This window comes from Medicago sativa, chromosome 3 (genome assembly GCF_051527215.1).
Source record: "Medicago sativa cultivar Bolivia chromosome 3, Bolivia_mono, whole genome shotgun sequence".
NCBI lineage: Eukaryota > Viridiplantae > Streptophyta > Magnoliopsida > Fabales > Fabaceae > Medicago > Medicago sativa.
In genome coordinates this window covers 3,898,698-4,042,795 of record NC_140751.1, presented here as the reverse complement: position 1 = coordinate 4,042,795, position 144,098 = coordinate 3,898,698, and the positions used below count along the sequence as shown (strand labels likewise).

Genomic DNA, 144,098 nt, shown 5'->3' with positions numbered 1-144,098 from the left:
GAATGTTGTGATGAATTGTGTTGTTTATGATCAATCCGGTTCGGATCTGGTGTTAGCATTACACACGGAAACCATTTTCACTGCAAAATGGTTTTGGAGTCTAACTCACGGAAACCATTTTCACTGCAAAATGGTTTTGGAGTACAACTCACGGAAACCATTTCCACAGCAAAATGGTTTTGAAACCAACTCACAGAAACCATAGCCATAGCAAAACCATTAGACAATTATTTTGGTTTCTCATAGAAGACTATCAAAACCATTAAACCATAATTATGGTTTCAGTAATAATTTCAGTGTATAACATCTTAATCATTATTCAAAACCATCTAACAATAATAATTTCATTAAAAATCATTACACATTTATCTTGGTTTCACATACATGATTATCAAAACCATTAAACCATAATTATGGTTTCAGTAATAATTTCAGTGTATAACATGTTAAATAACGTTCCAGTAAAGAAACTCATAATCCATACTCATTTCTCTCTCTAACTCATAAAAAGCTTATTCAAAACAGCTTATTTTGTGCAAAATAGCTGTTTTGCACAAACAAGCTGTTTTGTATAAATAAGTTGTTTTGAATAAGCTGTTTTGCACAAATAAGCTATTTTATATAAATAAGCTGTTTCGAATAAGCTGTTTTGTATAAATAAGCTGTTTTGAATAAGTTGTTTTGCACAAATAAGCTGTTGTGTATAAATAAGTTGTTTTGAATAAGCTGTTTTGCACAAATAAGCTATTTTGTATAAATAAGTTGTTTCGAATAAGCTGTTTTGCATAAATAAGCTGTTTTGAATAAGTTGTTTTGCATAAATATGTTGTTTTGCATATATAAGTTGTTTTGAATAAGTTGTTTTTTAAAATGAAATCGGAATAAGCTGTTTTGTATAAATAAGCTGTTTTGTATAAATAAGCTGTTTTGCACAAATAAGCTGTTTTGTATAAATAAGTTGTTTTGAATAAGCTGTTTTGCACAAATAAGCTATTTTGTATAAATAAGTTGTTTCGAATAAGCTGTTTTGCATAAATAAGCTGTTTTGAATAAGTTGTTTTGCGTAAATATGTTGTTTTGCATATATAAGTTGTTTTGAATAAGTTGTTTTTTAAAATGAAATCGGAATAAGCTATTTTCTATAAATAAGCTGTTTTGCACAAATAAGCTGTTTTGCATAAATAAGTTGTTTTGATTAAGCTGTTTTGCACAAATAAGCTATTTTGTATAAATAAGTTGTTTCGAATAAGCTGTTTTGCATAAATAAGCTGTTTTGAATAAGTTGTTTTTGCATAAATATGTTGTTTTGCATAAATAAGTTGTTTTGAATAAGTTGTTTTTTAAAATGAAATCGGAATAAGTTGTTTTGTATAAATAAGCTGTTTTGAATAAGCTGTTTTGCACAAATAAGTTGTTTTGTATAAATAAGTTGTTTTGAATAAGTTGTTTTGCACAAATAAGCTATTTTGTATAAATAAGTTGTTTCGAATAAGCTGTTTTGCATAAATAAGCTGTTTTGAATAAGTTGTTTTGCATATATATGTTGTTTTGCACATATAAGTTGTTTTGAATAAGTTGTTTTTTAAAATGAAATCGGAATAAGCTGTTTTGTATAAATAAGCTGTTTTGTATAAATAAGCTGTTTTGCACAAATAAGCTGTTTTGTATAAATAAGTTTTTTCGTATAAGCTGTTTTGCATAAATAAGCTGTTTTGAATAAGTTGTTTAGCATAAATATGTTGTTTTGCATAAATATGTTGTTTTGCATAAATAAGTTGTTTTGAATAAGTTGTTTTTTAAAATGAAATCGGAATAAGTTGTTTTGTATAAATAAGCTGTTTTGAATAAGCTGTTTCGCACAAATAAGTTGTTTTGTATAAATAAGTTGTTTTGAATAAGCTGTTTTGCACAAATAAGCTATTTTGTGTAAATAAGTTGTTTCGAATAAGCTGTTTTGAATAAGTTGTTTTGCATAAATATGTTGTTTTGCATAAATAAGTTGTTTTGAATAAGTTGTTTTTTGAAATGAAATCGGAATAAGCTGTTTTGTATAAATAAGCTGTTTTGCACAAATAAGCTGTTTTGTATAAATAAGTTGTTTCGAATAAGCTGTTTTACATAAATAAGCTGTTTTGAATAAGTTGTTTTGTATAAATATGTTGTTTTGCATAAATAAGTTGTTTTGTATAAGTTGTTTTTTAAAATGAAATCGGAATAAGCTGTTTTGTATAAACAAGCTGTTTTGCACAAATAAGTTGTTTTGCATAAATAAATTGTTTTGAATAAGCGGTTTTAAAAAAAGTGATCCTAATAAGTTGTTTCGAATTAGCTGTTTTGCATAAATAAGCTGTTTTGAATAAGTTGCTTTTTAAAATGAGATCGGAATAAGCTGTTTTGCATAAATAAGTTGTTTTGAATAAGCGGTTTTTAAAAAATCATTCTAATAAGTTGTTTTGCATAAATAAACTATTTCGAATAAACTATTTTGCATAAATAAATTGTTAAGAAAAAAATTATAATATGAGGCTTTAATTTAGTGGGCTTGGTGGGAGCTTTTTTAAGTGAGCTTTGAAATTTGGGGCTCTATTGACACCTCTACTTATTAGAATTAAGCTTTTACTTGAGGTGTAGAAAGCAATTATGTTGGGTGTAGAAAGCAATTATGCCCGGTGCATAAGGATCTCCTTATGCACCATAACCACACCCAGCCGTATAAGACCACTATCATGTGCTAATTGCTTCTGAACCCGAGCCTTACCCGCCTTTCATGGGTTAATATATTTGATTTGATTTTTGTTTGGTTTTTTCTACATTACCCTCTCTTGTTTAGGGGGTATTTACCCTTTTAAGATATCAACCAATCAAAATGTAATATACAAATGTAACATTAAATGTCAAATAAACGTGTCAATTCTTTCTATAAAAAAATCAATTTTTTAATAAGGTAACTTTTAATTTTTATTTAATTATATTTAGGTATACAATCTTAATTAATTTACACTATAGGGCTTGTAACAATTAAAATTTCACATCAAATTCAACCCATCATGGGTGTGTTTGGTAACACGAATAAGCTAGCTTATAGTTTGTTGGACTAGCTTATAAGCTTGTAATATTTGAATCGCGTACGTTATGGATTTTATTTTCTTATGTACACGAAAACAAATTTTTATATACACATAAGAAAGTCAATAAAATAAATTTTTTAAAACTCATGATTATTTTCAAAATATCAACATCAATGTAGTGTTTCTATTAAATAAATTTTTATTTTATATGTAAAAAAAAACAGTTCAATGTTTTCATCGTACCCGTTGTAGATTTTATGTGATTTATCTGCAGAAATAATTTTTTATATGAATATATGAGAAAGTTGACATGATAAAATCATAGAAACTCATTAATATTGTCAAAATATAAACATTAATATAGTGTTTCTATTGAATAACTTTTTATTTTATATGCAAAACACCGTTCAATATTTGCACCGCTCCCGTTGCAGATTTTATGTGTTTATATATGCATAAATAAATTTTTATGTACATATATGAGAAAATCGATATGATAAAATTTCGAAAACTCGTGACTATTTTCAAAATATCAACATCGATGTAATGTTTCTATCAAATAACTTTTTATTTTATATTTAAAACACCGATAAATATTTGCACCGCAATCATTGAAGATTTTTATATACTTATATATGCAAAAGAATATTTTTTTTAACAATATGTAATAGTCAATATAATCAAATATAGAAAACTCGTGACTATTTTTAAAATATCAACATGACTCTATTGTTTCTTCAAAATACCGTTAAATATTTACACCGCACTCATTGTAAACTTTATGTGCTTATATCTCCAAAATCAAATTTTATGTATACCGATACGAGAAAGTTGATATGCTTAAATTTTAAAAACTAATGATTATTTTAAAAAATTTAACATTATTGTATTGTTTCTATTAATTTTTTAAATATGCAAATTATTAAGATTAAGAGATTAAATTTTTTTTTTGATAAACAAGGAGAAAAAACAAGCATCAGGAGACATCATCGACATCCCAACTAGATTGGCACCCCGAGATCCCTCCATCCTATGCCGCCAATCTCTAAAACTTTATTAAAAAAAGGGGAAAAATTTGTACAGAGAGTGGGGGGACCAAACCAATACCCACCAAAAGAAAAACAGTAAACAGAAAATAAAACAGAGAGCCAAAGGAAAAACAGCCCAAGAATAAATTAAGGGAATCTATAGTTGGGCAATCCACATCTGCCTCTATAAAAATCAAGCAGCACCTCAGCAGGAAGATTATCTAGCCAAATCTCACCAACTATGGAGTGACCCAAAGCCGCCAACTTATCTGCACAACTGTTACCTTCACGGTAAATATGGGAAGAAATAACCTGAATCCCAAGATTGCGAACGTTATGCCATCTATTACGTAACAAAATTGGAACCAATGATGAATTCATGAAAATCAAAAGGGCACTGGTGGAGTCGCTCTCTAACCAGATGTGTCTCCATCTCTTCCTCGAAGCAAATTCAATAGCAGAAATAATACCATACACTTCCGCAAAGAAGACAGAGCGAGTACCGACATTACAATAAAAAGCACCTCGGAATGTACCTAGATTATCACGGAACAGCCCCCCACAAGCAGCAAGACCACCAATCACCGAGCCATCCGTGTTAACTTTAAGCCACGGAGAAGTCGGAGCCTTCTACAAAACCAAGATAGGGTCCTTGACTCGCCTACATTGAGGAGAAACAGCAAAAGAGTCTAGAAAAGGAATATCAGAGGGGAGACACTTACCTTTCGAGCTATTTCCGGACATGGCAATCAAGGAATGAATGCGAACTTTTGCTTAATGAAGAGTATGCCGAACATTAGAAAAACGAATGGAGTTCCTAGCCCACCATATGGTTTATAGCGTGTGCAGAATTGCGGCCAAGAACATGTCGGAAACTTGAGAAGAGCATCTGACCGGTCTACAAGAAAGAATAGAGTCGACAGATGATCGATCAATAACACAACAAAGCTTACCACCAATCCAGTTCCATAGCTGCGAAGCAAACGGACACCGAAGAAAAAGATGATCAGAAGTTTCGTCTGCTACCAAACAAAGGCTGCAAACCGAAACTACAATGCAACCCCGACTCCTAAGGATCTCATCCGTTGGCATTTTCCCATGATGGAATCTCCAATAGATACAAGAATGAGCAGGCGGAATAGAAGGCCTCCAAATTTGATCCGCCCAAGGCAGCACCGGTGTACGCGGACGAAGAAAAGAAAGAGCTAATTTCGACGAAAGAATACCATCCGGAGCATGAGTCCAAACCATCACATCGGGGAGGGGACCTGAAGGTAAAACAATTGCAGCAAGACGATCTTTTATGTCCCCATAATCTGTTATATCCGCAGGCAAAACCCAGCTACCATTCACAATAACTTCCGATACCGTTCCTTTAAGACTATCATGAGGACCCGTGTCAAAATGGAGTAAATCTACCAAAGGCTCACCGAGCCAATTATCCGTCCAAAACTGGATCTTCTCTCCCATGCCAACAATCCACAAAGAATTATCCAAAGCGGTGACAATTTGAGCTTTAATACCCGACCAAACCGAGGATTTGAAATGATGGGGAATTGGCCTTCCCTTTGAAAAATAACGCTTCTTGAAAAGAAGAGTCCATTGAGTGTCGTTTGCCAACATATCCCAAGCCAACTTTAGAATCAATGCCTCATTAATCAAACGAGTTGGTTTTATATCCAACCCCCCTTCAGACCAAGGCCTACACATCAACTTCCACGAAACCGTGCAAACCTTTTTCGATAGAACATCACCGCTCCATATAAAATTCTTCAACCAAGAGTCAAGTAAACGCAGAAACCGCTTAGGCCAGAAATAAACATGGAAAGAGTAAACAAGCATCCCATGGATAATTGATTTCACAAGCTGCACCCTGCCCATAATTGAAAGCACGGTACCCTTCCAAGTGGCCAACTTGCTTCGAATTTTGTCTGTAATCATCCTAAAATGCGTTACCTTTGGTTTTCCTTGAAAAATAGGACAACCAAGATACAAGAAAGGGACTGCTCCCACAATAAAACCCAACATATTTGCAATCATATTTATCTGAGGCACAGTCATAGACCCCGTAAAGAAACGACTTTTAGCCTTATTCACAATCTGCCCAGAAATCGCTGAGTATTTATCAAAGATACAAATGAGCTCCTGGATGTTACTTTTCAAACCTGCGCAGAAGATCATGATATCATCAACATATAACACATGTGTCGGAAAAGAAGTGCCTCGACAATAAGACATAGGTGAAAGACGACCTCTTTCCACGGACCCAGAGAGAGCTCTGCTAAGGACCTCTTCAGCTAGGCAAAATAACAAGGGGAAAGGGGATCTCCCTGAAGAACCCCACGAGAGCAAGCAAAATACCCCAACGCCTTACCATTGACCAAAATAGATAAACGTGCAGATTTTAGAATGGCCAGAATCCAATCAATAAAAGTTGTTGAAAATCCAAAATTATGAAGAACCATCACCAAAAAATTCCAATCCAACATATCAAAAGCCTTTGATATGTCGACTTTGAGGGCAATATTTCCACCATACTGATTTTTATCAAGGGAGTTGATCGCTTCGGAAGCAAGAATAATAAAGTCTGATATGTTACGGTCTCGGACAAAGCCTCTCTGCTCAATAGAGATGATCCGAGAAGTAATACAAGCAAGGCGGTCCACCAAAATTTTAGTAACAATTTTGAATTGAAAATTTGCAAGCGCAATAGGGCGGTAATCTCCCATACCTTTTGCTCTCGGCACTTTCGGAATAAGCACGATAAGATTGGAATTAAAATTGTTGGGCAGCAAACCGCTTTGGAAAAAATCTTGAATGGACTGCACCACATCAGGACCCACAATATCCCAATATGCTTGATAAAAATGACCTCCAAAACCATCCGGACCCGGTGCCCCATCACCATTAAGTGCAAAAACCGCATTTTTAATTTTTGTGCTCAAAGGAAGCCGCAACAACAAATGGTTATCTACATCTGTTACTAGTGAGGGAATTGTCTCATCAACCAAAGTATTAAGAGCACAGTTATTTTCCGAGCCAAAAATAGTCTGAAAATAAGAGACAATGTGCAATTCAATAGTCGTGGGATCAGTAATAATATTGTCTCCATCCTGTAAAAAAGAAATAGATTTTGTTGCTGCCCGGATTTTAAAAACTCGATGAAAATAAGCTGTGTTACGGTCACCGCTAATGAAGTTTTGATCTCGTGCTTTTTCTCGCCAAAGTTGTTCCTGAAGATTTAAAGCTTTAGTTAACAATAACTGCGCTTCAAGATCTTGCAAGTAGAGCTGATCAGAAAACCCTTCAGAATCAATAAGCAGCTGAATACGGTTTACTTCATCCAAAGCTAACTTTACTTGTCTGTCAACATCCCCAAACACCGTTCTGTTCCAAATCTTAAAAGCACTTTTCAAGTTACGAAGTTTAGATTGAAACCGAAGCATACCAGCCCCACGAACACGTTTAGACCAGCAATCCAAAACCAATTGCCGACAATCACTATGAGAAGACCAAACCTTAAAAAATTTGAAGGGAGTAGCGTGGCTCACAGAGGAAAAAATAGCTGCTAAGAGAAGAGGATGGTGATCCGATTGATGGCGGACCAAGGCTGAACATGCTGAAGTTCTCCAAAAATTAATCCAATCATCGTTACATATTGCCCTATCAAGACGGAGAGCCACATTTGCATTACCAAATCTGCCATTAGTCCAAGTTAAAAACGACCCCAAGGTTGGCAAGTGAGTCAAAATGTTTGCATTAGTCCAATTCAAAAAATCTTCACAAGACAAAGATGGAGGGGGAAGTCTGCCCCGCTTCTCATGAGCTCCCAAAACAGCGTTGAAATCACCAATAAATAACCAAGGCCCAGGAAAACATCCTTGAAGATGAGTAAGGTCAGCCCATAATTGTCTGCGATCAATGTAGTAAGTGCTAGCATAAACCGCGGCTAAGAAAACAGTAGACTGATAACAAGAGATTTCCAAAGCTATACATTGATCAGACACAAAAATTATTGTAGCAAGAACATCATTACCCCAAAGATCCCAAAGATTAGGCAATAAATCACCTCTATTATTAACAGCATATTTAGTAACACCAATTGTCGGCCAATACCAAGAAGGAATATTTACAAAATTAATCTTCGGCTCCGCAATAAAAATAAGCATAGGTTTGTGATTCAAATAAAAAAATTTCAAAGCAATGCAAGTCTCAGAATTACCTATGCCTCTAATATTCCAATAAAGAATATTCATTAAACATCCGGATGAGTGTCATCCCGTGCCCGGGATTTAGTAGGCTGCTTCTGTAACACATGTTGCACCTTAAGTTTATTCTTCAGATTCCTTGTAAGGACAGGTAGTAAACCCGCGGAAGCTTCAGCAGCTGATCTTGCATCATACTCACGGACTCTATTCCACAATTCTAACCCATGTTGAATATTTTTGCTAGGATGAACTTCTTGCCTCTGAGGTAAAATCTCAATCTGATCTTTGACCGATATCATTTCTCCATCAAACACATTAGAAGCTTCAGTAAAAGAGGTCTCCATAGCTTGCGAACCAACAGATACATCCGCCATATTGTGAAGTGACATTGTGGAAACAATTGAATGATCCGTCGGAGTAATAACATGCTGTAATGGTAAAGTAGCCAACTCCTCATGCATGTCAACATGCTCAATAGTGGATGGTCTTGTAACACTTTCACGAGCACCCTTGGGACTCTTCTCCAGCTCCCTTGGGCTCACATGATCATGTTCCACACCATCCCGAAGCGGCTCAAAATTATCATCCATCACGGGGATCTCCAACTCCTCCCGCAATGTCTGATGCATCTGCTCCACTCCGTCAGGTCGTACGTCCTCACGCCCAAGAGGGGATGAGTGTGAAGCACGCTCAATAGAATCAATGGGACTCTCCTCCAGCTCCCTCAGATTCACATGATTGTTTTTCACACTATCCAAAAGCGGGTTAGTAACAACAGTCACCGTGGGGTTCTCCAACTCCTCCCGCGATGTCTGATGAGACTGCTCCACTTCTACAGAATGCACGTCAACGTGCGCTACAGGGAAAACAACCTTTTCCAACACCGGCATATCCGATGCTAACTCATCAGTCGAGGCACGTTCAATGCGATCAAAAACATTATAAAGCGGCAAACTGAAAGAGTTTGAAGAAAAATCTGAAACCGGCACTGCAGGTAAAGGAACCGGAATTGATTGAGTGGTACTGCTGACAGGTGTCGGAACTGATGAAACTGGCACTGTGGGTAAAGAAACCGGCACTGAATGAGGAATAGTGCTGACAGGTGTTGGAACTGAAGTAACTGACTACGGAACTAGGACCGTCGTATTGGTAGTGGTGGTAACAGTGGAAGTAAATGGAACCCATCTCTCGGTACCACCCAAGGCCGAGGTAGAAGCTTTAGGTGGCGCCCTGGAATTTTCCTTCGCCGGTTGTTTCCCACGATCAATTTTTTCTTTAGCAGCTTGCGGATTTAACCACCGACAAGTCGAGAGGCTATGACCAATAGAATAGCAATGATGACAAAACAAAGGTCGTCTTTCATATTGAATCTCCACCATGAACGCAAACCCATCACGCTCAACAAGAACCTCGTCATATGCTTTCTTCGATAAATCAATGTCCACTAAAATGCGTGCATAGTGCCCGAAGGTACGATTTCTAGTCGGCCCATCAATATCAATAGGTGTTCCAACAGCGCTTGCAATTTCCTTCAAGGTCCTCTCTCGCCAGTACTCTTGCGGTAATTCTACCAAACGGATCCAAAGCGAAACATGAGTTTGTTTTTGCACCAAAAGTTTGAAATCTTTGGTCCATTGTGAGAATCTCAACAAACCAGGCTTGAGATTAACTGTGCCGGTTGCCCAAATTTTCTTATAATCATCCACCGATTCAAAATGAAAGTCGTAGAAACCCTTACCAAGCGGCACCATTTTCCAACCTGCTGTTGTTTTCCAAATCTTTCCAATTTTATCTTTGAGTTCACGCGCAGATAAAGGCTTGTCCCCTTTGTTGAGAGTCAAACGCGCTCTCAATACTTTCCTACAGTCCTCAACTCCCTTTTGATACTCCTCCTGACAAATTTTAATGCTTAACGCATCACCCTTAATGCACGGAGTAGGAAATGGTCTGTCATCGACATCCTTTGTCCCTGCAAGAGCTGCCGCAAAGGACAACGGAGGTACTGAACCAGATGGTGTTCGATGATGGAGCTGAAACAATAGGTGCCATAGCTGACGAGTGCACCTTTGTCAAAGCTGGAGCCAATTCTGACACACATGGCCAATTGCACGCAAACGCCAAATTCTTGCTTCGATCCACCATGCTAGTTCTAGTATTGATACATGCGTGAATCAACCTTTGTAATGCGCAGAGGCATTAACGCGGTTGCGCGACCCCAATTTTAAGAACCAGTCACAATGAATAAACTGAAACAATTGAAAACTTCCACCAAGAAATCGGTAACCAGAAATAGTACGTAAATAAAAGGTATAGGTCAGAAGAAAACGAAATACAGAGAGTGCAAATTCCAAACCCTAAAACGTAAGCTTCCAAAAATTATAAATCACACTTTCTTTCTCTTCAATTGAACATTTCACTTAGATTTGAAATCGATCACTTTATTTCTTGATTCTTCTTCTTCTTTGACAATAATTTATTTTCAGTCTAAGAGATTAAAATAGATGAGAACAAAATGACGAATTTTTTTTCTGACCCTATTGCCAAAAAAATTTCCAAATCTGACCCCCTTTGACCTTTAAATACAAAAATGACCCCCTTTCTGGTATTTATTTTTTTTGTTTTGTCGTTTTCCTCATTACCGCAGTTTCAAATTGCGGTAATGAGCCTCCTTTATGACAGGGTGGGCACAGGTGAGCAGGTTTTGACTATTTTTTTTTAAATTTTTTTTATTCATTACCGCAGTTTGGAATTGCAGTAATGAATTTTCATTTATTTTTTCGTTTTTTCTATTTTTGGTACAATATATGTTTTTTAAAATTAGATGCAAATAATAATAAATAAATATAAATGATAATTGTAAAAAATATAAATTTAAAAACACTAATTATATTATTCATTGTGTTAAAAATAAAAACTACTTTCTCCGCGGTAACCATTTACGCCAACCTAAATTTAAATTATGACTTTATCTTATTGCCTGTAGAAATAAAAACTACTTTCTCCGTGGTTGTATGGCAAGTACAAAGGGACCTTATTGCTTACGGTAGCGCAAGATGGGAACAACAAAACAATTCCAATTGCCTTTGCGCTAGTCGAAGCTGAGACAAGGAGGGATGGAGTTTTTTTTTTCTGAAAAATCTTAGGAAGCACGTCACACAAGGACGCCCTGTCTGCATGGTCTCCGACAGACATGAATCAATTAAAAACGCAATCAATGACCCACAGAATGGTTGGCAAGAAACTGGTTCAACTCATGTGTATTGCATCCGACACATCAAGCAAAATTTCATGAGGGCAATCAAGGATGGAGATTTTAAGGATATCGTCAATAATACGGGTAAGAATATTATCTTACAGCTTTTTTTAATTTGAGTAATTATTAACTATAGTTTCTAACTTTTTTTTCCTTAACATACAGGATATGCCTTAAACATACCCTTGTTCGACTACTATCGTGGTATAATCCATAAGGCAAATCAGCGTGCATTAGATTGGGTGGACAATATACCGAAGGAAAAATGGACTCAAGCATTTGACGAGGGTCGACGATGGGGCCAAATGACAAGCAACATCGTTGAGTCTTGGAACTCTGTGTTTAAGGGAACACGTAACCTACCTGTTACACCTATAGTCCAATCAACCTACTATAGGTTGGCGTGTCTTTTTTCCGAAAGGGCTCAAGGTGCGTTTGCAAAGGTAGGTTCTGGAGACGTGTTCAGTGAATATTGCCAGAATGCACTTAAGGATGACATTATAACGGCTCTGTTTGGTAAAAATAGCGGATAGCTGATAAGCTAGCTGATAGCTTTTAGCTGATAAGCTAGCTGATGACTAATGACTAATAAGCTAATTGAAGTGTTTGGTAAAATTAGCGGTTGAACTAGCTGATAAATGTAAAATTACATAAAAGGACATCATTAATTCATATAAAATTTATACTAAGATATTTGATAATTTAAATATTTTAAATTTAATAAATGTTTGTATTTTATTAAATTATTGTTTTTCGGTAATAATAGATGCTTATAATGAATATTATCTTTTGAAATTTTTTTTTTGAATGTTACATGTACTATATTATTAACAACGGAAGGTATATTTGATCCTTCAAAAAAAAAACGGAAGGTATATTTGAATGAAAAAACTTATTAGTGCTGAAAAAAAATAATGGAATGTATATTTATAATTGAATGAAATAACGGAAGGCACGCACGCAGTGAAAAAGATATGTGCAGCTGGACTATTACACAGGCAATGAAATAAACAACATAAGGGTAAAAGTGGGTTTTGATAAAAATAATAAGGGTAGAAGTGGAAGAAATATTAATAAGCTATAAGCTATAAGCTCAAACGCTACTTGGAATAGCGTCTGAAAAATAGCTTATAAGCTCGTGGAAATTCGTGAAATAAGCTATAAGCTCATTGTAAAAAATGTTACCAAACAGAGCTTATTTTGTCAGACGAGCTTATAAGCTATCCGCTATAAGCTATAAGCTCTTTTTATGGCCTTACCAAACAGAGCCAACGTCCAACACAATCATGTCGAACAGTTTGACCGAGAGATGTATACCTTCTCTGTTCGTGAGACCATCAACTACAGGGAGGGAAGGCCAATGGGAACTTTCAAGGTTGACCTACAAGCGGGGTGGTGTGATTGTGGGAAATATCAAGCCTTACATTTGCCTTGTTCTCATGTCATAGCTGCGTGTTCATCTTTTCACCATGACTACACAACCCTTATTCCAGACGTGTTCAAAAATGAGAATGTTTACGCCATCTACAACAAAGCATTCAAAGTAGTCCAGGACAAGAGTTATTGGCCCTCATATGAAGGTCCCGAGCTTTGTCATAATCCAGACATGCGAAGACTAAAGAAAGGTCGACCCAATAGTACTCGACATCCTGGTCATATTAGGAGAAATTGTCCGACCATTCCAAATCGGTAGTTTATATAGTTATGTATTACGTGTTCAACCAATCTTTTATAAGTATTTATGACCTTTTTTTTACCTTTAATCAAATTTCGTCATTTAAAAAAATTAAGCAGTTTTGTGATTTTAATGTCTATTTTTACTATGCAAAAGAAGTAGAAATGTATGAAAAAATGATTGTGAATTTGGATGAATTTTATATTGTTTTTATAATGTCAAAAGAAAAACGCAGCCTTCTCTCTCTCTGAAATCGCAGCTTCTCTTTCTGAACAGTTTCAAGCGCGCCGTCCTCCTCTCCTTCCAAATCTCTGCCGTCAAGATGTAGATGGTGGTGGTTGGTGGTGCGACGATGGGTAAGCCATCCGGATCGCCTCTCTGTTCTCTCGACGGCTTCGTCGGGAGTCCAGGCGCACTGTGTGTTGGTCCGGTGGTAGCGCCGACGGTTTGGATTCGTTCAAATCGTGCCGCCGTGACTGGGTTCCTGTAGATCGTTTCTTTGCTGGATCTGGTGTTTCGGTTTGCATATGTTTCGTTTTACATCTTGCGGCCGCCGCGTGTGTGTTGCTGTCGGAAGCCATGTTACGGTGAGACTGGTTCATGTTTCAGCAAGTTTCTTTTATGGGAGTCTCTGTTCTGTGTCTTTCGCCTTCAACGTTGTGTAAATGTTAGTAGTAGTAGATTAGTAGTAAAAGTAGATATTTAAATTTGTTGTGTGGAATTGAAAAAATAGTTGTCCGTAATTATCATGATAATATATTGGCTTTTAAGAAGGACAATTATGAACTTTTGTTGGATTTTGAATTTGATATTTTTTTTTGTAATAAATATATTGTTTTTAATAATTTTTTTAATATATTGTTAGTAGATTAAAAAAACAAATAATATTTAAAATTTTAAAGTATTCTAAAGACTTATTAATTTTCCAACAAAAATACAAATGTTGGTGGAAATTTGTTATATCAACTTATCCGTGAAAGTACAAATTAGGAACAATTTTTTTTTTTGTAGAGAAAAAATTGGCTACACCTTTTTGTTTTTAATTAAAAAACAAATAATGTTTTAAAAGTATTCTAAAAACTTATTAATTTTGCATACTAAAAAATAAATATTTATGGAAATTTGTTATATACGTGGATAGTTCCATAATATTTGTTTTTATGTCATTTTTAAAAAAAACAAATAAATTGATTCCATAGTTATCCGTAAAATTTGTTATAGTTGTGATGATAATTATCCGTAATTTTTTTAACAAATTAATTAATTTCATAGTTATCCGTTAAAATTTGTTACAGTTGTGATGATTATTGTCCATAATTTTTTTTAAAGAAACAATTAAATTAAATTTTGCAAAATGACCATTATGCACATAAAATTAAGGTGATCATGAGTTTTAAAAAGGACGATTATGAAATTTTGCTATACTTCAACTTTCATATATTGTTTGTACATAAGGAACGCTTTTATATATATATATATATATATATATATATATATATATATATATATATATATATATATATATATATATATATATATATTTCTTAAAAGAAATGCTTTATATTTACTTATAACTAGCCTATGGTACGTTGTAAAATTTTATATATTCTTCTTACATTTTTTTTTCCACCTTTCCTCTTATTTTTGGGATTCATGAAAGTAGAGATCAATGAGCTTTTGCCCTCTTTTGTACAAAAAAAAAAGCAGAGATCAAAATTGTCGGTGAAATTTTATTGGAGACTAAAACCAAAAGTTTGAATATTTATATGGATCCAAAATATAATTAACCATGAATTAAAATATTAAAAAATAAATACATTAGAAAAAAATGTCTATATATATATATATATATATATATATATCTATAAACATGCCCTTTTATCTCATTTTATACGTATCAGCCACTTCAACAACTAATTTTAATAAACCAGCTTTTCAGCTATAAGCTATCAGTTATAAGACATCAGCTATAAGCTAGTTTTTTCAGCTTTCAGCTAGCTTATAGCTTATTTTTACCAAACACACCCCATATACGTTCATAAATTTTGTTCCATTCCAAGACCTATAATACACATAACGTGCAATTTCTTCTTCATTCTTCTTTCAATCTTGATTGTTCAATTCTCTCGTTCTAGAATTGCCGCCGTTTCCAATTATCGTGAGAATCGCTGTCGTCCTTTTGATTCCAGACATTGTGAGAATCGGTGTTGTTTCCATAATCACATCAGGTATCGTGACTTGATTTTTCTTCTTGATTTGATTTTTCATTTTCGTTTCTTTCTCACTACTATTGTGACTTGATTGCAACCGTTTCACACTTATAATGCGACAGTGGTGACTTTCAACTTTGGCATGAATTCCAATGATGCTTCCATTTTTATTTGAGTTTTGAGTTTGATTGAGTTGTTTGAGATTATATAAAATTGTATTTTATCACACATATTTTGCGTTTGATTAAGATAAATGGATCTTCAATGTGTTGATTATTGATTTTATTTTTGGTACAATATTGATTTTTAAATTTACTTTTGGAATTTGTTTTATTCAAATCATTATATTGTGTTGTTATGTTGTTTCTGTTCCGGGTGAATTTTGTGTATGAACATTTGTTGAGATTGTGAACACCGTGTGAGGTCGGTTAACGCTATGGAAGAGAAGACAAAGTGAAATAAATAAATAATAAATAATGCTAATACAAACATGAATTTCATAAGGTGAGCGTTAATTCATGAGCAATTCGTGGATATAGATTTTGGAAACAACGGCGATCTCACGATGTCTGAAATCAACAGACGGCAACCATTCTCACGATAATTGGAAACAACAGCAATTATAGAACGAGAGAATTGAACAATCAAGATGGGAAGAAGAATGAAGAAGAAATTGCACGTTATGTGTGTTTAAGGTTTTGGAATGGAATAAAATTTATGAATGTATATGATGGGTTGAATTTGATGTGAAATTTTAATTGTTACAAGCCCTATAGTGTAAATTAATTAAGATTTTATACCTAAATATAATTAAATAAAAATTAGAAGTTACCTTATTAAAATTGATTTTTTTTTATAGAAAAATGGACTCATTTATTTGGCATTTAATGTTACATTTGTATATTACATTTTGATTGGTTAATATATTGAAAGGGTAAATACCCCCTAAACAAGAGAGGGTAATCTAGGCCTCACCTTTTTGTTTTGTTAAAAAAAAAATTGTCAAAACAAATATCATAATCCCAAACAAATCATCATGTTTATAACTCTATCTTTTTGTAACAAAAAATAAATAAATTCTCTATTTTTTAAAACCTTGCCATGCTGAAGGCTAGATGATTTTTCACATAATTTTACGTTCAGTTGTATTTGAGATTAGGCAGTATTTTGTTTTTTTTGTAGGAAAAGAGATTAGGTAGTATTTACTGCAGGTTATTTGTATTAATTAATCAGATGGACATGTAGCATTTTATGGTATAGTTTCTCAGTTTCTCTTTAAAACCAGGCATAACTATCATGCATATCACCCAGTAAGCATGTTCTCAAGGTGGATACTGTGAAAAGCATGGGCATTAAGCATATATATTTTTAGTAACGCGGTTCGCATTTATATATGAATTTAATATCTAAATCAACACTATCTATCCAAGAATATCAACACTATAGTCTTTTTGGTACATGTTGAATTTTGATTGTACTATAAAAATAATCCAATTAAATTGTTTGTTAATGAATAAAACCTCTAAAAAAAATAATGCATAGATTAAAAATAAAATCCTATAGATTCCTTCAACAAGGATAATCATTTTTCTAACAAAACAAAGATAATATTTGATGAGTTGCTTCAAAAGGGAGAAAAATTTCATTAATAAAAGGAACATTTCCAACATCGAATATTGTGACGAATGAGATCTGAAACAAACATAATATCACAATTAGAAGGTTTAGGTGACCAAATTTTGTGACCATTTTGATATGCATGATTAATGTTTCTAGGATTTCTACCATGGTTGTGAATCTCCAAAGCAAAAGAAGTCATAGCCTTGCCAACTATACTCCAAAACTGTTGATAAAATAAAGATGACATTTCGTCAGGACCTGGGGCATCATCAGGCTTTAATTTTTTTGCGGCTAAGAAAACCTCATTTTCTCTGAACTCACCTTGCAATATGTTATGCATAGAATCTGACAGTCTATCTTTGTCCACTTCCACAACTTCAGAAATTCTTTCAGGGTGACTGATGAAGAAAAGATCCTTAAATAAATTATTAAAAACTCTAGCAATGTTTTCCTCATCATCAAATTTCTCCGCATGGTCATCCCAAATAATATCCACCCAATTTCTAGATTTTCTCTTAGAAGCTTTTTGATGAATTTTTGTATTTTTATCTCCATGTTTTAACCACAAAGCACGAGACCACTGCGCCCACCAAACTCCTCACTTTCTAGCAAATCATTCAATCTAGCTTCGACTCGTCTAATTTCATAAGTAATCTGAAATAATCAACTAATTTACACCACAACGATGTTTATTTATTTAATTTTTTTAAACAATATATTGTTGAAAGCGACACCGCAGAGGAAGAGCGGCTAAGCAAAAGAAATGAAATGCATAATAGGCACCATAAATATACGGCAGCCCAACACCAACAAAAAACATAAACAATATAAAGTCAATCACTAAGCTATCGCAAAAGACAACTTGGGTTCCAACACCACTCATAGTAGAGACAAGACGAAGTTTTTAAACGAGATTTAGACTCCAATGCCAAGACATAACCTTTGTATCATCCACAATGTCATCAATCCCTTATACAATCCTTGAAAATTTCATCATTTCTAGTCTTCCATATACCTAATAGACGCATGACAAACTAACCAAAAACCCTTGCTAAGCTTTTTGTTCCGAACCTCCGCATTCTAACATTCAAAATCCACAAATAAATTTTTTGGTATTAAGAAATTCACAATGCAAGAAGTGAGAACTTTCCTCACGACACCAATAAAAAGAATTAAGTTTTTAAGCTTATATCAATAGTCAGCGAGAGCTTTGTACGAATGATGTTTGGTTCTAGAAATCATAGTCTTACAATGAAAACGGACAACATTTCTCTATGTTCCGATTTCATTTTAAGTCAATTTAATTCAAAGTCATCTATATTCAGTCATTTACGATTCCTCAAAATTTTATCTTCTCATTACATGTAAGGTTTTTGCAATTTATCTTGTACTTTAATTATGATTTTTGCAATTTACTTCCCACCAATGTTTTCTAAAATTCTCATATGTTTTTGTCAAATTATACTCAATTTTGTTTAAACTTTCTTGTCATTTACATTTCAAAACCTTTACATCGTACTAGTCATTTACATTTTCCAAACATTTATTCTATTTTTTTTATAAACATTTATTCTATTTTTACATTGTTCTTACATTTTTTTTTGTTTACATTCAATGTTACATTTTCTATCTAATTTTACTGTACTACGTGAATGAAAACATTGCCCATACCCCTTATTTGACATAGAAGTTTGTCATTTATTTGACATGGATTTTGATCGTCAAAGGATTCCATCCTTTAGTTATAGGTGACAACTATATTACCCATCAACAAAAGATAATATTTTTTTTGAGGGATCAACAAATTATGAGTTAATATCAATTAAAATCATTCATCCTACACTATTTATGTTTATGATAGAAATATGATTTGTTGGCTCTCGTCACCTTTTCACATTTTTACAAACGAATATTTACTCTTTCATTATAAATTTAAGATGTTCGGTATTAAGTAAGGGAGGACCGTATTGTCATCCCAACAAATCATATTTTTTTAAGGAACAAATCATCTTTTTATAGTTCTATCTTTTTGTAAAAAAAAAAAAAAACTATAATTCTATTTAAAAAAAAAAAACTTTAAACTTGCATGTTGTGAGCTAGATGATTTTTCACATAATTATACATTAAGTTTTGTTTGAGATTAGGTAGTATTTTTTTTAAGAAAAGAGATTAGGTTATTTGTATTAATGAATGAGATGGACATGTAGCATTTTATGGTATAGTTTCTCTTTATAACCAGGCATAACTATCATGCATCGTCTTTGCCACATCACATATGAGAATATTATGAAATGTTTTATGTACTTCTAAAAATGGGACTTACTTCTTCGCCCAGTAAGCATCTTATAAAAATTTTAGTAAAGCCGTTCACATTTATATATGAATTTAATATCTATATCAACACTATCTATCCAATAATATCAATATTATAGTCTTTGTGTACATGTTGAATTTTCGATCGTAATATCAAACTAATCCAAGTTAATTGTTTGTTGATGACACTTTTTGCAAGCTCTACAAATTTCTCTATAAAATGTCTATTTTATATTATTTAATCAGATGTATATGTAAAAATTCACACTGTTAATTAATGCAAAGAACCTCTAAAAAAAATGCATAGATTAAAAAAATTTCCCTACAGATTCAATCAACAAGAATAATAATTTTTTTTTTTTTACAAAAGAAAGATAATCATATTTGATGTGTGCCAATTGATTAATGTGAGCATAACACTCATCTGAAATTTAATCATTGTTTCACTGCGTTGCAAATAGGGTATTTGCATTCAAACCAAACTGCATAAATAAATTTGAATACTTTTTTATTTGTATAATTGACTATATTTTTTTTGAACAGCTATAATTTACTATATTAATCTATTATTTGCTGGATTTTAATTTTTCAATAATATTTACTAGATAAATTTAATGTATATTTTTACAATTTCATACATTTCAATTATAATCGACTATTTTCATTCCTAAAATTGTTAGTTTTTAGTATACTATTGATTATATTTTACAACAACACATGATTTTAGTGTGTCTTTATAAAAAAATTTCAACTACATAAAATTGAATCAAATATTTTTTTTAGAAGTCATTCAAACCATACCATAGGTATTTAAATTTTTTTTTTATCCAAATTGTACCAAAAACATACATAATTGTCTCATTCGGTTAAATTTAACTCTATCAGTAAAAAAAAAAAAGTAATCTTTTTGTATCAAATAGATTGTCATTTTGTGTTCTTAAGAAATACTAATTTTTATTTATTTAATCTTATTATAGTTAGTATTATATACATTACTCTTAATAACTTATCATATTTTAAAAATATAGATCATTTTATAAAATTACTATCTCAAATAATAATTATTTTAATTAGTATGTATCAAAAAAATGGCCGTAGTTTAAAAAGGGACTGGGGTTAGTTGTTAAAAAGTCAAATGCAAAAAAATAATATGAATTAATTTCGTATGAACTATATGTAAAAATTAACCGACGTGGTAAATTAAGTTAAATTTCCCTATATAAGCATAAGCCATCCTCATGTGTTTTCCACATTACACGATTTGATTTGATTTCTAAAAACATTGTGAAGATGGATATGAAGGGAAATATTCCACTAGCTACACTCCTCCTTGTGCTACTTATTTCTATAATTTCCCCATCACATTCCTTATCATCCTTGGATGCCAATTCCTTAGAATTATTATCATTTCATAACCTTGTTTCTTCTACTGCTCTTCCGATTAAAGAAAGGTCACCTGGGTATGGCATCAATGCCACTTATATTTCTTCCTGATCAACTTTTATTCCAAAACTTATATATATGCATATATGCATTGCAGGGATTACACGGTGTCCTTCAAATTTGGCAACAATCCCGTACAGTCCTTTAACCTTGATATTGACACGGGTAGTAATCTCACTTGGGTTCAGTGTGATTATCAATGCCAAGGTTGCACCATGGTAATAATTAATCATATATGTTTGACATAATTATTATATTCTAATAATTAATTAATTAGTACTATATGTTGCTGATCTTTGTTTGTTAATTTTGAAGGCTAAGGATAAACTTTATAAACTTGACAAGAACAAATTTGTGAACTATAGGACGCCCATGTGTGAAGCAGTCACGGAAAAACAAAAGAGTGGGTCATTGCCATGTGAGTTTAAAGAAAAATATGTAGACTCTCTTGAAGCTGAGGGATACCTAGTAAAAGACAGTATTCAGGGATCTGCACTGACATTCGGGTGAGTTACTCGCACGCACCAAAGATTATGTAGCTAGTTTTGATTTGATAATAATTTATGTTTATGTGTTCAAATTAATATGACAGGTGTGCAAATAAATTGAAGGAAACACAAGATATCCCAATCCCAGAAGGGATCCTTGGGCTTGGGTATGGTAAGGCCAGCATATTGTCCCAGCTTAAATCTCAAGACTTGATTCAAAATGTGGTAGGTCATTGCATAAAAAAAGGAGGAGGGTACATGTTCTTTGGAGATAAATTCATTCCCAAACCTCCTGTACAGATTAGTTGGACACCTATCCTAACTCCCTCAAAGTTAGTAAATGATTTAATATATAGATAGATGTTGCCACTCATACATACATACATATACTATACACAACCTTAATTATTTAATTTGTTTGTTTGTGTAGAGATAACAAGGTTCGGGAAGGACTCTATATTGCAGGACCAACAGATCTGTTTTTCAATGGAATTGTGGAACCACCTATTAGGGGTCTTAACCTTATGTTTGATAGTGGAACCACCATGTCATACCTCAATTCTAAAGACTATAAAGTTCTTCTCAATCTTGTGAGCAAAAATCATAGAAATTAAATAACTATAATGTTTTCAGTTCATAGTGGTTACGTTGTTGATCAAATATTAATTGATATTTCAGATAAACAAAGAATTGAGTTCGAAAGGAAAGTTTACACAAGCTAAGGAAGACGATCTAATTTGTTGGACGAATGATAAGAGACGATTTAAGATTATATACGAAGTGAGCAAAGAATATTTGAAGCCTATAATATTGAGCATCACAAAAAACAAAAACAATGTGAAGTTTGAATTACTAGTTCAACATTATATAACCCTCTCGGTGAGCACCTTTTTATTAAGCTACCTTTGATTTTATATATGATCCTCTAATTAAGTAATTATATACTAACATGCTAGATTTATATATCCTTAATTTTCAGAGAGAAGGAAATATATGCTTGCTAATCGAAGATAGCGCTGAAAATGGCTTTGGTGATGATAATGTGATAGGAGGTAGTAAAGAAATTTTTCTCTTTTATATTTTTACTGATTATTATTACTTTGATTTGTAATAACATTTTGTTTTGGTGTCAACAGCTTTATCTATGAACGATAAGATAATGATTTTTGACAACGAGAGAAAGCAGATTGGATGGGTCCCTAACGATTGTACTAAAATTCCCCCACCTCGTTGATCGATTGAGGCTTAAGAGGGAGGATATGGATGATGGCAAGATTCAATAAAATAAATACACATCTTGTATTGTCCTAGCCTTAAATAAATTGCATTCCTCCCCAAAAGAATTAACATTAAACTATATATGATAATAGAATTTCAATAAATATAATTTGATTGTTTGAGTTATTTCTTCATTTTTCTCTATTCGATCTAATAATCAACTTGCCAACAAGTAACTCTTCCTATCTCATGTCATAATGGAATATTAATGGGACAATAGTTTCAGTAGTCTACGGCCTTAAATTAAAAAGTCAATATATATGTCACATTTTTTTTTTTCATTATGTTTTCGTTTCAGTTTATTTATTTCCCTTTCCAAATGAAATAGTCATACTTTTTTTAAAGATTATGAATTAAAATAAATATAGATGATGTCTTGTAAGTACATATTGTCAAGAATTCTTCACTTCTCTCTTGTCAAACGTAAAATTAAATAAAATTTAAGGTGTGTAGTCTAGCCAATAGACCACATAATTAGCAAAATAAATAAATAAATAAATAAATAAGGAATCAATAAAATTAATGATTTTACTTGAAAAGGTTCTAGTAAAAGTAAAGTGATATTAGGCTGTTCCATTGATTAAATTGACAATATATTTTTCCAATATTATTTACAAGTAAAAAAATATTAGGCTGTTCCACGATTTTATCATACATCCTTAATTTGTTTAGAAGGTCTTCTATCTAAACTGAAATTGTGATTATTTTAGTGCAAGTTAATGATCAGCCAGCTACAATCACCGTAGCCTAACAATGCCATGCACGTACTAAACAAGTATCTAAGTGAAACAACAAATTTTAATCCAGTTCACTCGTAATTTGATTAGTTAACACCATCTCCATTGAATTTTGACAACGCCGTCTACCTGTTCCATGAAATTCCCTCCACATCTCAAATTTTCCACCTGTGTTTAGCTATATAATTACGTTGAAGGATTAAAATGGTTTTTCTCCTCATTATGGGAGCTTGTTTTTTATCTCCTCATTGTGAGAGTACACTTTTTGTGATCATATTCCACCATATGTTTTATCATGGAATTTGAAGATCTTCCTATTTTAAATTGGAACAATAGAGGTGCTCTCAGCCTTACGTTCGTCAATATGCTAGGATAAAGAAATTCATACGGTCTGTTTGACCACAACCGCATTTTTTATGCCAAGGATAAAGAAATTCCTGTAAAAATCAAAACAACAGATACCAAAGTCATGTCAACTATCAAGTAACCATGTGAACGTGTTAGAAAGTTTTGATCATATGAACTGACATATACTAGCATCACAGACAAACTAGGAGGAATAATGAAGGGATTATTGGAAAGATCAAGAAGGTTGTGTGGCTCAAAAGACGAGAGTGAACCATGAATAGAAGAATTCAGCTCTCTCCCTTGAAGCATAAGCAAATTAAGCTCTGATGTTACCACATTCTGCAGCGATTGAACCTTACCAAAAGTTTTGTCGTGAAACTTTGATGTACTTGTGTTAGGTGACTCTGTCTGAAGTCTATTTTTTTTTCTATTGTAAAAATTAAAGAATACTTTGCTACCATTGGCCACAAATAATGCTTAAACTATTTTATGAAATTGCAAGTTGAAACTCCATTTTGTTCTTTTGGTATGATTATTAGAGGATGTTTTCACAAAAAACAAAAGACACTAATACCACCTTTGCCGAATAATTGGTTTGTGATCGGAAGAATTCAATGGTATTATTTAATTCATTTTATCGTATGAAATTTTGGAGGGTATTATTTAATTCATTTTGAAGATCAAGGGTTCAAGTATTGAGTAGAAGTGAGCGGTTTTGAAAATAGAAGGAGTCTAAACTTGGAGACTGCTGAGAGTCCTATTTATATAGGGAGTGGAGGTTGTCGGGCCGTTGTCTGACACACGTAGGGCTCGATGGTTACATATTCAAAGGAATCGTAACCGCCGAGCGAGTGTTTGTTTGCTGCGACCACCCCCCGCGCGAGGAGGAGTTGTGTTGCGAGTAATTGTTCCAAATGCTGGATTTGGACGTGTTTGATATTAAACCTAAGTAAATGGGACTTTGAGCATTTACTCGGTCCAGAACAACTCTCTCTCTCTCTCTCTCTCGGTCCAGAACAATTCTCTCTCTCTCTCTATATCTCTCTCTCTCTCTCTCTCTCTCTATCTCTCTCTCTCTCTATCTCTCTCTCTCTCTCTCTCTCTCTCCCCTTAAAAGAAAAAAGAAGAAAACAATAAGTATTGAAATATTTAGATAAGAATGATGAGAAAGCAGTGTAGCGCCGTTTAAAACATCAAACCCTTCACTTCACATCACTTAGTCGTTGTTGTTGAGAAGAGAAATGGCGCAGATTAGCAGCGATGAAGATGAAGACCCAATTCCAAACAACATCGTCCTTACTTCTTCTCTGTCAACCCAGCTTCCTACTCTTCCGCTCGATGTCCTGCCTGAGATTCTTTGTAGGCTTCCAATCAAATTACTCGGACAGCTGCGGTGCCTCTGTAAGTCCTTCAATTCTCTTATTTCTGATCCAAAATTCGCAAAGAAACATCTTCAATTGTCAACAAAGCGCCACCACCTCATGTTAACATGTCGATTATTGGACGACATCTCAAGTGACTGGCTTCTGTGTGATTCCCCAATCCCATCCATTTTTTCTACTTCTACCACCGTTTTTACACAGACACAACTTTACCCTCCCAATAGTATCACAACTTCATTTCCCCATGGACAGAAATTTGTGGACTTAAGGTGCTCTTCCGATGGCATCTTTTGTGGTCAACTCGATTTAGGTTGTTATTTTTTGTGGAACCCTTCCATTACAAAATTTAAGTTATTGCCGCCTTTGGGAGATACTTTTTCCATAAGCTTTGGGTATGATCATTTCATTCATAATTATAAGGTCATTTCTGTTTCTACAAAAAATGAAGTTAGTGTTTATACATTCGGGACTGATTATTGGACAAGAATAGAGGATATCCCAAACAATTACCGCATCCATAATATCGGAACATTTCTGAGTGGCACTGTTAATTGGTTCGCAACGGATGATTCGGACTTAAGTATGCATTTCATTCTTTCTCTTGATTTAGAGAAGGAGTCATATCAACATCTTTTGCTACCTAATTTCAATTATGATTCGTCGATGTTGGGTTTGATGAGGGATTGCTTGTGTCTCTCTGGAAGTAGTGATATGTTTATGGATGTTTGGATTATGAAGGAGTATGGAGATCAAGAGTCTTGGACTAAATTGTACATTGTTCCCGACATACAAGATCATGGTCTCAAGCCCTTCAAACCTTTATATATTTATGAGGATGACCAACTGCTGCTAGAGTTTTATGCAATGGAAGGTGGAAATATCAAGGTGGTTGTTTATGATTCCAAGACTGATACTCTGAATATTCCTGAGTTTCAAAACAACTATAGACAGATATGCTCAGATGTCTACATTGAGAGTTTGGTATCACCTTAAGCAAGGATTCAACTGCAACATATATATGGTTAGTTTTTTTTTATTGTGTTATTTATTTTATGTCTGATTTGATTCTTGGTGATTTGTTGGATCATTGCTAAATTAATGGTTGAGGGAATCTATAGGTTGGACATTGCTTTTATTTTCAATAGAACTGTTAATTTGAGTTGTTGATTCTCTCTAATCTTGCATTCTATTTTAAATAATTAATAATCATGAATTGCAGTAAATGGTTTATCATTTGATTTTCTAAAATGGTTTGAGAAATCAGTTCAATTGGAAATGTAATTTTGTACTCAAATCTGTTTACTAGTTTTTGAACTATGGAAAATTGGTTCAGAATCAGAAAATTTGTTTATTCAACTATGTTAACCTATATGTAACTAGTTTTAAACTGTTTTCAACCAGCTTAGTTTGATTATGGAACAACTCGAGTGTGTTGTACTTTCATTTGGTTGTTGGCTGCGTGTATACCCCTGTTTTCTGTTTATTTCTAATATTTTTCTTTAATACCCTTAATTTCTTGGGTAAAACAAGAATAACTAAGATATATATGATTAATTTTTCTTCTGATATGTTGTGGGTTTTGAATGGTTTGTGAAGTAGATGAAATTGGAGTTTCATCTTTTAATACCCTTCATCTGCTCCTAATAGTCTGATACGAGTGAAAACAATTCATCATCAGACCTTGGCTAATGTAAAAAAACTTTTTGTTAAGGAAGATGATCTCTAGGAACACTCTATCCAACATTCACTCTGTTATTACTTATTGCGTGAAATCTATGTGGGGTCCCATCATTTTATGCGAGACTTATTTTTTGAGTGTGAGACCGACATAAATTTTACCCAATAAGAAAGTGAGTATTGAAAAGAGAGTGTTTCTAACACTCCAATTGAAGTTTCCCATGATAGTTTGGGATTAACGTGGTCCTTCTGTGTTATTGGACCTTTATTTTTTGATACGCTAGTCTGGTATGATGTTCATTACTGCAAATTATTGGCACATAGTAAAAGTGAGTTGAATCGCTACCCAGGACAATAGTTTGGTTGGGTAATTTTTGAAAGGAGAAATGATAAATTGATAACCAAAAAGTTGTCCAACACCATATATTGATACCGTCTTGAGTACAAAATAATTTTTTAAATATTTCTTACCATGTTGAAATCCTTGAATTCTTAGAATTGCTTGATGGATATATACGGTGAAAGCAAAGTTGTAGATACTTGAAGCTAAACTATATCTCTAATATAGATTTTTGGTTGTCAATATATCATTGCTCTATTGAAGAGAAAGTGTCCCAAAAGATAGGAATAGATGAATCATTTTCTTAGATTTTATTCCTTTTTTATTTCTTATTGTTTTTACAAGGTTTTTTTTTCAATCTCAATAATCTTCTAGCAATGCTAGTATCTAGATTTGCTAGTTGGTTTGAACTTGTTTCATATCATGTTCATTTTTTGCTTACTCTCAGAAATACCTTTATTATGGAATTGGCTCACTCTTGTGCTCCCAAAGACATAGTTCTCTTTTCTGCAATTCCCGTTGAAGTTTATCCCTCTTCTCTTCTATATATATGAAACTCATAGGTTGCTATTTCATACTCTAAAACATGTAGCATTTCAGTTCTCCAACATGCAGTTCAAAAATCAGCACACTATTTGTTTTGTGAAGATCTGGTTCTTTCACCACTTGCCCTTTTGATTATCATAGTATCATACACTTCACATGTGTGTGAAGAATTCATATTTAGCTTTCTGAAACTTATAGTGAGTTTGAAATGTAGTTCTTTGCCTCATTTTTTTTTTTTTTCTGGTTCTGAGAATTTGAAGGAATGCAGCTTCTGTTTCAGTATTTTCCTAGATAATGAAAAGGTGAGGTTGTAAACAGAATGTCAACATGTTTATCCTTGCTAGTGCTTGGGTATGTGGCTTAGTGCTCATCCTAGTTGACTGCTCTATAGAGCTTCCCTCCGTGCATGTTAGTCATCAATTTTCTAAAGAAATTAACATTTTTTTAATTTCTTGGTAACTTTATGTGTTGTTAGTGCTAAATTTATCATATAGTACATTAAGTTTTTTATTTTGAATTAACGGTTACCATTACCACTCAGTTGGTTTTGATGGTAATTATTATTTGAAACATTTTGGTTTCTGTTTTGACATGATATTGATCTTTTAATTGTGCATATGATTGATTTGTTTTTGTTGTTACTGTTTAGTGGTGTCTAGTTTTGTGATTGGCTGAGTTAAAATGTTAACAGGATTCACTGTCTAGTTTTGTGATTAATGCCTAGCATTTATTCCATAACTGCTAAGTATTCACTGTCTCGAGTGTTGATAGAGAGATGTGGGAGAGAGTGGAAACTGAATGAATCCCAACAGGGGAAAGACAGAGCGTCGTGATTCAGAGACAAATGGCTGCAATGTTGGGCACAACATTGGGAAATGGACTGAGTGATCGCACTTGTGGTACAAAAAACTGATTCATTTTTACAATCTTGGCTGCGATTTTGCGATTTCACAATCTTTGCTACGGTTTTGCTATTTCACAATCTTGGCTACGGTTTTCTCAGCAAGTGATCTTGTACAGGATCTCTTGTGTGGGACAATTAAGATTGCATAATCTTACGATTTGAATCATGATTTTTACGATTTGAATCATGATTTTGATAACCTTAATAGTATGCACAAATTCAAATTGACAATGAGCATTATGGTTTTTATATTTTAGCTTTTGCTTTTTGATAGTGGGTAATGGATTACATGATAACTGATTATTCTGGTTGAATGATTAATGTGAAAATGAAAGTTTTGTATATTTTGGTATTTTATTTGCAAGGGTTTTAAAGTTGGTTTGCTTCTAAGATATATGGTCATCATATTGTTGTGTAAATGATATTATTGAATTCTTACACACACGTAACACATTGTACAATTCATAACATTGGTGAAATGACGTGGATATGATTGATATAGTGTCTGAGATTGTAGAGAGTTTTGTTTCCTCATGTGTTGCCTTATATTGTCTCAATATTTTAATTTTGAGCGCACCTCAAGCTTCAAAATGGACTTATAACGTCATAGTTGAAATGTCTCTTTTTCAGGTTGGCCGTGTTTATTCATTTCAATAGAAGGGTGTTCACTGGCTGTCTGAACTGCTTAGGTTCATTTTGTGGTCTGGAACGTTGTTGTAGATGGCGGTGATAAAGGATCTTAGTTTTCGGGTCGTGGAATTCTTAAGTTCATTTTGATTATATATTATGTAGTAAAACTAGATGAGGTGAAAAAACTATATGTTCTGAATAGACAAGCTAAACTTGTCTCTGGGTTTATTATTATATGTTGTTTGGAAGAAAATACAATCTTCAAATTCTAATATGTTTGACTTGTATGTTTCGCTGTGTTATTCTAGTCTAATGTGTTACATCAATTGTAACAAACTTGAAGTACCAGCACACTGCAATGACAATTCCAATTCAATTACTGGTCTGCTTCTGTAGACTGTCTCTTTGTTTTGTGGATCTGGTCATTTTGGTGTAGCAGGTTTTTGAATGGTTGGTGTGGCCGATTATTTCTGGTTTGGAGTTGCGTGTTTTCGTTTTCTTTGCCATTGATAGTGGTCTGCTATTGTCAAGGCCTCTTTGGGGTGTTGCTTATAGGATCAATTTTGGTGGTTCTGTTTTGGGATGTTGTTTTCGATTTGGTTTTTGTGTATTGTGAAGTTTTTGCTTGGAGACTTGGTATCTTATTGGTCTGTTATGAGTATCATTGATTTCTTTTGTTGCAGCAATCTTGAAATTTTGATTTGATACAGTGGAAGATGATAAAGAAAAGTTCTGATTATTCTAAGTATGTGTAATTAAGAAATTTGACAATGTTTTGATGTGAAATAGATTGGTGGAGAGCTCTTGCAAATGTAGCTATTTCAAATTATGGCTTAGTTTTATATTGATGTACTTGTGTTACTTGACTCTCTTTTAAATCTCTCTGTTCTTTTTCTTTTCTGGTTGTGTTGTAAAAACTAAGCTAATGTTATAGTTAATTACCATAGTATTGGAAACCGTCTCTTGTGTAAAAATTAGGGAACGACAACATACAATACACCAAAATAACGGGATTCCTTCTTAGACATTGCGTATATGGGAGCTTTAAATCATCAGATTATCCTTTTTTTTAATTGTATATGTTTGTTTCTTGTGAAAAAGAATTTGTTGGTCAATGTTTTTTTCACTGAATTGTGACTTCACCAATAAAATCATTATTTTTGTCACCATCGGATCAGAAATCATGAGAAGGAGTGTAGGCATTAATCCCTTTAGGCCTTGAACAAAAATTATAATTTCATTTGTTTAATTTAACACCTTTGTGTACAACAACTTTGTGACCATAAATCAATGGATCAACGTGTGACAAAATTGGATATTACCTTTCAACATACGAACTTGATATTTATAATGTCATTACAATCACAACACAATACACGTACAAACAACAAATCCATAGCATGAACTTAGAGAATGTAAAACTAGATCCATGAATTTGAAAGTTTGAGCCTCCGTGTGTGAAAGCATAGAGTGGAATGTGAGTGTTATAAAATACTATTAAAAATATATATTTGTACTCAAACTAAATTGTAACAAAATGTATTCACCAAAAAAAAAATATTGAGACAAAATGAATAATTCGAGAGGGTAACCTGAACCTATTTATTTTTGTTGTGTCTTTACCATATCCTTTATTTTTGTCGCTATATATATATTTACAGGGTCAAACCAGATCCATTGTATTTGGATCAGGTTAGGTTACAAGACCGAACCCAGTTTTATACAGGAAATTATACCTAATACCCCGACATTTATACCTTCACCCCTACAAAACCTAAATAATTCCAATTTTATCCTTTTAGCATTTAACTTATACCCTCACTTTCTTAGAGTGATTTCACCCCTACACACGCATCTGGAAAACTCAGATGAATATTTCTTGTTTTAGATTTTTTTGGGGAAAACTAAAAAAATACATTCTCAAAAAATAAACTGATTTGTTATGGTATATCTTATAAACCAATGAGGATATGAAGAGCAGGACAAATGTATTTGCTGAACCAGGGTAAAATTCCAACATTATGCTTCACCAACACAACTTCGGTAGGATCAAACAGTATGACAACACAATAGAATCAATTAGATCTCAAAAGTTAACAAAACAATCATCAAAATTGGAGCACAATTTTCCTAATTCAATATAGTTTTGCATAATCCCCAATCCAAACAATACGATCAATTTGAAAATCCAAGTAGAAGTCAATACTGTTGAGGTTTTCCATTAGATCTAACAAACAGCAAACACCATGTTTGGTTTTCGGAAGGTTAAAATGAACTAGGATTTTGGGGTAAAATGGTTTTACTTTATATAAGAGGGTAAAATGGGCAGTTTGCATAAATTGTTGGGGTGAGGGTATAAATGTAGGGTGCAGGGTAAAATTTCCTTTTATACATTTCTAATTGACACTATTAAAATTAAAATGGTATTGATTGAAACTATAACAATTGTTTTTTTTTTTTGTTAACCTCCGGTTCCTATACAAAAAGGAGTTCTGGTAATCTGGAGTTTGATCAACTTCTTAGTCAAATTATATATATATATATATATATATATATATATATATATATATATAGACAGGATCCGTTGACACCAGGTGTCAACGAATTCGTTGACACCAAATCTCAACCATCAATTTTGTCTAATCCAATGGTCCATAATTATTGGTTCAATTAATTTGTGTATCTTTTTTTTCCTTATCTCACCTGATCCCATGCCCAATTAATGTTCTCCTTCATCTTCTCCAACACACATCAAATAACCAACCCATCCAATATCGATCAATGCAAACCCATCCAAAATTTAGAAACACGATTTTCATGTTAATTTCACCAATCAAAGCAATTTAGAAATTGATATAACTCAATTTCAAGAATAATTTTTCCGTCTGAAGAACTCAATTAAAAGTGGTGAAACTAAGAACACAATTTAAAAAAACAATATTTTTGTCTGAATTTAAAGAACTCAAGAACACAATTAAAAGCAATCTTTGCTTCTCACATATCTGAATTTCAAAAGTCAATTTTCACACCTAAAATTCCACCAATCAAAATGAAGCTATCCAAAATACAATGAATTCATTAGCTTCCTCTAATTCCAATTGATTTCATGAATAATAGATAAATTATTTGTATAGGTTGCAATGTATATGAGAAATATATATATATATATATATATATATATATATATATATATATATATATATATATATATATGAGGAGGGATATATTGACTCCAAGAGTAACTCAAACGAGTTACTCCAAATCTTAACCCTTCATCTTAATAATAATTAATGGCTAAAATTAATTACTAATAATTCCTAGGTGTGGTTAAATCAGGAGCATTACATAACATAGGTGCAATTAAAGTTAATTCATCCCTTCCCTTTTCAACCTCTTTGAGTTCCGTGGCAATGGCACACACACCTTTGCCTAATGAGTCCATTGATATATATTTTTTAGAGATACCAACGCCATTGAGTTTAAAATTTCAAATTTTAGAATTTTAATTTTCAATATCATTTTGTTCTTCTCAAATGGAGATATTAATTTTTTTTAGGTTTTATTTTGATCATTCATGTATTGATGCAATTGCACCATTCATCACTGTCATGTGGTGGTGTGGAAAACAATCGGTGCATTGAAACCAATTCCATATGAGAACCAAACATCTAAGGAAGCCTACACCAATTTATGAAGGAAAAAAAACTGTTTGAAAGCCGTTAATTGCAAATTACCAATTTCTTGTATATAATGATTTGTAGCAGTGATAAAATAGTGGAACGGTACTGATTCTTTTATATTAAAGGCACACATGTTTCTATCAGAATCGATCTCTCCATGTTATTTGCCGTCGGAATCAGGAAGAAGATGTGAAAAGTGAAGGAAAATCGAATAGAAGAATGGAGTAGAAGCGGCGGAATAATTTCGATTTTCTTTCCTTGGATCATTACGAAATTCAAACATGAATCAGTGATTCGATTGTTACCTCGAATTGTGAAATCTGAAAGCTGAAAAACTGGAAACTGGAATCTCGATCACAGCCAAGCAAGCAGCAAGCAGCAAAGCCTCTAGCAAGTCCACACGAACAGTGCTCCTCCAAAACTCGGTGCTAGCCAAGGAATCAGAAGTGCAGAGAAGAGGGTTGCTTCAAAACCGTGTAACCAAAAACTTCAGCACCAGAGTTTTATTTATAGAACTTCTAGTGTGCTCTGCAAGTCATAAGTCACTATTGGGCTTCAGTAAGCCCAACAACGAGTTTAGTAATTTTGCTAACTAATTAGGGTTATTTACTAAACGCACCCCTTATATAAGTCATACTTATATATTTCTCTTTTGACTGTTCTTTGTGTGTGACCCTATAGGTTCTAGTCACGTTGGCAATAATATTAAATCTAATATTTAATATTATAAACAATGAGCGGTATCTAGCAACACATCATTGCTACCCAAGTGACAAGAATGTCAAGTGATCTGACGAAACCTTTCCATGATAATACTCATGTGTACACTTACTCCTTTGTCTCGATATCTTTATTGATCCCAAGGCATAGATATTGTCACCCTTGTATAGATCAATGTTTATATTCCTTGATTCCGAAATATACTGAATAACGAATAAGTCCAATATCTTATATTGACTTAGTTCGACATGGCCATGCAATTTTACAGTCATATTTCATCAAGAGGCCTAAAGATATATCTCCTGTTTATGAGGAGGGACAAATCCCATCTAGCACACTCATGTCCCTCAGCATGATTCATCAAGTACCCATCAACCAACGTTATGGTTATCCTTTTACAGACAACGTTAGAATGGCAACAAAGCACTTGAGTCCACATCTAGGGATCATAGTGGTTTCAGGTCTAAGAGCGATATGCATTATTATCATTGTGAGAATATCTTATGACATTTTCATAACATACTATGTAGTATTCTCACGGTGGGTCAATGATGACAGTCAGTCATTCACTATTTTTAGAGTCTTTTTAGTTAAGTTTTTATTCTTTTCTTATTAGTTTGGTACTTAATTTAGAGTCATTTTAAATAAATTGTCATTTTCTTGTTATTGAGTCAAGTAGTGTATTATTGCCTATTATTACTATGATCAATGGCTAGATGAGATAAGAAAGGTGTGACCTACTTTGGAGTGTTGAACAATTAAGATAAAATGATATTATCATGACTTAATTATCATATGGTCACACATATTGCATGTGCCAGGAATTAGAAAGTAAAAATTGGGCTTTGACCCAACCATTTTGGTGTTGACCCGTGAAAAAAACATGAAGGAAAGGCACTTGTGAATTGGAAAGAAAAAAACGGCACATGGAAATATATAAAAAGGCATCACGCTTTGGCAAAAAGAAAACACAGAGGGTTGGTGTTGACCCGTGAAAAAAACATGAAGGAAAGGCACTTGTGAATTGGAAAGAAAAAAACGGCACATGGAAATATATAAAAAGGCATCACGCTTTGGCAAAGAGAAAACACAGAGGGAGAATTAACAAAAAGCGGCTACGAAGGCACATAGGAAAGAGACCGGCAGTGAGAAGGAAGGTGCAACCTGAAGAACAAAAATTTCATGAACACATCTGGTTGTAATTTCTCTTATCTATGTTGTTTAATTGTTTTATCCATGAGTAGCTAATTCCTTGGAGATTAGGTTTGAGATGATTATGTGTATCCCTAATTGAAACATGTTGCTGTGAAACTCTATTTATTGTGAATGACAATCTAGTTTTATTCAATTCAATTGTTCTTAATGCTTTTTATATCCTGATCAAATATAAATATGATTTAATGAGAATGAATGACTACTGACCATAGCTTTCAACTTAGACCTAATTGAATTGTTCTGATAAACAGGGTTAGTCTAGGAATAGATAATCGTTTATTAGTGATAATAGGTTAACGTTCTTAAAACATTCAAAGAATATTAGATCACCTAAGGAATTAGAGACTGTAATCTGAGAAGAGGGTCCTAAGTCAAGGGATTGATTAGGGCTATTTTGTTAATCATCGTGAAACTAGAAAAGCATTCATGAGAAATAGGTGCAGTATACCAATTAGAGGAGCTCAGATGATTCGAAAGACCTGGTCTCATCTCTCTCCTTATATTCTCCAAACTATCTTTATTTTGTCTTTATTTAATTTTATGCAAACCAATCAACTGCCTAAGGCAAACAAAATAACTTTTATACATCCTAAATATTTACTTTATTGCTAAATTGAGATTAACACAGTCCTCGTGGATACGAACTTATTTTATTACTTCGATGCATTTTTAGTACACTTGCTAAAAGTCTATCAAGTTTTTGGCGCCGTTGCCGGGGACTGTTAAATCATTTCAACTTGGCAATTTTGTTTTTATTTAGGATTTCTGTCATTTATATTTTTGTATATATATATATATATATATATATATATATATATATTAAAAAACATAGATTTATGCTTTTAGTTTTCTTCTCATTATACAGTGCTACTAAAAAGTTTATCCAAGTTTTGCAGCTATGATGAACAGGTTAGTAGACAGGTTACGCCTCTATGACACAGAAGAGATTGTTACGTTGCAGTATGAAAAATATATGCTATCTTTGAAGATAAAATATTTGGACTCGATATTAAATTTGAGAAGTGGTCGTTATGAGGCGAATCAACCAGGTAGTAATTGTGAAGGGAAGAAAGAGGTGATCAACATCGATTACAATACTCAACTTCAAAATATTTTAGATGATTTCTTGATGTCAAATCAAGTTTCATTTGATAAGTTAGATGTTCAGTGTGGTGATCTTGTTGAGAATGCACATAAGTCTCAGAGGATGTTGGTTCAGATGGAGACTGAGTGTCACGAGGTTGTGTTGGAAGAAAATTCAAAAGTGAAGAGTGTTGATATTTTCCCAAAGTTTGAACTATTGGGGGTTAAAGAAATCACTCGTGTCCAAACCAATACATATTCTTCTTTATGGTGGGAGAACTCCAATTTCAAAAGTTTAACAATGGGAGCATGGGAGCATCTGCTTCTTTTTATGAAGTTCATGGAATTCCTACCAAACAAGAGGAAGAAGAAAGATGATATATTTTTTCTGTCATTTTTGCCACCCTAACAGTGGTTGAAGCGTCAAGCTCAAGGACGTAAAAGAAAGCGCTTGGTGGGAGGCAACCCATCCTTTTTTTTTTTCCTAATGTTTTTTATTTTGCAGGTATTTTTATTCAGTAAAAAAAATTAAAAAAAAAGCAAACAAAAAAAAAATGAAAAGATGGACAAAAAATAAAAAAAAATCAAAGTCCACATCAGTTATTATTTTTTTGTCTTTGTCAGATGTCAGTTGTGTCAGTTCTCAGTTTGATTCTATTTATTGTAACTTTAAATGGTTACATGTTTATTATTGATGAATTTGCTTGTTTACTTGACTTTTTCCAGTTTAGTAACAAATATTTGTTCAAGTGGTATTCCAAAAGTTCAAAAGGAGGAGTGACTTGTGTTTCAAAGGCGAAGTGTACGGCAGTTAAAGATAGGTAGTCAGAACTCCCAGAAATCTAAACACTGTAAGGTTCATGGCCAAATTTTATTTTTCCAATTTACTTATATAGAGTGTTCCATGCATCTATATTTCTAGAACTTGCATTGTTTCTTTACTGCCGATTGATCTTTGTCATATACACACTGAGGCAAAAGTGCTTGGTCCTGTGAGCTTTTTGAAGCTTACCCTGATTTTAATTGTTATATTTTATCCTTTTCTTAGCCAAATTGAGCCGGTAGGTTTAGAACTTTTTGTTCGATGACAAACTACATTACAAGCTTAGAGACTTTTAGGACTTGTCCCATATTGTTTTTTCTGAGTTAGGCATTGTAGAATGTTGCTAAATAATAAGTTTGGGGTTGCTATTGGAATTTGCAACCAATTAAGTTTGGGGTGGGGGTACTAGAGAACATAGAGAACAAAGAAAGAACATTATCATGAAAAATACACACAAAAAAAAAATGGTGTATCAAAAAAAAAAATAGAATGAAAAGGGGACAAAACATTGAAAATCCGAGTAACTTTAAACTCGACTGTCCCAACAGTTTCAAGTATTCTCTAGTACCTTTACAAGAATTGTTGTTCCAAAAGGTGAATGAATGATTGATTGAATTTTGTGCTTAACTTCCGTAGGAAGGCCTAACTCAAATTTTGTGTAGCCTACTTATCCAAATATTATCACACCTTCACCTAAGCCCCGTTATAACCCTTTAAGACCTCAAAGTGTGCATTGACATTGATTTTGATTGACGTTTAGAAACTTTTCAAGCGTATGGTAATATGTAGATTGCATGTCGATTGAGTGGGAACCCTTATCATATTGTTGCGTGGGGTTGTGAATTGGTGGATGCATACAAGTCAAACTAGCTCATCTTTAGCTAGTAAGGAGTTGAACTTTTGGGTACTATCGCTTGATCAGGTAATTGTTATTTTACTGTCGATTGTCAATTTAACAAGTTTGTTCCTTGAGGACAAGTAACAGTTCAAGTTTGGGGTTGTGATGACAGTCAGTCATTCACTATTTTTAGAGTCTTTTTAGTTAAGTTTTTATTCTTTTCTTATTAGTTTGGTACTTAATTTAGAGTCATTTTAAATAAATTGTCATTTTCTTGTTATTGAGTCAAGTAGTGTATTATTGCCTATTATTACTATGATCAATGGCTAGATGAGATAAGAAAGGTGTGACCTACTTTGGAGTGTTGAACAATTACGATAAGATGATATTATCATGACTTAATTATCATATGGTCACACATATTGCATGTGCCAGGAATTAGAAAGTAAAAATTGGGCTTTGACCCAACCATTTTGGTGTTGACCCGTGAAAAAAACATGAAGGAAAGGCACTTGTGAATTGGAAAGAAAAAAACGGCACATGGAAATATATAAAAAGGCATCACGCTTTGGCAAAAAGAAAACACAGAGGGAGAATTAACAAAAAGCGGCTACGAAGGCACATAGGAAAGAGACCGGCAGTGAGAAGGAAGGTGCAACCTGAAGAACAAAAATTTCATGAACACATCTGGTTGTAATTTCTCTTATCTATGTTGTTTAATTGTTTTATCCATGAGTAGCTAATTCCTTGGAGATTAGGTTTGAGATGATTCTGTGTATCCCTAATTGAAACATGTTGCTGTGAAACTCTATTTATTGTGAATGACAATCTAGTTTTATTCAATTCAATTGTTCTTAATGCTTTTTATATCCTGATCAAATATAAATATGATTTAGTGAGAATGAATGACTACTGACCATAGCTTTCAACTTAGACCTAATTGAATTGTTCTGATAAACAGGGTTAGTCTAGGAATAGATAATCGTTTATTAGTGATAATAGGTTAACGTTCTTAAAACCTTCAAAGAATATTAGATCACCTAAGGAATTAGGGACTGTAATCTGAGAAGAGGGTCCTAAGTCAAGGGATTGATTAGGGCTATTTTGTTAATCATCGTGAAACTAGAAAAGCATTCATGAGAAATAGGTGCAGTATACCAATTAGAGGAACTCAGATGATTCGAAAGACCTGGTCTCATCTCTCTCCTTATATTCTCCAAACTATCTTTATTTTGTCTTTATTTAATTTTATGCAAACCAATCAACTGCCTAAGGCAAACAAAATAACTTTTATACATCCTAAATATTTACTTTATTGCTAAATTGAGATTAACACAGTCCTCGTGGATACGAACTTATTTTATTACTTCGATGCATTTTTAGTACACTTGCTAAAAGTCTATCAGTCAATCCAGTATAAATATTACCCCTAATATTTATACCTATGTATAGACTTAATATCTCAATATCAATGACCCATGAGATGCGGTCATCAGTCTACATACATAATAGTCTTTATGCTTTATTATTATCCCAATTCATATTAAAGCTTGACTATGGATATGTTTAAGAATAGCGTTCTTTACGTAATGTAATCTCATGATTAAGTCACACTTAATATTCCATTACATGAACTATCTATTCTAGGGACTTTATTATTTTGAAACATAACAAAATCAATAAAGAAATGCCTTATTATTATATATATTCACAATATATATTTATATCAATATCATGATACAAAGCCAAACCCAATCAATATTGATTGGATATTAGGGCTTACTCCAACAATCTCCCACTAGCACTAAAAGCCAATCAAATATTAACTCAATATATATTGATCAAGTGTTGGCATCAAGCACACCCTGGGCATGATACTATTCTAGTAGATAAGGAACTCTTTCCTATGTTGGTAGGTTACACTTCTTTCAATTTCCACTTTCGATCTTCCATCGAAAAGAAATTGAAGTGTCAAAGTATACATTTGGATTATTGGTGAGATCAAGTATTCATTGCTCGCAAGATTAAACCAATTTCACCTCAGACGGGATCAATGAAATCCGCAACGCAAGAGACACATGGTTTCGCTCAGTTATGAGCTAAACAATCCAAATCATATATATTTGACATCTGTAATAGAAACAACAACTATTTGAAGCTTGTACTTTTACAAATTTGATAGTTGATATCCAAGCATAGCATTTATTCCAAATTGCGATTTGGATATACTGTACACCGATATTAAAGTCAGCATCATTGTAACTTCTTTACAATGTTCCTTTAATCCGTGTTCAAGAAACAATCCTTAGTCCTTTAAGACATCCATGGATATTCTTGAAAGTATTCTAGTGTCGAACACTACAATCAATTTTGGTACATATTGAAAATAATTTTCTAACCATGTCTCACATGTGTAGATAAATTGTTTTGGTGACTAGTATGTCATCCACATACTCCACCAAACTAATATCAATACTCCCACTATTCTCCTTGTGTGCACAAGATTTTTATTAATCAAAGTTTTTCATAAAACTTCACTAATAAAACAAAAATTCAACTTCAAGAAGCTTGCTCCAATTCATACATGAATTTTGTAATATATATACCTTTCTAGCATCCTTTGGATTAACGAAACCCTACATATATGTCAAATACATATATAAGGTCATTCTAATTAAAGAATGCAACATCGTTGTCCATCTCCTAGAATTTGCATTATACAATAATGACAAGTGGGATCGTTAGATTTAAGCATTATCATGATGTAATAGTTTCGTCATGATTTGAATCACGAGTTGCATGAAACCTTCTACAATCAATCACATCTTAAATGTATTCATAATACCATCCATGTCAGCTTTCTACAAGAAAACTCACATTCATCTCATGAGTCATACTCATTTGGATGATTTAACCAATATCCATATATGGTTTGTGTACATGGATTCTTTATAAGATCCCATGGCATTTAGCCATTTCTCAAAGTTCAGGCCATTTACGACCTTCTAGTAAGTTTGGGGCTCATCTAACATGAAAATCATAACACCTTGTTGAGCCATGACAAAATCATGTTACTCATTGTAGTGATATGACACATCAAACTCATCTAGATCTTGTGCTACTCGAACTGGTGATTTAACAACAACCCTTTGTTGAATTAGTTCATGTTCCATTCTTAAAGATACATGTATTTTGTGGTACTTGACTTAATTCAAGTTCTACAACACTCCCACTGGCTCCTGCAGAGACATACTCCTTTAATAGGAATACTCCAGATCTAGAGACAAACGACTATTGTCATGAAAGGTGATGTATAATCAGTATCCCTTAGTTTCCTTAGGGTACCTCCACAAATGTACATTCATTTAATTTGTAGTTTAGTTTATCTAATAAACCATATAACCTCAAATTATCATAAAGTCAAAAACTAGGTACTCTTACCTCCATATCTAATATGGTGTCTTTATGATTACTCTATTGGAACTTGTAGTGGGTGAAGAATAACTGTAATTTAATTTAAAATCAAGAGTCAATGAGTTATAACCAAACTATTTTAGATCGATTCATGTCAAACATGAAGCGATATAAATAATAATTATACTCATTAATCAAGCATTTACCATCTCGACTTACTCATATGGTCTTTATACTTTTCAAACCTATTTCTTTTACTTCATTGTTAAACTCTTTGAACAATTTCAAAGATTTCTTGAATTGTGTCAAATACACTCATATACTATTAATTAGTAATGTTAGATGAAGTAAGAGAAATAAAATATCCAGCAAATATGTTTAGTGCTTCATATACATCTCATATGTATATCAACTCAAATAGATTATGTGTCCTTTTCACCTTTACCGGTATACTAATTTATTTTGAAAGGTGGAACTCACATCCTTCAAATGTTATAAAACCAAATGAGTCCAATAGTCCATATCCATGGATTTTGGAAATGTGAATCACACTTGTTTGTACTAAACAGTGATGCCAATGATATACAAAAGGTTCAAATCTCATTTGATCCTTTTCTCATATGTTATAGACTAGCTTATCAAGATCATGGAACTCAAATCCATTACTTGATCAGCACATTGTATAGAAAACATTATTAGGACAATAGGACAATATTTGTCTATCATTCAACTACATAATCCTTCTCTTGTCAATACAAGATTTATGATTTAATGTTTCTATTTTATATGAAATTTAATAACAATTATTTGGTTCCATATTAAGTTAAGTTTAAGTCCAAGCATAAGCTCTTATAGTCAATGAAACAATTTGTTCCATTCCAGACGTAGGTGAACTTCACTTATAGTTAATGTTCTGCTTCTTTAAAACTGTCTATATTTCAACAAATATGAGATTAATCATCAAGTATCAAATACTTATGATGAAGAAGTAGAAATTTAACTTTCTATAACTATATGGGTAAATAAGAAGTCTTACTTCTTTCTTATATTTTGACCCTTTCAAAACTACGAGCAATTTTTGTTTTTCAACTTTTGAAATAATTGCTTCCCCTTTTTGCAACCGTGTTTAACCTTTCAAAGATAGAAAAACAGAATTTGAATTTTATTCTTATCCATGTACATCTACTTGATAGGCTTAAACTATTCATCTTATAACATTGAGGTTGAATGATCATATCATTCTCCATCGTCGTTATCACTATGAGATATCCTATATCTACTCATTTGACCCAATGCTTCTGATAAGCGTTGTTTTTCAAATATAGACATAGAAATTTGCTAGGAAATAACTGCTCGAGAATATACAGTTTTTCTCATTCTTAAGAACAATTCTTAAATTTTGTACCAATTCAGAAACTCTTTTCTGAAAATTTTGTTCTTCATAAGAACTTTTAACAGTATAATAAAATTTATATGCTAAAGAAATTCTAAATACAGAAAATAAATAAAATAAATGTATCATGATTTAAAACATATTTAAATAGGTCTTTAATTAAATACGCTCTCACTATTTTACTCAAATCAAATGACCTTCAAAACACTTGATTCGGAAAATCCCGTTGGAAGATTTTCTAGTGGGTTGAAATCCATATTTCACCTTGCTTTAAGTCAACGGGGGCTGTACTCAAAACTCAGTTATTTAGGTAGGAACTCCTTCCAATTGTATCTCATACAACTTTCAAATCATTTGAGTGAATAACTCCTTACTCTAATCTATCATATAGATGTTCCCAAACATTGCTTCTAAATTTATTTTAATCTTATTAAAATTAATTTAGTTAAGTTAAACCCAAAAGAATAACACTTGGGTAAATTGGATTACCGCACCGCAACTTACTAGTATAGAAAGTGCACCTCGCGGAGGCGAAACCTACACATTTCGATATTAGTCTTGAAGGGTGTTAAACTTTTGGAAAGCATTAAACTTAATATTTTGAATTGAAGGATTTTTATTAAGTTTGATCTCACCTCACCACGGCTTATATATCATATATATTCGCACTCCAATCATAACATGCATAACGATTATACAATAATAAAAGTGACATGATTATGGCCATCCTAACGCTATGACTCTCTCAAGCCAATGAGAGAATCTAAACTAATCCTAGAAACGACCTTGCTTCTCCAAGCTTGACCTCCAGGACTATCCTAACGTCATGAGCCCTATTACTTCTTTGCATTCTATTTACATTACATATGAAAGAAACTCGTTTTACATACGAGGGAGTGGATGAGAAGAGAATGTACAATAGAGATATAAGAGAGAGGCACGACACGCAGACCGTATTTTAATATCCAAAAGAAATAAAATAAAAGGACTAAGGCCATAATCATTCACATGATAATAATAACAAACACACTTTTATTATTATTAATTATACCTTATAATTAAATAAATTAAATTAAAATTTGACATATGATCACACTACGCAGATTAGCTGGGGTTTTAATTGAGTACCAAAATATATTATATTGAGTACAAAAATATATTATAGTTTTAATTGAGTACCAAAATATATTATATTGAGTACAAAAATATATTATATTAAGTACAAAAATATCTCATATTATGTACCAAAATATATTTTATTGAGTACCAAAATATATTATATTATGTACCAAAATATATTTCAGATCAAGTACTAAAATATATTAGATTGCATACCAAAATATCTCAGATTGTGTTCCAAAATATTCTAGATTGCGTATTTCGCATCAACACTTGACACGTTTATGAACACCCAAATCGTTTCGGCAAATATTATGATCAAATCCAAAAGATCATATATGATATTGAAACTCTTTCAAATCATGATTCTTTTAAATTAACTATCAATTTAGGATCGTTTATTACCTTTCAAACAACTTTTGAAAAACAATCCAAAAGGTAGAATTTTTATTTACTTAATTATAGTAATATTGACACTCAATAATTATTATAATTAAATCTGCTTTATTTAGGCAATCAATTTGTTTCCAAAACAAATTACAGGGCTAAAATTAAGCAAATATTTTATTACCAAATTCAAAAATCATATCTGATATTGAATCTCTTTCAAAATCATGATCTTTTAAATTTACTACCTTTCTCCAATTAAATAAATTAATTAAACATAAATATTTTCAAGGATTGTTTGTTTAGCATGAACAACCGGATCTATGATGCTTCACCAGATTCGGATATTGAAGCTCACTCTCACGAATTGTTCAAATTTACAACAATCTCTTTGAAAACAATTGATCGAATGATACAACCATAATAATACAACGCTTGTATAGTTAGGTATCCTAATACAACAATCAAACATCAATAGTTTTAACAATTGTTTGTTCAGTATGGACAACCGGATCTTTGATGCTTCACCAGAATCGGTATTCGAAGCTCAATCTCACGAGTTGACTACAAATTCACAATCAATTATATAAAACCTATTGAACGAATGATATCATCAATATATCACATATAATGATGTTGTATTAAAATCATATATCAAATATATGATATTGATCAATCAATTTTAATTAATATTGAAATTTAAATAATAAAATATTAACACTTAATATTCTATTTTATTAACGGATTTGCATTCCAAATTAATTCCTTATAGATTATCAAAATATTAGCAAATCAAATATTTGCGAAAATATTATTGTCTCATAAAACAATTTTAAAAGATAATCTAATTTGATTTGTTTCCAATCATGTTCCCGTCGATATGTATAATCGATATGTCGATACTTCACCAGAAACGGTTTCTGAAACATCAAACAAATCGAAAAGCCATGCACAGAAAACATGATACGATGCCAATTTTAATTCTCTTTATTATTTAATTCCGATTCAAAATGTTTAATCATATTAAAACATAAAGCAGTAACAAAGCAATCCGATTCATGGTTTCTTAATTGGCTCTGATACCACTGAAGGAAAATCGAATAGAAGAATGGAGTAGAAGCAGCGGAATAATTTCGATTTTCTTTCCTTGGATCATTACGAAATTCAAACATGAATCAGTGATTCGATTGTTACCTCGAATTGTGAAATCTGAAAGCTGAAAAACTGGAATCTCGATCACAACCAAGCAAGCAGCAAGCAGCAAAGCCTCTAGCAAGTCCACACGAACAGTGCTCCTCCAAAACTCGGTGCTAGCCAAGGAATCAGAAGTGCAGAGAAGAGGGTTGCTTCAAAACCGTGTAACCAAAAACTTCAGCACCAGAGTTTTATTTATAGAACTTCTAGTGTGCTCTGCAAGTCATAAGTCACTATTGGGCTTCAGTAAGCCCAACAACGAGTTTAGTAATTTTGCTAACTAATTAGGGTTATTTACTAAACGCACCCCTTATATAAGTCATACTTATATATTTCTCTTTTGACTGTTCTTTGTGTGTGACCCTATAGGTTCTAGTCACGTTGGCAATAATATTAAATCTAATATTTAATATTATAAACAATGAACGGTATCTAGCAACACATCATTGCTACCCAAGTGACAAGAATGTCAAGTGATCTGACGAAACCTTTCCATGATAATACTCATGTGTACACTTACTCCTTTGTCTCGATATCTTTATTGATCCCAATGCATAGATATGGTCACCCTTGTATAGATCAATGTTTATATTCCTTGATTCCGAAATATACTGAATAACGAATAAGTCCAATATCTTATATTGACTTAGTTCGGCATGGCCATGCAATTTTACAGTCATATTTCATCAAGAGGCCTAAAGATATATCTCCTGTTTATGAGGAGGGACAAATCCCATCTTGGACACTCATGTCCCTCAGCATGATTCATCAAGTACCCATCAACCAACGTTATGGTTATCCTTTTACAGACAACGTTAGAATGGCAACAAAGCACTTGAGTCCACATCTAGGGATCATAGTGGTTTCAGGTCTACGAGCGATATACATTATTATCATTGTGAGAATATCTTATGACATTTTCATAACATACTATGTAGTATTCTCACGGTGGGTCAATCCAGTATAAATATTACCCCTAATATTTATACCTATGTATAGACTTAATATCTCAATATCAATGACCCATGAGATGCGGTCATCAGTGTACATACATAATAGTCTTTATGCTTTATTATTATCCCAATTCATATTAAAGCTTGACTATGGATATGTTTAAGAATAACGTTCTTTACGTAATGTAATCTCATGATTAAGTCACACTTAATATTCCATTACATGAACTATCTATTCTAGGGACTTTATTATTTTGAAACATAACAAAATCAATAAAGAAATGCCTTATTATTATATATATTCACAATATATATTTATATCAATATCATGATACAAAGCCAAACCCAATCAATATTGATTGGATATTAGGGCTTACTCCAACAAAAAGAACATACCATAGGGATTATTAAGAATCAATTATAGCCATTAATTATTATTAAGATGAAGGGTTTAGATTTGGAGTAAGTCTTTAGACTTACTCTTAGAGTCAATATATCCCCCTATATATATATATATATATATATATATATATATATATATATATATATATATATATATATATATATTAAAAAAAACAAATTATAACATATTATTGAACCGTTAGTAAAAGCATGTCTCCTGATAAGTCACTTGGTTGAGAGTTTCTCTCTTCAACCTAGAGGAACTCAGTTCGAGATCCGGAGCCGAGAGAACCGTTAGTAAAAAAAGACATTATTGAAGCCATTATCTAGTAGAAGCAAAAAAGAGTTTTTTTTTTTTTTTAAACAAAGGTGCTTATAGCATATATATTAGTAACAGGGCCGTCCCTGTGAAATAGGAGGCTCGGTTCTCTTTTTAAAATAGGCCCCTAGTAAAATAAAATATAATTTTTTTGTGTAGCTAAACTTCATTAAGAAAAATCAGAATCAGAAGAACTTCTAAACATGTAAGGAATTAAAAAAAATAAAGTGAAAGAGGTGTAATTTATCTAATAGTGTCGTTTGGATTTGTCATTCCTCTATTGTGGAAAAGGGTAAAAAGAATGGTTTATGCGAAGAAAAAAATGATTGTTGTGATTCTTTCAATGAAATAGTTTTCCAAATTGATTGAATAAGTGATTATACAGATTAGGGGTGGTTTGATAGAATCAGATTTATGTACAAAAAGGAGAACTAGAGTCTAGAAAAAAACTCAAACGTGTACTAAACAAAGAAAATGATATAACATATATTTTTTTTATTTAAGTGGGGGGTGGGTATTACACTTAATTTTTTATTTGAGGCCCGTAGCATTTGGAGGCCCTGCCTGGTTGAGCACCTTGCACTCCCCAAAGCCGGGCCCGATTAGTAATAGATTTGAATAAAACATTACAGCTTAATTATTAGTAGATGATTTGAATAAAATATTACAGTTTAATTATTAATACTACCGAAAAGACGGACACGTGGGCACTCACGTGCCAGTCTTTATGCTCTTTTTAATGCGTTAATGTTTGAAAATTATAAACGGCGTTTTTTTAGAAAATTTTAATTTTTAATAAAAGTAGAGATATAAATGTTTTCTTTCTTTAAAATTATAACAAACCAAACCAAACATGGTTATCTATTTCAATAAAACAAACAATATAAAAAAATATAATTTAACAAATATATATATATATATATATATATATATAATTTAAATTCTTATTTTTTTAATAACACCAACAACAATCTTTATTATAGAAAAAATTGTTGTTTAAGGGTATAATTGGGATAATGAAAAGGTAAGGATAGATGCACTCATCGAATTTATTACACTTTTTAAATGATAAAGGAATAAACTGGACATTTGTGTTTTTTTTTTTTGAATAAAGATAGAGTTTTATTAATTCAACAAGTCACAATAATACACCTCTACAACTTCTGTGGGCACCTCCTCTAACCAGACTCTATTTGGATTAGAATGGGCCAACTGGGCCATAGCATGAGCCAGCTTATTACATCTTCTAGAGATAAAACTAAGGCGACACATGTCAAAATGAGAGTGGAGTTTACGGATTACATTTAAAATCTGTCCTAAGTAAGATCTATCTTCGTCCTGCTCAGTGTAGACCAAACGCGCAACCTTCTCACAATCCACTTCGAAATTCAATCTTCTGAAACCACAGTCAATAGCTAGACGAACTGTAAGGAGGAGAGCATAAGCTTCTGCTATCAGCGCATCTTCAGAACCGTGAACCCGCCAGGTAGCAGCAGTCATTACCAATCCTTGCTCGTTACGAACAATCGCACCTAAACCCCACCAACCATTCATTTGGAGATTCCCATCACTATTTGCTTTGAGGATACCAGGATCTGGCACTTTCCAACGATATGTACGAGGAAGCAAAGGAGACTGGAGTCCAAGGGGTTGAGATGCTTGAAACTCAGAGTCAGCTGTGTTGGCTTGGATAAAATCCATGATGCAGTTGCTGGACCGCTTTATTATGTCCTCTTCAGGTATGAATTTCCCTTCAAAAATGCTCTGATTTCGAGCTTGCCAAATATTGTAGACTAGTGAAGCTATTTGAATGATAATGTCCTCTTTAAGATTGAGAATTGAATGAGTTAACCAGTCTTTGAAGTCAGAAATAGGTTGATCTAGGAGTTTGAGGTTAAGAGATGAACCAAACCATGTTCTGGTGACATAAGGGCATGTCATGAAGACATGATCCATAGTTTCGATCTTAGAATCACATCTGGGGCACATAGGAGTGCAGCACACACCTCTTTTAGATAATTCACTTCTTAGAGGGAGGGAATTGTTAAGAATCCTCCATAAGATAGTTTTGTGCCTGGGGGTGGTATGTAAGGACCATAGTCTTTTCCTGATATTAGATCTCGCACTACTAGCCATAGGTTCATGCTGAGAGTTATATTTCCACTGCTGTATGGCTTTATAGCCACTTTTGACTGAATAACATCCATTATTCTCAAACATCCACATGATTTGGTCTGTTTGATTTATGTCAACCAAAGGAATCTGTTCTATGTTGATAGTATCAATAGGCAGGAAGATACTGCCTAGTATTTTTGTATTCCACTCTGGTTTGTCCATATTGATAAGATCCTTGACCTTTCTGATAGTGGGATGATTGTATCTAGGGGAATAAGGCTTAAAGTTATGATGATAGGGTATCCAGTTGTCCTCCCAAATATTAATCTCCTGACCATTGCCAATTCTCCAACAGGTTCCTTTCTGAATCACCCATAGTGCCACTACAAAAAATCGCGTGGATACCGGCGGCTAAAAATTGCATGTTGCGGCGGTTTTAGCCGCCACTATAAACCAAACTGGCAGTTTCAAAACTGCCGAAATTTTTCCTGCCACAAAGTTTAAACTGGCAGTTTAAGAAGGACCGCCATGCAGACTGCCGTAATACGCGATGTATAATGCGGCGGCTAGTTGTTTGATTAAAGCGGCGTTTTTGACCGCCAGAATAGACACTAGTTCAGCAAAAAGAAACGTACATACTGGCAGTTTTAAACGCCATAATGATCACTTTTTTAAAATATTAAATATGTGCATAGTGGCAGTTTTTGCCGCCGTAATTGTCATTTTTTAAACAAAAAAAATATAAATATGAACAAATCAGCTAAATAGCACTTATTAGTACGAATATAAATTATTTTTATACATAAATTGTAATATTACAATGTGTAAAATTGTCCAACAACCTCATGAATGTTGAGAAAGTAAACTTAACTCTTCAATTGTATTGTAGAGTTTATATAGGAACTCTTCTATATGTGTGTGTGTGTGTAAGGACTTCTTATTTCCCTAATGTAATGCTAATCCTTCAACTTCTCTGATACATGTACACATGCATATATATCAAATAAGGTTCACAATTCATAAAACAACAACAACTTGATAAAAAAAAAGAGCAAACACCTATCAGCACTTCCTTCTCCAGAAACAAGAAGGATGCTCTAGTTAGGGGACCAGCAATGCCTTCACAATAGCAGTGTGCTCTGTTAGTCTCAAAGGTCGTTGCTGAAAATGCTGATTCCATACCAAAAGCAGCTCATATAATAAACATGACATTGAACAGGAGATGAATTAACACTCTAGAATAAATGTAAAAAACAATAATGTATTTGTGAATTAAAATTCTAGAACAACAAGGCATGACAAAGGATATAAATGAACAAATTTAGGTTTTCATACTAAACAAAATCTTTACACAAAGGTAGAAGAAAACTTCAGACATAACATAGCTTAAATTTAATTTATGGTATGTAAATGAAGAAAACAAGCACTCCAGCCACACTTGAACATTCAAACCAGCCAACCAAAACAATGGTGACAAAGGCATTAGTCACCACTAACATGCATATACATATAAACAACATATAATTATTGGTCCAACCACACTTGAGCAATACTCTATTTGTACTACATATTTACCAGAATTTCATTCACATAGTAAAAATTATCAAACTTAAGAAACATAGAGTGCAAAACCATTATAAAGTTAAGAGCTAGAAAGCAACACCAAAACAACAAAACAGAACCATACAAATATGCCAAGTAACAAGAAAAGTTTGGCTATACCTTCAACATGACAGAACCTACACTTCGTTATCAAAGACCTCCACTTGGTTATACAAGTTTCCTCCACCCCCACTTCGCCAAGAGCGCCATATTGAACGCCTCACCTTGGCTATACAAGTTTGGCTAAGTATAGCTAATTGAGACTATGCCGCATCTCTCTGATTGGTGCTCCACTGCTAAGCTTCAATTTGCTTCACTGTGCCTGAAAATAAAACGGGAAACCAAATTGCATCTATGTTAGTCAACCAGCTCCACTTCGCTGAGAGAGCCATAGTAAACAAACAATTACTGTTTAAACTATGCTGAAGTTTCAAAACAGAAGTGCAAACTCCTTATAATTCATTAATTATCAAATTTATCAAATTTGTACAGCAAACACTGGTATAAGAAAAGCATACACAAACGACTGTGTATATTCAATAAGCACTAATACTTGAGAAACACAGGAATAACAGCTCTGGTAATGCTAGAACAGATTCTATTTTTAAGTAGTGAAAGGATTACCTCGGAATTTATTATCTTCAGTAATTATCCCAAAAGCTTCTGCAGTTTCACGAATCATGATGCCACCAGTTCCAGTAAAATGGGTTAGTTTACACTCCACAACTGCATAACAGGTGGATATAGTGCAGTCAGTGATAACTAGCAAACAATTATTTAGGAGGTAGAGGCTAAAATATTTGTATTTGTTTTGAAGGAGTCTCAAAAGCACAACTCTTTTCTAAATTTAAAGGACAATGCATGTTGAGTCATCTAGACAGAGTTTGGATATATAAAATTATCAACATGATAACATTAAACTAAAACAACACTAATGGAAATGCATTTTAAAAGAATTGATTCGATTAAACACCTAAAAACATTCAACATAAGTTCTAGCAACTTTTTAAAAAAAAATCCAAGTGTAAGGAGCATGAAAAAAAAAGGTTATGCATGCCACTGGGAATGAAATGGGAGGATTCAAATGAGAAACATTCCCGGAGAAGAAGACTTAGGTATAACCTCAACCAATCAGAAGCTCATTTTACTATTGAACTTATTGCAAGTCGCAACAGTAAATACCAATGATTGCGTAAAATAGTTCTACTCTAACTCTTTCTAAGAACACCAAAAGTAGGCTTTCACAGGTTTGCGTACAGCGGCAACGACAATTTTAACACACCTTTCTATGCATATGAAATATTTACACATAAAGACATATGCATCCGTGGGAAATAATTAACATCCAACCAATGACAAAATAACTGTCCTTGTAAATTATCCAAAAAGCTCTAGATAAATAAAATGGTTTAGCATTTTCTACTGTAGGTGTTCACAACTGATCCAAAAACAAAGAACAAAAATAGAGTGTGCCCGAACCTACAATAATAGCACCATGTAGATCTGCACCTAGGAGACATTGAGCCAATTGATTATTCCTGGAACAATTAACAGATTTGATCAATATCATCCATCAATCATTTCAGCATTACTTTACATCCATAGCATGATCCAAATCTTGTGATTTCACGCAATAGAGGACTTAAAAATCATTGTTTAAAAGCAATACATAGAAATGGAAAACAATTTTTTTTTTTGCAAAAACAATAGAAACTTTTAGTTAAAAGATAGAAAATCTAGAATAAAAAAAATACCCATATCAGTATCAGTTTCTATTCTTTCTCAGTATCCAAAAAAAAACCAGAGAGAGAGATGAAATAAATCAACAACAAAAAATCAAAAAGAACAACGGTTTAGTAATTTACCAGTCCAAATCATTAAGTAGTGATGACAAGGGTGTCTACTAGAACCTGAATCTACGTTCAAGAACAAAGATTTAGTAAAAATAGCTATTAGTGAAAAATCAATCGAGGGTTTCAGCTAAGAAAACAAAAGCAATACGAACCTGAATTCACCTTCAAGAACAGATGCAAATCGATGATTTGAGAGGATTCGATGGAGAGGGAAGGATTTGAGATGGTTTTGATGGGTTTCACCGAGAAGGTTTCCATGGGTTTGAGATGGGTTCGACGGTTTCGATGGGTTTAGCCGAAGATAGGGTTTGAGAAAGGGAACGAAAGAGTTTGTGTAGATTTGAGCCGATGCAGTGATTAGAGTTCACGAAGAGCGTAAGAGTTCCATGGATTTGGGTTTTGATGCGTTTCTGTAGAGGTAGGGTTTGTGTTCTGGGATTTTGATAAGAAAAAAAGGATAGGGAAGAAATATAAACAAAGAAAAGAAATAAAAAAAATTATGAAAATAGATGGAGGGATTTTTCTAAAATAATGGAGGGGAAAAGAGGGAAAGTAAAATATAAATGCGGCAAGGTGGAAAAATAAAATTGTAAATACCGGCAGTTCAAAATGCTGTAATGCACGTTGTGTATTGTTTGAATAAGTTAATGTATATAGCGGCGGCTTAAACCGCCGTAATAGACAGTTTATAGTGGCGTTCATAAAAACCACCGCAATCTACCGTTTATAGTGGCAGTCTTCTGTACCCGCCGTAACAAGACCGCCGCAATTCCCAAGTTTTTTTGTAGTGTGCTTTGAAAATGCTCCTCCAAGCATAACTAGGATTAGAGCCAATGTTAGCTTGTAGGATGCCAGAATTTGGAAAATATTTGGCTTTAAAACACCTAGATATGAGAGAATTGGGAGACACCAAGAACCTCCAGGCCTGCTTAGCCAGCATGGCTAAGTTAAAATCTCTTAGAATTTTGAAACCCATGCCTCCCTCAAACTTAGGTCTAAAAAGAGTCTCCCTTTTGGTCCAGTGAATCTTCCTATTATTATTTGAGCTACCCCACCAGAAGGAGCACACTGCTTTAATTATAATATTTGATAAAGGAAGAAACTGAACATTTGTGTTTGTTACACTTTAATTTTAATATATAAATTATTCTTTACTATTTATTTGTTTTCCATGTACATAGTAAAGATATATTTTTTTGGTTAGAAAGGTTTAATTGTTTTTTTAAGGAAGGGTTTAATTGATGTATTGAATTTAATATTCTTTAAAAATCAAACATGATAGAGACCATTGAGATTTGAAACGAAAACACTACTTTTGAGCCTCCTATTTCTATTTCTCGCTATTAAGTGTTAACATTGCCTTCCAAATCAGAACTAACTGCTTGTTGTGAAACATGGTGTCAGGTAGCAGCTGTGACAAAGTCGTTTCTTCACAGTCACTCATGGCGGAAACAACCGCCACCGGAACCCTAACATCTGCACCATCTTTACCCACTCTTCCATTCGAACTGATTGTGGAAATTATGTGCAGACTTCCGGTAAAGCAACTAGTGCAGCTTCGGTGCCTTGACAAATCCTTCAATTCCCTAATTTCAGACCCCAAATTCGCCAACAAGCACCTTCGTTTGTCAATCAAGCGCCACCACCTCATTGTATGCCCTGCCAACAATTCATATCGGGTAATTCTCTTTGATTCCCCAGTTTCCTCAGTTTTTTCAACATCTAGGGTTACTCAGACAGAACACAGTTTCCCTAAATTTCGATACGAACAACCTACCAACATGTGTTCTTGCAATGGAATCCTTTGCCTCACCATGGATGATGGTTCCGCTATTTTGTGGAACCCTTCCATCAGAAAATTAAAAAAATTGCTTCCTTTGATTTTGAAAGGAGAGAAAAGATTTTGGTATTCCATATATAGCTTTGGGTATGACCGTTTCATAGATGAGTATAAGGTCTTTGTTGTTTCCCATCTTAATTATGAAAGGAAAATAGAAGTTAGTGTTCATATATTGGGCACTGATTATTGGAGAAGGATACAAGACTTCGCATTTAAAAATGCTATTCATGGATCTGGAATATTTGTGAGTGACACTGTTAATTGGTTGACTCTTGACGTTTCAAAAACAAATTGTGAAATTGTTTCGCTTGATTTGGCGAAGGAGTCCTATCAAATGCTTTCGCCTCCTGATTTGAAGAGGGAATCTTGGAACTTGCAGATGGGAGTGTTGAGGGATTGCTTGTTCCTCTCTGCAAGCAATACTTGTGATATGCTTTTTGATGTTTGGGTTATGAAGGAATATGGAAATATAGATTCTTGGACTAAATTATACAGTGTTTCTTACGTTGGAATTCAGATTTCCCAAGCATATACGGATGTATTCAGATTTCCCAAGTATATACGGATGTTCTGTATATTTCTGAGGATGACCAAATGCTAGTGAATTTTATTGAGAAAGGGAGAAGTAACAAACGGATGGTCGCTGCGTACGATTCCAAAAATGGTACTTTTAATATTCTTGATATTCAAAATATCAATCATTTCAGTTCATTTATCCCATTGGTATACAGTGAGAGTTTGATATCACCTTAATCATGAGATTCAAGTACTACATACATACATACATATATATATATATATATATATATATATATATATATATATATATATATATATATATATATATATATATATATATATTTTTGACCAAAAGTACTACATATATATTGTTAGTTTCTATTTGTATTAGTTAATTTTTGCTCGTTATGATAATTGGCGACTTGTTGGATCATTGTTATATAATACTATTGTGATGCCATTCTCTTAAAGAATGTTGAATATTCAATTTTAGAACATATGTAGTGCATATCACCTTAGAATTGGAATGTCTTATTTAAAGTGAATTAAGTAACTCAAATTGGCCATATTTGCCTCAGACGGATGATCTCTAAAATTGATTTTAGTGAAGTAATCCAAATTGATAGAAACTATTGTTATTATCACCTTTGTTCTTGTTTTATAAGAGATGTATGGCATACACATGGAATACCCAAGTGCAATGATCAGAGAATACAGAACACTACTACTGTGATAGTTTTGTGAAGTATTAGCGCAACTATTAGGTTTTGTTATCATTCCCCACTACTCATTTGTCACGCCTTCACACACCAGATGTATTAACAATTGGAAATTGCTTGAAACTGGCAAATTCATATTTGCATTCTATATGTATTCATGCTTTGTTTGTGAGGTTTCATATTTAATGAAAACAATACACGCTCATTCAGCCTACATGTTTAATTTTGAGAAGACTTTGTATATTGTAAATTTAGCTATTTAAGGGTTTAAATAAATCAATGTTTTAGGGATAAAAGCTTAAGAATTGAATGTAGTGGCTCCATGAATGTGATTTGGCTTCTTTTCGTCTGCAAGACCTTTTCAAAAACATAAAACATATATTGATTCCTTATTCATCTCCATGAACGAACGGAATTTTTTTTAGTCCCTTTGGTATGTTTTCAATAGAATACGCAAGTACCGAAGTGCTGAAATTACCAACTACTGGTGAAAGGCACGCATTTGAGGTGGAATTAGGATGGTTAGGTTTGAGAGAAAAAAAAATTATGTGTCGCTGCATAAGTTTCGTTTCCTAATGAACAATACGACCAATTTTGTAGTCACTAATGAACTAAAGAAATGGAATGAGCATTGGGAAAATGGACATAGGAGAATTTGAGTAGTTGAGCCAAGCTAAGAACAAATACAGTGAACAAAAAGTTCATTAAATTTGCATTTGTAGCTTTGAGAGATTTTTATGCTTAAATTTTGCTCTCCTACCTGATATGAATGTGTTTAGCTATATTTGGACGTATCAATACCTTTACATTATCTTTATATATAATACGAAGGTTCACAACGCATGCCTAATATGAAAACCCTAAACCTAATTCAAATCTCACAATTACCTTTGTGTCCTCCTGCCTTTTTTGAGGGTTTTGAAAAATATTTATGAAAAAAATTCTCCCAAAGGATTCAAACCCATGACATGTTGGTTACTTCAAAGCATTTTCACCACCAAGCCACTTACTGTTTTTGTGATATCATTTGGCTTCCACTACATGATATCCAACATTAAACTCCCTTTTCTAAAAACCAAGTAATTCTTTTTCCTTTCTTTCCAAACGGTTTTGAACCCTTTTTTTCTCCTTCGCAATCTAAACCCAAAAGCTTGTGATTTTCAACCATTTTTTCCCTTCATACAGTAACTTTTTTCCAAAAATTTGTTCATTGTTTAAACATGTTGACAACTAATAATATAGTCAATCTGATGCTTATATATGAAAATCGAAATAAACCATCTATTTTACTTTATATGTGTCATCTCTTTTTTTTTTTCAACTTCAATACACCATTTTTTTTTCATTGTTCCATCTCCCTCTCTCTCATTTCTCTGTTCACTATCACCATTCATTATCCACACCATCAGTGCAGTAACCAAACAATCATCACTAACCAACCGTCACCGTCGTCACCGTTAACAAACCATCGCCGCACTCAACTTTCATCACGTCATTACCATCACCGCCATGACAATGACTCCGTCGCGGGCAGTCCCCTAGATCCTCTCCAGCGATCTCATCCTTGATGTACTTTCGTTTCTTCCTATAAGATCTTTTCTTCGATTCAGGTATGTAAGTAAGTGTTGGAAAACCCTAATTTCCGACCCCCACCTTTGTGAAATTGCATCACTAGAAATCACAATCACAAACACGAAATTTACCCTTCCCACTGCAGGTTGAAGAATTCAGGTGGTGGTTGCGGTTATGAAAACAGACCAATGCCTCTTCTGCTACTATCATCTATATTTAAGTTTTTTTTTAGCTTTTATTTGTTACAACTATTGTTTTGTCTGTGATTCTTTATCTTTTATGGTATTAGATGATTTGCTGTGAAATTGAGAGTAGCTGAATCATTCAGGAATTAAATAACTTTGAATTATGTTGTCCGTAGGAAAGAAACTAGTAGAAGGTATGTATGTTTTCTCTAATCTGTTTCTTTAATCATGGTTGTGTGATATCCGGTGTTCATTCTTTTGCAAATAAATTTCCTGTAGCATTTGATTCAGTTAACTCTATTTTGATTGTGTCTTCTTTGGTTTTTTCTATTTTCAAACTTCCTTGAGCACTACTAAAAAAAGCTGAAATACCGACGGAATTTAGAGACGGAATTATTTTTGTCTCTAATTGACACGGAACTGGAGACGGAAAAAATCATTTAGAGACGGAAATTATAATTAATGTTTTTGTGACGGATTTAGAGACGGAAAATATTTCCGTCTCTAAATCCGTCTCGACATAGCTAGATTTAGGATTTGTCCTATAAAAGGTAATTCAGAGACGGAAATTAGAGACGGTTTATTTTCGTATCTAAAGTATTCCGTCTCTGTGCCCGTCTCTAAATGGTCAAGTAGTTATTGAAATAGTCAAACTTCTGGTAGAGACGGAAAGTTTCCGTCTCTGCCTATTTCCGTCTCTGAATTCCGTCTCTGAAATTGAAAGTTTTCATTTTTCCGCCAAATTATTTCATTGCCCGCCCACTTTTCATAAAGGAGCCCGCGCCCAGAATTTAATTGGATTCAATATTTTTCTTTTGATATCTAAATCTAATTTATTTTAATTGGATTCAATATCTTGATGTATGTTTGGATGGTTGTGCCTTTAATTTTAGTAGAGAGGATCTCAACAAATACTTTTAGCGTATTTTAGTTCTAAATAATTTAATCCTTTTGATCCAAAAATATTTTGTTTGATTTTATTTTGAAATGGATATCAACTATTAATTGAGAGTACCCACCTAATGAAGCAACTATTTTTTTTTCTTTGAAAGGAATAATGAAGCAACTATTTTATTTTGTTGTTGTTGTTGTTACCTTATTATTATTATTATTATTATTATTATTATTATTATTATTATTATTATTATTATTATTATTATTATTAGAAGTTAGAAGTAAAAGGAAGGCCATTCATTCATCTTTCCTTTCTCTCTTCCTGAAACAACACCACAACAATTGTTGTAATATTCCGCTGAATTTTAAATAAATTGTCGTATCAGTTAGACATGTCAAAACGGAATTATTTCTAAAGAGTTAATTATTTATTGAGAAAAACAAAAATATTCGGTAAATATCTTGCATATTATTCGAACGAACTTGAGGAATTAAAAGGTTACGAATTAACGGAGAATAATCACGCATTTTCCCTTGAAGGGCATTTTGGTCATTTGGGGCTTGAGATTTTTCTTTAAAAAAATGTTGGAACCTTATCCACTCATTTCTCCCTTCTTTTCTCCTAAGATCAGAACATACTCCCTCTTACTCCTTTCTATCTCTCGGCCATCCATTCCAAAGCCACCATAACCCTTTGAACTTCATCAATCTTTGCCAAAATGATACATGTAATCTTACTACCTCATTTCTTATGTGAATTAATGTGTGGATCAAGCTTCAATATGTTATCTTCCTCTCCTAGTCCCAACCGAACCTACAGTCCTACACCTTCTTTCCCCAATTTTCTTTCTTATCCCAATTCATGCATTGAAGTGGTGGAAGGTGTACCTCTTGTTTCAATTTCTCTACTTTGGGTTAAGATGAAGCTTAGGTAAGTAAAGAAGTACACTCAATCTATTTTGTTTCCATTCTTCTTGCACCGAAACCTAACCCATGTTCAGCCCACTTTCAACTCCTTAATTAATTAATGGTTGCATGTGGATTTTCTTGCTCAGGAATGAATACTTGAATTATTGAGCGTTGGAGCTGCAAGAACAAGAAGAATAGAAGGAGAAATTGAAGGGATCAGAGCTCTTGTTCATCAATGGTGGTTCATCCCCACTTGATATGGTGAGTTCTCTAATAAGCTTGAATTTGATTAGTTAGAGTTGAATTTGTTGTTTGGAGGTAATGGGTTTGAGACATGTTTGAGAAAAGTAGGTTTCAAATATAAACTCCCATGTTATGTGCAAGATTAATTCATGAAACAAATGGTTTTGAGAATGAGACGGTGAAGCAATGACATCCAAATGGATTATCATCGTTAAAAGTGATTATGGATGGTTGAATTTTATGAAATGTCAGTTAAAATTCGTATGGACCTGTTGTCGGTAAAACTGTCATAACTTCCTGTACGTGATTCATTTTGTAGTAGAATTGAACCATTGGAAAATAGACAAAATTTAACACGAAATTGGCTTTGGAAGAACTTAATTTTGTTACTCTATGACTGAGAAAACTGAGTTAGAAGTTTGAGTTGCTGAATTAAAATCTGCACTATTGCTGTTGTAATGTTTCTGTCATATCTCTATGTTCATACATCACTTTGGAATGAGACTTTTACCATGAGAAAGAAGACAAAAATTAACTTGAAATAGGCTTTGAGATGGCTTAATTCAATTATTTTAATGATAAGTTTGTTGATCTACTTGTAAATGTAACTTTCGGCAAGCAAATTCGAATTTGGGTTAGATACCAAGACTTTTAAGTTATTTTGATGAAATTTGAGTAGTCTAAGAATACAAAGGTAATGATATTAATCGTTTAGTACAATATGACTTTAGAGTTTGACGTAAAAGCTTAATTTCTATTTCAAAACATGTTACTCTATAACTTATACTGATAAAATTAGTATTTTACATTATGAATGAGTCTATCTTCTTAATACTTTATTACAAATTTCTGCGTAGGAATATTCGGTAAAGTACTCTATAACTTATACGAATTTGTTCTTGCGTTTTCGATCTTGAAGCAGCCTGTTCGTGCATTTGAAACGGGACAACTGAGTCAACGTTCTGTAATTGCTGCGTAGGAATATTCGGTAAAGTACTCAGGTGCCTTTTTTTCCTTTGATGTTCAACTTGTGCTTGTTTTACAGCATTAATCAACTCCTTTTATTTGTGTTCCAGATTGTTTAGGCATGCAGTTAGGACCGAGGCTTCTTGGCAGAGTTGACAATTCAAGGGTAAATGATTTTATTATTAATATCGTATTGAATAAAGTTTTATTTTATACCAACCCTGGATTTTTACATTAATGGTGCTGCAAAGTTTGGTTAATGATTTTTGTAAGATCCAAAAACAAGTATACTTCACACAGTATCCTGAAGGAAAAAAAGATTGGTTGGCTGTGATTAAGACCAAGGCGAGAAGCACAATTCAAACTTTAGAAGATAGTAAGCCGGAGAAAGAAGTTCCATACCAAGATGAATCAATCACACAATCACACGTGACAATTGCAAATGACAATCTTGAAGGAAGTCTTGTTGATTTAGTTGGAGAAGTTGAGGAAGCATACGGTCCTTTCTTGGATGAGGTTACCTTTGAATGGGATAAAGATATTGAAGTAGAAGTAGAAGACAGTGCCGAAGAAGATGATGATGATGATGATGAAACATATTCTGACTAGGTAATTTATTGAATTTTCTACCCTCTTATTCTTGCATGACTTATGTTATTTATGTTTTAATTAAACTCAACTTGATCTTTTTACTTTGTATTGTTCACGAATGTTAGGTAGAGGTAGAGGCAGCGGAAGAGGTAAAAGAATAATTACAACTCATCAACATATCACATCTTCTCAAACAAACCCAAAGGATTTCAAGGTATTTTTATGATATAAGGTGCTTAAAATTTATTATCTGGTAGCATAGGTTTCGTGCGGTTGTTTAGAGGGTGTGGCAGCACTTTTTGTTTCAGTTTTGGTTGGTTTTATTGTTTGCAGTCAGCAGTGTTGATTTAGTTGTGTTGCTAGACAGTTTTATCTCTATGAACTATGTTTTTGACTTTGTTTAATGGTTGTTTGTTGTGTTGCGGCCAGTTTGTTGTTTTTGGCCGCCTACCTTATATGGCAAAATATAGTTATTTACATGTAAAATATGGTCTAGTTGCAATTGTTTCTCTCTAAACCTATTTTCTTTATATGATATGAAATATGAACCTTCAATATTGTTGTTACTTAGGTTGAAAAGTTGAAATGGCAAATGGTTGAAACAATTGTTACAAATAGTGGCAGTTACATAAATAGGGAGATATAGTTATTTAGGGGATATACTATTTTCTTTATATGATATGAAACATCAAGCTTCATTGTTACTTAGGTTGAAAGTTGATTGTTCTTTTCAAAATACACAACTTCATGATTTTTTTTGTTTGTAGGCTAAATTGATGGAGCTATTATTAAAAAGAGATGTAATAGTATGTGGTCTTTGGCGTTGAAAAGTTGCTATTATGGAGCGCTAGGAGCAAATGTTTGGGAATTTCATGCCTATTATAAACTCTTCAATTCAACAGGAAGGAGAGGGTGATAATGATAACAGCGAGATGGATGAACTTTAGTTTGGTTACTTTTGTTTATATATTTTTTGTTAGATCAAACATATATCATGATCATTTTACATTTTGGATAATTTTATATTGGTAAAATTACATGATGAATTGATGACATAATATCATGTGGTGATGTTTTGTTGTATGAGTGTACTTTCATGTTACTTTTGCAAATTTGATGTTTATCAAAATATAATTGTGACATTCTTGATAGTTAGATAGACATAATGAATATCTTAAACATTATTTTAGCACTAAACATTTGAAATATTGAGGCTGAATTTATAAAATAAACAAAAAAAAATCATTTTTAGAGACGGACTTTTTATCCGTCTCTGTAGAGTCGGAATTTTATTTGAACAGAGACGGAATTCATTAATTTTGCGCCAGAATTTAGAGACGGAATTTTGCCTATTAGAGACAGTGATTTCCGTCTCAATTTGCGACGGAAATACCTCAAAATTATTGAACTCTTGGCGACGGAATTTAAAAGTTAGAGACAGATTTATTCCGTCTCTAGCAGAGACGGAAACTATAATTCCGTCTCTAAAGCCTTTAGCGACCACGAAAATAGAGACAGGCCTATTTCCGTCTCTGATTCCGTCTCAGACTTATTTAGAGACAGATTTTTCTTGTTTTAGAGACAGATTTCGACCGTCTCTATTCTCAATTTTTCTAGTAGTGGAGATGGACTAGACATGAGAATGTTGTGATTTTTAATCTTTTATTGTTTATTTGATAAAATTTTGTCTACACATTTTGCAGATGGGGAACAATTGTTTCATTGTGCTTATAAAAAAGTTGTTTCATTGTGATTATAGTAGAACGTGCTAAAACTACTATTACTTAATTCATATATTGCATTTACCCATGTCTGTTGTCATGTCCAGTAGAAAGAATGGAGTTTATCCTGTTAGGTTAGTTTGTTTATTTTTTCATTACTTCTAACACCACTGAATTGAACATTTATAATTTTGTTATCTAATGACATAAACCTTTTGATTGTTCTCAACTTTTTTTTTTTAATTCTTACCTTTTGATGTTCTAAACTTTTTTTTTTAATTTGTAGGTTCTAATGAAGGTCCACACAATTATAGTTACTTGAATCTGAAGAGAAAAAGAGCACGAGTATTGAAAGGTCCACATTTAGTTACACTGGTATCACCACTTCGTATCCGTTAAGTATAACTAATTTCCTAAATCTTTGTGAAGCGATAACTGACAATATATTTTCTCTGCAACATACTCTATTATACGACTGGAAAAAAGCATCAGATTAAAACCTTACACTGCAACTCATTGTATCTACAAAATGCATGCGATCAGTTCAACTTATGTTTTAAAGTTTGGTGACTCTTAAGCCATAGTAGTTACAGTACACATAATATTTTCTGCTAAACTTTGTCACTTAATGATGAACAGGACGCTATTTGACATCTTAGTATAGTAAATTGCTGACTGATCTCTATTATGTTATCATTCCGAGCAACCTTCTATGAACAACGTACCTTATTATAATCTCATTGCTTATGACATCATTACCGTCAATCATAACTTCATATCTATTAGCTAATATTCTAATTTTTCAATGCAATTATTCACTGCAAGATAATCTAAGAAACCATGTTATCTTATCCATCAGTGCATCTAATATCTTAAATTGCGGTGACTGTTAAACCAAGATTGCAGTTACAAGGCACAAAATGCATTCAAATAAACTTTGCCTTTTTTCTCCTGGAAAGGAAATTTTTCGACATCTACCCATAGTCAATTCATAACTGATCTCAAGTTAGTTATTATTCAAATCATAATTCTATGTTTCCCTATGTAGCGGCGAATATCCAAAATGATGAAGATATTCGTTTCGAACAACTATTCGAAAACTAATCTTTGTTGACAAACTACCACATATTTAATGTCAGTTTCAACAAATGAAACACCTGTATATGTTAGTATATGGCGGAGATGATTCTCATATTTTAGATTGCGGCAAATTTTGAATCATTCAAATCATCCTAAATACAATGTTTACAAGGAAATTTTTCGTAATGTACCAGCATGATTTGTTCCCTTTTTTTAATTTGTATTATTATTTTTAACATTGTATTTGCACATATAGATTATGAATTAACAGTATAATTGAATATTTTGTTTGCCATCAATATGACCCGTGCGGCAGCACGGGTGCAAGGTCTAGTTATTTGTAATGCAAAATGGTTTGTCAAATGAGTACCATTATTATATTGGGCGGCCATTTAGGTTCTAATAAGAACATGTCAGAGCTTGGTAATGCAAATTTGCGTATTGCAAAGCCTTCAATTGTAGATTGTTTTTCTTTTTTCTGTATGATATAGATTATATTAGCCTGGTTGATTTGTTAGAGCCCAACATGTTTCCAACCCTTTGATTTGATGCTAATGCATAATTGTATTCTGCGCCAACTGGCTCTACCATGCTTCTATCCAATGTATGTGGCTTCTACCATGCAACCTCTGTTACACGGGTCCATGTTCGTCGTCACTAGCTCTTGTTTGTGCTTTTTGGGGGTGGTTTAGGTGTTTACGGAGCTTGGAGGGTGCATGTCCCGTTGTGTTCAGCCTTTTCCTTTTGATTTGTTTGTTATTTAAACTTCGCATCCTATGCCGTTCGTCTTACATATTGTGTGCTGGTTTTCGGTGGGCCGGTTACTTTTGCTTCGAGATCAGGAGTCGGGGTCTAGCTACAATCTTTGTTTGACTTGATATGGTTTTTCTCTGGTGTACCGGGGACGAGGGGTGCCCTGCTAATTTGGTACTAAAATCTGGTGGGCCGATCACTTTTGATTCGAGATCGGGAGTCAGTTCTTTGACTCAAGTTGGTTTTTGGGCTTTTGTTTTGTGCTCTTTCGGTGGATCAGAGGTCGCGAGGTTATGGAAGCTGCATGATCCTTTGGTCAGGTGCTCTTCGATATGTGGCTCAGCTTGGGTGTTGGGGTCTGGGAGTTTTATTTTGAGGGTGTTCTTTGGGGGTGAGTAGTGACGATGGACGGTGGTGGATATCTTGTTTACAGTGCTTGTTTTTGTGAAAGAGTCTGTTTTAGGTGGTGATGCGTTTTGGTGGGTTTATCTTCAGGGGTGTTTTTAGGTGGTTCTGGTGTACCGTCTATATGCGGCACCATATGTATCTTATTTCGTCCATACCTTGCGTTTTGTGGGGATGGCGTTTAATAATATTTGCCGATTAAAAAAAAAAATGTATGTGGCCCTGCCTTTCTAAGCAAATTCAAATCTCTCAACTTCAGGTTCCTTTCTAATATGACTTTAATGAGTTAAAGATTACCATTTTCTTGATGTAAATAAACTTGTATTCACATGTGATTAAGTGTTGGGCAATGACATCAACGAAAGACACCGATAAGAATGGAAGTAAAAAGGAATTGTGCAACTAGATTAAAGTTATATGCAATTATGCAAGTGTAATTACCAAAAAAAATAAAAATTTAATGCTTATATGACGATTATGCTCATATGCTCATGTTCAGTTTAGTTCAAAATGCAGTTTTTAAGATTTGAAGCAAACAAATTTGTGCATTAGCATACATTTTAACAAACATACTAGTGAACTATATAAACAAAGATATTGGGAAATTAAACCATAAACAATGCAATATGATTTGGAACTATATATAAAAAATGAAGGATGGGAAAGCCTGAACCGATAACTCCCAATGAACAAATAAATTAAAATAAACATAGCAATTTCTCAAACCGTAGAATCCATCAACCATTGATTAATTAACAATAACCCATAAAGCCACTAGTAACCATAAATATTACTTCGGTTTCAATATACCTTTAGACACCCATCTAATTATTTAAAATTTATACAGATTAGTTGGTATCTTGATTAACAGGGACTAAATTTGAACACAACAAAATTAGACAAAAATATTTATAAAAATGTAAATCAAAGTAGTAAATCACAGAAAATGAGATTAGAGTATGAAGTAGTTGGGAATCTTTAAACAATCTGAAGAAAGAGAGGGTTTGAAGCAATAACTTCTACCCAAATTCCATAACAAAACGCAAACATATCAACCAGAAACCAAACAAATGGAATCATAAAGCAATAACTACTTATATTCAAATGAAAGCTTACATCCTGGAGAGATCCTTGGACAAGAGGATAATTCTTCAATTATTTGACTCTTTTCCAAAAGCTTTCCATTTGAGGAGCTAGTCGTAACATCGATTGTCATGTTTTGTAAAATTCTCCCATTCTGCAGTATATATTTTGAAAATCGAAGATCATTTGCAGACCCTTCAAAATTTAGAATTGTACATGATCTAAGGTGTGACGAAACGCATTCAAGAACCGAACTTGGACATTTCCATTCTTTGGCTAAGCTGGAGCTCCACTGTCAAAGGAATGAAAAGTGACATATATTAAAATATATGTAAAATAGAACAAGTAAATAAATATATTACTCAACAAACCTTTCTAATAAAAAAAATTTGAAGTTTGCGACAATGGCAGAGCAGTTCTACTACACCATCCCAACCATGAAAAAAGGCATTAAACCATACATGGTCATGCATCTGAAAATAAGGATCTTGTGAACTTCTTATGTGGAAAAACTCGACATTATTAATGACCTTCAACGGAACACCTATTGGATTAATATCCGCTCTAATCAATCGTGCATTATTTATTTTATAACGATTGATATAGAAGGTAGGATAAGTATGCAACTGATCTTGAAGATGAAATTCTTCCTCATGACGAGGTCGTTTTGCCGCTGGTGCCCATGCGTTGAAGATGTGACGATCAGGATTGTAGAATCCAAAACAACGATTGAGGCGCAATATTTTGAGGGATTGGTTCACCGCAGGAGCAGAGAGCATACGACAAAAGCTATCGAATTTAAAGGCATCATCCTCGAAGCTGAAAACAGCGAGTGAATAATAGAGTGAGGTCCAACGCTTTGAAAGAACCGTTGCAGTGAAAGCTTGTTTGATGGGAAGAAAGGAGAGAATGTGAGACAATAACTCATCCGTTAAATCGCTTATTCTATCGACCAAAGCTATTGGATCCTTCTCATCCGATCGTGACATTCTTTATTTTTGTATTCTCTTTTCAGACGAAGAACACACAATGGAAGAAGGGTTTGAGCACTTTCCGTCCTTTGTGATTTTACTTATATTTTCCGAAATAGGATGTTTGAAACGTGGAAAAGTAGTTATGCTTAGGGGATTTATTTTAGGGGGAAGTTATTTTTTTTTTCTTTTGAGAGAAGGAAGTTATTTTTGTTGTTGGGCACCAATTAAAATAGTTTAATTTCATTTACTCAAAAAATAGCCTAAAACTCTTATAAAAGAATACGGTGTTTCTCTCAAAATAAAAAAAATACAGTGTGTTTTTTTTTTTGACAAACAAAATACGGTGTGTTTAAAACCCAACCAACCCAAAATGGAAGAAACACAAAGGGAACCGATCCAAATCAAAACCGCAAAAAATAGCATTTAGTTCTGTCGTATTGGGACCATTTTTCAACCGAACTAAACCGCAATATAAGATAAATACAATTAAACTTATATTTCCCAACTCAATACTCATAGAAACTCAACGAGAATTTTTAAATAATAACATGTTTTTTCTTTTGTTAAGCTTCTTCTTTTCCTTTTATTTCAAACATGTATTTATGTCCTTTAGTTTGATGCTACATATAGTTTTGTAGATATGTTTATGTTAAATATATCTTAAATCATAGTTACACATTGAGAACTTTTAGAGAATGATAAACAGCTTTTCGTCCCTATGAATATACCAATTTTTCGTTTTAGTCCCTCTAAAATATAAAATTTTCAATCACCACTTTTGGTCTCTATTTTCAAGTCAACTAATGTGTAGCCTTTGGATTTTTTAGGGTGTGTTTGTTTCAAGTTATTTTCGGAGATTCCCGTGAATAAAACGATATAAATATATGCCTATGTTTGTTACAAGTTTACCAAATTTTATTGCCGGGTATAAAATGTTCCTGGGAATAGAAAATTTTTCCCAAAGAAAAGGGTGGGAATAAAGTTCCCATGAAGATGGGAATAAATCCATATGTAATTACCTATTATAATCCCTATTTTTATGGTTCATAGGAACATTATAATGTTAACCAAACATCTTTTTCTAAATACCTTGGAATACAATTCCCATCTTTATATTCCAAAGAATGTTATTCTTAGGAATAAATTTGGTAAACCTAAAACAAAGACACCCTTAATGAAATTGTACATAAATGTGTAGAATGTTGTAAAAACATTAAAAAAAAAAATATTGGCTTAAATAGATAAAAGGTCGTTGTAAGTTGGTGTGTTTATGCTTTTAGTCCCTGTATCTTTTTTTGTTCTAAAACAACCCTTGTAAGTTGTTAAATTTTTGGTTTTGGTCCCTAACGTTAAACTTCTGTAAAGAAAAAGTTGCTTGCAAACGGAGGCCTATGTGGCAAAGGCTGAGATGGCGTTAATGGCTTACGTGGACTGACAAAATGATAAGTGAGTAGTTGACTTTATCTGGGGACGAAATTGAAAAAATGTAAACATCAAACTTTCAAATTTAAAAACAAGATCTTCTTCATCCCTTTGTTTTCTCCTATTCATCTCCTTGCCAGTTTCTTTATCTGACATTCATGATCACTAATTCATCCCCCCCTTATCTATAGCCAAAACCCAAAGAGTTTCCGACAATAACCCAAAGAGTTTCCGACAATACACAGAGCAAAGAACAATAACCCCCTTTGTTTTCTAGGAACACTGACACACAAACAAACGTAAACATAAACGCAAATCAAATTCATTTTCTCTTTGCTCTGTGTATGTTCCATCAAAATGGAAATGGTTCCCTATTCTCATATTCTGACCCAAAAACTCCCACCACTCCAGCATTTCAAGGTATGTTCTGATCCACATCCTAATTAAAACCATGCTCCAGCAAACTACCCCACACATCGTCAGACACACCCCACGCTCCTTCCAACATTCCCCACATGCCGTCGTCTTCTCAAAACACTGCCGACCTAGATGGAAAAACACAATTTTTGGTGATCCTCAGGTAGACTCGCTCTATACATAGCCATGGCACATATGGTATCTAAGACCTCTTCAATGGGTTGTGTTGTGTCCAATTCCTCTTAGAGGAATTCAACAGACTATTGTTTCGTTTTGGGCTGAGCCTCTCACGTGGGGACTTACAGAAACTGTTCTAGTTGTTAGTGTAGCGTTTTTCAGAGCTTTTTCTAGGGAGATAAAGACATTGGAAGGGAGATGAACAAGAGAAAACAAAGGGATGAAAAAGAAGATCTTGTTTTTAAATTTGAAAATAAAAAAATTAACTTACAAGGGTTGTTTTAGAACCCCAAAAAGATACAGAGGCTAAAACCAATATGATGTGCTAACTTACAGGGACCATTTACATATTTAAGCCATTTTTTTAACAAAACATGAATTGAATATGAATTTTTAACTTAAGTTGGTCTGGTAGTGTTGTTGGCTTGGGACCTTGAAGTACGCTCCTCCTCAAGGTGATAGGTTTGATTCTCAATTAGAATTTTTTTGGAGAGCTTCTTGTAATATTATTATAAACTATTTATAAGGCTTGCGAAAAGACGGGCACTCACATGTCAATCTTTCTACTCTTTTAATTTCTCTAACGTTTGAAAATTATAAACAATGTTTTTATAAAAAAAATTAATTTTGATTAAAACTAAAAATATAAAGGTTTGTTGCTTTCAAATTTTTTTTTTTTGAAGAAGCTAAACTGATTATATTAAAAATCAACACAAGCTCCTCTAGCACAAGATGCACCAAAGGAAACTAAAGTATCCAACAATTACAATAAGACAATCCACAAGCTACCACAAAATAGCCTAGAAAAAAAATTAAGTTACAACCTGAAAACATAATATAGGATTTAACCTCCAAACCGAATACTCAAAATCAAAAACAACATAATAAGATTTAAACCACCAAAATGTTTAGAGTTTAACCATTTCCAATAAAGATAGAAGTTGTTTTGATTTATTGTGAAAATGCCACATATTGCAGTCCATCCGAATAGTAAAAAGAGATGAAATCCATATAATATTAAAAGCCAAACGAGACTTGTTAGAAAAATCCCAAGACCTCCAAACTGAAGAACATTCTCAAATAAGGAACCTTGAAGAGTCGCTGAGATGCCTAACCATCCCGATATTAAAAGCCACGGTTGACCATAAAAAGCACAAGAAAAGAACAAATGATCTAGATCCTCAACCAATCCGCAAGCAGGCGAACTAAAAGAATCATTATAATCCAAAATATTTCTCCTAAACAGATTCATCTTTGTTGCTAATCTATTCAAGAACAACCACCAAATAAAAATATTGACCTTAAGCAGAATTTGTTAAGCCATAAAATATGATTGCAGCGGTCATTAATTGTCACATTTGAACTAGTCAAGTGATTATAAGCACTTTTGACCGTGTACATGTGGTAAGAATGAAGTTTCAAATCCACCTGTTAGCCACACCAACTTGCAAAACCACAAGTAAAAGCTGCTCCGCACACTCCCTCACCAACCCCTCCTCCCACGGAAAAAATCTCCTCCACTTCCACGACTCACATTTATAACAAAAAAATATAATTTAAATTCTTATTTTGCTAATGACACCAACAACAATTTTTACAATCTTTATTATCGAAAAAGTTGATTAAGGGTATAATTGACACAATGAAAAAGTAAGTAAAGAGATATATTCATACCGTTTGTTACACTTTTATTTTAATACTTACTCTTATCTATTTGTTGTATGTGCTATTTGAATTGAAAGTTGTAGGTAATTTTAGAAAGAGAAAAAGTCAGTGCAAAATAACCAAAATAGGCTATTTTTTTATATATGGTATATATATATATATATATATATATATATATACAAAAAATTTATTTAACCCTTGTAAACAAATAAAAATAAATAAAAAAATAACCTCGCTCATATACCATAGTATGTACGAGACACATCACCTAAACTCTCAATTTATCACCTACCATTTCACCACCCAAACCTTCTTTGGTAGCGCCGTCAGAACCACAATACGCAAAGGAACATTTGTTATGGAGAACGGTACATATTGATATCGTTTAGGTTAGAGAGAGTAGAACTATTAGATATGGCTTCAAGTAGAGAGAGCCGTCAAACCCTAACATTACTCTCTTCTGCCCATTCACTTCCCACTCTTCCTTTCGACCTCATACCATAAATACTTTGTAGGTTACCGGTGAAACTCCCCCTTCAACTCAGATGTGTCTGCAAGTCATGGAAATCTCTCATCTCCGATCCAAAATTTGCTAGGAAGCACCTTAGCATGTCAACCTTGCGACACCTCCACTTCGTAAGCTACGAAGAAAGCTCAATTCGCAAGTATGTTCTCAAGTCTTATCCACTCCTCTCTGTCTTAACGAACATAAACACTAACTTCACACGGTTTGAGTATTTTGCAAACAATGTTGATGGAGATTACTTCATTAACTCTTGTGATGGAATCCTTTGTATTGGAGGCGGTTATAAAGGCTTAGTTATATTGTGGAACCCTTCCATAAGAAAATGTAAAGAGTTGCCTCTTCTTGAGAAGCCAAAAGTATCTTCTGAAATTATAAATATGTTTGGCTTCGGCTATGATTATTCTACGGATAATTATAAGGTGATTGTCGTTCTAGACTACCGTATTCGTGTTAGGACAAGTGGTGATATTTGGGTTCGCAAATCTGAAGTAAAAGTTCATACTCTAGGTTCTAATATTTGGAGAAACATCCATGAGTTTCCTTTTGGTGGTTTCCCTGTTGGAGGATCAGGAAAATTTGTTAGTGGCACCGTCAATTGGTTTGCAGTGGCCTCCAAAAAATTGTACCCGGTATGTAACCGCTTTATTGTTTCTTTTGATTTGGCAAAAGATGTTGGATTAATTATTTAATTAATCAATTATGGATCGACAATAATCAATTATTATAAGTTGATGTCATAATATAAATTATGGTCTATTGTGTTAAGCACTAATTATATGATGAATTTGAGTGATTGGACTTTTGTTACTAAATGGACCGTGATGGGTTGGACCATTTAGATAAGCCCAATGAGAGGTCCCTGCCCTCAGCCGTTTAGCTATTTAAACGTCATCCCATTAGACGGTTAATTATTCTGAAGATTGGTGAGAAAACCTAGAGCTAGACGGAATGAGGGTAGTTACCCTCTCATAGTTGTCGGCGTTGTCTACGGTTATCCTTCATCAACCTAATTCAAAGGTACACAATCTCTTGTTCTTTTTGTTATTGATGATATGCTATAATTTGTATCTAGTGATCTATGGTTAAACACTAAAACTTTCATCAATTGGTATCAGAGCCAACTAGATACATGTTATGGCTAATCTTTAAATAAATTATAATACGATTGTTATGTTTTGTATCACGATCACAATTTTGCATTACGTGATTGAATACTATATACTGCAAATCCTATTAAATCAAAGAATCACATTTTGTTGAATAGCATGAACCTTAATTCTTGTATGCTAGCATTCTTCATGTTTATAAATCATGGATTTGATATTCTCTACAGTTATATTAATTGTGTTTACCCTTGATCGGTAATTTTGCTATGAATGGTATATTGCTGTGTGATCTGTACGATCTCAAAAAAAAAAATTATTTTGAATCATTATGATGCGTTACTGAATCCACCAGAAACCATGTTTTTTCCTTCTTCGGGGTTCGGTTAACAGCCCAATTTTGGTCTATGATCTCCCTTAATAGATTAATGACTCTTCAAATTTAATGAGGGCTTCACTTAATTGATCAATTCAGAACCAAACTTGATTTTGTGATGAACCCTAATTCTTCACATCCGTTGATTAAGAGATAATCCCCAAAATTGATATATGGCTTCCCTTTGTCTCTCAATCGTGATTTCAACCCCACTTGAATCATCGAATTTCGTCCACTAATGAGTGATATCCAATCGGATCAATCGTGGGTCGTTTCGACCCGTTTTTGGCCATCCGGGCGGAGAAGAAGTTACCCGGCGCGTGCAATACACGCACATATAAAATTCCAATTTTGTTGAAAGCCCTCACGTGTCATCTGCTTTGGGGTGCGTGAGATGTTTAGAAAATACCAATTTTTTATCATGTTAATTGCCAAATTATAGTTATTTATTATTCTATACTGTTTGGTAAAGTTTTTTTTGGAATTTTATTTTGATGCAAGTAGATCAAGATTAATGTGTTGAGGAATTTTATACCCTCAAATTAATTAGTAAATATTATATTATTTTGGGATAAAAATATAATTTTTTTCTTCCACCCAAAATATTCGTAAGGAGATTTGATTTATTTTGTACTCATAAAAATTGGGATTTAAATTAGTTTATGAGATGTCTAAATAATTGATGTATACTAATATGAGAATCATATGTTCTTTTAAATCATGCATTCTTTAGATTTGAGTCTAAAATATAACACTTATGTAAATTATTCTTTTTAAGTGTTAGTATTGTGAAGAATCTTTAGACTCAGTCTTATATTCTTGTCTCAAATATCTTGTATAAACTAATATATTTTTGAGAATTGTTGATATTGTATTTTTTGATGCATGGATTTCAAAATTTTGTCAAATCTTGAAAAGATCATATATAGATTAAATTGAGAATAATTTATTTCAAATCATGTATTCTCAATATTTGAGCTTAAACTGTTTTTGAAAATTCTCTCTTATATTTACTATTGTAATTTATAGAAGGCTCAATTTTGTTAATTTTAATGCCAAGTTTAATTAATTTATATTTTACGATTTTAAATATTCTTGGCATTATAAATATTCTAATGTAAGATATTCTTGAATTCATATTGTCTTAGCATAAAGATCCAAAGTTCACTAATTGATCATTCTTTTGGCGACATATTTAAACTAAGACACTTGTCTTTGATTCTTGTCACAAATTGTTTTGAAGGGTCCTCATAATATTTTGTTTTCAAAATGAGTATAGTGAGTTGTATATATATGTCATTTATATTAATTGAATCTAAAATTGGCATATTTCTCTTTAATATACACTATGCTTTCTACTATACTCTCTAATCTAGACCCGTAGTTTATTACTCTAAATTTTGTGACAAACACCATTAACTATATAATTATGTGTCTTGTCGCAATTAAATGTTTGGATCACAATAATATTAAACTATATATATAGTGAATAATGCATTGTTGCATTTTTTATGCTAAAATTCTAATTATGAATTAAAATTTGTACGTCTCTTTGTTGTTTATCTGTTAATTATTATCAAAACAACTTATTAAGAATTGAGGCAATTTTTGAAATATGTATATGTATCATCCTTACATCTGAATTCTTATATAAATCATATTGATTTATAATTAGAGTCTCACATATGCTTATTTATAATTGCTTATTCTCTATTGATGAATATTTTTGAGATGACTATATTATAAGATATTCTCGTTAAGTCATCAAAATTCAGTGGCTCTAAGTATAAGGATGAATGTCACACTCTGCGAGGTAAGTTGTTATTTAATTATTTTATCCTCTTGTGACTTATTGCTTATTATTGCACATATGAAGAAATTTAGTTCTTCTTCTCTTTTGTTGTGCAATTATGATATCCTATATAGAAGTGAAATCCTTTTTCAGAATATTCTAAACAGAACTCTGTTGTTATATACTATTTTCTTACTATAATGCTCCATTTTGTATTTGTGTTTTTTCTAATTTATAGTGGGAGTATTGAAAAATTTTATTCTAAGAGTTCTTTTCTGGATAAATTAGAAAACTATTTGACACACTTCTATTCCAAATAACAACTTTTGTTATTATACTACTTCATATAAAAGAAATTCTAAAGTCATATTTATGATGTGCTAATTTAAAATATTGTTAAGCACATTTTTCTATCATTTGAATATGACCGAAGTTGAGTAAATTTAAGTATAATTGTTTATGCATGATATTATTGTATCATATTCTCTTAAGTATAAACATTATTTATTTGTATAATTGTAATCTCACCTATCGTGGGTACAATTATGCAAATTTTGTTAAATAGATTAGCATTATATTGGTAACAGTCATACCCTATCGGTGTGTTGTTATTAATATAATTGTTATTATTCAATGTACCTAAAACGTTTATACTTATGTCAATTATAATACTCTATCAATGTTTAAATTTTGTAAGACATAAGAATGGTACATTGTGATGATATAGTTCTTACTTATTATCGTTAAGATCCTTGAATGAGATTAATATAAGTAAGTTACATAGTTAAAAGACATGTAGAAAATTGTATAAATTTTGCAATCCAATATTATTATATTTTGAATTAAATTTCTACCTAACTGTGATCTTATATATATATATATATATATATATATATATATATATATATATATATATATATATATATATATATATATATATAAATATTTTGGATTGCTAATATCCCTTCGTTATGTGAGTGACGGACATACCCTATCGGTGTGACGTTACTTAACATATCATTTTGTGATAGAGAAATAGTTGAATATTTTATTTAAAATATCTTTCAAACTTTTTAATTCAACTATCATTGTATATTCTCTATCAAGTGGGAGAATTATTGCTATGTATTGTGTAACGTGATGGACATACCCTATCGGTATGACATTACTTAACATAATCATCCTTTTGTGGGTAAGATAGTTTAACTATCATTCTCCACCAAGTGGAGAAAATATCATTCTTCAACAAGTGAGAAAAATTCTACATGTCAACTAACTATATCTCATAAACAAATATATTTATTTGTTTTCATATTTTTAGATATGAAATTTTTGTAGAGACTTATATTGAGGATATTAGTTATGCTATTGCTATTCTTTAATACTTATGGAAGCTTATGACTATTTTCTCTTATATCCTCAATAATAATAAAATATAAGTCTTGTGTATTTCCGCTGCTTGTAACCTAATTGTTTCTCAAATTTGTGTAAGTATAATTGTAGCATTTGAGTTTTGAGTGAGTTATTAAAATTGTGAACAGTCTTATATCCTATTTTTAGAGACTCATCTCACTCATATGATGATAATTTTTTTATATAATCATCATACTCTGTCATATAACGGTTACTATGTTTATAAAATTCTGTGGAATTTTAATTGTGAAAAGGAGATCTTGTGTTATAAAATTCTTAAATGAAAATTTACGTTCTCCTTAATTGTAAATGCAGAATATGTGGTTAACTACGAAACCCAATTCTTGATAATATCTGCCATTGATAAAATATGTATTTATGGGGTTTCATATTATCTTTGAGTTACCACTTGTGTTAATAATTCTGCTATGCTCATGTGCAAAATATGTGGTTGAGTTCATGAAACTCTATTGGCTAAAATTATATAACCACTTATGTTGATAATCTTGCACTAGTAATTGAGTATCCCACTGTTGAATATTACATTATTATAATATTTTGTATCAGTGATCACTAATGAGAATCCCACTTACTCTTGTTTATATATATGTGGGATCAGTGGGAGTGTGTACACAATATTATATATTATGAGCTCAAATGAGAATTCTCACTCTTGTTTATATATATATGTATGTATGTGAGATCAAGAGAAATGTGTACACAATATTATTGTCGTTATCGCCATATACTCTTGTGCACACTATAAAATATGGCATAGCTTAAGAGACTTTAAACTTTAGTCTCATTCTATTATATTGAGATATATGTTAAAATTCTATCGATCTCAATGAGCATCATAATTGGATGCTTAAGTCAATTTTGTTGGAATATGCACAGTAACTTCTTGGCATGCAAATATACATTGTGCTTCTGTTTTGCCAACATTCTACATTTTTGAGGTCATAAATAGTAAGTACAATGTATAATATCAATACTCCTGTCGAGTATGATATTGTGTTCATGTGGTACTTATAATTTGAGATAATCATAAATGTTCTTTTGTTATTGACATTCTAGTGGCCACATTAATCCACATTTTTTTCTTTAAACTACGTGTCTATGTTAATCCAATTTGGGGATTATTGAATTTCCTATTTTGCTTTTATGGATTTTCATAGTCACATTTTTTTTTTATAAAACTTGGATTAATTGAATGTCATAGAACATTTATCGACTTTGACTAAATGTAATTACTATCTCTTTATAGGCTATCCCTATAAGTAATTACTACTCTTATACCTATGTGGATATATGACTTTTATGGAATTGAAAACTCATTGGCAGAACCACTAACCACATACTTATATATGAGTATTGTAACTCATAATGATTTGATTAAGTCTATGTTATTTTGGGTTAGTAGGAGTTTGTTATAGCATTTTTAAAATGCTTGGGCTATTCTTTAGTGACATATTCTTTTTAATTCAAACGTGTCACTATAGATTCATCATTTGTTAGAAAAGTGAGTCTTTGATCTGTATGATTTGTTTTCCCTATCGGATTCAATTTCTGCAGCATTAAAGCTTACTTCTCTTTTGAATGATTAGTGCTTTGACCATACATGTAATTTTAAATTTTTAAATTCTTTATGACAAGTGAATTTTTTTATTTTTTCAGTAATTGAGTATTGTCATCCAAGTGGGAGATTGTTGGATTAATTATTTAATTAATCAATTATGGATCAACAATAATCAATTATTATAAGTTGATGTCATAATATAAATTATGGTCTATTGTGTTAAGCACTAATTATATGATGAATTTGAGTGATTGGACTTTTGTTACTAAATGGACCGTGATGGGTTGGACCATTTAGATAAGCCCAATGAGAGGTCCCTGCCCTCAGCCGTTTAGCTATTTAAACGTCATCCCATTAGACGGTTAATTATTCTGAAGATTGGTGAGAAAACCTAGAGCTAGACGGAATGAGGGTAGTTACCCTCTCATAGTTGTCGGTGTTGTCTACGGTTATCCTTCATCAACCTAATTCAAAGGTACACAACCTCTTGTTCTTTTTGTTATTGATGATATGCTATAATTTGTATCTAGTGATCTATGGTTAAACACTAAAACTTTCATCAAAAGAGTCTTATCAAAAGCTTTCCCCTCCTAGATATGGAGGGGTAGATGTATGTAACATGCTTACCTTGGGTGTTTTGAGAGATTGCTTGTGCTTGACCTGTGGCGATGATGTTTGGCTTATGAAAGAATATGGAAAAAAAGAGTCCTGGACTAGATTGTTTACTGTTCCTTACAAGCGAGATCCTAGTAGAACTCATGTCTACGCCAAAGCAATATATGCTTTTAAGGATGATCAAGTGCTGTTAAACATTTTAGGAGATTTGATTCTTTATTATTTCAAAAACGGTACTCTTAAGTCTACTAATTTGACAAACATTCCAGAAGTCTGCATTGAGAGTTTAATATGGCCTTGTTCTTGATGCTAGGATGTAGATGTGGTGTTATGTCACTTGAGTATGAGATTCAACTGATACATATATGTTAGTTTTTGTTTATGTTATTTTTTTATTTTTCGAATTTATCTTTGTCACAGCCTAGCATCACCGCCGCCCTCACTTTTATCTGATGATTTGCTTTCTACCCAGCCATTACCTACTCTTCCGCTGGACGTTGTCGAAGAAATCCTGTGTAGACTACCCGTGAAACTCCTCCTTCAACTTCGATGTGTCCCACCTCCTTCAGTTTCTTCCGAAGATGAAATTTCACTCTTCAACAACATGTTCTCCGTTGTACCCCTAGCATCACCACCGCCCTCACTTTCATCTGATGATTTGCTTTGCACCCAGCCATTACCCACTCTTCCACTGGATGTTGTCGAAGAAATCCTGTGTAGACTACCTGTGAAGCTCCTCCTTCAACTTCGATGTGTCTGTAAGTCGTGGAATTCTCTAATCTCTCGTCCTAAATTTATGAAGAAGCACCTTCGTCTATCAACCACACGTTGCATTCACTTTTTAAGCTACTCTTATCCCTTATGCAAGATCGTTCTCACTTCTTACCCACTTGACTCCCTTTTCACCAAAGACGGAACCACCAATGTCACCCAGCTCGAGTTTCCTCCATACAATTGTGACGGACATTATTTGGATCACATTGTTGGCTCTTGTAATGGCATTCTTTGTCTTGCCCAATATTCTGCTGGTTTATGCGTATTGTGTAACCCTTCCCTTGGAAAATTCAAGGAATTGCCCTCTTTTCAAAAGCCAGAAGCAACAAGCTATGTAAGCACAATTTATGGCTTTGGCTATGATCATGTTAATGATAATTACAAGGTTGTTGCTGTTTCGTATTACAATGCATCAGATAGTATTGTTAATTTTGTTGGCAAAACTGAGGTGAAGGTTTATACTTTGGGTACCAATTTTTGGAAGAACATTCAAGAGTTCCCCTTTGGTGGTGTCCCTGTTGAGTGTTCGGGAAAGTTCGTGAGTAGAACAGTTAATTGGTTGGCGTCTAAACATGAGTTTAGGGAAAGTCCATATGCTTTATTGTTTCTCTTGATTTAGAAAATGAGACTTATCAAGAGGTTCCGAAGCCGGATTATGGAGAGGTAGGTGATAATTTCTTGACCTTGGGTGTCTTAAGGGATTGCTTGTGTATGCTTTCTGGTCATGATGTTTGGTTTATGAAGGAATATGGAATTAAAGACTCTTGGACTAAATTGTATACTGTTTCTTACATGCGAGATCCTAATAAGTCATATAGATTGTACAAGGCAGTATATATTTTTGAGGATGATCAAGTGTTGCTTGAATCTATTGGAGTTTGGACATTCAAGTTGATTGTTTACGATTCAAGGATTAACACTTTTACGTTTCCTAAGTTTCTAAACAAGAGTGTTTATAATTCAAGGTATTGTGGCCCAGAAGTCTCCGCTGAGAGTTTAATATTGCCTTGGTCTTAATGTTAGTTTCTGTTATGCTGTTTATTTTGTACTTGTTCTAGTTGTATGTTGCATCATTGTTCATTGTTAACTAATGGTCATTGAAATCTGCAGAATTTTGATTTTAATTTATTTGTTTGTTAACAAAAAACAAAGAGGCACCAGTAAGAAACAACGGTATAGATAGTGAGTCAATCACACACAAAGAGGCACCGCTTCAGAGTCAAAATAAATAAAGGAGTCAATTAATTAATTTAATTTCTAGCATTTACTAGAATCAATTTTTCTGAACAAAAAGACAAACATACACTTAACTATTAAGTAAGTCAATGGACAGCTACTAATAAGACATAATTGAGATTTAATTAACAATTTATATGTCATTACACGATAAATAAACGAGAGAATTGGATTTCCACAAGTAAACAAATGTAAAGTCAACTAACCAAGTTGCTTAGGCTCGAGTGGCAAGGAGCTCATTACACGGGGAATACTGGGTTCGATTCCCAAGGGAAACAACGTTTGGCCAGTGCGCATGCCTCTACGCACGAGTCGGATTAATCGCCTGCCTTTGGTGGGTTGGAAACCACGGTATAGATAAACAACTAGAAACAACGGTATAGATAGTCAGTCAATCACACACAAAGAGGCACCGCTTCAGAGTCAAAATAAATAAAGGAGACAATTAATTAATTAATTTAATTTCTACCATTTATATTGAGCGGGTTCAACTCAAGTAGCAAAATTTTAGTGGAAATTCCCGCTCTTGTAGGAACCATTCAAAACGAACGACCCTTTTTTCCTCTCTTTTATAACAATAACGTCTCTTTTTGCTTCTTCCACTTCATTTTTCAGCTCTCCCTCTTTCTCAGCAGCAAAAATAAACTCTTCAATCAACAATGACTACAAAACGCATTCGTCAATCAACCAAACAATATGATGTTGTTTCAAAACCAAAGAAGGCCAAAAAATCTTCCAAACAAGATTTTGAAGTTGAAGAAGCCATTGTTTCACTTCTTCCTTCCAAACAGAAGAGAGTAACGAAAGGATCAGCCGGCAAAATCTGTTTTGTTGGAGAACCTATTCCTGCCGACGAAGCTCAATCCAAATGGCCTCACCGGTACTCGAATAAAGAGTGAGTATTGTTATTAGTATTTTATTTGTTTGATTATCTTATTATAAGAGTTAAACCTCACTGCTATACAATTGCGCTTTGTAGTGGTTTGATGAATAATGATTGCATAAAAGCCAAGTATCATTACCGAAAAGCAAAAGTTGATGGCATTATATATGAACTCAATGATAATGCTTATGTTCAGGTTTGTATTTTATTCAATTCGTCTTAGGTTCAAAAATTTGTAGTGATTTTAAGGTTTATTCATTTGATTTGGTGTTAGTTTTGATTTTACTGTCTTGATTTATTGAACATTGTTTGTTTAGGCTGAAAAAGGGAAAAAGGATTATATTGCTAGAATCGTTGAACTGTTTGTAACTGATGACCAACAACAGTTCTTTACTGCCCAGTGGTTTTACAGAGCACAAGACACGGTAATTCTTTTTTTATTATTATTATTTTATAACTGTCTCTGTTTTTTATTTGTTTCACTGTTTAATACTGTTGTTGATTTTGATGATTTGAATATGAATGTAGGTTTTACAGAATCATGGTCGCCTTGTTGATAAAAAGAGGGTTTTTATCTCTGATGTTAAAGATGAAAACCCTCTGGGTTCTATACTTAGGAAAGTAGAGATTGCAGAAGTTAAACCTGATGTAAGTGATTTGTGTTGTCCTTTTCTTTTGTGTAATTTTATAAATTTGCGTTGAAAGGATGTTAGTGTTTGAAAATTGATGAAACTTTGTACTATATAGGTTGATTTAGCTGCACAAAAGAAGAAGAATAAGAAGAAGATTCCTGCTTGTGAGCTATATTTTGATATGAAGTACACTGTGCCGTATCTAACATTCTCCAACACTTCTAATGGTATGAATTTTGTACTTGGTTTAAGATGTTTTTTTAATGTTTGTGCATGGAACTTTACTGTTTTTTTTTACATTGGCTGTTGTTTGTACAATTGATACAGAACCAGTAAGAATAGAAAGCAGTACCTCTACAATTTCCAGTGAATCTGGATCTAATGTCGCTGCCGCTGATAAATCAGAGTGGAGTTTATTGGATTTGTATGCCGGTTGTGGAGCTATGTCCACGGGACTTTGCTTTGGAGCTTCTAAATCTGGCATTAAACTTGTCACGGTATTGAGATTAATTTGTATTAAGTTTTTTGGTTTATTTTTAACTTTGCTTTTATAGAATTTCTTTTTTACAGATCTAATAATGTTGTTGTTTTTGACTTTGAAGAGGTGGGCAGTTGACATCAATAAGCATGCATGTGAAAGTTTGAAGCTTAATCATCCTCAAACACATGTATGTTTTGTTGTTATCTTGTAGTTTACGCTTGTCGTTGTAACTTTGTTCATAGTTCTTTATTCACATTCTTATTAATGTTTTTTTATTGCTACATAAAATGTGAAATTCAGGTGAGAAATGAAACTGCTGAAAACTTCTTAAGTTTGCTTAAAGAGTGGGCAAGGTTGTGCGAAGAGTTTGTATTGAATGGATCTGAAAGTTCAGATTCTGATATGAATGATGGTGAAGAAGCTGGTCAAGAAGCTAATGATGAAGTTGTGGATGATTCATCTGATTCTGAGGAGTTTGAGGTTGAAAAGCTACTTGCCGTCTGCTATGGCAATCCCAACAAAGCCAAAAAAAAGGTCAACAAAGACGAAAAACTAGGATTGTACTTTAAAGTAAGTTTGCTTAAACTTTCACATAACTTGGTTGATTTTCATAATTAAATCAATTATAAGGACTGTTGCAATTTGTGTTGTCAACATATTATAGCCTCTACTTAATTAAATCTCTTGAGAGGACTAAAAATTTACTTTATTTAGAAGTGTCTTCATTGCTTATTTTTTTTGCTGCACAAACATACGGATCCTAGCCTAATATATCTTAGATTCTAGTTTATTTCTTAAAATGTGCATAGATATCTTCTTGCACTAGGTTTCCATTTTAGAACACGACTTTTCTTATAACTTTAACTTGTGGGTTTGTTACATACCTAGTGCGTTGGATAATTTACTTTCTCTTATAACTATATCTATGATCCTAGTTTGTTTATGAAAATGTGCATAGATACATCTCGTACATGGTTTATATTTTAAACACAACGTTTCTTGTAGTTTTAACTTATGTATTGACACTTTAGTTAGCGGTCATTACTTTTTTTTTTTTTTAATAAATTTTTAATCCTTCAGGTGCAGTGGAAGGGTTACGATTCCAGTTACGATACATGGGAGCCAATTGAAGGCTTGAGGTAATCTCCAGATTTCAAAATATGTATTCTTATTAATGATGTCCTTACCTTTGCATCACTAAACTAATGTGTTACATAGTGCTTATTGCTAAGTCTATGCAAGATTCTAACTGTGATTGTATTTATAATGGTAACAGTGATTGTAAGGATGCCTTGAGAGATTTTGTTACAACAGGATATAAAGATAAGATATTGCCTCTTCCTGTGAGTCTCACCACTCCTTGTTATTGGATTGCACTCAACCTCTTCTTTCACCTTTAATGACTTATCAACTGGTTTTGTACTACTTTATTTTTGTCCAGGGTCAAGCTGATGTTATTTGTGGTGGACCACCTTGTCAAGGTGTTTCTGGTTTTAATCGCTTCAGGAACAAAAACGCACCCCTTCAGGATGTTAAAAATATGCAATTAATGGTCTATATGAATATCATTGATTTCTTGAAGCCGAGATACGTACTCATGGAGAATGTGGTTGACATTTTGAAATTTGTTGGTGGGTTTTTGGGACGTTATGCTTTAGGCCGTCTTGTAGCCATGAATTATCAAGCTAGAATGGGAATGATGGCTGCAGGGTCTTATGGCCTTCCCCAATTTCGGATGCGCGTTTTTCTTTGGGGAGCTCTTCCCACTGAAGTAAGCCTATTGTTTGTACTACAATATAATTATTCTGGTGTAATATTTTAGTTCATCTTTTAAGTCTTTCAAATGCAAGGCTAATGATTCATCTACTGTTTTGTTTGTAGAAATTGCCTGCATTTCCATTACCAACTCATGAGGTTGAATCAAGATCTGTCATTCCAATTGGTTTCCAAGTAAGGAACTAATAGGCTTAAGGATGTTTGTGCCATTTTCTTTGATAAGGAATACATTTTGTGATTGTAAAGTTTTAATCCATGGGTTCTCGCTATTGTCATAATGCAGGATATTACAGTTGCTTATGCCACAAATGAAAAGTGCCAGCTGGCTGAAGCACTTTATCTTAAGGATGCAATAGATGATCTCCCTCCAGTATGTTCATTTTGCTCACAAATACATTACAAATATAGTTTGTTTGATTCTTATAAAATTTTGATGCCATTTCTTTCGTTGTTTTTTATTTTTTATCAAACAGATTAAAAATGACGAGAGCCAGGATGAAAGGTGCTACGGGGATGCTCCTCGGTCAGAATTTCAGAAATATATCCGCTTAAAGAGAAGCGGTATGATTTGTATTTATTTTTTTAATTTTGAAGTATATCATGGTTGTCTGCAATATGAAAGCACACCAAGTGGATTAACATGCATTAACATTTACTGGGCTTGATCTTACTTTTTCCGCTTTCTAGAGATGGTGAATTATTCAGCTGACTATGAAAGCACACCAAGTGGAATGCTATGTGATCACTTCCCATTGAAATTAAATAAAGATGATTATGAGAGAGCCTGCCACATTCCACACAAGAAGGTTCCATATCTTAGAATTGACATCATGTCTACTATTTTATTTTTTGTTACTCCATGTGTATTTTAATTGTGCCTACTTGCCTTTATAGGGGTCTAACTTCAGGGACTTAAAAGGTGTGATTGTGAAGGGGAATAAAGTGGAATGGGACCCCAATGTTGAAAGACAGTGGCTAAAATCTGGGAAGCCTTTGGTATTACTCTTGTGTTGTCTTAGGGACATGTTTATTTTCAAGCTAGTTCTTTGTTGATCACAAACATTTTTTTTTTGAATAGGTTCCAGATTATGCCATGTCATTTGTTAAAGGGACTTCCTCTAAGTATGTATATATGCACACTGTCTATTTTCGATCATCATATTTTCTGTTTATTTCCTTTATATTGAATTTTCTTATGTATCTTATAAAATTACTAGGCCGTTTGGTCGACTTTGGTGGGACGAAATTGTCTCTACTGTTGTAACGAGAGCAGAACCTCATAATCAGGTTATTATTGAAGTTGTTTATATTATATTTTGTTTGTTAAACTAATGCCACTTATGTGATTTTCCCTTTGTGAAATCTCTTTAAAAATGTTGCATTTGAGAATTGCTATTTGCTATCTTCCTTGGGATGATCATTTTAACATTTTTCAATTAAAACATATCTGGCAATGTAAATTGTTAGGACTTGTGTAAGTGGCAGTATATTTCTAGATTGTTCTCTTTTTCATGTGTGGTTATGCATTTTCTCAAACTCTGGTCTAATTCTGTTTCCAGGTTCTTCTCCACCCGGAACAAGACAGAGTTCTTAGCATTCGAGAAAATGCTAGGCTGCAGGGATTTCCAGACTGCTATAAACTTTGCGGCCCTACCAAAGCAAGGTATGTACTATAGGCCAAAATTAATTATGAAAACAAAATTTTGCAGTAAATAACCTTTTGTGGAAGTGTATCAGTATTATTTTAATATTTTTTATATGATAACATGCATACATCGATTATGATGTTTCAAGACACAAAGATGATTGACTGTTTGGTTTTCCCTTCCAGATTGATAGCTTGGAATCTCTCCATTTCAATTCATTAACCAAAAACACACTAACCTATTTTAACCTTAACTTCCTTATATATTACAAACATACAAATACATTAATTTACATTACATGATTGCACAATAACTGTTCAGTAACTGTCCTAAGGGTTCATACCTGTTTAGGTCTCTTGACGTAAAATTTCTTAGTTAGTAGCTAGTGGTGTAAATGTAGTTATAGTTTGAGTTAACATTCTCTATAACCTACATTATGTATAATAGGATACTCAGTGGTTCTAATTTCAATGCAGGTATACTCAAGTTGGAAATGCAGTTGCTGTTCCCGTAGCCCTTGCCCTTGGATACACATTAGGTTTGGCTATTCTAGGACTTTCTGATGACAAGCCTTTGACAACTATCCCATTTAAGTACCCAAGTTGTCTTGCCCCTTCTTTAGATACAGTTGATGATGATGATTCAAGTTGAGCTTGTCCTCTCTCATAAAGTCATGTCTTGCCCCTTTTTTTATATTTCACCATGGAATTGTATGATTGAATGTTTGTACAATTGATGACATTATTTATAGTGATCTATGATTCACACTTTGGTGATGATTTTGGAATTTTCAACTAATTTTTGTTAAGTGTGAATGTTTTAACAACTGTGATTGAGTTACTCTTGAATTTAATTGAAGTTATATTTACATTAATTTTTATTCATATCATATGTTATCATCAACTCCCTTTCTATGTTTCTTGTTAAATTGGAAGTTTTAAGGATGGCTTTCCTTCAAAAAAAAAAAAAAAAAGGATGGCTTAGTAAAATGGAACCCAAACTCATACTTTTAACCTCAGGCCTCACCTTTGTATGACGTCTTCATATGCTAAAATTAGGAAACGATTGCATAACATTGTAGCTTTATGTGCATTAAATCACAAGTTTCACTAAAGTGGTGTTTATCTTTAAATGAACGGATTCAAAAGTAAACCGGTTTGATGTGAGTTTAGTGTAATATTGAATAGTATTGATTATAATATCCCCGATGATGTTTGAATCAAAAAGCAATGTTTGCATTGAAATATTGAGCTATTGGGTAGTTTAAAATTTAGTTTTAAGTGTGTGCAGAAATTTATTTACTATTGATGTTGATCCCAAAGAAGAAAAGTCCGGTGAAAATTTTGGATTTTAGGCCTATATCTCTAATAGGATGCATCTACAAAGTCTTATCAAAGGTGTTGGCTAATATATTAAAAAAAAGGCATTGGTTCAGTTATTTCAGAACTCAATCGGCGTTGATTTCTGGAAGGCAAATATTGGACGGGATCTTAATTGCAAATGAAATTGGTGATGAGGCTAAGAGGAGGAAAAAAGAAGTCTTACTTTTTAAATTCGACTTTGAGAAGGCATACAACTCGGTTGACTGGAACTTTCTAGACTTTGTAATGCAGAAAATGGAGTTTCATGACAAATGGAGACGATGGATATCAGAATGTTTGAAGACAACATCAGTCTCAGTGTTGGTAAATGGTAGTCCTACAAAAGAATTTGGAATGGGCCGCGGTTTGAGACAAGGAGATCCGTTGTCACCGCTATTGTTGCAGAGTTTTAACATGATGAAAAGAGCAATAGAGATGGGGAAGTTCAAATGTTACAAATTTGATCAAGGGGAGGAGCGCTTTACACATTTACAATATGCAGACGACACTTTGATCATTGGTTAAAAGGGGTGAACATTATCACCATCAAGCTGTATTTTGGTTATGTGTTTGATGACATTACCGATGCATTAGTTTACGATACATTGCTTATTGTGTATGTCTACTATTGCAAAGTTCATGGTTTACTTCTTCGAATACGTTCGACTTTTATCAAATATTTAACGTAACTTAGTCATAGTGATTTATTGTTAAACTTACGATTAAAATATAAATCATTGAATTATGTTTGTAAAAATATATGACCCGTGCGGTAGCACGGGTAGACGATCTAGTTAGAACATATTAACCATAATTTTATATATCTAAAATTTAGTAAAAGAAATAAAGAAGAAATTAATAATATTAAAATATGGGGTTAATTAAGTTTTTAGTCCCTATAAATATTCACAGTTTTGTTTTTAGTCCCTACAAAATAAAATCACACTTTTTAGTCCCTATAAAATTTTCCATCAGCATTTTTAGTCCCTATAAATTTTTCCATAAACACTTTTAGTCCCTGACAAAAATTTCCATCAAGAGTTTTGGTCCCTAAAATGCTTAAGGAAAATGTCACAGGGACTAAAAGTGTGATTTTATTTTGTAGGGATTAAAAACAAAACTGTAAATATTTATGGGGAATAAAAACTTAATTAACCCTAAAATATGGGATAAGATTTCACAAAAAAAAAAAAAAGGGATAAAATCACGAGGAAAACCAATTAGGAACTCAAACCTACTCAATCCTCATCCATATAGTAGTAAGCGTGACTGTTTCCTTTTCTCGGAAACAATTTTTATTCTTGTTTTGCTACGCTACATAGAATAGAATCCTCCTCCATTGAGAACTCAAACCCTAATTTTGGAACCGCCATTGAATTCACATAGATAACTAGCTAGCTTCTGTTTCTGTTCTATTTCTCTCGCGATCGAACAAACGAAGAAATGGCGCAGGGTAGTGATGGGGAACACCCAAACGACGTCGTTTCTTCTCAATCACTCACGGTGGAAACAACCAACACTCACAGGAAGCGATTCACCGGAACCCAGCTTCCCACTCTTCCCTTCGATATCCTGCCAGAGATTTTGTGTAGGCTTCCCGTCAAATTACTCGTACAACTTCGATGCCTCTGTAAGTTCTTTAATTCTCTGATTTCCAATCCAAAATTCGCAAAGAAACATCTTCAATTGTCAACCAAGCGTCACCACCTCATGTTAACATGTATCGACCACATCTCGAGTGAGTCGCTTCTGTGTGATTCCCCAATCCCATCCATTTTTTCTACTTCTACCATTGTTACACAGACACGACTTTACCCTCCTAATGGATCTAATTACGCTAGCGTAAGGTGCTCTTGCGATGGCATCTTTTGCGGCATACTCAAACCTGGTTCTTATTTTCTGTGGAACCCTTCCATTAGAAAATTTAAGTTATTGCCTCCATTGGAAAATTCACGCAAAGGTGGTCTTGTTGGCATATGCTTTGGATATGATGGTTTCATTGATAATTATAAGGTCATTGTTGTTTACTCCAATAATGAAGTTTTTGTTAATACTTTGGGTACTGATCGTTGGAGAAGAATAGAGGGCATCCCATATGATCACCTCAATTTTCGATCGGGAATATTTGTGAGTGGCACTGTTAATTGGTTGCCAAGTGATTATTCAAGTATTCTTTCTCTTGATTTAGAGAATGAGTCATATCATCAGCTTTTACTACCTAATTATGAGATTCAAAATGTTAATTGGACTTTGGGTGTGGTGAGGGGTTGCTTGTGTGTCTTTGCAGGAAGTGATATGTTTTTCGATGTTTGGATTATGAAGGAGTATGGAAATCAAGAATCTTGGACTAAATTGTATAATGTAAGTGTTCGTAACATGCAAGGTCGGGGTCTCGATCCCTATACTGTTTTATATATTTCTGAGGATGACCAACTGCTGATGGGGTTTTTTGATACGCGAAGTCGCAAGAGGAAGTTGGTTGTTTATGATTCCAAGACTGATACTTTGAATATTCCAGAGTTTGAAAACAACTATCAACTGATATGCTCAAATGTCTACATTGACAGTTTGATATTGCCCTAAGCGAGGATTCAACGGCATTATACATATGGTTAGTTTTTTGTTTGTGTTATTTATTTTACGCCTTCTCTGATTTTCAATAGTTTCGTTAATTTAAGTTGTTGATTCTCTCACATTTTGCATTATATTTTATATAGTCCACAGTCGTGAATTGCATTAAATGGTTAGTCTTTTGATTTTCTAGGATTTGGGTTACTAGTTTGATGTTATAAGGTTTGCTTAATACTCCACAAATTTCTTAATGTTTGCTTCAAATCTTGCATAATGCATTATGAACTAAACTGAGTATGTTATATAATACTATGTGATATCACTTTTTAAAGAATGTTGAATATCCAATTTTAGTACATATGTAGCTCTGAATATTAGTTTTTAACAATTGTTTTAGCAATGAGATGAAAGGTATTTTTTAGGGATTAAAGGAAGTAGATGGTTATAATTACAGGATTTTGGCTTATGAAAAAGCTTATTTGGGACATATTAGATGTTTTGCAGTGAAGCTGCCTTTTTTGCTCGCAGCTTTCGAATTCAACAATCTCATTCACCTTTGTTCCTGATTTTGTTTAATGCAATTATATAGTTATTTGGTTGAATTTAGGTAATTGCCTATCAGTAAATGTAAATCATCATAAACTAGTAAGTCGCTTCAACTATTGGTGCTGCTTTTTTCATTCTATCAACTGGGAAGAGTTTGCATAATGCAACTGGGTCATGAAGTTGTAGAGAAGAATAAGCTTCAATGATAATTTTGAAAATTTGTGTAGTGGCATAATTTCTTGGATGAAGTTTCTGCAGAAATAATTTCAGTTACAGAAGGTCCATCTTTTATTTTCTTACATGTTATGTTGATAGAAGAATCAGTCAATGCTACATCATCAACACCTTTATTCTGTTGGCGCTCCTTCATTTTTGATACTTGCTACGTCATCACCACCACTAACCTCTTACTGATCAGTGGTGATCAGATCATCTTCTGAGTCTCATTCTTAAGATCCTTCTCCATATGTTGGTCACAAGATATATTTTGATTTTCTGCAATCTGTAATTATTATCAATAAATTCTATAAAACGTGAAAACTGAGATAGTATCAAGTTGAGTTAGAATTGGAGTCAGTTGGATTGAAAGGTGAGTGTATTGGAGATGAAGATCAACCAAAGTAGTACTTTTTATTTTTTTGGAGGAAATTTAGATTCTTGATCAGAAACTTCAAGAATAGAATAGAAAGAAGTAAAAAGAAACTTCAAGAATAAAATAGAAAGAAGTAAAAATCAATGAAGTTTCAATGAAAATTTTCTCAAGAAAATGATGAGAAAGAATTTAGTTGGTCGTCTCAGTTTTTGATTCAGTTGGTCGTTTTGATCTTGCTTGCGATTCAACCTCCTTCATCAAGTAATTTTGATCTTGCTTGATCTTATATGTTATTTCCATTTTTTATACTTTTCTCTTAATTATGATTTCCATCGAGAAATTTTCTCAAGAAAATGTTGAGCAAGTGCATCCCATTCGCTTTGCAGATCGTCTCAGTTTTTGATTCAGTTGGTCGTTTCGATCTTGCTTGCGATTTGACCTCCTTCATGTGGTTGATAGGTGTCTTTTTATTTGCTAAATCGCTTTTAGTTTTTGATTTGGTTGGTCATTGCAATTGCTTTCTGAGTTTTGTTGTACTTGTAGACCTATTTTGTGTTGTGCTTCTGCTATTGGAGTATATTTTCCCATTAATTTACAAGTTTTCTCTTTAATTAATTTTGTTTAAGAGTGTGGATATTGTTTTAGGAGTGTGTATATTGGAGTCTTCATGACCTCTGTATAAGGCATAGTTTATCTTAATTAACTAATAAATGTTATGCTGACAACTATAAGGTTGCATCAAGTTTTTAAGTAAGTTCCTTATGGTTATTAACATTATAATTAGGAGTTTTATTCAGCTTAACTTGAACATCGGCTAACTTGACTAGGCTGTGCATAAGAGAGAAGGAAAGTAGGAACCTATATGTAGATTGAGAATATGCATCTAATAGGTGGTTGGAGAATGGCTATTGTTTTGTTGAAAATTGGTCCCAACCTTATGAGCATAGTTTACTTTTTGTTGTTACTACCTACCTGAGTTTAATTGTTTATATGATTTATGCTTTGCACTTTTTTATCTAATTGTGTAGCATGCACTGTCTGAATTGCTTATGTTCATGTTGTGCTTTGCAGCTTTCTTGAAGATGATGGTGAGCAATGGCTGTGGAACTTCCCAAGAGATTTGTGTTGGCTGGAGTTTCTTTTTCTTTTTATTATAAATGGATTTGTGTTGGACTTTATATCTGTTATGCCTATGATATGAGAGGTTTGAAGAATATCCAATTAAAGTGACCTAGTAATCTGTCGACTTTCAGTAACTAACAAATTCTTAGATGTTAGTATTTTAATTTCTTTCGTCCAACCGAAACAAACCGAATTTAAATCTCTTTTTATTTAACTAGTACTAATAAATATGATATATTGGTTGTATGAAAATTATGATATATTATTATTAAACGGTAAAAATAAAAGACAACACAAACACTATTTTAATTGTCACTATGAGCTAATCTCAGTTGGTAAAGACTATGTATAATACATGCAAAGGTCCGGGGTTCGAACCTCAGACACCACAAAAAAAAAAAGATTATTTTAATTGATCCGAGCGAGCTTAGCTTTAGCTGGTAATTTATCTTCGCGAGCTTAGTTCAATTGGTAGTGATATTACATATTATATGTAGTGGGGTTCGAACCCTAGACACCCCACTTTTGAACAAGCTTATATACTTGTACAATAAGTTAACTTATTTGTGTTACCAAACATAACCTTAAGAAATTGTGGTGCAAGACAGTTTTTTTTAGGGATGGTACCAGAAACTATTATACGTTGTGAGACTGGATAGTGTTATACCCACATTGGAACTCTAACCCTAATTTGGAAACTCCACTCACTATGTCGTGGAATTTACATAGATAACTAGCCTATGTTTCAGTTCTATTTTTCAACCTGATACGGTAAATCGAACCTGTTTATTTTCATTTTGTCTCTATCATGTCCTTTATTTTTGTCGATGTTTATATTTTGACCGGATCAAACCTTATCCATTTTTATTGGGTCGTGCCAGGTTAAAAGGCCAAGCCAAATTTTGTACACTTTTTATTGACACTAACAAAATCAAAATCTGATCAATTTTAAGATATAATAGTTTTTTTTGTTAACCTTCAATTTTTAAGAAAAATGAATTACGGTAATTATGAGTTCTGTCGGAGGTAAGTAAAGTCTGACGAATAATTGTTCTACTAATGAATCGAATTCATTCTCCTAAATTTTTAGAACTTATTAATCATTTAAGTCAAATTGTTTTGTTATAATTAATTATATTTTGTTTTGATCATTTAAATTAAAATCGTATCAAATTAAAGTTATTGCAAATTTTAACATATTATTGAAAAAAAGAAGAAAGAGTTCGTTCTTGTGAGTTTAGCTCAGTTGGCAAGGACAATGCATAAAATATGCAATGTCAGAGGTTCAAACCCCGCCCACCACATAAGAAAAAAAAAAGAGTTTTGTATCACAAAAGTAGGGCTGGAAGGGCTGGAAATGAGTCGAGTCGAGTCGAACCCGTCTGAGCTCGACTCGATAAGAATTGACTCAGCTTGAAACTCGACTCGAGTTCGATACGAACCATTTTTTTAAGCTCAAGTTCGGCTCGTTTAACGTTCACGAGCAACTCGGTTCGGCTCGTTAGGTTCAACTTGTTTGCTCGAGTAACATAATTCAAAAGTTTTTTTTTTTGTTTTTGTCAAAAAAATATCCCTTGACTTTTTAATTTACTTTTAAGAAACAAAAATTGAACTAATATTAAACTGTTGGCCATGTTGGTCTAAAGGCCACTATGGAAAAAATCATGCGCACCTTATAGGTTCTACTATAGTGCTACCCATACTATTGTGCTTCTATTTATAATTACTTGTCCTTACTCAAGTGTTTAAACTAACCGATGTGGGACAAATTTGAGTATACATATGTGTAGTTAAATGCATAAGCTTCCACCAGTTTATTTTTTTTTTTTTTGTCCAGTAGCCTAGTGGCTGGATTCACACACATTATGTGTGGTGGGGAATCCGAGGTTCGAACCCCGGCCCCTGCACAAATTATCCCTGATATCTACCAACTGAGCTACACTTACGGGACAGCTTCCACCAGTTTATTATTAGCTTCTTCTTTTTTTTCTCTCTCTTTTTTTTTGAAGGATCTCTTTTCTTATAATTATTGATAATTGTTAATTATTGATAATTGTTAATTAAATCTCTAAAACCAAGTACTTAAATATCGGAAGAAGTTTGTAATAAATTAGATATTTTTTATTTTAATATTTAAGTTTGTACTATGTTAATTTTTTTACTAAACTAATATATATAAAGATATATGTATATATATTATCGAGCCAACTCATGAACCTTCGAACTATATACAACTCAAGTTCAGCTCATTTATTTCATTTATTTAACGAAGTTAATTTTCAACTCAAGTTCAGCTCATTTGGTTCATGAACCAAGTTCAACGAGTTAATTGCCGAATCGAGTTCCGAACTATTGTCGAGTTGGTTCGGTACATTGTCAGCCCTACACAAAAGAAAGAAGAAAGTGTAAAAAAAAAAAAAAAAAAAAAGTAAAGGCTTCCCCTCAAAATTGAAAAGAAAGAAATCGTGTAGGCTGGAGAGTGTGTGTAGACAATTGGGAACTCGAACCCTAATTTGAAAACTCTCACTCGTGTAGGCTGGAGAATCTCAGTTCTATTTTTCACAAACCATTCAATTTCACATTCACTTAGTTGTAGGGAAATGGCGCAGCTTAGTGATGGGGATGACCCAAACGACGTCGTCACTTCTCGGTCATTAACAGCGGAAACAACCACCGGAACAACCCAGCTTCCAACTCTTCCGTTTGATCTCTTGCCTGAGATTCTGTGTAGGCTTCCGGTGAAATTACTCGTACAGCTTCGGTGCCTTTGTAAGTTTTTCAATTCTCTTATTTCTGATCCAAAATTCGCAAAGAAACATCTTCAATTGTCAACTAAGCGCCACCACCTCATGTTAAGATGTATCGACGACATCTCAAGTGAGTGGCTTCTGTTTGATTCCCCAATCCCATCAATTTTCTCTACTTCTAATGTTGTTACACAGACACAACTTTACCCTCCTAATAGTATTACACGTCCACATAACTTTGTGTGCGTGCTGGGCTCTTGTGATGGCATCTTTTGCGGCATGCTCAAACCTGGTTCTTATTTTTTGTGGAACCCTTCCATTCAAAAATTTAAGTTATTGCCTCCATTGGAAAATTCACTGAAAGGTGGTCTTGTTGGCATAAGCTTTGGATATGATCATTTCATTGATAATTATAAGGTCATTGTTGTTTCCTCCAAAATAGAAGTTTTTGTTAATACTTTGGGGACTGATCACTGGAGAAGAATAGAGGACATCCCATATGATCACTGCATCTTTCGATCTGGAATATTTTTGAGTGGCACTATTAATTGGTTGGCAAGTGATGATTCATGTATTCTTTCTCTTGATTTAGAGAAGGAGTCATATCATCAGCTTTTGCTACCTAATTATGAGATTCAAAATGTTAAGTGGACTTTGGGTGTGGTGAGGGGTTGCTTGTGTGTCTTTGCAAGAAGTGATATGTTTTTCGATGTTTGGATTATGAAGAAGTATGGAAATCAAGAATCTTGGACTAAATTGTATAGTGTTCGTAACATGCAAGATCGGGGTCTCGAACCCTATACTGTTTCATATATTTCTGAGGATGACCATCTGCTGATAGGGTTTGTTGATACGCGAAGTCGCAATAGGAAGTTGGTTGTTTATGATTCCAAGACTGATACTTTGAATATTCCAGAGTTTGAAAACAACTATGATCCGATATACTCTTATGTCTACATTGAGAGTTTGATATCGCCCTAAGCGAGGATTCAACGGCATTATACATATGGTTAGTTTTTTGTTTGTGTTATTTATTTTACGCCTTCTCTGATTTTCAATAGTTTCGTTAATTTAAGTTGTTGATTCTCTCACATCTTGCATTATATTTTAAATAGTCCACAGTCGTGAATTGCATTAAATGGTTACTCTTTTGATTTTCTAGGATTTGGGTTACTATTTTGATGTTATAAGGTTTGCTTAGTACTCCACAAATTTCTTAAAATTTGCTTCAAATCTTGCATAATGCATTATGAACTAAACTGAATATGTTATATAATACTATGTGATATCACTTTTTAAAGAATGTTGAATATCCAATTTTAGTACATATGTAGCTCTGAATATTAGTTTTTAACAAGTGTTTTAGCAATGAGATGAAAGGTATTTTTTAGGGATTAAAGGAAGTAGATGGTTATAATTACAGGATTTTGGCTTATGAATTGCTTATTTGGGACATATTAGATGTTTTGCAGTGAAGCTGCCTTTGTTGCTCACAGCTTTCGAATTCAACAATCTCATTCACCTTTGTTCCTGATTTTGTTTAATGCAATTATATAGTTATTTGGTTGAATTTAGGTAATTGCCTACCAGTAAATGTAAATCATCATAAACTAGTAAGTCGCTTCAACTATTGGTGCTGCTTTTTTCATTCTATCAACTGGGAAGAGTTTGCATAATGCAACTGGGTCATGAAGTTGTAGAGAAGAATAAGCTTCAATGATAATTTTGAAAATTTGTGTAGTTGTATAATTTCTTGGAAGAAGTTTCTGCAGAAATAGTTTCAGTTACAGAAGGTCCATCTTTTATTTTCTTTCATGTTATGTTGATAGAAGAATCCAATGGCAATGGTAATGTTATAGAATCAGTCAATGCTACATCATCAACACCTTTATTCTGTTGGCGCTCCTTCATTTTTGGTACTTGCTACGTCATCACCACCACTAACCTCTTACCGGTCAGTGGTGGATCAGATCATCTTCTGAGTCTCATTCTTAAGATCCTTCTCCATATGTTGGTCACAAGATATATTTTGATTTTCTGCAATCTGTAATTATTATCAATAAATTCTATAAAATATGAAAACTGAGATAGTATCAAGTTGAGTTAGAATTGGAGTCAGTTGGATTGAAAGGTGAGTGTATTGGAGATGAAGATCAACCAAAGTACTTTTTATCTTTTTGGAGGAAATTTAGATTCTTGATCAGAAACTTCAAGAATAGAATAGAAAGAAGTAAAAACAAACTTCAAGAATAAAATAGAAAGAGGTAAAAATCAATGAAGTTTCAATGAAAATTTTCTCAAGAAAATGTTGAGAAAGAATCTAGTTGGGCGTCTCAGTTATTGATTCAGTTGGTCGTTTTGATCTTGCTTGCGATTCAACCTCCTTCATCAAGTAATTTTGATCTTGCTTGATTTTATATGTTATTTCCATTTTTTATACTTTTCTCTTAATTATGATTTCCATCGAGAAATTTTCTCAAGAAAATGTTGAGCAAGTACATCCCATTCGCTTCGTAGATCGTCTCAGTTTCTATTCAGTTGGTCGTTTTGATCTTGCTTGCGATTTGACGTCCTTCATGTGGTTGATAGGTGTCTTTTTATTTGCTAAATCGCTTTTAGTTTTTGATTTGGTTGGTCATTGCAATTGCTTTCTGAGTTTTGTTGTACTTGTAGACCTATTTTGTGTTGTGCTTCTGCTATTGGAGTATATTTTCCCATTAATTTACAAGTTTTCTCTTTAATACATCTTGTTTGAGGGTGTGGATATTGTTTTAGGAGTGTGTATATTGGAGTCTTCATGACCTATGTATAAGACGAGGGCATATCTAGTGAGAATGGGTAACCTATGTGAGAATGGTGAGAACACTTGTCAACCTTTAGATTAAAATTAAATGGTCCAGATTAAAAACCTTACATGTGCCTCATCCTATTCTATCAATTCTCATCAATTCATTCTTTTGTTCATTTCTCCAGTACCATTCAATAGCAACGCTGTCATCTCTCCACCCCACAACCATACCATTCATGTTGACATCACTCTTCACCACAATTTACATGGATAGCAAGATCCAAATGGTTTTTTTTCAATTGACCGTAAACCTGAAATAATTCCCCTATTTCTTCATCTTTTCAATTGACAATAAACCATAAACAATACTTTTCCTTATCATATAGCAGAGTTCCTAACTTTATATCGGTGAATAATTGATTCCTTATCATAAGCAAGTTTTTGACCAAATTAAAATACAGATGTGGTGAGTTGCACTATTAGGTGAAATTAGATCCTCAAATGGGTTGAAATCGATCAAGAGAGAGATCATGAAGAACAAAGATTAAAGAACACAGACATGGTTGAAATTATATTGGAATGTTTTTTATGGGGTTTCCGACCGCAAATGTATGGTGGAAGGTATCGACGGCGGACTTCACGCCGGGACCGGAAAATATAATTGATGGTGAAGGGAAGAAGAAACGTTAACCAGAGAATGAAAGGCCTGGAAAGAATTGAGTGAGATTTAGCATAAGATTGACACATTCTCATTTTTTAATCTGGACCATTTAATTTTAATCTAAAGGTTGACAAGTGTTCTCACCATTCTCCCATAAGTTACCCATTCTCACTAGATATGCCCTCTGTATAAGGCATAGTTTATCTTAATTAACTAATAAATGTTATGCTGACAACTATAAGGTTGTGTCAAGTTTTTAAGTAAGTTCCTTATGGTTATTAACATTAGAATTAGGAGTTTTATTCAGCTTAACTTGAACGTTGGGTAACTTGACTAGGCTGTGGATAGTAGTTTTTTGATTGTTTCTGAAAATAACAACATACTTCTTACAAGCTCAGTTCTTATTGTGCTTTGTATATACTGATTTGATTTTGATTTTGGATATTTGTATAGAGCATGACATATTCTTAATTTGGTGCTGGTTTAGGAACATCAAATTAGTATATTACCATATTAGAATGTTAATGGAAATCAGAAAAAAACTAAGCAATTAAAAGTTGAGGCATTAAAAAGAGAAAGTAAAGATAAGATATAGTTAGATGTAGGTTTTGATGTATTTTAATCCAGGTTTCTTACTTAATGAAGTTTATAATACTTGATTAAGGGATATATAAATACATGTCGCTACATGGCATATTCTAATTCATGGACCGCAACAACACCTGCTATACTACATACTTTGTTGGAGTTAGTTCTGAGTTCTGACTAAATATTCAGGTAATTTTCCAAAGAAAAAGGAAAGGGTGCTTCAACCTTGGAGTTGTTTACATATTAGATTTTGTTGTTTGAGATTGTTTGATTTGATTGCATTATTTCAAATGTGAATATTAAGAGTTTACATAAGAGAGAAGGAAAGTACGAACCTATATGTAGAATGGCTATTGTTTTGTTGAAGAATGGTCCTGTTGTTACTGCCTACCTAATGGTCTAATTTTGAGATCAGCTGAGTTTCATTGTTTATATGATTCGTGCTTTGCACATTTTATCTAATTGTGTAGTATGGACCGTCTGAATTACTTACTTTGGTTCATGTTGTGCTTTGCAGCTTTCCTGAAGATGGAGGTGAGCAATGACTGTGGAACTTCCCAAGAGATTTGTGTTGGTCTAGAGTTTCCTTTTCTTTTTATATGCTATAAATGGATATGATATCCAATTTAAGTGACCTCGTAATCTGTCGACTTTCAGTAACTAACAAATTCTTAGAGATGTTAGTATTTTAATTTCTTTTGGTCCAACCGAAACAAACTGAATGTAAATCTCTTTTTATTTAACTAGTACTAATAAATATGATATATTGGTTGTATGAAAATTATGATATATTATTATTAAACGGTAAAAATAAAAGACAACACAAACACTATTTTAATTGTTCCTGTGAGCTTAGCTCAGTTGGTAAAGACAATGTATAATATATGCATGGTCCGGGGTTCGAACCCCACACCCCACCAAAAAAAATAAAAAATTATTTTAATTGATCCCGGTGAGCTTAGCTTTAGCTCAGTTCGAAATGGTAATTGATCTCCGCGAGTTTAGTTCAATTGGTAGTGATATTACATATATGCAGCGGGGTTCGAACCCTAGACACCCCACTTTTGAACAAGCTTATATACTCATACAATAAGTTAACTTATTTGTGTTGCCAAACATAACCTTAAGAAATTGTGGTGCCAAGACAGTTTTTTTTAGGGATGGTACAAGAGAAACTATTGTACGTTGTAAGACTGGATAGTGTTATACCCACATTGGAACTCTAACCCTAACTTGGAAACTCCACTCACTATGTCGTGGAATTTACATAGACTAGACCATCGACCCGTGCTAACGCACGGGTCATATGGAAGGTAATATTTGATGATAATAGGTAACAAAATAGTTTAGATGAATGTCATGATTGTCATATAGTATTTCATAATATTAAGAAGTTTTGAGACCGTTTCTTTAGGTAGCCCTTGATATTGCTACATAAAGTTGACCATGTGATAACACTGGTTGTGGAAAGTATATATGAACTTGTTTTAGTGACTGCGCTTGACTTTAGTTAATGGTCATTGCAAAACATAGATATATATGAAACTGTCTACAATTAAATTGAAAAGAAATTCTTGTATCGGATGGTTCCAAGAATAGTATAGGTATATACACCTTATCACCAATGTTGCTTCCTGTTATCACATTTCCTTCCGGAACATACCACCCCATCTTTATGATTATCAACCTAGTTCCATTACATAGGCATGTAGTTGGGTCATTTCTCATTAACATCACAGAAACTCCAACTTTTAGTCTTATTTTGTGATTTGAGATACCAGAAGCATTAATTGTGTTCAAAAGGTGTTCCAAAAAAAAAGATACAATGAAATAAAATGCGTCAAAAAAGACACAATGACATAAAAATGTTCAAAAAAAGCGTCAAATAAAGATACAATGATATAAAAATGTTCAAAAAAGATATGGATTTCAATAATAAAATGATTTATACCCAATCACAAATTAAACAAAAAATAATAATTCTACGTCCTCATCATGAAAAGCAGTAGATGAAGAAATTAAACTTGAAGTCCCCAAAATTCTTTAACACTCAACAAATTCAAAGTATCCCACAGTGAAAGACTTTCGATCATGATTTGGCATGTTAAAAATGACATTCATAATACAAAAGAACATGAGATGTTGCATCTTTAATCTATATATTTTATAACAACTATTGCTTCTAGAGAAAATATGGATTAGAACATGAAAGATTACAACGTGTAGCTTTTACACAATATGTAGATTAGAACATCAGCAACAGAACACAAACTTTAGCTGCATCATACCAAAACAGGCGTCGAAATTTGCTTATGAGACCAAAAAAATGTGAGTTGATTCGGCAATAGAATTACACCAGAAGCGAAAAAAATGGCCCAAAAACTCTACAACAGCAAGTTAACAAAACATGACATAGCATCAGACATCTCAAATGAAAAAAGTGCAGATGTACTCCATGAAAATTCTCCAATTCCTAAAAAAGAGTAGGACTCTCTTAATGTGCACTTTTGAGCATTCATAATTTCAATTTTGGGGATGATTTTATATTGACCTACATAATTTCAATTTTAAATGCCTAAGATTTATAACAATATAATCAAGTAATAATTACATTCACGAACGTCTAAAGTCAAGAAAGAGAAGGAAAGTAATGTATCAGGACCTTGCCATTTTCCATTCAGGTTTAACCTCCGCTAATCACATTTTCCTTTCAGCTTAACCCGTCTCTGCCTTGCCTTCTCCTATCGTTGTAAAATTCAATTGTAGAAATAGTTTAATACATGTCCATAAGCACTTGTGAGAGAAATTATAGAAAAATTTTCTCACCTTATTTTTGTTACAACGATAGCTTAATTAGGTAACTTATCCAATCAAGGTGCTTCATTTAAAAAATTCATCTTACGAACACTTAATACCTAAAAAAATGTGAGGGAAAAATCACAAAAATACTATTGTGCTTGTAACTATTAAGCCAAAAATAAGAGTACACAACTTAACAAAATAACTAATAAGTACTCCCAATTCATTTTCAATTTCAATTCTAAGAATCTGCAAAATCTAACTGGTTGAATGAATGTGAGTATGAGTGAACAATAGAATGAGAAAGAAGAGTACCGACGTTAAGATAATGTCAATATATTGGGCTAGACTTCTGATATACATGGTTTTCGTCTTTGAAGAACTAAGCTCCCATCATCAGAGCAGCTTCCAATATATTGCCCTTTTATGTCAAAGCTAAGATCATAAACAACAATATCATGAGCAGAGAATCATTTCATATGCGATAAAACAAAGTCGCTTAATCAAAAGCAAGATATTGGGCATAGCATTACAACATCTACAGCTGTTTAGCAATATATACATTTAGACTTTTATAAAGTATTTGTTATATAATGTAATAAACTCTGATTTTTATAACAACCACTCATTTGAAGAACATGTCAAGCAGTTCAAATTATTTTAGTAACAACAAAAAGCTAAATCAATGTCATTTCTAAACATTATACTTCATAGAAATAACCTATGTACAAAATATCAATCAAAAAACTAAACCAAAATAGAATAGAATAGAAAGCTTAACCTATGCATTCAGTGGTTGTTGCTTGTCCTCATGATAATTTTCCAAGGCTGAAACGAACAAAAAATGGAACATATATTAAATGAAAATTGTTGTTCACACATTGGAGAAGGCTGTGGCACACATGTAAAATACGTTTTTGCCCCCTCGGCAGTTAACTGCCGAGGATTTCAAAATCCGGCTGCAGTTAACTGCCGAGGAATTCCTCGGTACTTAACTGCCGAGGAAAACTGTTTCATCAGATGAAACAGTCACCTGCTCCCCCTACACACTATTTTCATCATCTTCCATAAAACTTCATTCAATCCACCCAAATCCAACATATTTTTTGAATCAAATCTTGCTCAAAAATGATTCAAGCATCAAGCATAGGATGTATCAACACACTTTTGACGTAAAAAAACAGGTATTGAGCATTTTAATCGGTTTATTATTTTATTATGCAATGGGTTTCTACGTCAGTTACGTAGAACCCTGTTATGGGGAATATCGGTAGCTTACTGCCGAGGAAAACCTCGGTAGTTTAGTACCGAGGAAAACCTCGGTAGTTAAGTACCGAGTATTACATAGGCAAAAATTTTGAAGCGAAAAAATGGCAGCTACTGCCATTTTTTCAAATTTTGTTTTTCTTTGTTTTTTTTTTGTTTTTTTTGTTTTAGTTCATTATGGCATTGATGTTTATGCATTAGTTAGTTGTTAATTCATATTTATGTGTTGTTTAATTATAGTAATGACCGAGAACGCGAAAGATGTTTCGGGAGAGACAAAACGTAATTTTGTCCAAATTTCCGGAGATGTCAAGCCGCCTAAGGTTGAAGTCAAACCAAACATTGATGGAGCTTCCATCCATGTTGAAGCTTCTAAATATGTTAGCCCCGGTGTCGTCCCACTTCAAGCCCACGAAGTGGACACGGCTAGGTTTTTTCTGACGACATTAAGTTTCAAGATAGAGAAGAATTGCTTGGGTGGGTACGTTGTCAAGAAAATAAGGCGGGATTTACAATTGTTACACAAAGATCAAGCTTGATCCATCCAATATTGCGCCTAGTGTGTGAAAGGAGTGGAGCTCACAAAGTGCCTAAAAAAAAACCAAAGCATGCGACAACGGGCTCAAGAAAATGCGGGTGCTTGTTCATGATTAGTGGATATCAAAGTACGCAAACAAAGGAATGGGGATTGAACATTCTTAATGGAGTTCACAACCATGCGATGGAGCCGGCTTTAGAAGGACACATTCTTGCCGGTAGATTAAAGGAGGATGACAAGAAGATTGTACATGACTTGACCAAGAGCAAGATGCTTCCAAGAAATATTTTGATACACTTGAAGAACAAAAGACCACATTGCATGACAAATGTGAAGCAAGTGTACAATGAACGTCAAAAAATATGGAAGGCAAATAGAGGTGACAAGAAGTCGTTGCAATATCTAATCTCGAAGTTGGAGGAGCACAACTATACTTATTACTCAAGAACACATGGTGAAAGTAATACAATCGAAGATATCTTTTGGGCTCATCCAACATCCGTTAAGTTGTTTAACAATTTTCCAACGGTTTTGGTTATGGACTCCACCTACAAAACCAACTTGTATAAGATGCCAATGTTTGAGGTAGTTGGGGTAACTTCGACCGATTTGACATATTCGGTTGGGTTTGGATTCTTGATGCATGAGAAAGAGGAAAACTTTGTTTGGGTTTTAAAAATGTTGCGTAAACTTCTTACTTCAAAGATGAATATGCCTAAGGTGATTGTTACCGACAGAGATGGGTCTTTGATGAAAGCGGTTGGAATTGTTTTCCCGGAAAGTTATGGTATGAATTGTTACTTTCATGTGCAAGCAAATGTTAAAAAAAGGTGCGTCTTAGATTGTAAATATCCTATGGGAAAAAAGGATGGGAAAGAGGTGAGTAATCCCGGTGTTGTCAAGAAGATCATGAGGGCATGGAAAGATATGGTTGAATCGTCCACTCAAGAGTTATATGCAAATGCATTAGTGGAGTTCCAAGATGCTTGTAGTGATTTCCCACCTTTCCTAGCCTATGCCATGACCACCTTGAATGAAGTGAAGGAGAAAATAGTGAGGGTATGGACAGACCGTGTGTTGCATCTTGGTTGTAGATCCACCAATAGGGTAGAATCGGCTCATGCTTTGGTGAAGAAATATTTAGACAATAGTGTGGGTGATTTGGGTACTTGTTGGGAGAAAATACATAACATGTTGTTGCTTCAACACACTGCGATACAAACAGCCTTTGGTCAGAGCGTTACCGTGTTGGAACATAGATTCAAAGATGTCACTTTGTACTCCGGCTTAGGTGGTCATGTGTCTAGATATGCTTTGGACAACATTGCTATGGAAGAGTCACGTTGTAGGGAAACGTTGTGCATGAACAAGGAAATTTGTGGTTGTGTTCAAAGGACATCTTACGGCTTACCATGTGCATGCGAAATTGCAACTAAACTCCTTGAAGAAAAGCCAATTTTATTGGATGAGATACACCACCATTGGCAAAGGTTACGCATGGGAGAAGAAAGTAATGAACTTGGTTTTTCGGTGGATGATGAGTTAAAGGGTATTGTAGAACGTCTCAAGAAACTCCCTTTCCAAATGAAGCTTGAAGTCAAGGAGGCTTTGCGGCAATTGGCATTTCCTGAAACCACCACGATGTCTCCACCACCACAAAAAGCAACAACCAAGGGAGCCAAGAAAAAAGTGGACATTGCGAGGTCTAAAGGAAGAATTACATCCACTAGCCGGATCCCTTCTTCTTGGGAGGTTGTTGATTCCCAAAATCCGGATAGTCAACCGTCACCATCACCAACAACATCATCATATAAAAGGAAAAAAGGTGCTCGTCTTGGTAAAGCACCAATTTCCCCACTTCCACCACCTTCTCGGTATCCAAAGCCTAAGGCTATCCCGGTTATGAGGCCTATTGATTATATGCCACGCTTCATGCTTCCATTTATTGAAAAAGTGGTGGATGTTATTGGCAATGGACATTGTGGATTCCGGGCTATAGCCGAGTTCATGGGCTTAACCGAACAAAATCATCTCATGATTCGTACACATCTTATTCAAGAATTAAAAGATCATAGAGATGATTATGTTGAAGTATTTGCGGGTGAGGATCGTTATAACTACATTTTAAATGGCTTACATCCTCCCGCAAATACAAAAAGTTGTGCACATCTTGTTGATAAGTGGTTGACTTTTCCGGACATGGGGCACATTGTTGCCAATTATTACAAAAGGTGTATGGTTGTGTTGACAAATCTTGAACTTGGTAACTCGGAATCTTTTTTTCCACTAAGAGGGCCACCACCGCCGGGTAAGCAAAAAACTCCCATCATGTGCCTTGGGGTAATTCCTAATCATTTTGTGCTTATTTACTTGAGGAATGGTTGTCCACTACCTCCATCATCTACGGAGTGGCACAATCACAAGAAACAAGATGCGGTGACTTGGGAAGATGAGTATTTGGATCAACATGAGTTGTTCCGAAAGCTCATGGCTATTGAAAGTGGAAACAAACTGCCAAAACCACAAAAGGAATCAAACAAAGCGGCGCCTATTTTGTTGGACACTCCCGAAAAACCAAAGCAACAATTTGAAGTTATTGCGGAAGATGAGGAAGATTTTATGTCACTTGATCTTCTCCAATCACTTGGCAATTAACTAGGGATTTTTTTGGTAGAAATTACACCGACGTATATTTTGGGGTCAAAATTGTAATGCCAATTTTTTGTGGCCAATATATAAGTAACATTATGTAAATGATATTGATATATATGATAAAATGACTTTTATTGACTTGAAACTAGTGCAATACTTATTTATAGCTTATTAATGTTTACGCATTTGATTTATTCGTTATTACATTCCATTTAATTTTGTTCTAATCTATGATTATTTTGTTAAAGCTTTTGTCAAGTGAAACATGTCAGAGGTTGCAAGAATTGAAGGTCGTGTTAGGTATTGCGCGTTTAAAAAGACGGTTAAGGTTATGATAACACCGACGGACTCTATTGATGATTTGAAGACACAACTTAACACTTATTTTGAGCATCTTGGTGAAAATCAATATACACGTCACTTGTCTGCTCTAATGCCAATGATAGACCTAGGAGAAGATAGAGATGAATTCGCATGGAAAATGGCAAGCTATATGCCTTGGCTTATTAAAGACGATAGCGACGTCGGATTTATGTTTAGGAATATGGTGGAAAATAATGTATTATATATATATGTTCGTTCCATATGCAATTGTAATGAATGTAAGTAGGGATTTAATTTAATGATGTGTAATGATGTGTAATGACTTGTAATGTGTTGTTTGATTATGGACACTATGTTCCGTTTTGATGAATTTCAAACTTTTGTGTGGTTTGAACCAAATGTCGGTTTGATTTAATTATGGACATATGTAAAAGATATTGTATTTTTCTTGTTTATGACCGAGTTTCATTGTTGTATATATTGAATTGCATATGGAAATGCTCTGGTAAAATTACAGGTAAAAACTGGCCGAAAAATGGCTTGGAAATGCTTAGCATTAATGCAGAACCTGCTGTCTGCATAAATGCTTTCCTTGGCAGTTAACTACCGAGGAAATCCTCGGCAGTTAACTGCAGCCGGATTTAAAATTCCTCGGCAGTTAACTGCCGAGGGGGCAAAAGCGTATTTTACATGTGTGTCCCAGCCTTCTCTAATGTGTGAACAGCAATTTTCATATTAAATAGCAGCAGTTTTAGCAGCAGACAGAACTGCCGCACCCCACACCTAAAAAACAGCATCTGCAACACCATAACAGCAAAAACAGCAGCAGAGGGTTGTTGTCAAGCAGCCATAAAATAAAATAAAAACTAATGCATGTTTTCCTTCACACTTGAGCATCTATTAGCAGCAGAGGGTTTCTATCAAGCATCCATAATGGATCCTCTATCAACAATTTACTTTGTAGATCTCAATATCAATAACTCCTAAAAAATCCGATACTATAATTTACTTCCCATTCAAATTGATGTATGTCATTTATCGAATAAGAGATGTAACTTTTCAGTATGCCCAAAAATAACTATCAGTGCACCGAAAAAAATATGAAGGAAAAAAGGTATAACAAAAAACATGTCAAAATCAATAAGTTGAAAGTATATATGTATCGTAGAGAATCTCATCTAACATAACTTGAGCAAATTTTTTAACATCTAGATCAGGTATTTTGATCTACTTGCATTCAGCCATACATATATATGCTTCTTCAAATCTGCCGTATAGAAACAAATAAGAGTATTTGGCAAGAACATGCACCCAATTAGTGACAGTAAATTGTTCTACAAATAAAATAAGTGCTTTCAGTAGTTCAAGGGCGTATATATGATACTTTCAATACATAAACACGTACATGTAAGTAATCCACTCATGCATATAAGAGATTTAGTTCAATTTGCACTATATAGTCACTTTAGGGACTATGTGAAAATATTGCCAAATGTACTAAAATCAGTTAGTCACAACAATTTGGTAGAGTTCAGTTCCAAAGAATTAGTTCAAGTTGAAAAGGTAAAATTCAGTTATTTCTAAGGCTAGTTTCTATTCAGAATCAAAACGTCAATGCACCAAACCTTTAAACTAATTTGATTAAGTTCAAGATGAACTACTGACAATTCAATTCAATTTTCTTAAAGATATGCATCATACATTTAGAGAGAAACATAACCAATATCTAGAGAAAAATATAAACTATAAAATGAAAGCAATGTTCACAATAATTATGGTCTCACAATATCTTTAAGAAGAAAAATATGGAATGCTTGTTTATGGAAAAGAGAAAAGAATAACAAACCAACCTTTCAAATTCATCAAAATTGAAGCAGTTTCTTGGGCATTCTTTGCCATGATGAAATTATGCAACCGCCTAGACCCCATTGAAAGTCGAATAAGCACTGGACAGTTTTAGTTTCAACTATGTTGGATGGCTGAAATTAAGATTTAGAGGTGAGTTTCAACTACTTTTATTGCAAAATTTGGGCTGCATCCAAACAACAATACAAATCACAAACACACAAAGCTCAAAACTACCATATGATGTACACTCAATCTCAAAACAAAACCACTTGATGCTTCAGCCAAAATACCAAATGAACAAATTTAAACAACAAAAAAACCTATTAACAAACGTAAGTTTGGCATATTTTTACCGTAAGCGTAAGTTATAGATGCATACCAAGTAATCTCCTCGCCATAACAGATTTCCCTCAAACTGTCACACACATAACACACCACTCAATCAAATTAATATTGACAACAATAACACAACTCGATGACAAAATTCATAATCACTTACTCAAAGACCGAAACCGAATCATCGCAATCACGCACGGTTTCTGGATTTGCACCTTTTTTTGCTCGATTCGATCTGAATCATTTAGATCTCGGAAAACCTACAACTATCCACAAATTTCAACAAAATATTTAAAGCCATGAACATCTAATTTCAACAAAAAATTAAAATTAATATTTTTTTTAAACCATGAACAGAACTGCAAATTTAGCTGAAAACGCTAAGATTTGGATGGAATTGAAATCAAACCTTTTTGAATCGGTAATGGAAACAGATTAGCGAGACCCTATCTCCCTCCGTTAACTCCGCCGTGATTTTTTGTCTCTACCACCGCAATCCACCGCGATCCCTTTAACTGTTACGTTCCTCTGCCCAATTCACAAATTGTTGTTGTAACAGCCTGATTAACAGCCTCTATTCCGAAAATCAAAACTTGGAAAACAACAATAAATGAATTGAGCAGAAGGAGGGGAGTTGTCGGATCTGGAATCTTCGAACCTCGACGGAATGCGACAGTGAAATTGGGTCGAAGACGAAGGAGTTGTATCTGAAGTTGTATTTGGTGGTGACAGAGAAGAGAGGAGATGTAGGTGTTGTCGTCGGCGAGTCATGTTTGGTCGATGAGAGGAGGGAGGGAATGAAAAGGAAACGCATGATGAGATGCAGTAGTTCGTGAAACAGGAAATTTAGGTTAGGGGTAAAATTTAGGTTAGGGGTAAAACAGAAAATTTAATCCCTAGGTTTAGGTTAAAATTAGGGTTAACATTTGCTTATGGGTTAACTTTTATATATAGTTAGATGAACATCTAATTTCAACAAAAAATTAAAATTAATATTTTTTTTAAACCATGAACAGAACTGCAAATTTAGCTGAAAACGCTAAGATTTGGATGGAATTGAAATCAAACCTTTTTGAATTGGTAATGGAAACAGATTAGCGAGACCCTATCTCCCTCCGTTAACTCCGCCGTGATTTTCTGTCTCTACCACCGCAATCCACCGCGATCCCTCTAACTATTACGTTGCCTCTGCCTAATTCACAAATTGTTGTTATAACAGCCTGATTAACAGCCTCTATTCCGAAAATCAAAACTTGGAAAACAACAATAAATGAATTGAGCAGAAGGAGGGGAGTTGTCGGATCTGGAATCTTCGAACCTCGACGGAATGCGACAGTGAAATTGGGTCGAAGACGGAGGAGTTGTATCTGAAGTTGTATTTGGTGGTGACAGAGAAGAGAGGAGATGTAGGTGTTGTCGTCGGCGAGTCATGTTTGGTCGATGAGAGGAGGGAGGAAATGAAAAGGAAACGCATGATGAGATGCAGTAGTTCGTGAAACAGGAAATTTAGGTTAGGGGTAAAATTTAGGTTAGGGGTAAAACAGAAAGTTTAATCCCTAGGTTTAGGTTAAAATTAGGGTTAACATTTGCTTATGGGTTAACTTTTATATATAGTTAGATAACTAGCCAATGTTTTAGTTCTATTTTTCAACCCGATACGGTAACTCGAACTTGTTTATTTTTGTTTTGTCTCTATCATGTCCTTTATTTTTGTCGATGTTTATATTTTGACCGGATCAAACCTTATCAATTTTTATTAGGTCGTGTCAGGTTAAAAGGCCAAGCCAAATTTTGTACACTTTTAATTGACACTAACAAAATTAAAATCGGATCAATTTTAAGAAATAATAGTTTTTTTTTTTTGTTAACCTTCAATTTTCAAGAAAAATGAATTATGGTAATTTGGAGTTCTGTCGAAGGTAAGTAAAGTCTGACGAATAATTGTTCTACTCATGAATGGATATTTTGTTTTGTTATAATTAATTATATTTTGTTTTGATCCTGTAAATTAAAATCGTATCAAATTAAAGTTATTGCAAATTTTAACATATTATTGAGGTCCAAAGAAAACATATTAAAAAAGAGTTTTATATCACAAAAGAAAGAAGAAAGAGTAAAGGCTAAGGCTTCCCCTCAAAATTGAGAAGAAAGAAATCGTGTAGGGAAATGGCGCAGCTTAGTGATGGGGATGAACCAAACGACGTCGTCACTTCTCGGACACTAACAGTGGAAACAACCACCGGAACAACCCAGCTTCCAACTCTTCCGTTTGATCTCCTGCATGTGATTCTGTGTAGGCTTCCGGTGAAATTACTCGTACAACTTCGGTGCCTTTGTAAGTTTTTCAATTCTCTTATTTCTGATCCTAAATTCGCAAAGAAACACCTTCAATTGTCAACTAAGCGCCACCACCTCATGTTAACATGTCGATTCATCTCAAGTGAGTGGCTTCTGTTTGATTCCCCAATCCCATTAATTTTCTCTACTTCTAATTTTGTTACACAGACACAACTTTACCCTCCTAATAGTATTACACGTCCATATAACTTTGTGCACGTGCTGGGCTCTTGTGATGGCATCTTTTGCGGCACGCTCAAACGTGGTTCTTATTTTCTATGGAACCCTTCCATTATAAAATTTAAGGACGATTTTGTAAAATAACTCATAATATCTCTTTTCCACACAATATTAATTGCATTTCTTAATATGTGTGAAATGCCCAAACGTCATACAATTTGAGACGGAGGGAGTAACACAGTTTAATGTAAATGTAAGTAAATAGGTCTGCAGTTATGTTCTAACAGAAAAAAATGTGGAAAGACTGAGCATCACTTGAATGGTGTAGATATTGATGAGACGTCTAACGTCGTGTACGAAGAAGTATTTTGGAATGTGTAATACTCCATAATTTATGCTATGTTGACTTTAAAGACAATTAAATATTTGTTGTAACATGTATGGTTTGTGATACGATATTTCCTGAATCGGTGGATTTGATGACTGCGGTGAATTTTGTTTATGTATTCTGACTTTTTAAATTACGTTCCAACATAGAGTATTTCGCTTTATTGTGTACTACTATTAAATTATTCTTTTTCATCAGACCCGTACGGCGCACGGGTTGGCGTTCTAGTTAATGTGAATAATAAAAGTGGGATAGTAGTGATCATCTTAGGACACAATGAGTATTAGAAATTGAATTGTTGGAGAGACATTAATAGCAAATCAGATCGAAAAGTTTTAATTCAACCCAAATTAAAAGTGACTCTTGGAGTATGGTTGCAGCAGCAATTACTATTCATTAAGCATATAAAAAATTGAATTGTTAGATAGACATTAATAAAAAATTACAGATTGAAATTTTTTTATTCCACCCAAATTACATGTGACTCTTGGAATATGGTTGGAGCAGCAAACACTATTCATTAAGCATATAAAGAATTGAATTGTTAGAGAGACATTAATAACAAATTATAGATCGAAAAGTTTTAATTCAACCCAAATTACAATGACTCTTGGAGTATGGTTGCAGGAGCAATTACTATTCATTGAGCATATAAAAAATTGAATTGTTAGAGACACATTAATAAAAAATTATAGGTTGAATTTTTTTAATTCAAACCAAATTACAAGTGACTCTTGGAATATGGTTGTAGTTAGGGTTGTTCGCAATGCGGTTTGGATCGGTTTTAAGGTAAAATGTCATCCGATTCAAAAGAAAAATTACAATTGGTTTGGTTTGGTTTGGATGATTATTCTAAAAAAATCCGAACAGATCCGAGTCCAAATATATGCGGTTTAATTTGGTTCGGTTTTTGGATATCGAAAATGCAAAATATTTTTTTCTTTACTTTTTTTTAAGAATATATATTTTTTATTAATATTACACAAACACAGTAAAATAATAGATTTGATGCAAAATATATTTAAAAATTAAAATTACTGTATGAAAATTATCAATATTTTTAAAACATATGAAGTAGTAATTAATATATAAGATTAAAAACTAACTAGCAATGTAATAATGCAATATATAATACTAATAAAAGAAGAAATGAGTATTAATATTTATTTTTGCGGTTTGGTTCGGTTTTAAAAAAGTGATCCGAAATCCGATCTGATCCTAGCAGTTTTTACAAAACAACATCCAAAAATATTCGGTTTTTTGCGATTTTTGGTTTTTTTGGATCAGTTTGTGGATTTATTTTGGATCGGTTTTGTTGACCAGATTGCTACTCCAAATCACGTTTTCGCTTAAAATGATGTGTTTTTGGAGGTGTAGGGAGGGTTTGGCGATAAATGTGATGAATTTCTGCTAGATTCTAGGTGAACCTTATATATTCAAACATTTCGGATTATACAATCTGAAACATTCCGACATTTTTCTCACTTTTTTAAAAGTGGATATTTTGGATTATACATTCCGAAATATAAAAATAAAACTCGGATTGTATAATCCGAAGGTTGTTTAACCCTATTTTTGTCAAGGATGACTCTCAGCCATGCTGGCCTTCATGTGCCCATCAAAATTCTTTTCCTATAAGAAGTTAAGAACTGGCGGGGGTAACACAATTACATGTGCCCATCAAAATTTAAACCATTGGACCAAACAACATCCATTCCTATTTATTCTGGCCTTCATGATCCTCCAATCGAAGAAATTCACACAGCATCCATTCCTATTTATTCCCAATCTCTGTTGTGCTACATAGAACCTTAATTTTGGATAGCTAGCCTCTGTTGTTGAGAAATGGCGCATGTTAGCAGTGATGGGGAAGAACAACCAAACAACACCATCCTTACGGTGGGAACCATAACATCTCCGCCGCCACTTCCCACTCTTCCGTTTGATGTCCTTCCTGAGATTCTTTGTAGGCTTCCGGTCAAATTACTCGTACAGCTTCGATGTCTCTGTAAGTTGTTTAATTCTTTAATTTCCGATCCAAAATTCGCAAAGAAACATCTTCAATTGTCAACTAATCGCCACCACCTCATGTTAACATGTCGATTCACCTCAAGTGAGTGGCTTCTGTTTGATTCCCCAATCCCATCAATTTTCTGTACTTCTAATGTTGTTACACAGACACAACTTTACCCTCCTAATAGTATTACACGTCCACATAACTTTGTGTGCGTGCTGGGCTCTTGTGATGGCATCTTTTGCGGCACGCTCAAACGTGGTTCTTATTTTCTGTGGAACCCTTCCATTAGAAAATTTAAGTTATTGCCTCCATTGTAAAATTCACTCAAAGGTGATCGTGTTGGCATAAGCTTTGGATATGATCATTTCATTGATAATTATAAGGTCATTGTTGTTTCCTCCAATAATGATGTTTTTGTTAATACTTTGGGGACTGATCACTGGAGAAGAATAGAGGACATCCCATATGATCAATGCATCTTTCGATCTGGAATATTTATGAGTGGCACTGTTAATTGGTTGGCAAGTGATGATTCAAGTATTCTTTCTCTTGATTTAGAGAAGGAGTCATATCAACAACTTTTGCTACCTCATTATGAGATTCAAAATTTTCTGCAGACTTTGGGTGTGGTGAGGAATTGCTTGTGCGTCTTTGCAAAAAGTGATATGTTTTTGGATGTTTGGATTATGAAGGAGTATGGAAAAAAGGATTCTTGGTCTAAATTGTATAGTGTTCCTATCATGCAAGATCGGGGTTTCAAACCCTATACTGTTTCATATATTTCTGAGGATGACCAACTGCTGGTGGAGTTTGTTTATATGCGAAGTGGCATTCCAAAGTTGGTTGTTTATGATTCCAAGACCGGTACTTTGAATATTCCTGAGTTTCAAAACAACTATAGACAATTATGCCCAAATGTCTACATTGAGAGTTTGATATCACCTTAAGCTGGGATTCAACTGCAACATATATATGGTTAGTTTTTTGTTTGTGTTATTTATTTTAGGAATGTTTTGATTATTGGTGACTTGTTGTATCATTGTTAATCAATAGTTGATGAAATCTATAGGTTGAACTATGGAAAATCCAATACTTGTTGGATCATTGTTAATCACCTTAAGTGGCAATTTTATGTCTGCTTTTATTTTCAATAGTGTGGTTAATTTGTGGTTATTTTCAATACTGGTTGATGAATTGGGTTGAATTTCAACTACTTTGATTTGTCAGAATTGCCAACCAGTTTGGTTTTTCCATGTTGAATTGAACCAAAACCACGCCTGTAGTTTAGTCAACTATATTAACAAAGCAGTGTCACCACTGACAACAGTTACTGAGTAAACTTTTCAAGTATTTTTTCCTTCCCAAATTTTTAGTTTACTAATGTAAAGTTCTATGCACATTTGCCTTTTCCTGAATATAAGTCTAATATATGCACTTTCATGAGTAGCTAATCTAGTTGTATTTCTTTGACAAGTACTACATTTTGTTGCATAATGGAATTTATTCTTGCAGTGCTTCTATTTTATGATGTAAAAATATAGGTCATTTCTTTCCTCTTTTTTTTTTTTTTTGAAAGACATATAATCAGTTAGTTATCTTGAGATTGAGAGAATAGAGTCATAATCTTGAAAACTTCAGTTTTCCCGTGACAGTTTGGGATAACATGGTCATTCTCTGTGTTTGTTTTATTTCCTTAATTGACTTAATTATTTTATACACTTGTCTGGTATGATAGTATAGCCGAGTTGCATCTCTTCTTAGGAAAATATGAGTTTAATTATTGAACAAAACCCACAAAATGGGACTAGAAGATTCATTTTCTTAGATTTTAAAATCCTTTTTTTCTCATTGTTTTACAAGGTTTTCTTTCAATATTAAGTAACCTTTCTAGTAATGCTAGTTTAGTATTGCTAGATGATTTGACTCTCTTGCCTCTTTTGGTTAACTTGAACTTGTTTCATTTCATATCATGCTAGTTTTTGGCTCACTTATAGAAACAATTTCTAAGAAACATCTTCACTATGGAATTGGCCTACCCTTGTAGCTCTCACCTCAGCAATTCTGTTTAAAGCATATCCCTCCCTCTTCTCTCGTATGTGTGTGTGTCTATATACACACACACACACACACACACACACACACACACACACACACACACACAGATATATATATATATATATATATATATATATATATATATATATATATATATATATATATATGAAACTCATAGGTTGCTATATCATGCTTTGAAACCTGTAGCAATTCATTTCTCTAGACCCTTCATATGTAAGGGCACATCACTCTACTTTTGTGAGCAACATAAAGTTTCATCCTTGAAGAAATCATCATCTTGCTGTGAAAATAAGGTATTAAAAAAGTATTTAAGGATGAGAAACAACAATTCAATAGATTTTTTGAAGCATAAGGTTTACTTCATCGACGACTCAAAATGTGGTTGACAATTCCTACACCCTTGTTGGAACTTAGTTTCACATGGATGATGAAAGTACTTGTTTTGATGTTTTAGTTTCAACATGTTTGCAACCAACTAAATTTAGATGACTCAACGGCCAACCAAATCCTTTTCTATGCCGAACATCGTAGCCATATTCTAACATGAATCAACTAAGTTATTATTTTCTGTCCCCACACTGCATTTAGCAGGGTTGCTCTATTTTCTAAATGACATCATCATTGTCCTCTCTCCTCCATATGATTCCTCTCTTCTCTCTTCATGTACAAATAGTCCCTTCTTGTTCTATGCATCAAATTTCACCTAGATACTTCACCAAATCCAAAATTAGCTTAAGCAAAGACTCAAAAAACTAAATGACAGTTTGGTCATTTTTTGTGTTTGTTATTAGCTCATTTAACTTAATTGCTGTATACACTAGTCTAGTATGATAGTGTGATCAATGCAAAATTATTATTAAATAGAAAATGTATACATGCATCATAGTACAGGTGCATTGCATCTATACTTTGGACAATGGGTTTGGCTGGGTTTAATTGTGGATAGGAATAGAATATTCATTTTCTTAGATTTTAGAATCCTTTTTCTGTCGTTGTTATTACAAGATTTTCTTTCAATCTTAACTAACTTTTAGAAATACTAGTTTAGTTTTTGGCTCACTCTTGGAAACACCTTTACCATGGAATTGGCTCACTCTTGTACTCCCACATATATAGTTCTCACCTCCGCAAGTGATCTTGTACAGGACCGGCGACTACGATCTTATGATTTAAATAGTGATTTGGATAGTATTCACAAATTCAAATTGACAATAACCTTGGCTACAGTTTTTATGTTTTATCTCTTGCCTTTTGATAGTGTTTAATGGATTACAAGATAACTGATTATTCTTGTCGAATGTTTAATGTGAAAATGAAAGTTTTGTATGTTTTAGACTTTTATTTGCAGGAGATTTAAAGTTGTTTTGCTGCTAATATATATGGTCATCATATTGTTGTGTAAATGATATTATTGAATTCTTAGACGCACACATCAGTGTACAATTCCATAGCAATGGTGAAATGAGATTGTAATAAAGTTCATTTCCATGTGTGTTTGCCTTATAATATGCCTCATTATTTTAATTTTAAGGGTTTTGCTAACCAATGCCCTAAGGGCAATGGTTAAGAATTCCATTAATAGAAACTTTGTCTTGGAAATATAAGTCTTTACTTTTTTTTTAGCAATAATTACACCACTTTTCAATGCAAACTTACTTATTTTAGTACTTTAACCAATGCCCTAAGGGCAATGGTTAGCATTTCCCTAATTTTTTTTTTTTTGAAAACTCGGTATCCGATCCAAGAATCGACTAATCCGAGGGGACCAATCCCACCGCCCACTTGCGGGGGCCCCGTTTAAAGCCAGAGCAATCTCTGTATGGACTTAGCCCACCGAAATTGGCACGGGAATCGAACCTGAGACCTCTGGAGGAGCAAACTCCAAGATCCCAAGCCAACCACTAGGCCAACCCCAAATAGGTTGCATTTCCCTAATTTTAATTGCACGTGAAGCCTCAAAATAGGCTTATAACATCATAGTTGAAATGTCACTTTTTCAGGTTGATTGTGTTTGTTCGTTTCAGTCGAAGGGTTATTCGCAGGCTGGCTGAGTTGCTTATGTTCATTTTGTGGTCTGGAGCTTTGCTGAAGATGGCGGTGAAAAGGGGTGATAGTTCTAGTGTTGTGGAATTCCTAAGTTCATTTTAATTATTTCTTGTGGAGTCAAACTAGATGAGATGAAAAAACTATATGTTCTGTATAATTAGGAAAAACTTGTCTCCGACTTTTTTATTGTATGTTTGTATGAAAAATACAATCTTGAAGTCTATGTTTCACTGTGTTATTCTTGTTGTACCAGAAAAAGAGTAGTACTCTCCTGTTCCACATATTTATGTTAGGCTACCCCCATGGCAATGTTGTGTGTTTGATTCTGATCATCTCTGCATTTTTCATTTTGAAACCCCGTGACATTGTATCTATGTCATTTCAAGTCTGGTCTATATTTATTAATGCCGGCAAAATGGCTACATGAAGTTTCTAGAAATTGAGTTGTGATATAGTCCGTGAAAATTAAGTCCGGAGGACAAGGCTATATATGAATAAGAAAGACATAAGGCTAGAGATCACAATCACCATAAAGGTTTTGACAGGAACAATATGTAAGGAAAGATTGTGGCAGCTGTGCTTGAGCATAAAAAACTATTGTAATTAAGAGTCGAGTGCAGCAACATGGTGACAGGATTATGCCATGGTTTGGTGTCTGCGAGGCACACAAACGATGGAATATGGTAATTCATATTTTAAAAATATTTAACAAAAAATGATATTTTTATAAAATACAATAATGATTAAAAGTGAATAATTTTTTTAAAGGATTAAACTTGAAAGCTCATTATTTTGTAAAACCTAAAAACTTATATGACTTAAAGTTTTATGGTACGTAAAATGTAACTCAATTGACAATGTCGAAATTGTAAGATTGAAAAAACAAAATATTAATTGGAAACCAATATAAAAAAATTGGGAACCATTGGATACGATGATCATACGAATATAAAATTTAAAAAATAAAAAAATATGAGATACCAATATACGATACAGGCTGAGGAGTGAAGAGAGTGTAAATCATTGGAAAATAAAATTCACGTAGCGTCTGTTCCTGTTCTATTTCGCCAGAGCAATGGCGCAGAGTAGTGACGCCGTTTCTTCTCATCCACTCACGGTGGAAACAACCACCACTCCGAGGAAGCGATCCACCGGAACCTTAACATGCCCACCACCGGAGCTTCCAACTCTTCCTTTTGATCTCCTGCCTGAGATTCTCTGTAGGCTTCCTGTGAAATTACTCGTACAGCTTCGATGCCTCTGTAAGTTCTTTAATTCTCTGATCTCCTCCGATGTTTGGATTATGAAAGAGTATGGAAATCGAGAGTCTTGGAATAAATTGTATAGTGTTCCTAACATGCAAGATCGGGTCTCGAACCCTATACTGTTTCATATATTTCTGAGGATGACCAACTGCTGGTGGGGACTGCTGATATGCGAAGTGGCAATAGGAAGTTGGTTGTTTATGATTCCAAGAGTTTGAAAACAACTATGATTTGTTATACTCAAATGTCTATATTGAAAGTTTGATATCTCCCTAAGCTGGGATTCAACGGCAACATATATATGGTTAGTTTTTTGTTTGTTTGTTTTATTTTACGTCTTCTCTGATTTTTGCTGACTTGTTGGATCATTATTAATCAATGGTTGATGCAATCTATAAGGTTGAAAATGCTTTTATTTTCAACTGTTTGGTTAATTTGAGTTGCTGATTCTCTCATATCTTGCATTACATTTTAAATAGTTCACAATCATGAACTAAACTGAATATGTTATATAATACTATGTGATGTCACTTTCTAAAGATTATTGAATATCCAATTTTTGCACATATGTAGCTCTGAATGTTATGTTTTTAATAAGTGTTTCAGCAATGAGATGGAAGGTATCTGTTAGGGATTAAAGGAAGTAGATGGTGGTAATTACAGGCTATTGGCTTATGAAAAAGCTTATTTGGGACATATTAGATGTTTTGCAGTGAAGCTGCCTTTGTTGTTTGCAGCTTTTGAATTCAACAATTTCATTCACCTTTGTTCCTGATTTTGTTTAATGGCATTCTATAGTTCTTTTGTTGAATTTGGGTAATTGCCTATCAGTAAATGTAGATCATCATAAACTAGTGAGCCGCTTCAACCATTGGTGCTGCTTTCTTCATTCTATCAACTGGGAAGAGTTTGCATATTGCAACTGGGATCATGAAGTTGTAGAGAAGAATAAGCATCAAATAATTTTGAAAATTTGTGTAGTTGTATAATTTCTTAGTAGAAGTTTCTGCAGAAATAGTTTCAGTATCAGATGGTCCATCTTTTATTTTCTTTCATGTTATGTTGATAGAAGAATCCAATGGCAATGGCAAATAGAAAGAAGCAAAAAGAAACTTCAAGAATTAAATAGAAAGAAGTAAAAATCAATGAAGTTTCAATAAAAAAAATTCTCAAGAAAATGTTGAGAAATAATTTAGCGGAATAATTATTCTCTCTGATACCATATTATAATTCTTGATAGAACTCATAATTGAGAGAAAAGTATAGAAAATGGAAGTAATATTGATTATGAGAGAAGTGTTGTTACATCAAGTAGCCATTGCGGCTTATATAGAAAATTAGACCAACTAACTCCTAACTAATCTAACTAACATGTAACTAACTTTTACATCTCTAATAGCAAGTACATGTACATCCCATTTGCTTCGCAGATCGTCTCAGTTTTTTATTCAGTTGGTCATTTTGATCGTGCTTGCGATTCAACCTCCTTCATCAAGTAATTTTGATCTTGCTTGATCTTATATGTTATTTCCATTTTTTATATTTTTCTCTTAATTATGATTTCCATCGAGAAATTTTCTCAAGAAAATGTTGAGCAAGTGCATCCCATTCGCTTTGCAGATCGTCTCAGTTTTTGATTCAGTTGGTCGTTTTGATCTTGCTTGCGATTTGACCTCCTTCATGTGGTTGATAGGTGTCTTTTTATTTGCTAAATCGCTTTTAGTTTTTGATTTGGTTGGTCATTGCAATTGCTTTCTGAGTTTTGTTGTACTTGTAGACCTATTTTGTGTTGTGCTTCTGCTATTGGAGTATATTTTCCCATTAATTTACAAGTTTTCTCTTTAATTAATTTTGTTTAAGAGTGTGGATATTGTTTTAGGAGTGTGTATATTGGAGTCTTCATGACCTCTGTATAAGACATAGTTTATCTAATTGACTAATAAATGTTATGCTGACAACTATAAGGTTGCATCAAGTTTTTAAGTAAGTTCCTTATGGTTATTAACATTATAATTAGGAGTTTTATTCAGCTTAACTTGAACATCGGCTAACTTGACTAGGCTGTGCATAGTAGTTTTTGGATTGTTTCTGAAGATAACAACATACTTGTTACAAGCTCAGTTCCTATTGTACTTTGTATATAATTTTTTGATTTTGATTTGTAGATATTTGTATAGAGCATGACATATTCATAATTTGGTGCTGGTTTAGGAACATCAAATTAGTATATTACTATATTAGAATGTTAATGGAAATCAGAAAGCAACTAAGCAATTTAAAGCTGATGCATTAAAAAGAGACGGTAAAGATGAGATATCTTGTGTTATAGTTAGATTTTGGTGTTGATGTATTTTAATGCAGGTTTCTTTCGTAATGAAGTTTATAATACTTAATTAAGGGTATATATAAATACATATCTCTACATGGCATTCTAATTCACGGACTGCAAAAACATATGTTATATTGCATACTTTGTTGGAGTTAGTTCTGACTAAATTCATTAGGGTAATTTTCCAAAGAAAAAGGAAAGGGTGTTTCAACCTTCGAGTTGTTTACATATTAGATTTTGTTGTTTGAGATTGTTTGATTTGATTGCTTTATTTCAAATGTGAATATCAAGAGTTTGCATAAGAGAGAAGGAAAGTAGGAACCTATATGTAGATTGAGAATATACATCTAATCAGTGGTTGGAAATGGCTATTGTTTTGTTGAAAATTGGTCCCAACCTTATGAGCATAGTTTACTTTTTGTTGTTACTACCTACCTAATGGTCTAGTTCTGAGATCATCTGAGTTTAATTGTTTATATGATTTATGCTTTGCACTTTTTTATCTAATTGTGTAGTATGCACTGTCTGAATTGCTTAGGTTCATGTTGTGCTTTGCAGCTTTCTTGAAGATGATGGTGAGCAATGGCTGTGGAACTTCCCAAGAGATTTGTGTTGGCTGGAGTTTCTTTTTCTTTTTATTATAAATGGATATGATAAACTTGTATCTAGGTTGTGTGATTGTAAAGTATTGTGAAATGGATAATTATGGAGTTTTTTAATTGCATAATACATTTGGATGTTGTATTGTCCTTACAAAATCTTGGACTTTATATCTGTTATGCCTATGATATGAGAGGTTTGAAGAATATCCAATTAAAGTGACCTAGTAATCTGTCGACTTTCAGTAACTAACAAATTCTTAGATGTTAGTATTTTAATTTCTTTCGTCCAACCGAAACAAACTGAATTTAAATCTCTTTTTATTTAACTAGTACTAATAAATATGATATATTGGTGACTCTTTCTAGTTTCACCCCATGTAATCATAGTTACACCCAAATTTATTAAAATTTTTACAATAATACCAAAATTACCCTCTTCTTCTAAATTTCTAAAAACCCTTCTTTTACTATCATTCTGAACCCTCACCCCTTTTTCACCCACAAACCACCATGGATATGCAATCAATACCTACAAAAATCGTCAATTGAATCAACATCTCTTCCATTGATACGTACTCGATTAATACAAGTAAGTGAATTTCATAAATTTCTTCGAGTTTCTATTTATCGTTTGCTCTATGATCTATGGATGTTTATAGTTGTTGTTGATTTCACGTTTGTCTATCTACATCGATTTGTTTGATTTAAATTTAAGTTTACATATAGGTCTCACGTGAATTTAGTTTACGTACATATTCTAAAAAGGAATAACATACACCTAAACTCAGTTTACTTGGTGTATGTAAAATCAGTTTACATAAACTACGTAAACTCAGTTTGCGTGGTGTATGTAAACTCAGTTTACATAAACTACGTAAACTCAGTTTACATGAACTAAAACTCAGTCTTAACTTACTTATGTAAATTCAGTTTACATAGTGTATATAAACTCAGTGTACGTAAACTCAATTTACTTAACTCATGTAAACTGAGTTTACATACACTACGTAAACTGAGTTTACATACACTATGTAAATTGAATTTACGTATACATAATTAATGCGCAGTGAACATGAATAAAGGGTATATTAGTAACTTTGGGGTGTAACTTGGATTATTTGGGGTGTGGGTAGTATCTGTGTATAACGGTAAAAATAAAAGACAACACAAACACTATTTTAATTGTCACTATGAGCTTATCTCAGTTGGTAAAGACTATGTATAATACATGCAAAGGTCCGGGGTTCGAACCTCAGACACCACAAAAAAAAAGATTATTTTAATTGATCCGGGCGAGCTTAGCTTTAGCTGGTAATTGATCTCCGCGAGCTTAGTTCAATTGGTAGTGATATTACATATTATATGTAGTGGGGTTCGAACCCTAGACACCCCACTTTTGAACAAGCTTATATACTTGTACAATAAGTTAACTTATTTGTGTTACCAAACATAACCTTAAGAAATTGTGGTGCAAGACAGTTCTTTTTAGGGATGGTACCAGAAACTATTATACGTTGTGACACTGGATAGTGTTATACCCACATTGGAACTCTAACCCTAATTTGGAAACTCCACTCACTATGTCGTGGAATTTACATAGATAACTAGCCTATGTTTCAGTTCTATTTTTCAACCTGATACGGTAAATCGAACCTGTTTATTTTCATTTTGTCTCTATCATGTCCTTTATTTTTGTCGATGTTTATATTTTGACCGGATCAAACCTTATCCATTTTTATTGGGTCGTGCCAGGTTAAAAGGCCAAGCCAAATTTTGTACACTTTTTATTGACACTAACAAAATCAAAATCTGATCAATTTTAAGATATAATAGTTTTTTTGTTAACCTTCAATTTTTAAGAAAAATGAATTATGGTAATTTGGAGTTCTGTCGGAGGTAAGTAAAGTCTGACGAATAATTGTTCTACTAATGAATCGAATTCATTCTCCTAAATTTTTAGAACTTATTAATCATTTAAGTCAAATTGTTTTGTTATAATTAATTATATTTTGTTTTGATCATTTAAATTAAAATCGTATCAAATTAAAGTTATTGCAAATTTTAACATATTATTGAAAAGAAGAAAGAGTTCGTTCTTGTGAGTTTAGCTCAGTTGGCAAGGACAAGGCATAAAATATGCAATGTCAGAGGTTCAAACCCCGCCCACCACATAAGAAAAAAAAAAGAGTTTTGTATCACAAAAGTAGGGCTGGAAGGGCTGGAAATGAGTCGAGTCGAGTCGAACCCGTCTGAGCTCGACTCGATAAGAATTGACTCAGCTTGAAACTCGACTCGAGTTCGATACGAACCATTTTTTTAAGCTCAAGTTCGGCTCGTTTAACGTTCACGAGCAACTCGGTTCGGCTCGTTAGGTTCAACTTGTTTGCTCGAGTAACATAATTCAAAAGTTTTTTGTTTGTTTTTGTCAAAAAAATATCCCTTGACTTTTTAATTTACTTTTAAGAAACAAAAATTGAACTAATATTAAACTGTTGGCCATGTTGGTCTAAAGGCCACTATGGAAAAAATCATGCGCACCTTATAGGTTCTACTATAGTGCTACCCATACTATTGTGCTTTTATTTATAATTACTTGTCCTTACTGAAGTGTTTAAACTAACCGATGTGGGACAAATTTGAGTATACATATGTGTAGTTAAATGCCTAAGCTTCCACCAGTTTATTTTTTTTTTTGGTCCAGTAGCCTAGTGGCTGGATTCACACACATTATGTGTGGTGGGGAATCCGAGGTTCGAACCCCGGCCCCTGCACAAATTATCCCTGGTAGCTACCAACTGAGTTACACTTACGGGACAGCTTCCACCAGTTTATTATTAGCTTCTTCTTTTTTTTCTCTCTCTTTTTTTTTGAAGGATCTCTTTTCTTATAATTATTGATAATTGTTAATTATTGATAATTGTTAATTAAATCTCTAAAACCAAGTACTTAAATATCGGAAGAAGTTTGTAATAAATTAGATATTTTTTTTTTTAATATTTAAGTTTGTACTATGTTAATTTTTTTACTAACAGCGGAAACAATCACCGGAACAACCCAGCTTCCAACTCTTCCGTTTGATCTCTTGCCTGAGATTCTGTGTAGGCTTCCGGTGAAATTACTCGTACAGCTTCGGTGCCTTTGTAAGTTTTTCAATTCTCTTATTTCTGATCCAAAATTCGCAAAGAAACATCTTCAATTGTCAACCACCTCATGTTAAGATGTATCGACGACATCTCAAGTGAGTGGCTTCTGTTTGATTCCCCAATCCCATCAATTTTCTCTACTTCTAATGTTGTTACACAGACACAACTTTACCCTCCTAATAGTATTACACGTCCACATAACTTTGTGTGCGTGCTGGGCTCTTGTGATGGCATCTTTTGCGGCATGCTCAAACCTGGTTCTTATTTTTTGTGGAACCCTTCCATTCAAAAATTTAAGTTATTGCCTCCATTGGATAATTCACTCAAAGGTGGTCTTGTTGGCATAAGCTTTGGATATGATCATTTCATTGATAATTATAAGGTCATTGTTGTTTCCTCCAAAATAGAAGTTTTTGTTAATACTTTGGGGACTGATCACTGGAGAAGAATAGAGGACATCCCATATGATCACTGCATCTTTCGATCTGGAATATTTATGAGTGGCACTATTAATTGGTTGGCAAGTGATGATTCAAGTATTCTTTCTCTTGATTTAGAGAAGGAGTCATATCATCAGCTTTTGCTACCTAATTATGAGATTCAAAATGTTAAGTGGACTTTGGGTGTGGTGAGGGGTTGCTTGTGTGTCTTTGCAAGAAGTGATATGTTTTTCGATGTTTGGATTATGAAGGAGTATGGAAATCAAGAATCTTGGACTAAATTGTATAGTGTAAGTGTTCCTAACATGCAAGATCGGGGTCTCGAACCCTATACTGTTTCATATATTTCTGAGGATGACCATCTGCTGATAGGGTTTGTTGATACGCGAAGTCGCAATAGGAAGTTGGTTGTTTATGATTCCAAGACTGATACTTTGAATATTCCAGAGTTTGAAAACAACTATGATCCGATATACTCTTATGTCTACATTGAGAGTTTGATATCGCCCTAAGCGAGGATTCAACGGCATTATACATATGGTTAGTTTTTTGTTTGTGTTATTTATTTTACGCCTTCTCTGATTTTCAATAGTTTCGTTAATTTAAGTTGTTGATTCTCTCACATCTTGCATTATATTTTAAATAGTCCACATTCGTGAATTGCATTAAATGGTTACACTTTTGATTTTCTAGGATTTGGGTTACTATTTTGATGTTATAAGGTTTGCTTAGTACTCCACAAATTTCTTAATATTTGCTTCAAATCTTGCATAATGCATTATGAAATAAACTGAATATGTTATATAATACTATGTGATATCACTTTTTAAAGAATGTTGAATATCCAATTTTAGTACATATGTAGCTCTGAATATTAGTTTTTAACAAGTGTTTTAGCAATGAGATGAAAGGTATTTTTTAGGGATTAAAGGAAGTAGATGGTTATAATTACAGGATTTTGGCTTATGAATTGCTTATTTGGGACATATTAGATATTTTGCAGTGAAGCTGCCTTTGTTGCTCACAGCTTTCGAATTCAACAATCTCATTCACCTTTGTTCCTGATTTTGTTTAATGCAATTATATAGTTATTTGGTTGAATTTAGGTAATTGCCTATCAGTAAATGTAAATCATCATAAACTAGTAAGTCGCTTCAACTATTGGTGCTGCTTTTTTCATTCTATCAACTGGGAAGAGTTTGCATAATGCAACTGGGTCATGAAGTTGTAGAGAAGAATAAGCTTCAATGATAATTTTGAAAATTTGTGTAGTTGTATAATTTCTTGGAAGAAGTTTCTGCAGAAATAGTTTCAGTTACAGAAGGTCCATCTTTTATTTTCTTTCATGTTATGTTGATAGAAGAATCCAATGGCAATGGTAATGTTATAGAATCAGTCAATGCTACATCATCAACTCCTTTATTCTGTTGGGGCTCCTTCATTTTTGCTACTTGCTACGTCATCACCACCACTAACCTCTTACTGATCAGTGGTGATCAGATCATCTTCTGAGTCTCATTCTTAAGATCCTTCTCCATATGTTGGTCACAAGATATATTTTGATTTTCTGCAATCTGTAATTATTATCAATAAGTTCTATAAAATGTTAAAACTGAGATAGTATCAAGTTGAGTTAGAATTGGAGTCAGTTAGATTGAAAGGTGAGTGTATTGGAGATGAAGATCAACCAAAGCACTTTTTATCTTTTTGGAGGAAATTTAGATTCTTGATCAGAAATTTCAAGAATAGAATAGAAAGAAGTAAAAAGAAACTTCAAGAATAAAATAGAAAGAAGTAAAAATCAATGAAGTTTCAATGAAAATTTTATCAAGAAAATGATGAGAAAGAATTTAGTTGGTCGTCTCAGTTTTTGATTCAGTTGGTCGTTTTGATCTTGCTTGCGATTCAACCTCCTTAAAAAGGGCAACCCGGTGCACTAGAGCTCCCGCATATGCAGGGTCCGGGAAGGGGTCCCACCATTTGGTGTATTGTACGCAGCCTTACCCTGTTTTACGCAAGAGGCTGTTTCCAGGACTTGAACCCGTGACCTTTCAGTCACATGACAACAACCTTACCAGTTGCGATTCAACCTCCTTCATCAAGTAATTTTGATCTTGTTTGATCTTATATGTTATTTCCATTTTTTATACTTTTCTCTTAATTATGTTTTCCATCGAGAAATTTTCTCAAGAAAATGTTGAGCAAGTACATCCCATTCGCTTCGCAGATCGTCTCAGTTTTTATTCAGTTGGTCGTTTTGATCTTGCGTGCGATTTGACCTCCTTCATGTGGTTGATAGGTGTCTTTTTATTTGCTAAATCGCTTTTAGTTTTTGATTTGGTTGGTCATTGCAATTGCTTTCTGAGTTTTGTTGTACTTGTAGACCTATTTTGTGTTGTGCTTCTGCTATTGGAGTATATTTTCCCATTAATTTACAAGTTTTCTCTTTAATTAATTTTGTTTAAGAGTGTGGATATTGTTTTAGGAGTGTGTATATTGGAGTCTTCATGACCTCTGTATAAGACATAGTTTATCTTAATTAACTGATAAATGTTATGCTGACAGCTATCAGTATCAGGTAGTTTGTAAGCAAGTTCCTTATGGTTATTAACATTAGAATTAGGAGTTTTATTTAGCTTAACTTGAACATCGGGTAATTTGACTGGGCTGTGCATTGTAGTTTTTGGATTGTTTCTGAGGATAACAACATCTTACAAGCTCAGTTCTTATTGTGCTTTGTATATACTGATTTGATTTTGATTTTGATTTGTGGATATGTATAGAGCATGACATATTCATAATTTGGTGCTGATTTAGGAACATCAAATTAGTATATTACTATATTAGAATGTTAATGGAAATCAGAAAGCAACTAAGCAATAAAAAGTTGAGGCATTAAAAAGAGACAGACAGTAAAGATGAGATATCTTGTGTTATAGTTAGATTTTGGTATTGATGTATTTTAATCCAGGTTTCTTACGTAATGAAGTTTATAATACTTAATTAAGGGTATATATAAATACATATCTCTACATGGCATTCTAATTCATGGACTGCAAAAACATATGTTATATTACATACTTTGTTGGAGTTAGTTCTGACTAAATTCATTCGGGTAATTTTCCAAAGAAAAAGGAAAGGGTTTTTCAACCTTCGAGTTGTTTACATATTAGATTTTGTTGTTTGAGATTGTTTGATTTGATTGCTTTATTTCAAATGTGAATATCAAGAGTTTGCATAAGAGAGAAGGAAAGGAGGAAACCTATATGTAGATTGAGAATATTCATCAAATCAGTGATTGGAGAATGGCTATTGTTTTGTTGAAGATTTGTCCCAACCTAATGAGCATAGTTTAGTTTTTGTTGTTACGACCTACCTAATGGTCTAGTTCTGAGATCATCTGAGTTTAATTGTTTATATGATTTATGCTTTGCACTTTTTTATCTAATTGTGTAGCATGCACTGTCTGAATTGCTTGTGTTCATGTTGTGCTTTGCAGCTTTCTTAAAGATGGTGGTGAGCAATGGTTGTGGAACTTCCCAAGAGATTTCTGTTGGCTGGAGTTTCTTTTTCTTTTTATGTTATAAATGGATATGATAAACTTGTCTCTAGGATGTTGTATTTTTTTTTTTTTTTGTCAATACTTATATCTTTTTATTTAAAGCACTACTACCTATGTTCCTAACTCTCTTCACCAAAAAAAAAGCCTATGTTCCTAACTCTTTTATGGATATGATAAACTTGTCTCTAGGATGTTGTATTTTTTTTTTTTTTTTGTCAATACTTATATCTTTTTATTTAAAGCACTACTACCTATGAACATTAATGGCACCAAAGTGCTACTCCTCTTTTGAGGATTCTTTTTGTCCTTTTTTATAAGATCTTTTTGATATTTTCAACTATATTAATTATTATTTTTTATCTATATACCCCTATTTATTATACATATTTTTATTCAATCAACAATAAAAAATAAGTTGAAAACATAAACTAATTCTCACAAAAAATAAAATTGTAAAAATAGCCGTGATTACAAAGAACTTTAATACGAATATCAACACTCTTAATTCTTGTAATTTTGTCAAAAAGAGTCTTATATTTAGAGACATAAGTAATAATAAATATGATATATTGCTTGTATTTTTTTTTAGGGATGATATATTGCTTGTATGAAAATAATGATATAGTATTATTATTAAACCGTAAAATAAAAGAGTTTTCCAACTAAAATGCTAAAAACGTTGGTATTTTTTCTTCTTCTTGTGAGGGCGTAGTTTTCTTTTAAAAAAAACTTAATTAAAGGTTAAATATCGTATAAAATACAAAAAGCTACAAGTTTAAATTTAAATACTAATTTAATTAGCATTTGGAAAAAAAGCTAAGCTAGTGTAAAAAAACTTGTTACCAAACATAGCCTTAAATATTGAAAATTGTTGTTCACACATTTGAGAAAGTTGTGGCACACATGTAAATTACGTTTTTGTCCCTTCGGCAGTTAACTGCCGAGTAATTCAAATTCCGGCTGCAGTTAACTGCCGAGGAAATCCTCGGTAGTTAACTGCCGAGGAAAGCATTTATGCAGACAGCAGGTTCTGCATTAATGCTAACCCTTACCAAGCCGTTTTTAGGCCAGTTTTGACCTGTAATTTTACCAGAGCATTTCCATAGGCAATTCAAATTATACAACAATGAAACTCGGTCAAAAACAAGAAAAATACAATATCTTTTACATTTGTCCATAATTAAATCAAACCGACATTTGGTTCAAACCACACAAAAGTTTGAAATTCATCAAAACGGAACATAGTGTCCATAATCAAACAACACATTACAACTCATTACACATCATTAAATTAAATCCCTACTTACATTCATCACAATTACTTATGGACCGAACATAAATATATAATACATTATTTTCCACCATATTCCTAAACATAAATCCGACGTCGCTATCGTCTTTAATAAGCCAAGGCATATAGCTTGCCGTTTTCCATGCGAATTCATCTCTATCTTCTCCTAGGTCTATGCATGGCATTAGAGCAGACAAGTGACGTGTATATTTGTTTTTCACCAAGATGCTCAAAATAAGTGTTAAGTTGTGTCTTCAAATCATCAAGAGAGTCTGTCGGTGTTATCATAACCTTAACCGTCTTCTTAAACGCGCAGTACCTAACACGCCCTTCAATTCTTGCAACCTTAGACATGTTTCACTTGACAAAAGCTTTAACAAAATAATCATAGATTAGAACAAAATTAAATGGAATGTAATAACGAATAAATCAAATGCGTAAACATTAATAAGCTATAAATAAGTATTGCACTAGTTTCAAGTCAATAAAAGTCATGTTATCATATATATCAATATAAATTACATAATGTTGCTTATATATTGGCCACAAAAAATTGGCATTACAATTTTGACCCCAAAATATACGTCGGTGTAATTTCTATCAAAAAAAAAGGACTAACACCGACAAAAAAATCACTCGTTGATGGCCAAGTGATTGGAGAAGATCAAGTGACATAAAATCTTCCTCATCTTCCGCAATAACTTCAAATTGTTGCTTTGGTTTTTCGGGAGTGTCCAACAAAATAGGCGCCGCTTTGTTTGATTCCTTTTGTGGTTTCGGCAGTTTGTTTCCACTTTCAATAGCCATGAGCTTTCGGAACAACTCATGTTGATCCAAATACTCATCTTCCCAAGTCACCGCATCTTCTTTCTTGTGATTGTGCCACTCCGTAGATGATGGAGATAGTGGACAACCATTCTTCAAGTAAATAAGCACAAAGTGATTCGGAATCACCCCAAGGTACATGATGGGAGTTTTTTGCTTACCCCGCGGTGGTGGCCCTCTTAGTGGGAAAAAAGATTCCGAGTTACCAACTTCAAGATTTGTCAACACGACCACACACCTTTTGTAATAATTAGCAACAATGTGCCCCATGTCCGGAAAAGTCAACAACTTATCAACAAGATGTGCACAACTTTTTGTATTTGCGGGAGGATGTAAGCCATTTAAAATGTAGTTATAACGATGCTCACCCGCAAATACTTCAACATAATCATCTCTATGATCTTTCAATTCTTGAATAAGATGTGTACGAATCATGAGATGATTTTGTTCGATTAAGCCCATAAACTCGGCTATAGCCCGGAATCCACAATGTCCATCGCCAATAACATCCACCACTTTTTCAATAAATGGAAGCATGAAGCGTGGCATATAATCAATAGGCCTCATAACCGGGATAGCCTTAGGCTTTGGATACCGAGAAGGTGGTGGAAGTGGGGAAATTGGTGCTTTACCAAGACGAGCACCTTTTTTCCTTTTATATGATGATGTTGTTGGTGATGGTGACGGTTGAATTTCCGGATTTTGGGAATCAATAACCTCCCAAGAAGAAGGGATCTGACTAGTCGATGTAATTTTCCCTTTAGACCTCGCAATGTCCACTTTTTTCTTGGCTCCCTTGGTTGTTGCTTTTTGTGGTGGTGGAGACATCATGGTGGTTTCAGGAAATGTCAAAAACGTATTTTACATGTGTGCCACAGCCATATGGAATGTGTCAACAACAATTTTCTTAAATATTTGAGAAACCAGAAAGTATATTAGGCTGGAGAGTGTGTAGACCTACAATGGAACTCTAACTTTAATTTGGAGGTCACATTACATAGATAGGAGCCTGCCAACCTCTGTTTCTCGCCAACCATTTTTGTTCTAAACAAAACAGGGCCCTCTTTTGGAACTAAAACCCTAATTTTGAAATTCACAAATCATTGGAGGGTAATGCCTCAGGGAAACGAAGTCGTTTCATATAAGTCACTCACACTGGAGCTTCCAACTCTTTCTTTCGATCTCATTGCTGAGATTCTTTGTAGACTACCGGTGAAATTACTCGTTCAGCTTCGATGCGTCTGTAAGTTCTTTAATTCTTTAATTTCCAATACAAAATTCGCAAAGAAGCATCTTCAATTCTCAACCAAACGGCACCACCTCATACTAACAAACCAGTTAGTTCTGCATGATTCCCCAATCCCTTCGGTTTTTTCTACTTCCACAGTTTTTACACAGACACAACTTTACCCTCCTGATAGTATCACACAATTCGTGTGTACAAGTTGTGCTCTTGCGATGCCATCTTTTGCGGCATGATTAAAGATGGTTCTTATTTTTTGTGGAACCCTTCCATTCAAAAATTTAAGTTATTGCCTCCTTTGGAAAGTGACAAATGGTGGACATCACTAAGCTTTGGGTATGATCATTTCATTGATAATTATAAGGTCATTGTTGTTGTTTCTTTCAAAAATGAAGTTTTTGTTTATACTTTGGGGACTGATTATTGGACAAGAATACAGGACATTCCATATTCTAACCCCATTTATGGAGAGGGATTATTTGTTAGTGGCACTGTTAATTGGCCTGCAAGGGATGGATCAAATAATTCTTTGTACTTCATTCTTTCTCTTGATTTAAAGAATGAGTCATATCATGAGCTTTACCTACCAGCTGATTTCAAGAATGTCCCATATTCCAGCAAGTTGGATGTGGTGAAAAATGCTTCTTATTTTCAATAGTTTCAATACTTTGCTGATGTAAAAAATGTTTTGTGACGAGGATTATACTTTGCTGCACGGTGGAATTTATTCATGAACATGATCTAATTCTTGCAGTGCTTCTATGTTATAATGTATGGTTACCTTTATCAAATGACCAATGAGGATTCTTTACCAATTAACCTTTTCTTTTCTTGGTGGTGATGATAGTTGTGCAATTATAGAGTTGTTCATGTACCTAGGTCCTTTCTTTCCTCTTTTTGAACGATATAAAATCAACTGTTATCTAGAGACTTAAGAGAGAACAGACTCATATCTTGAAAACTTTAGTTTTCCAATGACAGGTTTTTGGATATCATGATCATTCTCAGTGTTTATTATTAACTTAATTGGCTTAATTGCTTTACACACTTCTCTGGTATGATAGCGTTGATTACTGCAAATTAAAAATTAAAGCATATACGGCTCCTAGTACCGTTCAGTTGCATCTCTACTTAGGACAATATGAGTTTGCTTGACTTTAATTATGAAACGAGACAACAAAGATAGGAGTAGAAGATTCATTTTCTTAGATTTTAGAATCCTTTTTGTCTTATTGTTTAAGAGGATTTTTTTTCAATGTTAATTAACCTTCTAGAAATGCTAGTTTCTAGTATTGCTACATGGTTTGACTCTCTAGCATCTGTTGGTTAATTTAAACTTGTTTCATATCATACTACTTTTTGACTCATAGGTTGCTATATCATGCTCTTAAACATGTAGCAATTCATCTCTCTAGACCTTGCAAATTTAAAATCACCACACTTTTTTTTAGCATCAGTTTCTTGCACCACTAGTGAGATTGAAATGCAATTCTATGCCTCATTTTTATTTCTTTGGTTTTATATTCTTATACACACGCAGCACATTGTACAATTCATAACATTGGTAAAATGGCCTGAATATATTGATATAGTGTCAGAGTCTCTGAGATTGTAGCGAAGTTCCGTTCAATATGTGTGTTGCCTTATAATGTCTCAATATTTTAATTTTAATTGCACCTTAAGCCTCAAAATACACTTTATAACGTGCTAGTTGAAATGTCTCTTTCAGGTTGGCCGTGTTTGTTTGTTTCAATAGAATGGTTATTCACAATCAGAATTGCTCGGGTTCTTTTTGTGGTGTGGAGCTTTGCTGAATATGGGGTGAAAAGGGTAATAGTTCTAGGGTAATTTAACTTCTTAAGTTTTGTTTGATTATTTCTTCTGGAGTCAAACTAGATGAGGTGAAACTGAAAAACCTATATGTTTTGAATAGGTAGGATAAACTTGTCTCTGACTTTATTATTGTCTGTTGTTTGTCTTGATAGAATGTGGATAGGTTGTGTGATTGTGAAGCATAGTGAAATGGATAATTGAGGGATTTTTTAATGCAAATGCATTTGGTTGTATTTTCCTTGCAAAAACATCTTTAGTACCCGTTTGTTTAAGATTATTGAAAATTATTTTACATGTTTTAGTTATGTTTGTGTGTAAGTTTATTTTTAAAATCATTTTTCTGCAGAAAATGAAAATCTATTTTGATTAGGTTTTAAAGAAAATAATATTAATAGAAGAAAAAAATACAAAATATGTCAATGTTAAGTATACGAAATCTGTTAATTTAGTCTTGAAATTGACATACTTTCATATATTTTAGGGATTAAAGTGACGAATTTCATATAATTTAGGGGCTATTTATTATATTTATTTTGTTTGAGGACAAAATTGGAGAGAGTGATAGTTTAAGGACTATTTTAATAGTTCATTTGTTTTAGGCATTAGCTTTGAATCACTCGCTGATAGAGTTGAAACAAGTGGTATAATGTTCCCATGAGCCATGTACACACCTATGCCAGGGCTAAAATCAGTACAAGTAGAATAAGAAAGTATGGAATGGAAGATATGCTAATAATCTTCAAAAATAGAAGTGATTGAAGCACCCATAAAAGGTGCTGCAGATACAGAATTAGTTGAATACTGAGATAAGCCTTTCAAAGCTGAACATGTTGATGTTTGGAGATGAGGCTGTGTTGAAGAGAAATCAAATTGTTCTTGATGAGTTGTGATTGGAAGAAGTGGTGAAACAAGAGAAGATAGTGATGATGTGAAGTGAAAGTCTATAGAGGCTGTTATGTCATTGTCAAATTCTTCTTGTCAGTCAAAGATAATGGAAAGGTTATTATTCTTGTTTGATTTGTTTGTTGTTTGTGGTAGTGATTGTTCTAGTTTTTGCAGTACTATCGCTATTGCTGTTAATCTTATTGTCTAATTCTAAATATTGAGATAAGTTTATGGTATATGAGTAGTGATTGTTATTCTCTTTATGAAAACAATTTGAGCTAGAGGAGAGGTCACCTCAGTTTTGTAGAGACTCTAGGAACAATTCAGGGTCACTGAGTAAAAAATGTATATAGTTTATTTTCATAATTTCCTTTAAAATGTACTTTTGAGGGGGGTAAAGTCTTTGAAAACTTGAATTATATTGTGACTGAAATCTTGCCTCATATTCATTCACTCAGACATTTGTCCCTGCCTCAGATACAAAAACTCCTTGTTCTCATGCCTCATCACTTGTCTACATATTGTTCTTTAAATAGTTCCCCAATTAAGATTCTTCCTTCAACTTCCAACAAACTACACCTACTCATTCCCTTCCATCAGTACCCTGGATCCCCCAACTGCATATGATGCACTCCTATCTTTACAGCATGTCATTGTTGCAAAAAAATTCTGCATCTCTTGCAACTGTTAAAGTAAGGACACCTCTGAGACTATTCGTGTCCATGTGTACAATATATGTCAGTGTCTGCCAATCTAGGTCCGACAGTTTAGACAATTGTTCATAAAAACTTTTTTTTTTCCTTTGCTTCAACACATCTTATCCTTGGATATTTGTTAAACACATCTATGAGTGTTAAAGATGTGTCGGCGTATATAGTTAATAAGGAGTTAAAGACATTTAAAATTGTTAGATAATAAGGAGTTAAAGACATTTAAATTGATTACATAACTTAACTTGTCGATATGTGTTGGAATTTAGACTTTTTTTTTTTTTACTAAAAGAAATTGTGCAATTTAGATGCACATATATATTTTAACTCTTAATTTAGATTTTTTATAAATAAAATATTCATTGTTTATAAAACTTAATTATAATACATTATTATTGTTTCTTTGTCAGTGTCATTATTATTAATTTATTGAGTAATATGTTGTAATTTGTAAATTCCTCAAAAAAAAAAATGTTGTAATTTGTAAAGTACATGAATTTTCATGCTGCAATTTTAAATATTGGGTTACGTTTGGTTTGAGAATGATTTTGGTGGGATTCTATACTTTTTGGTTTTAGTTCCTTCGTTGGGTCTGAAAAATTATTTTCTTCTTCGTTATTTGATCTTTTGTCTTTCAAATCAATTTCTCTAATTTTACTCAATTAATATATTTATTTGGTACAACTCAATTATTTTAATGTTTCCCCTAATCCTTTAATATTGCAGGTCACAATTTTTACAAGGAGATTAAGAAAACGAAAGAGATAGTTCCCAATTCATGCTATCATTTGGATTAAACACAAACAAAACAAAAAATAGTAGGATACAACCTTCAAATTAGACCACGAAAATCAGAGAACCAACATTGGAGGATCACGAGCTCCTTGAATGTACTTAAAATCATAACGGGACAAGACTTTTTAAATTACAATGTTGATGTGTTAATTGTTATATGGGTTTTTCTAACCTATGCAACATTGCATAGGATAAGGAACAATAAATGTACCACTATCTTCATACTACTAAACATTATAAAGATAGTGCAGTGTTATCATATTAATTATCTCTTTTCTTGAAAAATGATAATTTTCTCTATTCTATTAAACATTATATTAATTATCATTTTCTTGAAAAATGATAATTTTCTCATACTACTAAATTATCATTTTCAAGAAAAATGATAATTCTTGAAAGGAGTAATAAACTACCATATTAATTATCATTTTCTTGAAAAATGATAATTTTCTCTATTCTATTAAACATTATATTTTTTATAAGAGCGGTGCTATATAGTACGGAATGTTATTGTACGAAAATTCACGGAAATGTGTATTTGAGGCACAACACTTGCAATTTTATATAATAAAAAGCTAATAAACTAATTTTTTGGGAACCTCTTCTGCGTAGCATTAAATCGAGACTGTCAGGTTTCAATAGTCGGTTTTTATCGTTTGGTGGCCGGTTAGTTCTCCTAAAGTCTGTCTTGACCTCTCTTCCTGTCTATGCTCTTTCCTTCTTCAAGGCTCCGTCAGGTATAATTTCTTCCCTTGATTCTATTTTTTCTAACTTTTTTTGGGGGGGATGTGAGGATCATAGGAAACTCTCTTGGGTTAGCTAGTCTTCTATTTGTTCTCGGAGGGAGTTTGGAGGTTTGGGGGTGCGGAGGATGAGGGAGTTTAATGTCGCGTTGTTGGGTAAATGGTGTTGGAAGTTATTGGTAGAGAGGTGTAGTTTGTGGTATCGGGTTTTAGTGGCGAGGTATGGTGAGGAGGATGGGAGGTTGGTGGTTGGGGGTCGGAGTGGTTCTTCTTGGTGGCGAGAAATCGCTAACATTAGGGATGGGGTGGCGGGTATTGGTGGTAGTTGGTTTCAGGAGGGGGTGTCTCGTCTGGTGGGTGACGGGGTAGATACATTATTTTGGCATGATGTGTGGGTTGGTGATGTGCCGTTTTGTGTGCGCTTCAGGCGCCTTTTTGACCTTGCGATAGATAAGTCTTGTTCGGTTGCTGACATGTTCTCTAGTGGTTGGGGTGTTGAGGGAGAGGGTTGGAGATGGAGGCGGCGTTTGTGGGTATGGGAGGAGGAGATGTTGGGGGAGTGTATTATTTTACTTCGTAATGTTTCCTTGCAGTTTAATGTGAAAGATACTTGGAGATGGGCGCTGGATCATTCTGCAGGTTATACAGTCAGGAGTGCCTATCAGTTGTTGACTTCTCAGGATAGTCCTCAGGTGGAAGGTGCCGATGCTTTGGTTTGGCATAAGCATGTTCCGTTTAAGGTCTCAATTTTTGCTTGGAGGTTGATGATGAACTGTTTGCCTTTAAGACATAATCTGGTGCATCGTGGTATCATTTCAGACACAGCTGCAGGTTGTTTGTTAGGGTGCGACGCTTTAGAGTCTTCTCAGCATTTATTCATTTCTTGTGATTATTATGGCATGTTGTGGTCTCGAGTTCGGTCTTGGCTTGGAGTCTCAGGTCCAAATCCCTTTTCTGTTTCAGAGCACTTCCTTCAGTTTACTCATTCAGCATGAGGGGTGCGAGCCCGTAGCTCTCTTATGCAATTTGTTTGGTTGCTTTGTGCGTGGATTATTTGGAATGACCGTAATCAAAGGTTGTTTTATAATATAGGTGGTTCCATTGATCAGTTGTTGGATAAAGTGAAGCGAAACTCGTTGTATTGGCTTAAAGCAAGTAATGTCGTTTTTGTTTTTGGTTCAGATTTGTGGTGGTCAAGGCCCTTGGATTGTTTGGGTCTTGCCTAATTTTTGTTGACCTTTGTATATCTGTAACTTATTCGGTTCTCCGTGGTACACCTTGTACTGGGGAGACCTCTTGGTTTGTTAATATATAAGTTCCATTTTTGTTTGTTCAAAAAAAAAAAAAAACTAATAACATAGCACTCCTTTACGGAATACACAGGCTGATTAGGTGCAGAATTAAAGTTTATTAAAAAATTATACTATAATAGTCTCCTTTAAATGAATACATGGGTGGTTGTTAACAAAATTAGTCAATTAACCAATTCATTGAATTTCGTTTCAAGTTGATATCGATATCATATATCTAATCCATGGATAACTTTTTTGATACCATAATGTTTTTGATATCGATATCATATATACTAATCAATGGATAACTTTTTTCTGGCTTCTATGTAAATAAATTTTCTTCTTAAAAATCAACCAAAATAAGTGTTCGTGGAAAAGTATCTAATGACAACATTTATTTTATATAGTTCAGATAAAATAAGTTTTCGTAAAAAAAGCAACATTAAATTTATTTTCTTCTTAAAAAGTTACTATGTACCAGAAAAAATAATTTGGATTTTCAGGTTCAATGTTATTTATCTTATTAATCTATTTATCATAAAAAAGCAACACTAAATTAATTTTCTTAAAAACAAAGCATCTAATGACAATATTGATTTTTATGGGTATTTCTAACGACAACATTTACTAATTATAAAAAGGATAATGCTTAGTGGTACGGACCAACTTGAAACGAAATTCAATGAATTGGTTAATTGACTAATTTTGTTAACAACCACCCATGTATTCATTTAAAGGAGACTATTATAGTATAATTTTTTAATAAACTTTAATTCTGCACCGAATCAGCCCGTGTATTCCGTAAAGGAGTGCTATGTTATTAGTTTTCTATTACATAAAATTGCAAGTGTTGTGCCTCAAATACACATTTCCGTAAATTTTCGTACAATAGTATTCCGTACTATATAGCAACGCTTATGTAATGACTATGCAAACTTTCTTATACATGTATGGATAGAATATAATCATATTATAAGTTCACTTTTTTAAGTTATTCAACAAATATCTATCTATATACTCCCTCAAAAAAAAAAATCTATATATTGTGACTTGATTGAATGGTTGTGTAGTAAAGTTTTACTTTATCGGTGTATAAAAATTAAATCTTCAACATAAGTCATCAAACCTTCAAACAATTGATGTTTTCAATCTTTGGAAGAAAAAAAATTGAAAGGCAATCTTTGGAAGTTTAAAGGTTATTTTTCCTCCATGTTCTTTCATAATCCAAACATCAACGAAGATTCTTTGATTTTTTTTTCATGGGAGTCAATGTTCTTTGATCTTTTGTTACTGAAATTTAATGTTCTTAGATAGTTGAAGGTAATGCTATAACATTAACTTTTTTTTTTCAAAACTATTCTTATTAAAATCACCTGCAAGGTTATTCATTTTTGTTACATTTATTTTTAATTATATCAAACCTAAAACTAAATAAATACAAAAAAATCCTTTGTCTGATCTTTTTCATTAGGGCTTTCTATTTCAAAGTTCAGAGACAAAAGTACAAAATAAATAATACTAGTAGGATATTAGCAGATCAAAATAAATCAAATAAAAGAAGAACGGAATTTTGAAGGAAAAAAAAAAAAGAAATTTGATCTTCAACGACCAAAAGTTGAAACACAACAAAAGAGTTTGTTATTTTGGGGGTCATACAAATTGCTTTCTTTTTGTTTATTACCTTTTTCCATTTCTTCCCATGCAAAGGTAAACATGTAGCACCTACTCCCTACGATCTCAACTACATTTGTATTGTTGTGTTCAGAAACATTGAGAAAAACACGCAAAAATAATGAATACAAAGGCAATAAAAACGAGAATCCAAGACCTATATCTCAATCACACTTAAAACAATTATGTCCTCCGGTTAATTATAGGATTGTTTCTCGGTTGATGGTTTGGGTTTACTACTACATTTATTGTATTATTACATGTTGGTACCATAATTTGTTAAGCATCATTCTACATTTGACCTTAATTCAGAAAATTGAACTTGTTGGCTAGAAAATTTAGCATCATTGTATTCCTTTTTGTCAATATGTAACTCTTCCAACTTAGTTAACACTGCAACATTGTTAGCTTCATTATAAGGATGATCATTAGTAATAGTATCATTCGAGGACTCCTCCACATCATTATCCCAATTTACATTGTCTTGATCATTATTACTAACCTCAATCATCTATTTTATGGGTATTTCTAATGACAACATTTACTAATTATAAAAAGGATAATGCTTAGTGGTATGGACCAACTTGAAACGAAATTCAATGAATTGGTTAATTGACTAATTTTGTTAACAACCACCCATGTATTCATTTAAAGGAGACTATTATAGTATAATTTTTTAATAAACTTTAATTCTGCACCTAATCAGCCCGTGTATTCCGTAAAGGAGTGCTATGTTCTTAGCTTTCAGTTATATAAAATTGCAAGTGTTGTGCCTCAAATACACATTTTAGTGAATTTTCGTACAATAATATTCCGTACTATATAGCACCACTCACGTAATGACTATGCAAACTTTTTTATACATGTATGGATAGAATATAATCATATTATAAGTTCACTTTTTTAGGCTATTCAACAAATATCTATCTATATATTCCCTCAAAAAAAAATCTATATATTGTGACTTGATTGAATGGTTGTGTGGTAAAGTTTTATTTTATCGGTGTGTAAAAATTAAATCTCAACATAAGTCATCAAACTTTCAAAAAATTGATGTTTTCAATCTTTGGAAGAAAAAATATCGAACGGCAATCTTTGGAAGTTTAAAGGTTATTTTTCCTCCATGTTCTTTCATAATCCAAACATCAACGAAGATTCTTTGATTTTTTTTTCATGATAGTCAATGTTCTTTGATCTTTTGTTACTGAAATTTAATGTTCTTAGATAGTTGAAGGTAATACTATAAACATTAACTTTTTTTTTTCAAAACTATTCTTATTAAAATCACCTGCAAGGTTATTCAATTTTGTTACATTTATTTTTAATTATATCAAACCTAAAACTAAATAAATACAAAAAAATCCTTTGTCTGATCTTTTTCATTAGGGCTTTCTATTTCAAAGTTAAGAGACAAAAGTACAAAATAAATAATACTAGTAGGATATAAACAGATCAAAATAAATCAAATAAAAGAAGAACGAAATTTTGAAGAAAAAAAAAAGAAATTTGATCTTCAATGACCCAAAGTTGAAACACAACAAAAGAGTTTGTTATTTTGGGGGTCATACAAATTGCTTTCTTTTTGTTTATTACCTTTTTCCATTTCTTCCCATGCAAAGGTAAACATGTAGCACCTACTCCCTACGATCTCAACTACATTTGTATTGTTGTGTTCAGAAACATTGAGAAGAACACGCAAAAATAATGAATACAAAGGCAATAAAAACGAGAATCCAAGACCTATATCTCAATCACACTTAAAACAATTATGTCCTCCGGTTAATTATATGATTGTTTCTCAGTTGATGGTTTGGGTTTACTACTACATTTATTGTATTATTACATGTTGGTACCATAATTTGTTAAGCATCGTTCCACATTTGACCTCAATTCAGAAAACTGAACTTGTTGGCTAGAAAATTTAGCATCATTGTATTCCTTTTTGTCAATATGTAACTCTTCCAACTTAGTTAAGACTGCAACATTGTTAGCTTCATTATAAGGATGATCATTAGTAATAGTATCGTTCGAGGACTCCTTCACATCATTATCCTAATTTACATTGTCTTGATCATTAGTACTAGCCTCAATCATCTATTTTATGGGTATTTCTAACGGAGCAATGATATTTGTACATCCATGTCATGACAACTTTAGTTACAACCTTATTTCTCTCTCATTTTATTGGTCACAAACAATGGAGATAGAAAAAGGAAAAGAGATGATAAGACCATCATGTGAGTATGAGAGAGAAAGTTGTACAAAAGTTGTCACAAAATGGTTGTACAAATATCATTTCTCTTTCTAACGACAACATTTACTAATTTTAAAAAGGATAATGCTTAGTGGTACGGACCAACTTGAAACGAAATTCAATGAATTCGTTAATTGACTAATTTTGTTAACAACCACCCATGTATTCATTTAAAGGAGGCTATTATAGTATAATTTTTTAATAAACTTTAATTCTGCACCTAATCAGCCCGTATATTCTGTAAAGGAGTGCTATGTTATTAGCTTTCTATTATATAAAATTGCAAGTGTTGTGCCTCAAATACACATTTCAGTGAATTTTCGTATAATAATATTCTGTACCATATAGCACCGCTCATGTAATGACTATGTAAACTGTTTTATACATGTATAGATAGAATATAATCATATTATAAGTTCACTTTTTTAGGTTATTCAACAAATATCTATCTATATATTCCCTTAAAAAAAATCTATATATTGTGATTTGATTGAATGGTTGTGTAGTAAAGTTTTATTTTATCGGTGTGTAAAAATTAAATCTTCAACATATGTCATCAAACTTTCAAACAATTGATTGTTTCAATCTTTGGAATAAAAAAAATTGAAAGGCAATCTCTGTAAGTTTAAAGGTTATTTTTCCTCCATGTTCTTTCATAATCCAAACATCAACGAAGATTCTTTGGTTTTTTTTTCATGGTAATCAATGTTATTTGATCTTTTGTTACTGAAATTTAATGTTCTTAGATAGTTGAAGGTAATGCTATAAACATTAACTCTTTTTTTTTCAAAACTATTCTTATTAAAATCACCTGCAAGGTTATTCATTTTTGTTACATTTATTTTTAATTATATCAAACCTAAAACTAAATAAATACAAAAAAATCCTTTGTCTGATCTTTTTCATTAGGGCTTTCTATTTCAAAGTTAAGAGACAAAAGTACAAAATAAATAATACTAGTAGGATATAAGCAGATCAATATAAATCAAATAAAAGAAGAACGAAATTTTGAAGAAATTTTTTTTTTGATCTTCAACGACCCAAAGATGAAACACAACAAAAGAGTTTGTTATTTTGGGGGTCATACAAATTGCTTTCTTTTTGTTTATTACCTTTTTCCATTTCTTCCCATGCAAAGGTAAACATGTAGCACCTACTCCCTACGATCTCAACTACACTTGTATTCTTGTGTTCGGAAACCTTGAGAAGAACACGCAAAAATAATGAATACAAAGGCAATAAAAACGGGAATCCAAGACCTATATCTCAATCACACTTATGTCCTCCGGTTAATTATAGGATTGTTTCTCATTTGATGGTTTGGGTTTACTACTACATTTATTGTATTATTACATGTTGGTACCATAATTTGTTAAGCATCGTTCCACATTTGACCTCAGTTCAGAAAACTGAACTTGTTGGCTAGAAAATTTAGCATCATTGTATTCCTTTTTGTCAATATGTAACTCTTCCAAGTTAGTTAAGACTGCAACATTGTTAGCTTCATTATAAGGATGATCATTAGTAATAGTATCGTTCGAGGACTCCTTCACATCATTATCCTAATTTACATTGTCTTGATCATTAGTAATAGCCTCAATCATCTATTTTATGGGTATTTCTAACGGAGCAATGATATTTGTACATCCATTTCATGACAACTTTAGTGACAACCTTATTTTTCTCTCATTTTATTGGTCAAAAACAATGGAGATAGAAAAAGGAAAAGAGATGATAAGACCATCATGTGAGTGTGAGAGAGAAAGTTGTACAAAAGTTGTCATAAAATGGTTGTACAAATATCATTTCTCTTTCTAACGACAATATTTACTAATTATAAAAAGGATAATGCTTAGTGGTACGGACCAACTTGAAACGAAATTCAATGAATTGGTTAATTGACTAATTTTGTTAACAACCACCCATGTATTCATTTAAAGGAGGCTATTAAAGTATAATTTTTTAATAAACTTTAATTCTGCACCTAATCAGCCTGTATATTCTGTAAAGGAGTGCTATGTTATTAGCTTTCTACCATATAAAATTGCAAGTGTTGTGCCTCAAATACATATTTCAGTGAATTTTCGTGCAATAATATTCCGTACTATATAGCACCGCTCATGTAATGACTATGCAATTTTTTTTATACATGTATGGATAGAATATAATCATATTATAAGTTCACTTTTTTAGGTTATTCAACAAAT

General features: G+C 33.2%; 7 protein-coding genes, 3 long non-coding RNA genes and 6 pseudogenes across 21 annotated transcripts; 13 read left to right on the top strand and 3 right to left on the bottom strand.

Annotated features, from left to right (window-relative positions):
- The first annotated feature begins 11,478 nt into the window (after positions 1 to 11,478).
- On the top strand, positions 11,479 to 13,250 carry LOC146935026 (uncharacterized). Its single transcript, XM_085757622.1, has 3 exons — positions 11,479 to 11,641; positions 11,723 to 12,068; positions 12,824 to 13,250. Exons 1-3 carry the CDS (start codon positions 11,479 to 11,481, stop codon positions 13,248 to 13,250), a joined length of 936 nt encoding a protein of 311 aa, XP_085613748.1.
- Positions 13,251 to 20,646: 7,396 nt separating this feature from the next.
- Positions 20,647 to 22,710, top strand: LOC146935025 (aspartic proteinase Asp1-like). The gene is made up of 8 exons (XM_085757581.1): positions 20,647 to 20,835; positions 20,916 to 21,036; positions 21,134 to 21,324; positions 21,411 to 21,638; positions 21,737 to 21,896; positions 21,985 to 22,185; positions 22,286 to 22,358; positions 22,443 to 22,710. The coding sequence occupies exons 1-8, from the start codon at positions 20,666 to 20,668 to the stop codon at positions 22,538 to 22,540; spliced, it is 1,242 nt and encodes a 413-aa protein (XP_085613707.1). The 5' UTR covers positions 20,647 to 20,665; the 3' UTR covers positions 22,541 to 22,710.
- A 2,164-nt stretch (positions 22,711 to 24,874) lies between these two features.
- On the top strand, positions 24,875 to 29,435 carry LOC146935024 (F-box/kelch-repeat protein At3g23880-like). Of its 4 annotated transcripts, none has more exons than XR_015030104.1 (3): positions 24,875 to 26,072; positions 28,386 to 28,513; positions 29,149 to 29,435. XR_015030104.1 is itself a non-coding variant. In XM_085750243.1 (2 exons), exon 1 carries the CDS (start codon positions 24,911 to 24,913, stop codon positions 26,042 to 26,044), a length of 1,134 nt encoding a protein of 377 aa, XP_085606369.1. In that variant the 5' UTR covers positions 24,875 to 24,910; the 3' UTR covers positions 26,045 to 26,072; positions 29,149 to 29,435. The 4 variants fall into 4 exon arrangements, 1 of the variants encoding a protein (XP_085606369.1); XR_015030103.1 differs by having other exon boundaries at positions 28,306 to 28,513; XR_015030105.1 differs by lacking the exon at positions 28,386 to 28,513 and adding an exon at positions 27,875 to 27,916.
- Positions 29,436 to 49,580: 20,145 nt separating this feature from the next.
- Positions 49,581 to 53,017, bottom strand: LOC146935023 (uncharacterized). Its single transcript, XR_015030094.1, has 5 exons — positions 52,411 to 53,017; positions 52,271 to 52,321; positions 51,885 to 51,943; positions 51,030 to 51,131; positions 49,581 to 50,727 (listed from the first exon to the last, which is right to left on the bottom strand). It is a non-coding gene; the product is annotated as an uncharacterized LOC146935023 (long non-coding RNA).
- A 635-nt stretch (positions 53,018 to 53,652) lies between these two features.
- Positions 53,653 to 54,851, top strand: LOC146935022 (F-box/kelch-repeat protein At3g23880-like; annotated as a pseudogene).
- A 3,739-nt stretch (positions 54,852 to 58,590) lies between these two features.
- Positions 58,591 to 61,825, top strand: LOC146935021 (uncharacterized). Of its 6 annotated transcripts, none has more exons than XR_015030088.1 (6): positions 58,591 to 58,918; positions 59,043 to 59,157; positions 60,062 to 60,127; positions 60,216 to 60,714; positions 60,822 to 60,910; positions 61,464 to 61,825. It is a non-coding gene; the product is annotated as an uncharacterized LOC146935021 (long non-coding RNA). The 6 variants fall into 6 exon arrangements; XR_015030091.1 differs by having other exon boundaries at positions 60,062 to 60,140; XR_015030090.1 differs by having other exon boundaries at positions 60,059 to 60,127.
- A 3,920-nt stretch (positions 61,826 to 65,745) lies between these two features.
- On the bottom strand, positions 65,746 to 66,727 carry LOC146935020 (putative FBD-associated F-box protein At1g05080). Its single transcript, XM_085757605.1, has 2 exons — positions 66,200 to 66,727; positions 65,746 to 66,030 (listed from the first exon to the last, which is right to left on the bottom strand). Exons 1-2 carry the CDS (start codon positions 66,725 to 66,727, stop codon positions 65,746 to 65,748), a joined length of 813 nt encoding a protein of 270 aa, XP_085613731.1.
- A 4,080-nt stretch (positions 66,728 to 70,807) lies between these two features.
- LOC146935019 (F-box/kelch-repeat protein At3g23880-like) lies at positions 70,808 to 78,104 on the top strand (annotated as a pseudogene).
- A 118-nt stretch (positions 78,105 to 78,222) lies between these two features.
- On the top strand, positions 78,223 to 79,695 carry LOC146935018 (F-box/kelch-repeat protein At3g23880-like; annotated as a pseudogene).
- A 613-nt stretch (positions 79,696 to 80,308) lies between these two features.
- LOC146935017 (putative DNA (cytosine-5)-methyltransferase CMT1) lies at positions 80,309 to 86,096 on the top strand. Its single transcript, XM_085750220.1, has 20 exons — positions 80,309 to 80,702; positions 80,787 to 80,886; positions 81,008 to 81,115; positions 81,219 to 81,338; positions 81,438 to 81,549; positions 81,650 to 81,819; positions 81,925 to 81,990; positions 82,104 to 82,373; positions 82,884 to 82,942; positions 83,080 to 83,146; positions 83,245 to 83,574; positions 83,685 to 83,753; positions 83,863 to 83,949; positions 84,053 to 84,140; positions 84,267 to 84,385; positions 84,474 to 84,575; positions 84,658 to 84,701; positions 84,797 to 84,866; positions 85,139 to 85,242; positions 85,702 to 86,096. The coding sequence occupies exons 1-20, from the start codon at positions 80,467 to 80,469 to the stop codon at positions 85,874 to 85,876; spliced, it is 2,496 nt and encodes an 831-aa protein (XP_085606346.1). The 5' UTR covers positions 80,309 to 80,466; the 3' UTR covers positions 85,877 to 86,096.
- Positions 86,097 to 87,872: 1,776 nt separating this feature from the next.
- On the top strand, positions 87,873 to 91,541 carry LOC146935016 (F-box/kelch-repeat protein At3g23880-like). The gene is made up of 2 exons (XM_085750242.1): positions 87,873 to 89,197; positions 91,367 to 91,541. The coding sequence occupies exon 1, from the start codon at positions 88,030 to 88,032 to the stop codon at positions 89,167 to 89,169; it is 1,140 nt and encodes a 379-aa protein (XP_085606368.1). The 5' UTR covers positions 87,873 to 88,029; the 3' UTR covers positions 89,170 to 89,197; positions 91,367 to 91,541.
- Positions 91,542 to 93,863: 2,322 nt separating this feature from the next.
- Positions 93,864 to 121,360, top strand: LOC146935013 (F-box/kelch-repeat protein At3g23880-like). Of its 2 annotated transcripts, none has more exons than XM_085750239.1 (2): positions 93,864 to 95,173; positions 121,161 to 121,360. In XM_085750239.1, exon 1 carries the CDS (start codon positions 94,018 to 94,020, stop codon positions 95,143 to 95,145), a length of 1,128 nt encoding a protein of 375 aa, XP_085606365.1. In that variant the 5' UTR covers positions 93,864 to 94,017; the 3' UTR covers positions 95,146 to 95,173; positions 121,161 to 121,360. The 2 variants fall into 2 exon arrangements, with proteins under 2 accessions (XP_085606365.1, XP_085606364.1); XM_085750238.1 differs by lacking the exon at positions 121,161 to 121,360 and adding an exon at positions 98,719 to 98,884.
- On the bottom strand, positions 100,212 to 101,828 carry LOC146935015 (uncharacterized). The gene is made up of 4 exons (XR_015030102.1): positions 101,316 to 101,828; positions 101,028 to 101,116; positions 100,864 to 100,942; positions 100,212 to 100,752 (listed from the first exon to the last, which is right to left on the bottom strand). It is a non-coding gene; the product is annotated as an uncharacterized LOC146935015 (long non-coding RNA).
- On the top strand, positions 112,575 to 117,340 carry LOC146935014 (F-box/kelch-repeat protein At3g23880-like; annotated as a pseudogene). Its single transcript, XR_015030098.1, has 2 exons — positions 112,575 to 113,861; positions 116,963 to 117,340. The product of XR_015030098.1 is annotated as an F-box/kelch-repeat protein At3g23880-like (transcript).
- Positions 118,000 to 128,547, top strand: LOC146935012 (F-box/kelch-repeat protein At3g23880-like; annotated as a pseudogene). Its single transcript, XR_015030100.1, has 3 exons — positions 118,000 to 118,232; positions 124,307 to 125,327; positions 128,287 to 128,547. The product of XR_015030100.1 is annotated as an F-box/kelch-repeat protein At3g23880-like (transcript).
- Positions 128,548 to 131,429: 2,882 nt separating this feature from the next.
- LOC146935011 (F-box/kelch-repeat protein At3g23880-like) lies at positions 131,430 to 132,381 on the top strand (annotated as a pseudogene).
- The last annotated feature ends 11,717 nt before the right edge of the window (positions 132,382 to 144,098 follow it).

Excerpts from the sequence above, each read along its gene's own strand:
- LOC146935020 (XM_085757605.1), bottom strand. The coding sequence starts at position 66,727 with ATGTCACGATCGGATGAGAAGGATCCAATAGCTTTGGTCGATAGAATA. Across the intron at positions 66,031-66,199 it reads ATTTTCAGATGCATGACCAT|TGGAGCTCCAGCTTAGCCAA; the intron begins GTATGGTTTAAT and ends TTCCTTTGACAG.
- LOC146935025 (XM_085757581.1), top strand. The coding sequence starts at position 20,666 with ATGGATATGAAGGGAAATATTCCACTAGCTACACTCCTCCTTGTGCTA. Across the intron at positions 21,639-21,736 it reads CCTATCCTAACTCCCTCAAA|AGATAACAAGGTTCGGGAAG; the intron begins GTTAGTAAATGA and ends TTGTTTGTGTAG. Across the intron at positions 22,359-22,442 it reads TGATGATAATGTGATAGGAG|CTTTATCTATGAACGATAAG; the intron begins GTAGTAAAGAAA and ends TGGTGTCAACAG.
- LOC146935024 (XM_085750243.1), top strand. The coding sequence starts at position 24,911 with ATGGCGCAGATTAGCAGCGATGAAGATGAAGACCCAATTCCAAACAAC.
- LOC146935013 (XM_085750239.1), top strand. The coding sequence starts at position 94,018 with ATGGCGCAGCTTAGTGATGGGGATGACCCAAACGACGTCGTCACTTCT.
- LOC146935026 (XM_085757622.1), top strand. The coding sequence starts at position 11,479 with ATGGTCTCCGACAGACATGAATCAATTAAAAACGCAATCAATGACCCA. Across the intron at positions 11,642-11,722 it reads GGATATCGTCAATAATACGG|GATATGCCTTAAACATACCC; the intron begins GTAAGAATATTA and ends CTTAACATACAG. Across the intron at positions 12,069-12,823 it reads GATGACATTATAACGGCTCT|AGCCAACGTCCAACACAATC; the intron begins GTTTGGTAAAAA and ends CTTACCAAACAG.
- LOC146935017 (XM_085750220.1), top strand. The coding sequence starts at position 80,467 with ATGACTACAAAACGCATTCGTCAATCAACCAAACAATATGATGTTGTT. Across the intron at positions 81,991-82,103 it reads TTAATCATCCTCAAACACAT|GTGAGAAATGAAACTGCTGA; the intron begins GTATGTTTTGTT and ends TGTGAAATTCAG. Across the intron at positions 83,950-84,052 it reads CAATAGATGATCTCCCTCCA|ATTAAAAATGACGAGAGCCA; the intron begins GTATGTTCATTT and ends TTTATCAAACAG.
- LOC146935016 (XM_085750242.1), top strand. The coding sequence starts at position 88,030 with ATGGCGCAGGGTAGTGATGGGGAACACCCAAACGACGTCGTTTCTTCT.